At 36.0% G+C, this 144,179-nt stretch overlaps 13 protein-coding genes and 1 long non-coding RNA gene across 15 annotated transcripts; 8 read left to right on the top strand and 6 right to left on the bottom strand.

Annotated features, from left to right (window-relative positions):
• Positions 1–22,515: 22,515 nt before the first annotated feature.
• LOC121423194 lies at positions 22,516–26,879 on the bottom strand. Its single transcript, XM_041618514.1, has 5 exons — positions 26,366–26,879; positions 24,053–24,119; positions 23,196–23,348; positions 22,624–22,851; positions 22,516–22,542 (listed from the first exon to the last, which is right to left on the bottom strand). The coding sequence occupies exons 1-4, from the start codon at positions 26,504–26,506 to the stop codon at positions 22,628–22,630; spliced, it is 585 nt and encodes a 194-aa protein (XP_041474448.1). The 5' UTR covers positions 26,507–26,879; the 3' UTR covers positions 22,516–22,542; positions 22,624–22,627.
• A 2,597-nt stretch (positions 26,880–29,476) lies between these two features.
• LOC121423195 lies at positions 29,477–34,391 on the bottom strand. The gene is made up of 4 exons (XM_041618515.1): positions 34,066–34,391; positions 33,199–33,265; positions 30,807–30,965; positions 29,477–30,199 (listed from the first exon to the last, which is right to left on the bottom strand). The coding sequence occupies exons 1-4, from the start codon at positions 34,198–34,200 to the stop codon at positions 29,967–29,969; spliced, it is 594 nt and encodes a 197-aa protein (XP_041474449.1). The 5' UTR covers positions 34,201–34,391; the 3' UTR covers positions 29,477–29,966.
• Positions 34,392–37,395: 3,004 nt separating this feature from the next.
• Positions 37,396–39,791, bottom strand: LOC121422961. The gene is made up of 4 exons (XM_041618210.1): positions 39,550–39,791; positions 38,745–38,811; positions 38,231–38,389; positions 37,396–37,729 (listed from the first exon to the last, which is right to left on the bottom strand). Exons 1-4 carry the CDS (start codon positions 39,661–39,663, stop codon positions 37,497–37,499), a joined length of 573 nt encoding a protein of 190 aa, XP_041474144.1. The 5' UTR covers positions 39,664–39,791; the 3' UTR covers positions 37,396–37,496.
• A 1,750-nt stretch (positions 39,792–41,541) lies between these two features.
• Positions 41,542–46,911, top strand: LOC121422826. The gene is made up of 4 exons (XM_041618038.1): positions 41,542–41,781; positions 42,261–42,327; positions 42,665–42,823; positions 45,680–46,911. The coding sequence occupies exons 1-4, from the start codon at positions 41,653–41,655 to the stop codon at positions 45,910–45,912; spliced, it is 588 nt and encodes a 195-aa protein (XP_041473972.1). The 5' UTR covers positions 41,542–41,652; the 3' UTR covers positions 45,913–46,911.
• An 829-nt stretch (positions 46,912–47,740) lies between these two features.
• LOC121423231 lies at positions 47,741–52,740 on the top strand. Its single transcript, XM_041618552.1, has 4 exons — positions 47,741–47,975; positions 49,334–49,400; positions 49,982–50,140; positions 50,487–52,740. The coding sequence occupies exons 1-4, from the start codon at positions 47,859–47,861 to the stop codon at positions 50,726–50,728; spliced, it is 585 nt and encodes a 194-aa protein (XP_041474486.1). The 5' UTR covers positions 47,741–47,858; the 3' UTR covers positions 50,729–52,740.
• Positions 52,741–53,701: 961 nt separating this feature from the next.
• On the top strand, positions 53,702–58,829 carry LOC121423290. The gene is made up of 4 exons (XM_041618625.1): positions 53,702–53,995; positions 56,152–56,218; positions 56,464–56,622; positions 57,032–58,829. The coding sequence occupies exons 1-4, from the start codon at positions 53,879–53,881 to the stop codon at positions 57,268–57,270; spliced, it is 582 nt and encodes a 193-aa protein (XP_041474559.1). The 5' UTR covers positions 53,702–53,878; the 3' UTR covers positions 57,271–58,829.
• Positions 58,830–60,612: 1,783 nt separating this feature from the next.
• On the top strand, positions 60,613–65,290 carry LOC121422377. Its single transcript, XR_005971156.1, has 3 exons — positions 60,613–60,695; positions 64,286–64,365; positions 65,195–65,290. It is a non-coding gene; the product is annotated as an uncharacterized LOC121422377 (long non-coding RNA).
• A 5,439-nt stretch (positions 65,291–70,729) lies between these two features.
• Positions 70,730–73,619, top strand: LOC121422853 (protein rolling stone-like). 2 transcript variants are annotated; one of them, XM_041618074.1, is made up of 3 exons: positions 70,730–70,950; positions 71,792–72,012; positions 72,483–73,619. In XM_041618074.1, exons 1-3 carry the CDS (start codon positions 70,928–70,930, stop codon positions 72,950–72,952), a joined length of 714 nt encoding a protein of 237 aa, XP_041474008.1. In that variant the 5' UTR covers positions 70,730–70,927; the 3' UTR covers positions 72,953–73,619. The 2 variants fall into 2 exon arrangements, with proteins under 2 accessions (XP_041474008.1, XP_041474007.1); XM_041618073.1 differs by having other exon boundaries at positions 70,731–70,950; positions 71,787–72,012.
• Positions 73,620–77,764: 4,145 nt separating this feature from the next.
• On the top strand, positions 77,765–81,528 carry LOC121423158 (apolipoprotein D-like). Its single transcript, XM_041618461.1, has 4 exons — positions 77,765–77,984; positions 78,878–78,941; positions 79,906–80,067; positions 80,793–81,528. The coding sequence occupies exons 1-4, from the start codon at positions 77,832–77,834 to the stop codon at positions 81,020–81,022; spliced, it is 609 nt and encodes a 202-aa protein (XP_041474395.1). The 5' UTR covers positions 77,765–77,831; the 3' UTR covers positions 81,023–81,528.
• Positions 81,529–83,505: 1,977 nt separating this feature from the next.
• Positions 83,506–87,758, top strand: LOC121422772 (outer membrane lipoprotein Blc-like). Its single transcript, XM_041617955.1, has 4 exons — positions 83,506–83,983; positions 85,429–85,492; positions 86,502–86,660; positions 87,351–87,758. The coding sequence occupies exons 1-4, from the start codon at positions 83,840–83,842 to the stop codon at positions 87,596–87,598; spliced, it is 615 nt and encodes a 204-aa protein (XP_041473889.1). The 5' UTR covers positions 83,506–83,839; the 3' UTR covers positions 87,599–87,758.
• A 1,595-nt stretch (positions 87,759–89,353) lies between these two features.
• LOC121422807 (dynactin subunit 5-like) lies at positions 89,354–96,194 on the bottom strand. The gene is made up of 6 exons (XM_041618011.1): positions 96,080–96,194; positions 94,644–94,712; positions 93,757–93,875; positions 92,682–92,793; positions 91,561–91,663; positions 89,354–90,797 (listed from the first exon to the last, which is right to left on the bottom strand). Exons 1-6 carry the CDS (start codon positions 96,125–96,127, stop codon positions 90,697–90,699), a joined length of 552 nt encoding a protein of 183 aa, XP_041473945.1. The 5' UTR covers positions 96,128–96,194; the 3' UTR covers positions 89,354–90,696.
• Positions 96,195–99,479: 3,285 nt separating this feature from the next.
• On the bottom strand, positions 99,480–104,450 carry LOC121423091 (membrane progestin receptor gamma-A-like). The gene is made up of 4 exons (XM_041618375.1): positions 104,409–104,450; positions 103,329–103,686; positions 101,542–101,728; positions 99,480–100,298 (listed from the first exon to the last, which is right to left on the bottom strand). Exons 1-4 carry the CDS (start codon positions 104,439–104,441, stop codon positions 99,896–99,898), a joined length of 981 nt encoding a protein of 326 aa, XP_041474309.1. The 5' UTR covers positions 104,442–104,450; the 3' UTR covers positions 99,480–99,895.
• A 9,235-nt stretch (positions 104,451–113,685) lies between these two features.
• Positions 113,686–120,317, top strand: LOC121423354. Its single transcript, XM_041618710.1, has 3 exons — positions 113,686–114,178; positions 117,246–117,533; positions 117,897–120,317. Exons 2-3 carry the CDS (start codon positions 117,317–117,319, stop codon positions 118,826–118,828), a joined length of 1,149 nt encoding a protein of 382 aa, XP_041474644.1. The 5' UTR covers positions 113,686–114,178; positions 117,246–117,316; the 3' UTR covers positions 118,829–120,317.
• Positions 120,318–127,615: 7,298 nt separating this feature from the next.
• Positions 127,616–137,578, bottom strand: LOC121423011 (thialysine N-epsilon-acetyltransferase-like). The gene is made up of 5 exons (XM_041618281.1): positions 136,977–137,578; positions 135,607–135,750; positions 134,490–134,666; positions 129,945–129,985; positions 127,616–128,397 (listed from the first exon to the last, which is right to left on the bottom strand). The coding sequence occupies exons 1-5, from the start codon at positions 137,209–137,211 to the stop codon at positions 128,137–128,139; spliced, it is 858 nt and encodes a 285-aa protein (XP_041474215.1). The 5' UTR covers positions 137,212–137,578; the 3' UTR covers positions 127,616–128,136.
• Between the last annotated feature and the right edge of the window lie 6,601 nt (positions 137,579–144,179).

Below are 144,179 nucleotides of genomic sequence, written 5' to 3' on the forward strand. Positions count from 1 at the left end.
TTCCAAACAATATTTTCTTCACTGTGTAATTTTCATGCCCCTATTAGGAAAAGCCGTATTAAGAAACACCGGAAACCTTGGATAAATACTGAAATTATTGATCTAATTCGTAAACGAGACAAATTGAAAGATAAAGCGACTCGAAAGCGTACGCGCGCAAATTGGAAAGCTTATAGAAAGAGTAAAAATTATGTCACTTACAAAATAAAGCAAAACAAACGTAAAACATTCCAAAAGAAAATTAAAGATTCAAAAGGGAATGTAAAGAACACGTGGAAAAACCTTAACATATTGATACCACGTAAGAATAAAAATACAAAAATTCAATGTTTGATAGTAGATGAGAAAGAAATTCATGAGTCTACAAAAATTTCACAGACATTGAATGATTTTTTCGTAAACGTAGGCCCTAGACTTGCCGATACAATCGACAGCACAGGGTCTGCAAATGAAAATAATAATGCAATGCAATTTTACCCGCACTCGCTAGTCCATATCTTTCAACTTGTCCCAGTAACTATAAGCGAAATAAAGAAACAATTATTGAAAATTTCTAGTGGCAAAGCGATGGGATGTGATATGATACCAATGAAACTTATAAAGATAGCGATACCATGTATAACTGAACCATTGGCACATATTATAAATATGTCTATTACTACTGCATGTGTACCTACGGAGTGGAAAAAGGCAAGAGTTAGTGCCTTACATAAAGGCGGTGCAAATGAACCTTCTAATTTCAGGCCAATTTCGATTTTACCTATTTTATCTAAGCTACTAGAACGTATAGTGTTTGATCAATTGTATGAATACTTGAACAGGAACAATTTGATTAATGACTACCAATCTGGCTTTCGGCCATTACATTCTACTGCAACGGCATTACTTAATACAACAGATGAATGGCTAAAAAGCTTTGATGAAGGCAAAATAGTATGCTCTGTCATGCTGGACTTAAAAAAAGCATTCGACACGGTTGTTTTCGAATTGCTTATCCAAAAATTAAAGCAATATGGAATTGGGGATCACTCAATTGAATGGTTTACAAGTTACTTATATGGAAGATGCCAGAAAACGACAGTGCATGGTATATCATCTGATTTATTACCCATTAAATCTGGAATCCCTCAAGGTTCCATTTTAGGGCCGCTTCTTTTCATTTTACATATTAATGATCTGCCTTTAGTTCTTAGAAATTGCAAAATAAGTATGTATGCAGATGACACTATTTTATATTATGCAAGTAACAACTACTCTGATCTAGAAAACAAAATTAATGAAGATTTGCAAAATGTGAAACGATGGCTTGATCACAATAAGCTTAGTTTGAATATCGAAAAAACTGAATATATTGTCCTAGGAACTAGAAATCGACTGAAACTATTCAAAGATGAATCGCTAAACATTCACATTGATGGAACCCCCCTAACAAGAGTTACCCAGTGTAAACATTTAGGAGTAATTTTAGATGAAAATTTGTCATGGGGGAAACACATTCAAAATGTAAAGAAGAAATGTAGTAGCGGTTTGTTTATGCTAAAATCGATACGAAGTATGGTTGACAAGGATACCATGATACTAGTCTATAACGCCCTGATTTCATCTCATTTGTCATATTGTGATATAGTATGGGGAAATTGCCGCAAATGTTTAAAAGATAGCCTCCAAAAGATTCAAAATTGGGCAGCACGCGTTATCAATAATACCGCCTGGGATTCATCCGGAAACGATAATCTAAATGAACTAAATTGGGATACACTTGAAAAGAAAAGGAATGAAAGTGTTGCAATAATGATGTTTAACATACTCAATAACTTCGCCCCTTCATATCTAATCAATAGATTTTCCCTTAAAGAAAGATCACATAACACAAGAAGTGGGAATCTCAATTTGGAAATTATGCAAATAAAGTCTGAATCTGCAAAGCGCATGTTTATGTACAGAGGCGCCAGTATGTGGAACTCATTGCCCACGAATATTCAAGCGGCACAAACAAAACACAATTTCAAAACAGGTCTTAAGAGATTATCTGTGTGATATGGATTACAATGACTATTTTTTCTGTTTAATATAATTATTTTCAGTCCATATTTAGTTATCACAAATTTTCCAGTCATTTTTATATGTTTAGCTTTTATCATTGATAAATCATGACTTGTATTCATTTTCTTGTGCTCGGTTATCCATTATAGAAACATGTATTTACTTTGACATTTTACTTTACCATGTACATATTTACTGTTACCATGTATGCACCGCTTTGTTCCAATTTACAGATAGATTTTTCATGTTGTAAGTTATTGATGTTTTTAATAACGGTATACAATTTCTTCGTCTTTTTCTTACTATCATTATTATTCTTTTTCTTCTTCTTCTTTTCTTCTTCTGTTATCTTCTCTATTGTCTTTTTCTTCTCCCTCTCACTTTTCCCTTCTTCCTTTTTTTCTTCTCCTCCCCTTCTCTTCACGTTTCAATGATTGCCTTGTAATATTTAATTGATGCTTAATTCTATTCCATATATTGTTCGTTAATCAATGATTTTAAAATGTTTACTTTGTCAATGTTCGACACGGCCCCAATGGAAATCAGTCTGTGAACTGTTTGGGCTTTTTAACCGTGTATAAATAAAATAAATCTTATCTTATCTTATCTTATCTAGTTTTCAGGTTGGAAAATCGGAAAAATTTGGCTCACGTTTCTCGCTCGCATCAAGTATTGTTTATTGAGGAACTCATTCTATTCCTGGTTACAAAAAATAAGTATGAAATGTCCAGTTTTCAGGTTGGAATATCACAAATTTTAAGCTTGCGGTTCGCGCTCTCATTATTTAGTTCGTGAGATATATATTCTATTCATGAGTCACTAAATGCAGTCCTTAAAAGATTACTTTCTGAAGCCTGTTGCATAAAACTTTTTACCTGAGAAAACTCCGGTAAAAACTGAAAACTAAGGTTAGTCTGATTTCCGCCAATTACTTTAGCACAGGGCAAAAACTCCTGTAAAAACAACCTGAGTTTTCTCAGGTAAAAAGTTTCATGCAACGGGCCCCAGGTCAGTATATAAACAAATTACAACTCGCCCTCGCATTAATTCTTTAGAAAGATACACATCTTTCTCACGATTACAAAAAATGCTCCGAATGCTCACTTCACGTCTTGTTACATGAAATGTCTACTAGTTTCAGCTTGCGATTCGCGCTTTCAACATCTCACAAGGATCATTATTAGTATTATTTTTATTTTTATTACCAGCAGAAGCTGTTATTAAAAATGACATCCCCTCCAATACAAATCCTATTATCTAGAGGTTGCTCGCACGCTTCCAACACACTTGATCCCCTGGATCTTTAATTAAACCATTTGCTTATAGGCAGCAATTGCTCAGATAAAATCGAAATTAGCCTATGCTTGATCAGGGTGCAATTCTTAATGAAATACATGCTTTGGCCCCAACACACATCATCGATCGTTATTACTATCATTGCATAATATCGTGTAATCTTGTAATGACAACATCGTTTTTGTTACCAAACTGAATTATTTTCATTTTCGGAAATACGAACCTTATTTAATTTTCGGATTAACGAACCTTATTTCGTTTTCGGATTAACGAACCTTATTTCGTTTTCGGATTAACGAACCTTATTTCGTTTTCGGATTAACGAACCTTATTTCGTTTTCGGATTAACGAACCTTCGGAATTACGAACCTTATTTCGTTTTCGGATTAACGAACCTTCGGAATTACGAACCTTATTTTGTTTTCGGATTAACGAACCTTCGGAATTACGAACCTTATTTCGTTTTCGGATTAACGAACCTTCGGAATTACGAACCTTATTTCGTTTTCGGATTGACGAACCTTCGGAATTACGAACCTTCGGAATTACGAACCTTCGGAAATACGAACCTTCGGAATAACCGAACCTTCGGAATTACGAAGCTTCGGAATTACGAATGTATGCGAAATTAAACTATACATCACATGATCCTTTATTTGAAATATTTCAAAATGAAAGAAAATATCAGTTTCTATTAAACTTTTGATCTGTTTTTTGTTATTGTTCGTAAAATTACAATTTTAATAACTTGGTTCTTCAAAAGCATAAACTTCAAAAGGTATTGAACTGCATCAACGTGTACAATTTGTAATTGACAACCTAGTATGAAAGTGAAAAAAAAAAGTTTTTGTTAAAACTTTGTATATGAAAACCGTCCAATATTTCTGAACATATAACAGATGACTTGGTACAATGTATACAAGCAAAATACCTAATTTCCGCACTGTGCAAGGAAAAAAATAGCCCGTTATGTAAAAGAGCATAAAATGGTTTTGTTATAGTATAAGATATTGAGGCATTCATGAAAATACATGATACACATGCAACTAATTCAAATGTCACATAATATAACATGAAAAATAGCACAAATTTCAAACGATTGCTCGGTCAAAATGTTTTAATAATATTCAACGTTCCGAATATTTCAGTTCAGTTTGAGTTTTATTTTTTCTCATTTCCAACAAAACAGTAGACAAAATCCATCATAAATACAGTTATAACAATTGAAATGTAATAAAGAAACATGTAACACAATATATACATATATATATATATATATATATATATATATATATATATATATATATATATATATTCATCTAAATTATACATTTGAAACTTAATATGGATTATGGAATATTTGTGGCTGAAAATAACATGCTGGAAATGGAGAGGTCCACTGTGAAGCTGTGCTTGTAAATCGTGGACCCCTCAAAACAAATTATTCATTAATATTAGATTACATATTAATTAAAATGATAGTGGCCAAAAGAGAGAAGTAAAATGTGAAAAACAATAACATGATGCATGAAATGAGTAATGTATGAAGAATAACAATGAGAGACGATGAGAAGAACATACCGCATGTGGACTAAAATAAGAAAATTTAAAATTTATAACGAGTATTAAGCAAACGCGCAAAGAAAACGAATCAAAGTGTATGCCTTGTTGAGAAGTGGTGACGAGTTCTTCGGATACCAACAATAATAACAATGACATTAATAATAGAGATAATAATAATGTTGATGATATTGATATTCACAATGATAATAGCAATCATGACAATAGTGATAATAATGAAAAGGGGGCAAACTAAGTACAATAGGGAGAGCTAGGTTTTATACGTAGCCAATAAAAATGTCTTAAGTTTTCTTTTGAAGACTGCGAGTGAAGGGGAGTTTTTCAAATGTATATGCAAAGTATTCCAAAATTTAGGACATTCAAAAATGAATGTATTTTGTGCTGAAAGTGTTTTTAGTAAAGGTAAATGAAATTCTTCAGTCTGTCTTGTGGGATATTTATGAATAGTTTGATTCTTTATAAACATGTCATGACAAACTAAGGGAAGGGCACCAGAATTGAATTTATACGTAAATTCTCCAAGATGAAACAAGAAGAGATCGTTTACTTTGAGAATATTATTTTCAAGGAAAAGTGGATCTGAGTGGGCACGAAACGGAGCATTGCAGATTATACGAATTACTTTTTTTTTGTAAAAATATAATTTTTTCTAACAGTGTTTGATGGGTGTTTCTCCAAAGCAAAAGTCCATAATTTAAGAAGGGTAAAACAAGAGAATAATAAAGAGTAAGCAAAGATCGTTGTGGAAGATGTGATTTTAGTCTGTGAATGATACCAATATTTCGAGAGATTGTTTTGGAAATATTTTCAATATGTAACTTCCAGGAGAGCTTGCTATCAACCAAAACACCTAAAAATTTTGTATGAGAAAACTGCTGAAGTGGGGCATTGTCAGTCGGTAATGAAGCTAAGGAGTTACTAAATAATATGTAATTCGTCTTCAAAATATTTAATGACAGTTTGTTGGTTCTTGTCCATTCTAAAACATTTCGCAACTCTGCATTGACGACATCAACAAGAACATTTGGATCTCTGTGTGAAAAAAAACAAGTTAGTATCATCTGCAAATAATATGAATGATAGTATATTGGACGATTTATGAAAATCATTTATATAAAGAATAAACAACAAAGGGCCTAAAACACTCCCTTGTGGAACACCACAAGTAATATTTCTAAAATCAGATTCTTGCTCATTTAAATAAACAAATTGTTTTCTGATAGAGAGGTAACTCCTGAACCACTCTAAGGCCTTTCCATGGACACCGATATGATTGAGTTTATAAAGCAAAATGTCATGATTTATCGTATCGAAGGCCTTGGAGAAGTTCAGGAATATACCAACTGTGTGAGAAGAAGAGTCAGTTGAATGGGCAACCTTTTCTACAAAAGTCATTAAAGCATGAACAGTACTATGTTTCTCCCTAAAACCAAATTGGAAGTTTGAAAAGATATTATTTTTCTTTAAGAAAGTTATCATTCGAGTGAACTCTATATTCATTTTCTTCCAAAAATTATTGTTCTTACAGCTCGGTTGAGATATACGCTCATTTAGTAGTTGATTTTATTGATTATTTTCTATTAAAAATTATATTACTTATAAATGTTGTTCTAGAAATAGAATATATTTGTTGATTCTTGTTACAACATGTCACTATCTTCTTTCTTCTTGGAAAAAGTTCCTTGGTGTTCAGATTTTTCTATCATCCCGACATCGACTGTGAAGATTATGTTTTCAAATAAGTTCAGTGTCTTAAATATTTTGATGCTTGATATTTCTTCAGAAAAAAGTTTAGAATGTTCCAGTTCGAAGATTGAAGCATGGGAATCATTCAATTTTTTATGATTTCGCTGTTTCTTCAATAAAGTTCAAATGTCTCAGTTTGACGAATCGAAGTACATGTAATAAAATTCACAAATGCAAACTTTGATGATTTCTCAAAATTTACTCTCACTGTTGCTATTTCTTTGAATGGTTTAAATTTTTAATGTCACAGTTCTGTTGAATTAACGCTGAAGTCATTAAATTCACATTATCATTTTTCAAAGTCGCGAAATCTTGTCGATATTTTTACTCTTCGCCATAACGCGTAGTTGTGATGTTCTCATCTGGTGGACGTCCATGGGGTTGAGTTTGAGGGGCATCATGGTGTCTGACATCGGATAGAGCTGGGGTTTGGTTAGGAAGACCAGTGCGCTCGTCAGAGGGGTTTGGTAGTCGTTGGTCATCTGACTGACTCCGGTCAGTTCTATGAACTTCTTGCCTTGGCTGGATGGGCTCTGACCTAGATGGTTGGTCAGATGTAGACTGGGGGACATCTGGCGATGACAATTCTGACCATGAAGGCTGGTCAGATGAAGGAGGACGTTGGAAATCAGGTGTGGAGCGAGACTGCTCGACCATGAAGGTTGGTCAGATGAAGAAGGACGTTGGGCATCTCGTGTAGAGACAGACTGCCCTGACCACGATGGTTGGCCAGTATCTGTCGTCAGTTGTGGTTTGGTAGTTGACCATTCGATGAAGTAAGTTTGAGGATGAGATTGAGAACTTAAAGGAGGATTTGAGTTTGAAGGAGGGATGGTTGAATGAGTTCCACCTTCTTTCATAGACTCAGATTGTTGAGGTAGTTTCGATCTGAAGAGCTTCAGTCTGTTATGATGCACTACCTTCTGTATTCTCTGATTATGGATGTCTTCAAAACGATAGTTCAAACCATCTTCTGAGGAAGGCATAATGGAAAATGGTCCGGTCCAGTTTGATTGTAGCTTGTGTCTGGTATTTGCTGGGTCATGAAGCCAAACCTAGTCTCCAACAGAGTACTTGATGGTACGAGTCTTCATGTAGTAACCTACTTTCTGCTGCTTTTGGGCAAGTTCAGATTTCTGCTTGGCATAATGAAATGCTTTCTTAAGACGTCGTTGAAGATCCATAACATACTGTTCTGGTGAGGTAGTATGTTTCTGGGCTGGAACGTACTGGACATGTTATGTTCACTGGAACTCGAGCTTCTCTTCCATGAAGAAGGAAGTAGGTACTAAGTCCTGTTGTGGAGTGGACATTTGTGTTGTATGCAAGTATATGTGAGGGAGGTGAGAATCCCAATCTCCGCGTTTGTCAGCAACATATCCTGCTAATTGTTCTTTGATTACACGATTTGATTGTTCGACCATTCCAGCACCTTGAGGATGGTCAGGCGAAGATCTGGATTTGCGAATTCCAAGTTTCTCGCAAAGTTGTTGTACGAGCCTTGACTCAAACTGTCTACCTTGGTCAGTGTGCAGTGTTTCTGGCACACCATGCTCGTAGTCTTCAAAGATGTGCTTGGCGACCGTCTCGACAGTTTGGTTCCTCATAGTGGTCAATGATGACTAGTATGTAGCGATATCTACGACGACGAGAAATAGGGAGTTCAGCGATGTCGGCGAAGATCATCTGAAAAGGGTGATCAGACGTTATACTTCGTAATGGGACTTGGTGTTTTGGATTTGGTGACCTGAACGACTCGCATGCCATACAAGTAGAACAATGGTTGGTAGTATCTCGCCTCATGAATGGCCAATAACATGTGGCTTCTGCTCGATGAAGTGTGCGCTGCATTCCGAAACATGCGAAATGGCCTGATGAAGGATGTCCATGGAGTTCTTCGAGTACTTTAGGAATGAGTTTTTGAGGTATGACTGGTTGAAGTATTGCTGTGCCAAGTCTATCATATTTATACGATAGAGGATGTTTCCCTTAATTGTCAGACGAGGGTATTCCCAGAGTAGTCGGCTCAAACAGGGATTGAAGCAACGTATTTCTCTGACAGATGGTCGATATCCCAACTTGACATACTCCATGACTTGGTTGATGTCTAGGTCTTGTTTTTGGTGTTCTTGCAACTCAGATTGCTGATCGGCTAGAATGAAATTTTCTGGTAGCATCTGGTTAGTACTTTGGGACTTGGTTCAGTTGATCCATGAGCAGTGCAAGACTTCGTAGTAGACATTGTGTTAACTACATTACAACTAGTTTGGTCTTGATGTAGTAGATTGGATTGGTCATCTCTTGAGTGGTTGTGTAGACGTCGAGTGAGTGGGTCAGCATTCTGATTGGAGCGTCCCTTGCGATGTATGATCTTGAAGGAATAGGCATCCAATTCTACTATCCAGCGTACCCGTCTACCATTTGCATCATCTTGGATCGGTACTTTCATGTATGCTAGAATTGGCTGATGGTCTGTGTAAACTGAAAAAGGCTGGCCTCTAAGATAGTGGCGGAAGTGTCGTACATCTGCGACAATGGCCCACAATCCTCGATCGTACGCAGATCATCTCTCCTGACCTTCTGATAGTTTGTGGCTGTAGTACGCTATGACGTCTTCTCTTCCATCTTGGACTTGGGAGAGAATAGCTCCAACAGCATCACTAGAAGCATTTGTGGCTATGTTGAAAGTCTTGTTGAAGTTAGGAAATGCTAGTAGGGGTGAATTGGTAAGTGCCATCTTTAGTTTGATGAAGGCGTTTTCACAGTCGGCATTCCAGACGAATTGCGTTCCTTTGTGCGTCAGATTGGTAAGAGGTGTGGAAACTTGGGCAAAGCCTGGAATAAATCGACGATAGAATGAAGCAAGGCCCAAGAAAGATCTACTCTGTGAAGGATTGGGTCTTGGCCATGCTGCAACCTTGGCTGTGTTGTTTGGATCTGGAAGCACTCCTTGTGTACCAATTACATAGCCCAGATATGCGGCTAAAACTTCTGACCAATGAGAGAGGATGGAATATGATCGACAATAGCGCCATCTATCCCGATATTCACCTTCAACAAGACGGTGTTCATCTCAACGGAGCCGGTGTCATCGAACTTACGAAAAACATCATATGCCACCTACGACGGAATTCAGCACAACTAGCTAATCGATATTCCCCAGATCATCATCGGCGAAGCAACCATCAACGGAAAGCAAGAGATCAAATCTTCCCCCGAGACTGGATGGATTCCCTAAACACAGCGAGGAGATTGCTGAACCCGAACTCATACTACAAGATAATGAAATTAAATCGCAACCAGTAACTACAAATGAGCCAAATATTTTTACCTTTAATGCAGATATTGAATTTTTAAACAAAGCTGATAATGTGAATAACAATCCAACATTTAACCGTAAAAAACTATTTCTAGTGGATGGTATAGTTCCCCCATTACCAAAAGGAGCGAAATTTCTTTGCTAAACATTTGCGGACTCGTAGATAAAATAGACAATCTTCGTCATTAATTGTTTGATAATCAAGTTGAACTTTTATGCTTAAAGGTCAAATCCACCTCAGAAAAATGTTGATTTGAATCAATAGAGAAAAATCAGACAAGCACAATGCTGAAAATTTCATCAAAATCGGATGTAAAATAAGAAAGTTATGACATTTCAAAATTTCGCTTATTTTTAACAAAATAGTTATATGAACGAGCCAGTTACATCCAAATGAGAGAGTTGATGATATCACTCACTCACTATTTCTTTTGTTTTTTATTGTTTGAATTATACAATATTTCAATTTTTACGAATTTGATGATTAGGACCTCTTTGCCTGAAGCACAAAATGTTAAAATAATGGAATTCCACGTGTTCAGGGAGGAATGAAACTTCATTTCACATGACAATGACGAGAAAATGACAATATTTCGTTTTCATATAATAAAATACAAAAGAAATAGTGAGTGAGTGATGTCATCAACTCTCTCATTTGGATGTAACTGGCTCGTTCATACAACTCTTTTGTTGAAAATAAGCGAAACTTTAAAATGCCATAACTTTCTTATTTTACATCCGATTTTGATGAAATTTTCAGTGTTTTGCTTGTTGAATTTTTCTCTTTTTATTCAAATCAAGTTTTTGTTGGGGTGGACTTGTCCTTTAAATGAAACGTTTTGCGACGAGACAATTGGTGACAATGAACTTCTCATAGAAGGTATGCGGATCGAAATCGTTCAGGTGGAGGCATTGCTACTTATATTACAGAATCATTGAATTATTTCAGAAGACATGCATGATTTAGAAGACTCCTCCCTTGAAATGACCTGTTCGCAAATTCAACATCTATTTCAAAGAAGTATTATTGTATTTTGTAATTACAGACCTCCATCATGTGATATAACATTTTTTGATAGGTTTGAGACAATACTAGATTCTGTGACTTGTCCACGTTCATCTGGGTGACACTAACTGTGACTACTGGAATTCCAACTGCCACTCAAATAATCTTCGCAAATTGGACTTTCTTATGAAATCATATAACTTTTCGCAGATCATCGATTTACCTACCCGTGTAACTGATAGAAGCGAAACTCTTATTGACACTATCTTTACTACCAATGTTGATACTATCGTTGAACATGGTTGCATACTTACATCGATAGGTTATTCGAAAACCACATTCCACGGCTCATATACATAAAAAAGTTATGAATTACAGATCTTTTAAGCACTTTGATTCTGAAGAATTTCAGTATCTATTATCTCAAGCCACATGGGATGTTCTCAATGATACTAAAAATGTTGATTACTGAGCTAAATGGAAGACTATTTTTTATATCAATAGCACACTTTCTTGCCCCCGTTAAAAAGGTTAAGGTAACAAATAGTTCCTATCCTTGGATCGACTCCAATATTCGTAACTTAATGTACAAAAGAGATAAGGTATATAAAACTTGTTTGCTAATGAAGCATAAGTTAAATAGCTCAAATGAACATGACTATAGCTTTGGACCTCCTACAAATCTTTGAGGAATGAAGTCAACATTTCTTTGAGAAATAGTAAGAGTCAATATTTTAAGTCACAGATTCAGTCTAACTCGAATGATTACAAAAGTATGTGGAAATGCATGCCTCATCTGATCCCTAAACTACGTGTTGCACTCCCATGTGCCTTACATATTAATGGTCAAACTAATCAAGATGACGTTAGCATATCCAATGCCTTCAATGATTATCTTATTTATAATGCAAGAGATCATACAAACGTTGATCCAGGTAACTGTTCTTCAATATTATCCAATAGTGCCCCTAATATGTATGCTTCTACCTTAGGTGTTTTTTTAATTTGACAAAGTTGACTGTGATGAAATAAGTGTAAAATTACTTAAGAGTGCTGGAAATGAAATTGTTACGTTCCTCACTGAATTGATATATTTATCATTCAATGGTGGCACCTTTCCTGATGAATGGAAACAGGCAAAGGTGCTCCCCTTGACTAAGAAAGGAGATGTAAGCTCGATGATCAATTACCGTCCGATATCGACAGGCGCGCCGGAACACTTTCAGATTTGTTTTTTGGGGGGGCAAAATCCCGAAGGGGGCACATTATTTTTGACAGCGTGAGAACCGAAGCGATCGAGCGGGAGAGGGTTTGGCGCCCCCACGGTAAGGACTTTGTGTAAAAATTGAGTATAAAAGTTGCGATTCCAAGAGCATTCAAAAAATAAATTTCTTGAGAATCAAACATAGAATTCACTACGAAAGACTATACTCATAATTTATGAGAACCTATGAAATCTACGTGCAGAACAATCGCTTCGGAACGCGGTTTTCATATCTGATCAATTAAATTACGTATTACGCTTATACTGACTCAAAATACCAGAAATTACATTTTTCATGCAATATCCTTTCAGAAACATTTATTAATGTATACATTTACATACACTATGGAAGCTTAAAAGTGCCACCGAGATGTTGAGATAATTATCTCGGGAAGTCGACATCTTGATAGCAAAATATAAGATGACGAGATCCTGGATCTCATCATGTTGACATCTTTTAGAAGAGATGACGAGATCCTGGATCTTATCATGTCAACATCTTTTAGAAGAGATGTTGAGATGACGAGATCCTGGATCTCATCATGTCAACATCTTTTAGAAGAGATGTTGAGATGACGAGATCCTGGATCTCATCATGTCGACATCTTTTAGAAGAGATGATGAGATGACAAGATCCTGGATCTCATCATGTCAACATCTTTTAGAACAGATGATGAGATGACAAGATCCCGGATCTCATCATGTCAACATCTTTTAGAAGAGATGTTGAGATGACAAGATCCCGGATCTCATCATGTTGACATCTTGTAGAAAAGATGATGAGATGATGAGATGATCTTGTCATCTCAACATCTCTTCTTAAGATGTTGACATGATGAGATCCAGGATCTTGTCATCTCATCATCTCTTCTACAAGATGTCAACATGATGAGATCCAGGATCTTGTCATCTCATCATCTCTTCTACAAGATGTCAACATGATGAGATCCGGGATCTTGTCATCTCATCATCTCTTCCAAAAGATGTCAACATGATGAGATCCAGGATCTTGTCATCTCATCATCTCTTCTAAAAGATGTCAACATGATGAGATCCGGGATCTTGTCATCTCAACATCTCTTCTAAAAGATGTTGACATGATGAGATCCGGGATCTTGTCATCTCATCATCTCTTCTAAAAGATGTCGACATGATGAGATCCAGGATCTCGTCATCTTATCTTTTGCTATCAAGATGTCGACTTCCCGAGATAATTATCTCAACATCTCGGTGGCACTTTTAAGCTTCCATAATACACGGACGACGCGAGAGAGCACATATAAGTTTCAACAAGTAGAACAAGGAGTGTATTAAGCAGAATAAGCGGAACAACAGAAACAAAAGAAATTCTAATGAATGTCTTTCAAATTCAAAATGTCATACTGTTCCGAGGTGGCAGACGTCGATAAGAACTTAAATCTCCTTTCTATGCAAATCATTTCTGACATCAGCATTGGAGATAGTCCCTGATTAGCCATGCATGGGTAATACTTTTCATATTTTGTAACTAGAGGGGACAGAAATTTGACAAGCTTAATTGTCTAACAATTAAAAACTTTTCTGAAAATCATTAAAGTTTAAAACATTACTCTATGTGTTTCCTTTTGCATGTTTTGTATGGCTGGGAAGCACTTTTGGATGACTCCTTCAAAATTTTCTTTTTTCTTTACATATTTTCTGGGGAAAATGTGACCATAACTAGGAAATGAATATCAAATTCCAGGAAATATGAACTGATTAACAAACTACCGCAGTTCATAATGTATATTATGTAACATTATTTAGAAGAAAACAATGACATTCCAATAGCGGATGTGGTTGACGGTACACCATGTGGAGTTTTCGAAAAAGTGGATAGAGGAAGAAGTGAAATTGATAGGGGAGTGGACAGTTCAAGTCGAGTAATTTTTGTTTAAATGATCGTAGTCCTGAAAAAGACAGTGATTATGTAACATTATTTAGAAGAAAACAATGACATTCCAATAGCGGATGTGGTTGACGGTACACCATGTGGAGTTTTCGAAAAAGTGGATAGAGGAAGAAGTGAAATTGATAGGGGAGTGGACAGTTCAAGTCGAGTAATTTTTGTTTAAATGATCGTAGTCCTGAAAAAGACAGTAATTATGTAACATTATTTAGAAGAAAACAATGCCATTCCAATAGCGGATGTGGTTGACGGTACACCATGTGGAGTTTTCGAAAAAGTGGATAGAGGAAGAAGTGAAATTGATAGGGGAGTGGACAGTTCAAGTCGAGTAATTTTTGTTTAAATGATCGTAGTCCTGAAAAAGACAGTGATTATGTAACATTATTTAGAAGAAAACAATGACATTCCAATAGCGGATGTGGTTGACGGTACACCATGTGGAGTTTTCGAAAAAGTGGATGGAGGAAGAAGTGAAATTGATAGGGGAATGGACAGTTCAAGTCGATTAATTTTTGTTTAAATGATCGTAGTCCTGAAAAAGACAGTAATTATGTAACATTATTTAGAAGAAAACAATGACATTCCAATAGCGGATGTGGTTGACGGTACACCATAGGCGGTGCTGCACCATCCCGAGTTTGCTCAATCTCGAGATTTTAGCCCGATCAGCCCTCTTCGCGATTAATCTCGAGATTCAAGAAACCCCGTCTCCACCATCGCACGAAGAGCGATTCTTGCTCGAGCGAGGCAACAAGCCCGATATTCCGAGCATGCGCACTTTCGATCTTGGAGTTTCAACGGCCCGCGCTTTTGAATAACTTCCCGCGATATGCAATCAAGTCCATGTACTCTTTCGCCGAATTCGACCGTTGTTATGCAACAATCCTCTCAGCTCAGCCGCGCTATAATTATAAGCGAGTGAAGTATTCTTCGTTTAATATGATGGCGGACTCCGAGGCAACGACAGAGGGGGAGAGGGAGAGAGGGGAGGAAAGACATGAAAGAAATGCTATTTGCTCACATTTTGCGAAGGAATAAGACAATGCTGTCAGTATTGTTATTGACTATGACCATCGTCGATAATGAGCGCCTCCCCCATCGGTCTGGTCTCTCCCAAAATCCATTCACGGGGGGCTTGACACCATCGTTGCTGATTGGGGAATTGATGAACGCTATGATAAAGTTGACTTTCGCATGCGTTCGGTATAATCGCTGTTTATGTTTTACCAAGGCGGAAATGGAACGCGAATTGCATTATGGACTGAAGGTCATGAATAAATTAACCCGAGTCCAAACCCGAGTGCGTCTGCACCTACGAATTAGCGCGATAATTCGTAAATAGCGCGCTATTTTGCAAATAAACCCGAGTTGACTTGGGATTGCAATCTCGAGATTAATCCTACGAACTAGCGCGATAATTGCGTCTGCATTACAAACAATCTCGAGATTTTTCAGATCGGGATAATTTGCCGGATCAGAAATAGCGCGCTAATTTGAAAACTCGGGATGGTGCAGACGGCCCTCATGTGGAGTTTTCGAAAAAGTGGATAGAGGAAGAAGTGAAATTAATAGGGGAGTGGACAGTTTAAAGTCGAGTAATTTTTGTTTAAATGATCGTAGTCCTGAAAAAGACAGTAATTATGTGACATTATTTAGAAGAAAACAATGACATTCCAATAGCGGATGTGGTTGACGGTACACCATGTGGAGTTTTCGAAAAAGTGGATAGAGGAAGAAGTGAAATTGATAGGGGAGTGGACAGTTCAAGTCGAGTAATTTTTGTTTAAATGATCGTAGTCCTGAAAAAGACAGTAATTATGTAACATTATTTAGAAGAAAACAATGCCATTCCAATAGCGGATGTGGTTGACGGTACACCATGTGGAGTTTTCGAAAAAGTGGATAGAGGAAGAAGTGAAATTGATAGGGGAGTGGACAGTTCAAGTCGAGTAATTTTTGTTTAAATGATCGTAGTCCTGAAAAAGACAGTAATTAGAAGAAAACAATGACATTCCAATAGCGGATGTGGTTGACGGTACACCATGTGGAGTTTTCGAAAAAGTGGATAGAGGAAGAAGTGAAATTGATAGGGGAATGGACAGTTCAAGTCGAGTAATTTTTGTTTAAATGATCGTAGTCCTGAAAAAGACAGTAATTATGTAACATTATTTAGAAGAAAACAATGACATTCCAATAGCGGATGTGGTTGACGGGACACCATGTGGAGTTTTCGAAAAAGTGGATAGAGGAAGAAGTGAAATTGATAGGGGAGTGGACAGTTCAAGTCGAGTAATTTTTTGTTTAAATGATCGTAGTCCTGAAAAAGACAGTAAACCAGAAAAGTTTGAGAAGTTGAAGAGGCTTGATTAGTTGATAGATGAGTACTCCTGCTCTGCACTCCATTCGCCAACTCAAGCTAGCATCTTCTCATTTATCCAATAATCCAACTACTCAAGCATCTTTAACTCTTTAACCTTTTCTATTTTACAGTCATTTTCAGAACTACACACATTTTCAAGAAATATTGCTCTATAGGACCTACTCTCAATCTTCTAATTTTACTTTTGAAATCAACTTTACTTCTTTGGAAGAAGTAAAATTGATAGGCGAGACATTGGAAGATAGAGAGTATGTCCTATACAGTAATATGGTTTCCCCAGTAATATATGACGACCTCGAGATGTTATGGTTTCTGGGCTTGACAGCTATGACATAGATTCCATAATATTGTTCGAGTAACTAGCGTTCAGGTGCGTTGGTGATATCGGGTCCGGGGGCCGTTTCATAAAGCTGTTCGTAAGATAAGAGCGACTTTAAGAACGACTGGTAAATCTTTCTTACGCGCTAAACCATCGCCAATAAATATACCATTTACCACAAAAAAGGATCACCAGTCGTTCTTAAAGTCGCTCTTAACTTACGAACAGCTTTATGAAACACCCACCCGGTCTGAGCGTTTCTGGGCGACCGCGCGTTTGTTAGCCGACACAGACAGCATGCATTGGTAAACAGCCTTAAATGTATTCATTAAAAGGTTAAACGTTATCACACTGTAATAAGATGGAAAAGGGGCTTATCAGAGGTATGTTTCACAGAAGGACATGTTCGTCAAAAGACGCGAGGCTTACTATGTTATGTAATCGATTTTTTTTTCATTTTTTACAATGGAAATGACAATTTTAAGGCAGAAAAGTGCCTTCATCGTTTACTTTTGTCCTTAAACATGTTAAATAATTTATCATTTTTCTAGTTTTAGGGGGGCACATGGGGGGGAGGCAAAATCCTGTTTTGCCCCCCCAAAAAAAAATTATTTGGGGGGGGGGCAAGTGCCCCCCTGCCCCCCCCCCCCCCCCCCGCTTCCGGCGCCTATGGATATCGATACTTCTCGCTGTTAGTAAAATTATAAAATAATACACAAACAACTTTATGACTTTTTAATTGCAAATGATGTTTTAACAGAAGTACAATTCGGATTCAGACCATGTCACTCGACGACCTCAGCACTTGGCACACTTACTGAGTCATGGCTAAAAGCCATCGATGAAGGATTAGTAGTTGGTGCTCTTTTTATAGATCTGAGGAGTGCATTCAACACTGTAGATACATCTATAATGTTAACTAAACTACAGCTTATAGGAATGTCCCCTACTGCATTGTCGTGGTTTAATTCATACCTATCAAATAGAAAGCAACATGTTGTAATTAGAGTATTAGACAATCTAATTCTGATCAACTCATTTTAAATCAGGGTGTGCCTCAAGGGTCGATACTGGGACCCTTCTCTTTTTTTATATACATCAATGACATTGTAAAAATGGTAAGGAATGGGAGCCTTATAATGTACGCCGATGTATTGTACAGGTTCTTCTCTGAATGAAATGCAAATAAAATTATAGGAAGACATAAGTCGTGTGGTCCAGTAGACGGGTCGTGTGGTCCAGTGGTTAGAGCATTGGACTCATAATCGCAAGGTTGTGAGTTCGAACCCCAACTCTGCCATTGTCTCCACTTTGATAAAAAGGCCCGAGAGTGATATCTGTCGTCTATAACGTCAGCCACTATGACTGATAAACCTAGACGTAAAACGTTTCATAGGTAATTGGTTATATACCAGCTTGGCGTTTACCAGCAAAAAGCTGTCCTGTCGAGTTCCTACGGGAGTTACCACAAACAGAAACAGAAGTAACATCCATAATTGGATAGTTAATAATAAATTAGGTTTAAATGTAGACACAACTAAATTTATCCTTATTGAAAGTAAACCAAAAATAATTTTTTTAGAGTTGAAGGCGTCTCTTTAACCTATGATGGGACAGAGACAGAGCATTGCTTTCACAACTTATCTGCTGACTACTTTGTGAAGTTTTTTCTGCAATCAGCAAGAGGCGACCCAGTACTCCCTAAATGTCACACAGAATACCGTAAAAAAGCATTATGCTATAACGGCCCATCCCTATATTTGATTGATTTTTTTTATTTGATTTGATTTTATAATTAATGATATAATGATTATATAACAACCTACCAACTGAAATACGATCTCAAACTAGCCTTACATCATTTAAATTTCATTTGAAGAAGCATTTAGCATTATCTAATCATGATCCATAAGCATTCTTCTTTTCAAGCTGTACCTCAATCATTTACATTAAGGCCCTAGCTCTATTTTGATATTGTTTGACTCACAACTTCAGCTTGCTTTCTTAATTTTACAGATTTTGGCTCATTGTAATTGTAACAATACACGTCTTATTTCTTCCACGTCATCTGTAAGATCAACCTTTTCTTGAGATGTATTGACAAGTCTAACAAGGATGAGACCGTCTTGGGCTGTGTTCACTGATCTGGCACCAGCTACAGGATGATATTCGTGTAATGATGGCTCAAAGATACCATCATATCCTTACGGGATAAGGTCTGGTTCTTGAGGTTCTAGTCTGCCTTGGACATGTATCTCAATCATTGCTGGTATAGAGACTTGTCCTACCAGTGTAACATTACACTTGAAATGGACTTGGTAACGGTGCTTGTCGACTAGAGGTATCGTTACACCTGGCGTGGTAAACGTAGTAGTGGAGAGTACTCAAAGAGTTTCTCTAAAGAAATCCCAACCTATGATGACAGGGTGGCTTATTCCTCTGGCGACCACGAATGTATGTCGTCGTGAAGTATTACCAAGATGTAGGATTGTATCAATGGTACCAATGATGTCTAGAAGTTGTTTGGTGACGGACGTTGCTGCAACAGTGATTGGTGATTGGTGATTGGTGATTGTTTTTACCTGATTGCTAAGAAAGCATCAATGCTTGTAAGCAAGCAATCAGAGGACCGACGGCTTAAGGTCCCCTCCGAAGGACCTGGTACTGAGGATTCATGCCTTACCAAAGGGCACTAGCGCACCAAGTGGGAATCGAACCCGGGTCACCGGAATACGAATCCCCCGCTCTACCGACTGAGCTATCGCGCCTCGTGGATTTCACTAGAGGGCTTCTCTGAGACTTTGGTATTGGGTCGTAGAAATCACCGCTGACTAGGGAGGTGTATGATCCTCAGTCTCAAAATACGCCAAGACATATGTGTTGTCTAGTATTACAGGGATGAAGGGTGGTTGTTGCGGCGAACACTCAGATCCATTTTCTTTGTACACTTGGGCCGTAGTTGTTGGAGTTGATGAGTGACCCGCATCACCAACTAAAGGTAGTTTCCCTGGTAAGTTCTATCAGCTTGGTCGTTGAAGCGAACATTCCGTTGCCTTCTGGGTGGAGTAGGGGAATGTCTTCTCAGCATATATATCTGGTCTGAAGGAGGATGATCTGAGTGAGACGAGTATCTTGTCGGACTGGACGAGGGCGATGAGAAATTCCTTCTAGGTGAGTCTGATCGATGGAGGGAGGAATCATGATGAGAATGAGGATATGATCTATGTCGTGATCTCTCTTGCTGGTAAGTATGCTTATCGTGGTAGTACCCGTATCTTGTCGGACTAGATGAGGATGAACGATGTCCATGATATGGCCTTTCATCACGACGGGAGTATGAAGTCGGACTTGAGTATGCTGACCGACGATGGTATGATCTATCATCACCACGTGAGTACCTATTTAGACTTGAGTATGGCGACCGATGATAATTTCTGCCATGTGGTCTTTTCTCGAAGGAGGAATTAGGAGATCTTGAGCGACCTGACATTGTGAGTGTTTCAATCTGTTCCTCTAGGGAGGCAATACGCTGCATGAGTGCATCGTTTGAGTTCTCAGACTTGGATGCAGCAGCCACTTGAATCTGAGTACTATCAGGCTGACCCAAAAGTGTTGCTTGTTCTATCCGAACTGCAGTAGTAACGGCTTGCTTGAAAGATTCGGCACCGTGTTCGTACAGCTTTCTCCTCAGCTGTAAGTCTAAGCCTGCCATGAAGCGACGAAACTTCTCTCCATCTTGAGCTTCCTCATCGTACTTGGGAAAAGCTTCACCAACTAACGTTGAAATAGCTGCTGCAAATACTTCAATAGGTTCTAGGGGCTGTCTATTCCGTGCAGTAACACAAGTTTGTTAGATATGTTGTTCTGCCAAATATTTCTGAAAGAATTGTCTTTACTTTCTGAAAGTCTTTCTTATCAGAATCAGGAATATTTTTCGCAGACAGTAAATGCTGAACCTGAAAGTCCGGGAAGCAAGCTATGTTTCTGAGCATTACTACTGCCTACTGAGTCAACTGCAACTTCAAATCTTTTCACCCCTTGGTGAAAATCTTGACCTTCTTCAGTGAAAGTCTCTGGTATTTCAAGGCGAAACATTGCCATGATGAATTAAGACTACCAGAGCAATGCTGTACAAGTTTATGTAAATGAAGAAGGGAGTCAACTTTCATAAAGAGCATAAAGGTGTCTTAATGAAGGATAGGAGCTTACTAATCATGCAAAGGATAAAAACACTATCTTATAAGTTGCATATTAATAAAAAAACCGCAGAATAAATGATGAAGGATGACATCAAGTATATATGATATCTGACAAAATGGTGGTAGACTTACTCAAATATGTAGACAAATTTATTAGAAATCAAGACTTGAAGCAGGATGCAAAATGCTTGAAGTACTAAATCCACGATGAGTACATTGAAGTCTATGCACATGAAGTAGGTTGAGATTTTGTGAGTACATCGCAGGCAATTAGCTTTACTGAAGCAGGGTGAAATTAGCTTGGTAGGGCTATCACTGGCTGCAAACTCTGCCTGAAGTTAGGGAGACACCGCTGCTACCAGTTTGTAGAGTGGCCTCACAAAATCAGTCATAAACAAGCAAACTCAAATTATATTAGATTGATAGAACTAAACTCAAAATAAAGATGTCGACCAAAAATGAAGTCCAGTGATGCTCTGATTTATTGGCCTGAAATCCAGACCTCACTAGGCATTGCCTTTACAAATGATATATTCAAATATATTAAAAAAGAGTGTCACATGATAAATTCAACCAATAGAGAAAGAAAGAATGGAAGAACCCAGAAAAATGGAAGAACCAAGGGTGAAACGTGAACCAATGATTATGAGATAGGATGATATGAATGAAGAAGAATGTTCTGAATGTAAATGAGAATAGGACAATAGAAATTTGTGGAGTTGCATGGAGTTGGTATGGCAATGAAATGATGTCATGTAGAAACTAAGAAATGAGAGAAACAGGTGTGTGACAATGGTATAGAAATGGGAAGTGAAGAAAACTATGGAAACAATTATGAACAATTATATTAAACAAGGCAAAGTTCAACCCTTACAATAATACTAATGAAATATGACAAACATTAAAACCCCCGGGGGGGGGGGGCACTTACATTGACGAGTGGATACCATGCGCGACCAAAAAACACGTAAAAGAATGTCTTTTTCACGATAGGGCAAGTTACGTACGTAACGTGATAACGGTGTCAAAAACACAAAAATTTTGCTAGGAAAATTACGTGTTTAGGGTCGAATTTGCGGGGATGATAAAACAAAATTAAAATGTTTTATAAAGGATGTCCTTTTTGCCCTAACACTTCCCTAACACTTCGTGTTTAGAGTCCGATTTGGTGGGGTCGTACTAAACCAAATAAGGTAAAGCCGACGACCGAAGGACCCGTAAAAATAAAACATTCCTGTACTTGTTTAGGGGTTCATTTCAGGGAATATTTGCCAAGAGTATCGTTTCGTTTCCAATACTTGTTAAGGGTAGGGTTTCACACGCCAATACTTGTTAAGGGGTGCATTTTCAGGATATGGAAATTACGTGTTTAGGGTGCTTTTTGAGACACATGGTCGCGCATGGTATCCACTCGTGAATGGAAGTTTTTTTTGGGGGGGGGGTGGATTGCTGTAATATCAAATTTGATATTTGGCGTAAAGCTTGATTTAACGAAATTCTTGAAACAAATGTCAATTCAACCGATATGAAATTCATTTCTGTTCATTTCAAATTTGATATGTGCAGTCGTTTCCATGGTAGACTCGCTGTCGCTGTGTCGTTGGTGTCGTGAAGCGGGTGATGAGAAGATACTCGGTGACCTCGGCATCGTATTTAAGGTCGAAGGTCTCGGGGTCACGGGCAAGGACGGAGAGCGACTGGCCTTTGTCGTCGGTGATGACCGAATACTCGTACTGGTTGTTGACGATTGGGCCGAGTTTGAGTATCCAATCTGATGAAAAAAGAAAAAAATAATAATTCAGTGGTTTTACAATGCCCCAAAGAATTTATCTTTAAAAAAATAACAAACAAGCAGAAAAATTTCCTGTAGCTTGGTCTTAAGAAAACCTGCAATCTTACATTGTGTAAAATTACAGAAAATTGGCATATGGGATATGATCCTTACAAATTTCTTTTCCCAAATAGACATATTAAATTGCAGAAAATTTGCCGTTATAAAAATTTACAGAATGATTCTTTTTATATGAAATCTCCCTCTTTTGTAGTGTAGTAGGTCATTTAGAGATTAAGTAAATCAACTTTTGAGTAAGACCATTTGTTTTAGAGTGTACTTACATTTACTTTCAGTGGCCTGGTTATCAAGTTTGACAAGAATCTTTCCAGGTTCACTCGAAAGAGGAACCATGGCATTCCCGGTTGTAGTAACAAGTTCACCCTCTACTGTGTATGTGTTTACAACAGCGAAGCTGGTTTCAGAGAGCTTCGAGTCTGAAGAATAAATACATAAGATAAAGGTTGATGAGATTAACATTAAAGAAATCATAGGTCTTATCATCATCAGCAACACCGTCATCATCATCACCATCGCCATCATCATCACATCATTATCATCATCATCATGACCGTCATCATCACCATCAATCGTCTTCGTCGTCATCATCATCATCATCATCTTAATCTTAATCATGACCGTAATCATTATCATCATAATTTTCAGCATCAACAGCATCGTCATCATCATGATCAACATCACCATCTTCATCATCATCAAAATCATTATCATCCTCATCATCATCATCACCGTCATCATCATCATTGTCGTCGTTGTATTCAACTTCATCATCACCACCATCAACACCAACACCACCACAACCACCACCACCATCATCATCATCATTTTATCACCACCACTACTGCTACACCATCATCGGCAACACAACCTCTATCAGTGGCGCATTTTGTCAACATTTTATCGTCGGATAAGCTGATAGGTCAGCTTATACTACGTCATAGGCGTTAACCATTTTATTCGTTCTGATTGGCTGAAAAGCACTTGTCTCTGACTGTTACTATACTAGCTGTTATAGAATCATGACTATTCCATCACCATCCTCACCACCACCACTACCGTTATTACCACCAACACCATTTTATTTTCATTACAATTATCGTCATCAAAACAATCTACTTACACTGAGCCATTGTACATTCTGCATTTTCTGTTCCAAGGAATGAATCTGACCAGTAATTTGTGTACATCTATATGTGATAAATTGATACATATTGATATTGATACATCATATAGACAAGAAAGCAAGCATTCCAAAATCACCCCCCTCACTGCTGAGCTGTAAGCTGGAGACCAATTCCACTCTAGCAACCCATGGTGATGTGACTATGAAATACAATGAGCATAGTAAAAAAAAAAGATCTGTGAGGTGATATCAAAATTCTTCTGTATTTTCCATGTGAACTATATAAAATAATCTCATAATATTGAATATAACACGTGATTCGGGAAATTTGGGAAATTGTGCGGCATGCAGGCGCGTAAAAAGAAAAGTAAATTGGCGTTTTTAACTAAAACAATTCTCTACTTCCACATTCTAAAAAATCAGTTTTGCATTATCGACAGATGCCTGATGGTTGCTTTCGATTATGATCTTTCCAAATTGCATCTGTTAATCAACTAGTTTTAGAGTGGATGACGTGGTTTGTAATTCTATTTCAATTGTACTCACTCATTTGATTTAATTTTATATACTTTCCTTAAAAATAGGGCACAAGACCCCTATAGTCATGATAGTCGGATCGAGCCGGGTTAGATACAATACTGTTTTAGTTGGGGCATACTGTTTGTGCTAGATCTGCCACCGCTAATACCCAACCCACAAACGAAAAAAAAAGATGTTGAAAATGCAATCTAATAAAAAGTACATTGCGGGTTTTTTTTTTGTTTTTTTTAGAGCGCGACACAATTATGTAAAAATGATAGAAAAGAATTATGTACAGGATGCATTTGAAATGTAAAGAGAGAAACGATACTGTAGTTACTACAGTACTTGTAAATGAAAATAACAATTCTAGCAATTATCATATTCCAGCTCAGGGTAGTCCTTTATGGTACACGCAAATTTTGCATCATCTTTATTGATTGCATATTAAAGAATATCCACAAGTTTCAATGTATTAAAATCAATCTAAAACCCTTTTAAATCCATTTCTGTCAGACATAGTAGGATCCGGAACCTATACGTAGCAAACGTTTTTTTTTCCATTTGTATCCACGCAAAAATAACAATACGTCATCTTCTTCGTTTTGTTTGTGCACAGATTTTACGGACTATATTCTTGTAAGATGCGTTTACTCGTACCAAAGTACAATTGCTTTTTTTATCAAACAATAATATCAAGGGGATTCTGATATCAGAAGACAGAAAATCATAATGTATGTTGACCTCTCCATTTAGATATTGATTAGCATATTCGATGATCAATAACAGTCCAACTCGGTAGTGTATATATAGAATTGTAATGAACTTTTTTGTCGTTGCGACGTTTTGTTCTGAATCATTTTAGTGTGGCCGTAATTGGGTTTGAAAAAAATATTCTTAACATGTTTATGAAATGTACCTCGTGAAAAGATCTTAAAATCATATAAAGTCAATAACAACTCACTTCCTTACGTATAACATAACTTTTTTGAAATACAATTAATTTTGTAAATGGGACAATTAATGGCAATTGGGGGTACATATAGCCCACGGTACTTATGTATCAAACGTTGTGATAATTATGTATGTATTTCAATGCTTTGGCAATATTCAGGTTATTAAAAGAAAATTCTATTGCAATTTTTAAATAATTTTGTTTCTGATATTATATGAGGTCCGTTGATGAAATAGAAATGTTTATTCTGGGAGGTCGTATTAATTAGAAACACCATTTCTTTTACACGTTTTCTGTCTTGCTTTATCTTACCCCCGACAATATGATATAGGCCTACTAATTCGGCTTTACTACTAGTAAGTCTTTATCATAATGAAACAGCAATACTCGATCTCTGCCCAATTGAATTGTATTAATCATAATTGGCATGGTTTGTTACAGTTTCACGCTGTTAATGTTTTAAGTATCTTGTTAAAGCCCTTCACTCAACAAACAACAAGTTGTTAACATTTCACAAACTGTTTATACTTTTGTTTTTAAATAAACACAAACTTGTATGATACTATAAACAACCTGTTTAAATCTTTAAGCAACTTGTTTAAAACTTCAAACGACTTGCTGTAAACTTTCAACAGTAGTTGTTAGATTGACGGGTATAAACGACATTATTTTTTTTAATCGGCGTTTTACAGTGCATATACTTTCACATTGCAAATTATTGCATTTTAATTGAATTAAAAATGTGCATATATTGCCATGATTATGTGTACTTTATGTGTGCTTTCATCTTATTCGACTACAATCAGGAAACACATAATTTTCAACGACCAACTTACGTTGTACCATGTTCCGACGTATTTGTTCATGTCGATATCATACACCGTCCCGAGGCAGTCGGCAGGAGACGAAAAGAACAACATGGCGCCAAAAACTACAAACCACAACATAGCGTTTTTATTACCCATTTCCATCTTCATTAATTAATACAAGCAAAACTTTGAAAAGAAGGATGGATGAAGAGGAGTTCGATTTGTGCACGGACAAAATGGCTAGAGAAGTAAGTCCTATATTAAATAAATTTTTTATGCTATGAGGAACACGACCGAAATTGTGTAAACAAACAGTAATTATGTACTAGAGTTGATGACTATAGACCCGAGAATCAAGGGCATAAATGAAGCTATGATTTTCAAGGGTGTCACTAAAGCCAGGTAATTATATAGATTAGTGGAAATTACCCATACACTTATTTCTCATGTTGTTTTTGTGTAGTCAATTCTGCAGGTGAAATCTTACTAATGATGCTGCTATACTGACCCGACGTCGTCATGATCGTGATGATGATGTTCATCTTCCTCCTCCTAATCATCATCATACCATCATCATCATGACCACTTTCTCCTGTTCTAGATCTCATTCTCCGAGTGACTTTGCACACTCACCTCAAATATCTTAAGCGGTTGTCGACATCAAACATCTCGCGTTGATAACTGTTTCCCCTCTTTGGAATTATGAGATCTTTTTAAGTTGGTTAAACATTTTCCATTCATTTTAACTCCTTTAACCCAACGACAAACTTAAACGACTGGAGTGTTCCAATGCTTATACAAATCTTTATTTCATAATTATCTGAGCCCTACTTAAAGTAACGCCGAAAAAAAATTAATTTAAAAAATCAAGAGTAGGGAGGTCAGGGTCACCCAAACACCTTCAGGAGCTACGCCAGCTAAAGGCAGTTATCTCCGATGATAGCTCAAGGGGTTGGTACTTTACTCAAGATGCGCACTTATAGCCCAGTCTGTATTTCGCCCTCAATATTAAAACAGATAAGACCGATTAACATTTCTTTTATAAAATTAATTATCACTAATGAGATCGACGGTCGACTACGTTATTCAGTTCAAGTTTACACTAATATCCAACACCCAAATCGTTGACACATCGCTTTGTTTACATATTACTATTGCATATATACACTGCAAAAACTCCGGTGTTGATTTAACACCAGCCCGGAATCTATATAATTATGTCCACACCAGAGAAGTGTTAAACAACACCAGTTTCGTGTTGGTCTAACACCAGGAAGGTGTTTATACAACACCAATTAGTACTAAAACAGCATCGGTTTGATTCCAAACTGGTGTTATTTCAATACTTCTCTGGTGTGGACATATATAGATTCCGGGCTGGTGTTGAATCAACACCGGAGTTTTTGCAGTGTACTGTTTCTCAGTGGTCTAGTGGACATGTCTCCGGATTATAGATCACAAGGTTCGCCGGGGTTCGATTCCCTCCTCGGCACTAATATCCTTTGGAAAAGGCATTGAGGTGAGCTCGAGGTACATGAGGTAAAAAAAACACCTGTAAAGCTTTGCCTAAGTTGGGGGTAATAATATAGAGAGTTTAGAAACAGTTATAATAAGCGCTATATTAATGTTGCGTTTAATTTTGTCTAACTCTGATATATGGGTAGCATTTCTATTTTTCCATGCAAGCTCGTTGGTTGATGAGCACCTGTGACAGCAAAACCAGCTTCTCCCTCTTCTTGTCCTCCCTATCCCCATGCACTCTGCCACCACCATCACCGTCATCATTGTCAACATAACAACTCCATATTCTAAAACTTTTCTAATGACATTACGAATTCATTGATAATAAAAAAAAATAAAACCAATGGTAAAGCTTTGATAAAGTATGATAGTATTAGTTGAAGGAATGTAGAATTTTTAAAAAGCTTGATTAAGCCATTTACCGCCCACGCCGATAATGACAGTATACAGATCTTTACTTGCTGGAATAGGAGAACAGTTAATCGAATTCTATATACCCTGATATAATGAGACATCATATCAACACCGTCGATATGATATGTTCAAGTCTGTGACACGACATTTACTCCTGCGACATTTGCTCCTGCGACAATATTTCAGAAGGGTTAGGGTTAGGATTGTAATAGAGTTTTTATTGATGGATTTATAAATATATTCTTTGTTTAATAATTATGCTCTTATCAATTTCGAAGTGTTATTTTAGTAGAATTGATATTATCGAGGTCCACTAATAAAACCTGATCTACTCCTCGTACCACCGTCATACTATATGACGTCTGTTTACATTTGATATTGTATAAACCGAATTCTAAATGATTTCATAATCATGGGAATATTTGTGATGGGTTGATGTTTATAGATCGATAACGTGGAGCAAACAAACTTAGTTATGAAACCAAAATTATGCAAGACAGACTTAATACGTAATAAGAGTAATGGATTATGAAATATGATTTTATAACCATGATTATACATGTACCAAGTGAGGTGAATGGGTACCCGGCAGGATTAAGACCTTGACAGTGTTCTGAGCACTAAAAGGCAGCTCGAGCTAAAGCCGGAGTAATAGTAATAAATAATAATAATGATAATAGATTATTTCTAGATAGATGGCGGTATATAAATGCCTATATTATTATGATAATGATTATAATTATTACTATCATTATTATTATTATCTAAAATTATCAGACTGTGGCCAGTTCAGTAACCACTGCGGGATTTTTTTTTCACTAATTTCTCAAATGATTATGAGACATGCTTTTTGGAGTGAGGTTAATAAATACATGAACAAATTACGGGATAGAATATAGGTAACTTCGAGAACTCCCTTCAAAACGGAATTGAGGATCGCGTCTTGAGGAAAGTTCTCTTAATTTTAGGCACATTCACTCTTGAATAAAATGCTGCTATATAAGGGCGCCACGTATAGAGCGTCGGACAAACTATTCGCTTCTGAGCATAACTGACTTAGCTTGTGGTTGATGACCTGTTATTCTTAAACATTCTTTTTATTCAATTCTTTTCATATCCAATACCCGTAATTTTGGTTGCAGACAAGACAGGAAAGGAACAACAGATAGATATCAAAGAGATATTAAAAATTTGATACAATAATATGATATATTTAAACAATGAAAAATATTGTGACATGAGAAAAAATAGCCCAATCAAGAAAAAACAGGTTTTGTTGAACTACGACTGTTTCTTTTTTTAATGACCAAGTGAGTAAGCTATACTCTGTGAGTTTTCAATTATTGAACAGAAAGTGTTCATACTCTAAGCCTATCATACTTTGCCCCCCCCAAAAAAAAAATAACAATAATAATAATGGCGAGATGAATGAATTAATAAATAGGGAAAGTACTTGTTATTGACTTCGTTCTTGGCTGAAAATGGGATTGAACAAAAAAAAACCCACATCTGGTTGCCTATAAGATAAGAAAAAAAATCAGCACAAAACATAAGAAGAATAAGTGCATTTTAATTCAAATAAGAGGTCCTTATTGAGGTCGCCCCAAACAACACTATAGTTGATCAGTTGCCAATTTTTGATGTAGATTTAATTTCCTCTATCATGTTCGTGTCCAAATTTCAAAGATTTTTTTTACGCTCTTGGTGAGAAATAAGTGCAGTCATCTCCGTGGTAAACGCGCACTGGTTGCGTGTTTGGGCTCGTGAAACCCGTCACAAGAAGGTATTCCCTGACCTCTGCGTCATACTTGATGTCAAAGTTCGCGGGGTCACGGGCGAGGACGAAGAGAGCCGCAGCAGCAGGATCCGTTACGATGGAGTACTCGTACTGGTCGTTGACTATCGGACCAAGTTTGATGATAAAATCTGGATTAAGATGATAATATAAATATAAATAATAATAATAATGATACTACTACTACTACTGCTGCTGCTGCTGCTACTGCTACTGCTACTACTACTACTACTACTACTACTACTACTACTACTACTACTACTACTACTACTACTAATAATAATAATAATAACAATAATATTGATAATAATAATAACAACAACAATAATAATATCAACAACAAAAATAATAACAATGCGATTAGTAAGTGGCTTTGATTATGAATTTGGGCTAAATTGATCGCAGCGAAATCCAAAAGAGAAGTTTGAAGAACAACTCTCGATTCCGTAGCTTTAAACACATACCTTTCCATACTATCCTAAAAAAATATGATTGCACAAGCCTATTTGAAATAATTCAATTCAAATGACAACAAATGAGTTTTGTTTATGTTGTTCATAATAAGAATGTTATCAACTTCTGGCATTGTAACTATATATTGCAATCTAAATAACGAATAACAGAAATTGATATTCTATATCTTGTATTATTTTGGAACAAAGAAACTTGAAATTTGACTTAAACCGCATTTCAGGCAGTACGTTTGTTTTTTGACATGAAAAGGAAAAAAAAACTTACATGGCGTTGCCAGGGGTACTCCTTCTAGTCGGACAAGAAGCCTTCCCGGTTCGAGACTTGGGAAAGGGATGTAGGCATACCCCTCAATTGTGTCAGAGCGACCCCCTCGAACACTGTAGGCATTGAATACAGTCACGTTGGTCTCAGATATCTTCTGGTCTGAAAAAATAAAGAAAAAGAATATAGTGAATAGAGGGAGAAGGATAGAAGACATGCAGTGGCGTACCGTGGGTCACGACATGGGGGGGGGACACCAGCAAAATTCTTGAGTCACTTAGTGGACGCGCGAAGCGCGCTTATAGTTGCTAAGTATACTGACCTATACTAGAGACATCAAAACGGATATGAAAATTTAGGAAATTCAGACCTGAAGAGGGGCATTCTAAGACTTGTTTGTAGGAAATCACTAAGATTATATGTATTTCACCAACCAAATGATGCGAGCGCGAAGCGCGAGCTGAAAATTTTTTATATTCAGATTAGAAAAAGAGACATTTTAAGAACTGATTTTAGGAATTCATGAAGAGCATACATCACCAATCCACTAATGCAAACGTTAGCACGGACAGGAAATGTTTTATATCAATGCCTTAAAATTGGGAAATCTTTTTGAGTAGTCATGAAAAAGAAGCATACGTCACTACATAAAACAATTATAACTCGAAGTGCGAGGAAATATATTTGGTGTATATTGTTTTAAAAACCGGAGGTTGTAGTACAACATGATTATATATCTCGTTAAACAGACAAAAAAAAAATCCTATGTAATAAAACATAATTATAATTGTAACTATAATGAACAATAATTTCTTCTTTCCCTTTACGTTTCTCATACTTTCTCCCTCTCTTTCTTTCTTTCCCCGTTTTTTTTGCCAGCCGATGGGGGGATGGGGCACGTGCCCCCCATGCCCCCCGTAGTTACGCTACTGAAGACATGGTGAATGGTTGACGGAAGGAAAAAATAAAGTAAATAGAAAATAATAACGTTTTATTTACCCAGGGTAGCCACTTCAGTTAAAAAAAAATGCTCTACCAGAGGGTCCTACATAACATAAATATGTTAATATTATACCTTTCTCCAATCTATTCCTTGAATTATTCCTTGAACGCTTTAGCGACAATTAATATGGCGTGTCAGCTACTGCCGAAGTAATAACATGAATTTATAATCTGAATATTATGTCGAAATCTATCACAATTTTTTTAAAATAAACATTCAAAATTTTCGCTCGCAACTTTTTTTTGGAATTATTTTCAGTTTAAATACTACAGTGCGTATCAAAAAAAAGTTTACACTTTGAAAAAACCCTGTAAAATTATAAATTTGTAATATCCTGAAGATTTTTCCACATTTAAACATTGGTACAGATGCATTTAAGCAAATGACGATATAACTATCGAAAAATATTTCCGCTTGAGTGAGCACCACTTACTTTTGAAAAGTTAGTGAAAAATGATTTGCGCAGAACTTTAAAATAGCTATGCGAATAAAAGTAAACCTTTTTCATGAAGAACACGTAGAATTTAGCAAGTAAAATTGATTTTAAGATATCTTTGACCTTTTTTAACTTCGAAGAGTGCATTGCACCCCGCCCCACTCCCCCACACACCAAGGCCATCAAGACGATATTTGATTTACACTGAGCTGTGATTTACATAAAATGAATTAGGCTCGATTTTCATTTTTTTAATCATTGTCAAGCTTGGGAAAAGTGTGGAGAAACAAGTATTAAATGAAAAATTAAATGTCAACCCACTTTAAATAACAGAAACTTAGTGAAAAAGTGCTGGAGATGTCTGATGTAAACTTTTGTTTAGATTCAGTTATGTCCTCAGATCCAGCTGGCACAAAAAGGGTAAAAGTTGTGCTTACTAAGTGTTGAAATTTCAATTTGGGTGGCAAATTTGTTTAAAAATGCTTGAATGTGTCTGTTTTATCTTAATTGACTAAAAGTGCAAGGGAAATGTAGGAAAAATGTGTCGCAGGGTAAATTTGATTTATCCCTTTCCCCTTGACACTGCGTGAAAACGAGCATTTCTGCGCAAACAGATTTCTGCGAGCTTTACAAAAATAGACAGTGCTCACTCAAGTGTAACATTCTGTCAAAACTTTTACTTTCATCAGATAGATGAGACCCAAACCAAAGATTATATGTGAAAAAAATACCCACATGTTGTATATTTTTTAATTCCCAGAGCTTTTTCAAAGTGTAAACTTTTTTTGATACGCACTGTATAGGCTACGTCATATCTGGCTCCCTCAAACTTTTTTTTTGCCTTATTACACCACTGCCTGTTCATGCCACGATATGAACAGAAAAAATTCGGTTCTTGCCACCCCCCCCCCCCGGCCACCTGCCCCTGTTACGTCCCTGATTATCACTTCACTTACACTCAGCCGTAGTGCACTCTGCGCCATTCGTGCCAGCGAATAGGTCTGCCCAGAAGTTTGTATACATCTGTGTAAAAAAATGACGGTGAAATATATAATTCAATAGAAACAAAAAACACGATAAAAGTCATGAAAAATAAAACAATAACAAATAATACCTACACATTGCAGAGATTGAATTGAGAGCTTCTACAGATATTGCACTTCGCAGCAAAAAGTCTGAATTGTGTAGAATTTACAGGTTTACATTCATATTGTACAACTGGTTAAAAACATCAAACATGACATAATTACCATAATATATTGCAACTCGATATAGCGAGTGAACACGCAGACTAAAAGGAAAATGTAAAAAAAAATAAAGAGTAGGTGGAAGGATGTATTTTCTAAGCTTCCTAACTAAAAAAAAAAAAAAAAGAGAGTGAAACGATTTGCAGGTGACAAAAAGCAGGAGGGATTCCGAGGACGAGCGAGTAGTCAAATTCAATTTACAGATTGTAAATATGTGAATTTAACGTGATTAACGTCTATAAGCATTGCTATTTTGGCCACTTTGACTTGGAAAGAGGTAACTCGAATTGAACCAGCCATGCAAGGCCTATTTGGAATGAATGAGCTCAAGAGATACCAAGAGGCAATAGAACAACTGATCTCAAGCAACTTGGTTGTGGATCCTAAAAAAGCAGGAATGTATTATTTCCTTAAGCATTTTTAGACGCCACCCGATATCAAGTAAAAAAAAGAAGCGGAGGCTCAGTGTAGCCAGGGTATTAAAAATACAATTTCTTAGATTTTCTATGATGATAGCTCTGTACATTTTCAACATATTATCAGACATTTTATCATTAAAAAAATTTTTCAACTTACGTTATACCACGTTCCGACATATTTGTTAACGTCGATATCATACACCGTTCCAAGACCTTCGGCGGGTGACGAAATAGACAAAATGGCGCCGAAAATTGCGACCAGCGCAAACCAACAGTACGTGTTCGTAGCCATTTATATTCTTTAATTTTGTTTTACGGAAGGAAAGTCGAAGTTTGCAGTAGTAAGATGGGGTAGGGACTCGCTTGCTGCTTGAATCTATAATATCATGCAATCGAAGACAAGATGTACTCAACTAGTTGATAGCGATTAATGCAATGTTGGTCACACCCAAATGCTATCGGTCTTCGTCAACAGATGAGCACGAATAATAGTGGTCCAGAAGTTTATCTTAATTTAAGATAAGACTATTGATATTCATGGATCAACGGATTGTGGTGCTTAAAGCATTCTATTTTATTTTTTCCAGCTTTGTTATTTCGTTTTCCTTCCTTGCTCTTAAGGTTATTTTAGCCCCTGTATTTCATTTCCTAATTTATAAGAAATTATCGTCACCATCACCGTGAATTTGTCCGTTGTTGTTATAGTCACTACCATCATCATCATCATCATCATCACCATAATCATCATCAACGTTATTATCACCACCACTAACACCATCATAACACTGCTCCCCCCTTCTCTTCCTACTACTACTACTACTACTACTACTACTACTACTACTACTACTACTACTACTACTACTACTACTACTACTACTACTACTACTACTACAACAACAACAACTACTACTACTACTACTACTACTACTACTACTACTACTACTACTACTACTACTACTACTACTACTACTACTACTACTACAACAACAACAACAACTACTACTACTACTACTACTACCACCACCACCACCACTACTACTACTGATGCTACTACTACTACTACTACTTGTCTATCTTCCTCCTCCTCATCATCATATTCATAATGATCGTCAGTGCCATCACCACCATTATACTGTTTTAACTATTATAAGCCTACACATTCTCTTTAAGTTCTTGTGTCTTGCACCTTCACAACGGATTAGTAAAGATTACAACACCGAGGCATCGATATCTTCTTTTTAAACCCTGGTTAATGATCTACTACAGTCCACGTGCCATTGACATATTTTGATGACAACGAAAATTGATCAGACAATTATCGTTGGAATATTTTGGATGGAAAAGGATCACAATTGTACTTCTTCTTCCAACTCTTATATCCAGCGATATATTGCTAATTCAAGACATCCCCAAATCGAAAATCGTGTGTTTAGACATTAAGGATTTGAAAAAAGGTGTTGCCAAAACCTGCATATGATTTTTCACATTCTTTTTTTTTTCATATGGAGTATGGATATGTAATACCATGCCAGATGAAGTTGAAATGGTTCTTGGTTACAAAAAATTTGTAAAATAGTGTTAGAGATCATACTGTAACTGTGCCATTTCCGACTAAGATTTGTCATGAAAGAAAAAAAAGAAAAGAAAAAATATGGTTGTGTGATAACTAGTAAAAAAAAGCTGCATGATCAAATTCAGAGGAAATTTCCCTGTCACATCTAGCTTTCAAGTATCAATTTCCACATATAAATCATCTCTTTCTATTGAATAAATTAAATAAACCTTTATACATTAGTATCAGTGGATATCATTGTTGCATGGTCCTAGGAAAATGTTAAGCCATGGTCACAAAGTTCGAACGAACGATGCGTTCGTACGAATCTCAATGTTCGTAAGAATTTGAGTTCCTAGAGATTCGTAGATGGGGCATAGATCTTACGGCCTTCTTAAAAACAACTTAAGATCTTCTTGAGAAACGAAATGGTTTAACGCAGTGGCGTATCATGGGTCAAGGCATTGGGGGTATCAGCGAAAAAAATGAGTCACTTAGTGGGCGCGTAGAGTACGCTCAATTGCCAGGTGTTTTAAGGACTGTGCCATTAAACGGATATGTTTCTCACTTATCAAATAATGCGAGCGCGAAGCGCGAGCTAAAATTTTTTGATATTCAGACCTTCAAAAAGGGACATAATAATCATTTTTTAATAAAATCGTGATACGTACCTGTCTCACTAAACAAACAATGCGAGCGCGAAGCGTGAGCTGAAATTTTTGTATTTATTGACCACAACTAAGGACATTTTAAGGATTATTTTTTTAGGGAATTAATGAAGAGCTTACATATCTCACCATAGTCATCTAATGCGAGCGCCAAGCCATTGCTGATTTTGTTAGAACTACACCTAAACACATGAAGCACTTTTTGTAGTCATTGTATTCATGAACATGATACGTATAGCGCGATGCGCGATCTGAAATCTTTTGAAATTCAGACCTGAAGAGGGGCATTCTAAGGCTTAATTGTAGGAATTCACAAAAACCATACGTATTTCACTTAATATTCAAAACAGAAAATGGACATTTTAAGGATTGTGTTTATGAATCCATGAAGAGCAGATATATCTCACCAATCAACTAGTGCGGACTGGAAATGTATTCACAGCTTAAAAAGGGGCAATCTTTCTCCTTTTCTCCCGTTTTTTTTTGGGGGGGGGCAGCCGGTGGGGGGCACGTGCCCCCACTGATTTTAAGGATTTACAATACCCCTAGAATTAGTTATTTTTCGTATTAGTGCTTTGAGACTTTCTTTCGTCAGACTTACGGCCATCTTACGATTTATGTTGTCACAAATTGGTCGTACGTGCAACTCACGGCACTCTCAAATCATTCGTAAGAAAATTCACAGTACAATTACACGCATTACGAGTCTATAAATTAATACTATTATATAAATTACAAACTATCTCTCTATATGTACCTCATTTTATCTAAATGTATCGATTCCTTTCATTCTGTTTATGTCATGTTTTCTATTATTTCTGCAGCCCCCCCCCCCCTCTCTCTCTTTCTTAGTTTGTCTCTTATTTTCCTTATTCAGATTCTCTTATCCATTCATTCTTCCTTAACCTTTTTCAGATGTATTAAATGGAATTTCTTCTCTTTCATATTCCAATTTAAACCTGTTGTTATTTCCACTTCTTTAACCCTTCCATTTGTCCAATCCCAATCTCGGTCGAATGTTATTTTCAATCTCTCTCGCATCCTCTCTGAATTCTTTTCTTTTTCCTTTTTCTTTCATCCAAAAACTCCTCATTATCTCCTTTTCATTCTCATTATTGTGAGAAATATAGTGTTCAAATATTTACCATGCTCATTCTTATGAAATTTGTTTTCTGAAGTTACCTTCTCCCGGGCCTTCTCAACCAATTATAAGCTCATAAAGTCAATGGTAGAAGACTCACAAAATAGTCAGGGTAATATCATTTCATTTCTCAAGACTTTTATTCAATAAATAACAAGAGCGAATGGACTTAACTATAATATCATTATTGTTTATACATTAACAAGAGACTGTTGGAGTTGGGACTTTTATTGGGTGGGTGGGTAGACGCATTCCGCTGGATGTGGAATGGCGTACGGTTTCTTGTAAGGGCCGATGAATCCGACACGGGACACGTAACGTAGGACATCAGCGGCGTATTTGGATTCGAATTCTGCGGGGTCGCGAGCGAGGATGAAGAGCTGACGAGCGGCCTCTCCATCGGTGACGAGACTGTATTCGTACTGGCCGTTGACCACGGGTCCGAGATCGAAAATCCAGTCTAGTAGAAAAAGGTGAATTAAAGAATAATTAATGAAAAAGAAAATCATTTAAAGACGATCATTTTCATGATTTTTTATTTAGATATTTTATAACAAAGTGTTCATGTAGCTATTATGCCCTCTGCAAAGAAAGGTATAATATTCTCGATAGCATATTGTATTTCTTTCATTTTATTTCATTTATTTTTATTTTATTTCAAAAAATATATGTCATTCCATATGACATGACCAGCCCTAAACGATATCTGCCTCATCTTCGTTAGAAAACATATCTTTCTATGATTTCGATACATTTTCAAACCCTTAAAACATCCAATAAAATGGTGATATTCCATACGAAATCGTATAAACATATGAGAAACAATTATTGCCTTGGCGCTAATTGGTTTATTCAACAAATAAACACGCATTGATCCCATAGAGCTCAAACTCGTTTGGAATATTAGGAACTAAAGAATGATTTTCTTTTTCATTATAATTTTTTTTGAAATCCAACTTACAATCACCCTCGACGGGAACGCCTTCGAGAACGACCTTCAGTTTTCCTGGGTATTTAATATCGGGGATGTAGGCGTAACCGCTGATGTCGTCTGTGTACTCGCCGTCGAATCGGTAGTTAGCATTGTAGACAGATATGTAGGTAGCATTGATCTGGGCATCTGTGACGAGAATTTGGAAATGAATCATTCAAAAAGTTGATTGTCATTTGATACTCAGATCTTCTAAGAGCAAACAATTGATCTATAGCAAAGACGAATGAAAATGGTTGAAAGAGGAAAGATGCTTAAGATGCCCACTTCCATAAGGATATTTTGTGGCATATTTCGTGGCATACTGTAATCTCGAAAGTGTGATATGGTTGAACCCAACATTGAGTTTAATACGTTAATATAATCATGATAATTGATAATGAACAAAAAATGCATTTCTTCTTTCTCAGTACATGTATAAATAGGAGACGGGGAATAACTACATTTAATTCATCATAAACATGATAAACATTAAAAAACTCACAATCAGCTGTTACGCAGTCGGGGTTGAATACATTGGAGAAAAGATCAGCCCAGTAGTTGGTATAAACCTGTCAAAATGAAAACAAAACATATGACATAAACGATTCGCGACACATCACATAAAACTCGTCAAACTGAATGAAAACAAGCAGGAACAAAAGAATTTGTGAATCACTCCCAAAAATAAACTTGTGTTCTATCATCGATAAGAGCAAAATAAATACCTACGATCAACCATTACATATTTCTTGCAGTATGGCACACACCTGTAGTTTTTATTTCAAAAACCAAAGTTTAATTCAGAAATAATTCGTTTTTACGAATGAGCCAGTCCATTTATGTCAGGCAAGAATTTCAAGTCGATCAGAATAAAATGCTGTTCGTACCTATTCTATTTTAAAGAAGAGAACATAAGTTTATCATCAAACTATTTTTTCAGTTATAGTTCAAAGAGTTGAATGTGCTTCTTTAACAATGTTTATAAAATGTAAGACAATATATTTTAATCATAATTATATTATGTGATGGTTAGAAAAATTATAATTTTTTACGACATTCATGAAATGATGCAAGATAAAAAAAAATCCTTATTCTCGCCAGTTGCCGTAATTGATTTCCTAAACATGCTTAGAATGTTCCAAATCAGAGGTGAAAATTCTATCAGCTCAAAACGGCTATCAACCGAAGTTTTCCTTCAGAGAAAGTTCTTATTAAATTTGGGTGTTTGTCTTTCAAATAAACGTGAGATATATACATTTTCAGGTCATAGTTAATGCTACTTACTGGAAAATTGTATACTTTCTCACCTGGTACCATCTACCGACGTAGGCGGCGGGGTTGAGGTCGGGTACGACATGCATGGCATCGCTACTGATGGCGGTGGCGGCAAAGAAGGCGACAAGAACAAACAATTTGTACATGATGATAGCGAAGATTTTCCCGTGAATGACGACGATGAGGAGAAAATGGATATGTCGGTGATACAGTTCTTCTAGTTTCCAGGTGGCAAACTGCTACTGATGATCATCATGGCACTGTGGCTCGTATTTATAGAAGATTTCTGTCATTTTCATCTGCTATGTTTCAGAGAGGTTAATTGCGTAAGCTCATAGATGCGGTTATAGTTGGGTTGGGTTCGTTGTGTAAGAAGATAATCTTTTACAAAGTGATATTAGAATAAAGTTTTGTATTCCAACGTAGAAGAATCATTATTTATGTAAATCATGTGGACGAAAATGTCATGAGGAATGACACGTGATAATGATGATGTAATTTATTGGTTATTCATTTTTCATATCATTATCTCGTGTGATATCGTAAGGGGTGACCATATTTCAAATGTGTAAATGTCCCTTTTATATAACTAAGAACCCGCATCTTGTAAGTTTCTATATATTAGTGCACAATGTAGGCCCGTAGACTAGCTCTTGAAAATGCCTAAAACAGAGTAATTTGAATCATTTTTATGAGAACATGAGAAAGACATTCGAGAACGTGAAAAAATAAGACGAAATGTATGCAATATGAGAGCATTTCGTTGTGCGTGGATTGCACACCAAGATAGAAATGGTTCATGTTTGCACTCGAAATGCTACACTCTCATACCATGCACCGCCACCATCTTTTAAATCTATTTACTTGCATCTTCACGATGCAACATTGCTCTTTTTGAGTGCATAGATTTCTACGCTCAAAAGGGTGGAAATTTGTACTTTCTCTAAAATGGTGCAACTTTGCACCCTTCATTTTTTTAAGTTGCAAAAAAAGCTTCCTAGGGTGTCAATTCAATTCCGGAAGGAGCCATTATTTTGATGACTGTACCATTTTAAGGGAGGGGCTTGCTCTCTTGCCTTTATAGTGTATGGGTGAAGTTGGGGGTGGGTTGGGTGTGGAAGGGCGTGTGTGTATTCTTTAATGAAGTTTCCGATATTTATATGTTTCTCTCCTCAAAGAAGGAGTGCGCCAATTGCAATGAAGTAAGCTACATTTGCTAACCTTAAACATGAATTAATAAGAAATAAATCGCATTATTTTGGGTGTCAAAAATTTTACACTCTGTTTAATGTCTGTGTTACAACTGGGTGATTTCTGCATCGTATATGTATAAAGGAGCATGACTGCACAAAAATAATTTGCAGCAATCTTTTCCCTTTAAGTTTGTACGTGTTAGTCTTTCTTCCCCTGACTCTATCGACATGATTTTTTTCATCTCTTCATCTTTCATTTCCATATGTTGGGCAACGTGACTGTCTTCGTTTAGGTTATGTAATGGTTATAATTCAAACCGCCATATGGAACCTTTCTCACAGATACGAATAAAAAATACACCGTGAGAAAAAAAGTTTCATCGAAATATGGCTTTTAAGATAAGAAAGAAAGGATTACAAAATATATATTTTTCATCTTAACTTATGAGTCACAAGGACTGACGAACCGATACTAGTCACGTTTGAATCCTCCTCCACCCACGTGGGGTTATGTTTGATGGTTTTTAGATGTGGGGTGCATGGGGCTCACCACCAAGCCCCCTCCCCGATGGAATAGGGGACATGAAAAATGGTAGAGAGAGAGAGGAAAAGTGCTAACGGAGATGGAATCAACCAAAAATATGGCTGATTTCCCTTTTACAAAAAAAAAACTACATCGTCATAATTTCTGACAATTTTGTATTCACATCGCTGTCCCCCTTATCCCCACCCCTAACCCAAGGCCGCCATCTCTTCCCTATAAGACGCACCCCAATCCTCCACGACACATCACATAATTATATTATGCAATCTCCATGCTCTCCGCATCCTATAAAAGATGAAACGTTCTAAATCCCTTCTTAGATTTCTGAAACTCCTGATTGGGCGACGATCATTCAATATTCTTTCTAATTCACTAAAATTTGAAGAAACCATCGGCAAATGTACATCACAATGGCAAAGATGTTGATGATTGTTCTGTGCCTTGCTGCATGCTGTCTACTCGGCGGTAATGCCATACATACTGTCCCACAGCTTCAGGCAGAGGCGTACATTGGCAGATGGTATCAGGTAATTTTATCAACGATTTCCCCCTCTTAATATCAGGGTACGAAAATAAGCACCCAGCATCATCATTTTTATGTTTTAATGATCGTCCTGACTTGTCAAACTTTCTACTTCTCAATAAGATCATGGTATTATTTCGGAGTGAGTGATATACCGTGACTGATGTGCAACATCATTTTGGCTATCTGTGAGGGGAGGGGGTCATAATAATTAAAACCAAACTTGGTTTTAACACTAACGCGATCCGTTGTTGCCCAATGTAAAAAAAGGCGTTTGTAAATACCCTTTGTGTCGAGGAATATACTGCCAAGATGATTTTGAACGGAGACCCATATTTGCCATAGACCTACTAACACGATTTAGCTAAAATAATTTGATTTGACAAATGACAAATTATTCAGGTGTACCATTACATTAACTAAAATGAAACCAAAGAAATATATTGCTTTCATATCCATGATGATATATATTTTTAATTTCAGGTGTATACTAACTTTTGGGCTGATCTCTTCTCGAACATTTTCGAACCAGACTGCGTAACAGCTGACTGTAAGTTTGTCTACCACTAATTATTCAGTATATTTAGATGGTTATATTTATTTCACAGGTTATACCTTATACCATTTTCTTATCAGCCTTCACATTTCGATCAAATTTTTGTTCAACTTGAAATCGAACCCCCCCCCTCCTGTCTTAGACACAAATTTTATAGATCAAACGAGTACGTATATACACACGGCTCTTGATCCACATATTAATTGTCTAAAACATCTGAAGTTTCTTTGTAAAGAAGTTAATTTTCGTCAAAAGTGCAAAAGTGGCATTTCAGATATGCATGGTGTATATTGATTCATTAATTTCTTATCCCTTTTTTTTTTTAATTCAGATGCTCTTTTGAACAGTACCTACGTATCTGTATATAACGCCAACTGGCGTTTTGATGAAAACCGCACTGATGACATTAGTGGCTATGCATACATCGTCGATGTCAATGATCCCGGTAAACTCAAGGTCGTCCTCGATGGCGTTCCCGTAGAAGGAGATTGTAAGTAGACTCGTCATTCTTTAAAAATAATATCATTCTGTTTTGGTTTGTTGTTTAAAACATATTCAAATTGCTCCTCCACAGATTAAATCTCTGAAGTAACTCGGAGGAAGTACACTGCTTTACCTCTAAGCACGCACTCTTATTCCGGTTTTGTACATCGTATCATTGTTATCAGATCTTCAAGTCCAGCCCAGAAAAAACTAACATGCACGTTGAGTGGGTAATGTCATCGGTTTACTCATTTGTATCCTGACCAGGATGTGCAATTATATCTTTCTTATATTATATATCTTTCTTATGCTTATTTGAATTTTTTTCCTTTTATTCATATGAACTTTTTTTTTTTTGGGGGGGGGAGGAATCAGTTGGATTTGACACTATCTATCAGCGCATCTCTTTTGCTACCTTTCGTAAATCAAATATGAAAGATGCGGGATCAGGGCCGTAGCCAGAAGCATTTTGTTGGGGGGTGTACCAGCTAAATTTGCCAACTAAATTTGGTGTGACAGCGCCAACGTGAGCACGGGGGGGAGTCTGATGGGATGTTCCCCCCTACAATAATCACATGTAAAAAGATTTTGAATTTTAGAATTGAATTAGTGGCATTTGGTGAATACTTTAAAGTAAATTATACAAAGATATTTGCACTGTAAAAATAAATATTTTGGATCAAAATAGAAAGGCTAGTGTGCCGTAGTTGCTAACTTGCAGTATAATGATTTACCCTAATGTGGCGTACCGTGGGTCACGGCATGGGGGGGGGGGGCACTGGCAAAAATTTTGAGTCACTCGGTAAGCGCGCAAAGCGTGCTCAATTGCCACGTATAGACTTATTGACCTTATAGAGACATTTTAAGGACTGTGCTATTAAACGGATATGTAATGTACCTTACTGAGCAAATGATGCAAGCGCGAAGCGCGAGCTGAAAATTTTTGATATTCAGACCTAAAAGGGACATAATAGCAATTCTTAAAAAAAGAAAATTACTTATCTGTCTCGCTAAACAAACAATGCAAGCGCGAAGTGCGAGATGAAATTTTTGTATTTATTGACCGCAAACAGAGAAAGTTTAAGGACTATTTTTAGGAATCAAGTAAAAAAATAATCATCTTACCATATACTCATCTAATTTGAGTGCCGAGCGCTTGCTGATTTTTGTTAGAAAACATAAAACACTTTTTGTAGTCATTGAAATCCTGATTAAACTACGCATCTGACTAACCAAATATTGCGAGTGCGAAGTGCGAGCTGAAAATTGAAGAAATTAAGACCTGAAGAGAAGCATTTTAAGTCTTTTTGTAGGAATTTACGTAGACCGTATCTATTTCGATAACAAAATGATGCGAGCGCGAAGTGCGAGCTGAAAATTATGTATATATTGACCCTAAACGGACATTTTAAGGACTATTTCTTTTTTTTAGAATCCATTAAGAGTTTACATATCTCACCATAGTCATCTAATGAATGCGAGTGCTAGGCGATTGCTGATTTTGTTAGAATCACATCCAAGCACATGAAGAGTTTTTGTAGTCATAGTCATAGTATCAAAGTCCTTTGGAAGTGCATATAGAGACAGTATTCATAATTGTGATATGCGCTATACAAGTACTGTTTATTATTATCATTATTACTAATCATGATTTCATACGCATCTCACTAGCGCAAAGTGCGAGCTGAAGATATAAGAAATTCAGATCTGAAGAGGGGCATTCTTAGGCTTGTTTGCGGGAATATACTAAGACTATACGTATTTCACTAATCAAATGATGCGAGCGCGAAGCGCGAGCTGAAAATTTTTGATATTTAGATTAGAAAAAGAGACATTTTAAGGACTGGTTTTAGGAATTCATGAAGTTATAGGGTTAGGGTCAAATTATGAAAAAATAATGTATTATAACATAATATAATATAACATTATAATGTACAATAATTTCTTCTTTCCCACTACATTTCTTTATCCTCCCTCTATTTCTTCCTTTTCTCCGTTTTTTTTTTGGGGGGGGGGACAAGCCGATGGCGGAGAGGAGTAGACAAGTCTACAAGTTGTAGACTTGTCTTCATGAATTTGCCAACTGCAGAGTTACCATTTTTTAAGTCTTGTGTTCGGTTCTTTTCAGATCTGAAACGGGGTAGTATTTGTACATCACTTTGCCGACTGGTAGATTGCAAAGTGTTCTGTCACTTAAATAGGCCCCCTTTATAATTTGCCAACTATACTTTGGCTTTGATTATTCAAATGAAACCTTGAGAATTCATCCCACCCTATATTTCTTTACTTAGTCTTGCCTCTAAATTCACAAAACTAATGTGTTCGTTAAATCATCAATAATTGTGGTATAATTTGCAAACTTACAAGCTTGTTTATATTGGGCCGGACAGGGGGCTTACTTTAGTGTGTTATTATAGCTCCATCTGATTTTGTCCTTTGTATTTGGCTGACTAGTAGGGCTCTAAGCCTGGCTACATGGACTTGGATTTGCCAACTGGTTGTCTTTACTCTATATGTCATAACCTTCTTCGAAGTTAGTACCCCTATTTTTCTTTCCTTTTTCTTTCTTTCTTTCTTTCTTTCTTTCTTTCTTTCTTTCTGTCTGTCTGTCTTTCTTTCTTTCTTTCTGTCTGTCTTTCTGTCTTTCTTTCTTTCTCTCCCCTTCTATCCTCCTTTCTTTTTTCTCTTCCTTTCTTTCCCTCTTTCTTTTTCTCCCCATCCTCCATTTTGCCGACTGGTACACGATTTTGCCGACTGCCATGAATGTTGGGGGGGGGGTGTCACACCCCCATCCCCCCCCCCCTCTAGCTACGGCCCTGTGCGGGATCTTCATTATTTCTTTTTGTTATTTCGAAAACTACAGATTGGATTTTCAAGCTCGGTCCGATCATCGAAGGTCAATACCAATACAGCCTGATCACCGACGGCGAAGCTGCCCGACAGCTTTTTGTCCTCGCCCGTGATCCTGCAGAGTTTGCTGAGCTGTATGACAAGGAGGTGATGGAGTATCTACCCCTTCATGGGTTCACCGGGCCACGCAAGGAACCTTACGCCATCACGCACAATGATGACTGCGTATACCCACCAAGAAACTAAGACGATCTGCACACACAATAATAAGCGTCATCAGTGGGTTTTCCCGCCGCTATGCTGAACGCTTTCAAGAACATAGAAAATTTATTGTCATATGCCTTTCATGACAAAGAGCAACCAAGAAGTCTTTGTCGAAAATTGGAGAATCAAAACAGCTGCCTTCTAATTTTTATGATAATTCTTCAGCTTTTCTTCAGTTCCGAAACTTGGACAAAACTGTTGTTCCGGTTCACCGAATTTCGACAAAGACCTCTCAGCTGTTCGTTGTCATTTTTCGGGCATTTTGAATATATTTACTGTGTTCTTGAATTCGCTTTGCGTCCAAGCGCGAAAACTAACTATTGTGAAACCCAATATCAAAGACATGGTTTAGTTCAACCCGGAATTCTGATGGGATTTGGACTTCTTGTATTAATAGAATGAAAAGGTAACGCGTCTCGTTTGACGTATGTGCTAATTTTACTTGAATTTGTAAGTTGATGCATTTTTATGTATCTATCTATTTCATCAATTGATAATTTGTATTGTATTTAAAAGAAATTCCATGTATTAAAGCTTCCAAAAGTTTCAGGTGAATAATGAAGCAAGATTAATGGAACAGTGCAAGAGAAATATATATTTATATGAAACTATATAATCTATACTTATTCATGGTATCATTTACTGTGGTTTCCTCCAGTATTTTGTTTGTGATTTTCTTGATTGATTCGTTATTAGTTCTCTCTTCGATAATAGTTCTTGTACATATTATTTTCGTAGATTATGTTTTTCAATATAATTATGTTCATTTATTTATATCCATCTAATAACATCTCTGTAATTCCTTATTTTCATTATCAAATTTTTCACGCAATATGTAAACCAATGAATAAAAGTGGTTTAAAAACAAAATCAATTTCTAACGTATTTTCATTTTCATCTTCAATAAAGATTTCATATAAGTCAATAGTAAAATAACATTTTGTAAAATGTGCAACGTTTTTCAATTACCCCCAAAATACTCAATAAGAACAAACGAATGGGTTGAATTTATTGTCTTTTGTTCATTTATATAAATCTAATCTTTAAACTTTGAAAATCATTATCTTTAATTGAATACAAGTAGTTGAGAGAAATTACGATAAATGTCTGCTCTCATTGATCTATTGAATAACTTAATGACATATTATTTGTATGATAGTATTTTCGCAACTTAAAATTATAAAAAACATGATATCTAATAATCAAAACATCAATAAATATCATCATATTGACCACGTTTCCGCTCAAGAGAATAAATCATGAAGAATGAAAGCTACAAAATAGTTCCTTGCTCGGCATAGGAGAAAGAATAGGTAAAAATGATAGGAGAAAACTTCAAAATTACTATTTAGTTGAATACTGAAAAAAATTAAGGCATAAAAATTTAAGAATATAAGGAAATAGACTGTGGAAAATGAGATAAAATAATTAAGAGGAGAATGGAGAGGAAGGAGAATGGCTTTGAAGGGGGAGAAGAGAATAAATGCAAGCGAGATTGAGACAGACACGTGTGCAGAGAGAGAGAATTACAAGTGTGTGTGTATGTGTGCATTAGCGTTGTGTGCGTGAGTGTTTGAGGTGATATGGTGTGTATGTGTGTGTGCGAGAGTATGTGTGAGAGATAGATTGAGAGAAGTAAAGACACAATACAAAGAGAGAGAGAGAAAGACGCACATGAACGTCGTCCTTTTCTTACTAGCCTTTACTCTCCACCCACACTCACGCCTGCACACACACATATGTCTACGCACACACACATCTTGGGTACGTTAAGCGGGTAAATACCATGGACAAATAATGTAACGATTAGATGTTAGAACTTCAAGAAGCTGCACTGATTATAGATTTGTTTTGTTAAGGGTTGAAATGGTACGGGACTGAATAGATCATATTTACCTTAGGTGTCTTAACGTAGTAGTAAAACAAGAATGGCATCTCGTGTAGAAGTATTAATTTCGGTTTTCGTCCTGTCATTTGTTGCGGTTGAGTGCATGCATACAGTGCCTGAACTTATTCCAGAAGCTTACGCGGGGAGATGGTATCAGGTAGGTACTTTGTGATATCAAATAAATTTAAACTGCTTGTTTATTCGTTTATTTCTGAACATTTATAGATTGACCTAATCAGCATAATAAACAAACATCCAAGCATGATAGTCAAGATCAGCTTCCGTAATAACTAGTATAATGACATTTACTACTTCTACTAAAAAATATTATTTTAGAAAGAGAGACAAAATATACGAGATTAATTGCGAAGATGGGCAAATGTAAATTGAAATAAGACAGAATAGGTTAATTAAACTATTAGATTATTAGACTATTTTATCTATAATAACATTGGTCTGATAAGTTTATTCTTTGGATATTTATCAAAATTCAGCTTTTTCCTGGGGGGAGGGGGTAACCAGAAGAGCCATCACCCGCGAGCCTTTTTTTTAATTTTTATTTTTGGGGCTAGTTTGAACCCCCTTGAGTGATGTTTTCCTGGCATCTACTAACGCAGAAGGCAGCTCATGCAATAGGAATATATTGTGTGGATTTTGACATAATGATTGCAAATATTAATGCATATCATCATTTTTTTCTTACTTGACAGCCGGGGGGGGGGGGGGTAACTCCTTACCCCCTGTAGATCCGCCTTTGAAAAATTATCCATTAATCCCTAAACATTATCAGTGATAACGGTGACGATGAGATTGCTGGCCGAACAAAATATCGACTCTGATGAATATGGTATTTGGTCAGGGATTTCACTGGTTGTTCGGCTCATTAAGATGTCTATATGATATATACATTCCTTCTTCTAAGGTCAAATAAAAAAATCATAAAAACAAAACCCCAAAAACTTCATCAAAATCGGACAAGGAATCACAAAGTTATGACATTTTTATTTTCCCTCTACTTCCTCATAGAGTCCTATGCATGCCTTTATGAATATGCAGTGAGAAAGCTGATTATGTCATATTCCCACTTATACTTTTATATTTTATTACATGATATTATACTTATCAAAATTTGCCCTTGAAGAACGAAAAAAAATGGATTGACTCATTACATAATGTGCAAAATAATTACTACTGCCACTTAGTTTAAGAGGAAGGTATACCCACATGTATGAAAATATAACAAAATTGTGATTTCATATATTAATATAAGAAAAGTAACATAAGAAGAGGGAAAGTGTGGATATGACATCATCAGCCCTCCTATTGCATATTCATGACGGCGTGAATAGGCTATAAATGTTTCGCAAAATATTGCTTAACTTAAAATTCAAAAACTTCTTTATTTGTTAATAAATTATAAAATTATTTTCCCTATTTCTTTACCAAAAAATAGTTGTTGTTTTTTTTCAGCCATGAGTACCCGTTTAGCATGGTTGCCTTTTATTCTATCTACAGGCTTACAGTAACCGATGGGCTGATCTGGGTATCCAAGTCATCGAACCAGACTGTGTGTCGGTCGATTGTAAGATTCTCAATATTTATATATATATATTGTCTAGATTTGAGGGATGTATCAAAGTATAATTTCATAACAATGATAATACTAATTGTGATAATATTAAGTACATCTCCTATCATGGTGATTACAATGACAACATTGATGACGAACATGATGGCGAACATGATGGCGATGAAAAAAAAAGGAACAATGAGAAATATGACAGGAATGAAGAGGAAAGGAATTCTATATGATGACTGTGGTTTCCATAGTTATTTAATGAAATTTGATAATTATTTATTATTTGTCTGTGCACAACTATTTCTACAAGTTCACATGATGCTTTTGATGACGAATATAAATATAATCGAAATAAAACGCGAAGATAATGGATATTTCTTCCTCTCTTTTGTGCCTCTCCCTTTTCTGCTTTCCTTATTTATTTATATCTCTCCTCCTGCTTTCCCCTTCTATCTCTCTCTTTTCTTCCCCATCCTCTTTCTTCTTCCTCCTCCTCCTTCTTCTTCTTTATCATCATCTTTTTCTTTCCCTTTCTCTCGTTCTTTATCTATTTCTTTGTTTTTTCTTCTTCTTCTCCATCATAGATGGGATCATCAATGCAACATACGTGTCTGTCTATAACGCCAACTGGCTTTTTGACGAGAAGCGTACAGACGACATCAACGGCTACGCGTACATCCCAGACCTAAATAAACCAGGCCAGCTCAACGTCGTACTCGAAGGAGTTCCTGTCCTTTTGGATTGTAAGTCCCCATCACTCACTATGATTATAATACATAAAAGAACATATGTTGATATTCAGAATCTTTATCATATTTTTACTCTTTGTTCCTCTTTTTATTTGGAATAGCAAAATAAAATGGACAGGTAACTGAGTTGGTCGCATTTTCTAATTCCTTCTCCATTTATTTTCGTCATTATTGCTTGGAGGCTCGAACATTATCAGTAGATAGTAATATAACATTATTTCTATAATACTTTATGCTTGCTTAACATTACATCAACACGATTTATTGCATTTTAATGGTTCAATTATTCAAAAAAATGATATCACCATTATTGCTTGATTTGCGATTTCAATTCCAACAGACTGGATCTTCAAGCTAGGGCCAATCATCAATGGCCAATACCAATACTCCCTGATCACCGACGCCGAAGACTCGGCCCGACCTCTCTTCGTGCTCACCCGTGACCTGGACGTGTTCGCCGAGCTCTACGATCAGGAAGTCCGCGAGTATCTTCCCCTCCACGGCTACGTGGATGGTTTCAAGGCCCCGTATGCCACTTTTTACAACGAAAGCTGCGTTTTCCCGCCATTAAATCGAAATTAATAATTCCATCTGCAACTGAAATTCAATCGTCAGACTAAAATTATCTTGGAGTGCCTGATCGGAGATCGACATAACTCTTCAAAAATGACTCGGTTTGGCAGAGTTACCAACATGACCAAATAGTGTTAATATAATGATTCCTTCGATATATTGTTTGAGTTATTCATTTTGACTTGATGATAAAATTCTATACTTTTCTTGGAAAATACACCGCAATGCTGATTAAGTTTACCCACACTTTGCCAGATTTGTTTTCATTTTTAACATACCTTTATTTTAATTGGAGTCAGCGATTTTAGGGTATTGTACACTAGAGTATGATTTATTATATTAAACAAATGAAAAGTAAAGTTAGATTGAAATATCATTAGCAAGTTACTGAGGTAAACTTTATTTTTATTGTGCAGTTAATTAGAAGAAGTACATATACTTGTACCTGAAACAAAAAGGTCGTGATATAATGAAAGAATATGAAAATAGTTAAGTAACACAGATTATTGACACTATACAAATAATGACCAGGATGATAACGGTCACATGGTTTTTTTTTATAATAAAGTATTTTCCCTAGGCAAACATATCTCTTATCTGTCTCAATTATAAATATCTATTTGATTGTTCATCCAATTATTTTATAACTCTAGTGTCTAATCTTTTTTTATCTCTATTTTATAATCAATCGGACTTACACAATATTGCGAGTCTAATATTATACACATTGGTGCTCAAAATTAGTGAACCCCAGCAGATTGTGAAAATATTTAAATTGTTCAAATTCTGCCGTGTTTAAAATATTGAGTTGTTTGTTTAATTGGTTAAAATATTAAGTTATTCATTTAATTTGTTAAAATATTAAGTTGTTTATTTAAATTGTTTAAATATTAAACTTGTTCAAATTCTGCCGTGTATAAAATATCAAGTTGTTTATTAAACAGAACAGAAAGTTGTAAAGTCAGGTGATAAAATATTACATTCAATAAAGTTTGTTTCTCTGGACTAGCTGATCATTGTAGTGTCGTTGTCTACATTCAACACTCAGCATGAAGGAGTGCATTTTAAGTCCGTCACTCTAACAAACGGTTGTTTATTTTCAAACAATATTTCTTTTATTGTTAAAACTACTTTAAACAAACTTTAGAAATATATTCAAACAGTATATAGTTGTTAGAGTGACAGTCTTGACCACGAAGTGCTGATAATTTTAAACAGCGTTTATACAGTGTACTACTGTATGTTCCAAAATTCTATCACTCTATTTTCTTGCAAACGTACATTAGATTAAAAAAAAAAGCTGGAATTTTGATACTTCTGATTTACACAAAAACATACAAATTAACCCAAATATTTAAATATTTCAATTTCGGCATTCATTTCTTATTATTATAGCAAATACAATACCTCTCAACTTTGGCAAAAGGAAGCAAGTGACACATCAGTCAGATTTGAGTTATTGTTGTTTCTGAAACACCCTTTGTATGTTGCACGTTCAGGTAAAATTTGAGAAAGAAATGATTGTTCTATGGAAAGATATTGAAGAAAATATGCTGTTAAATTGCATTGACGCCGATGTAAATGACGAACACACATAATTGCTCATTTACAGCAAATTGTACTTTTGTAACTTGTTTCCTTTTGTCAAAGTAGTGCAGAATAGGCCTTTGTGCATTTTAAATACCCTGTATATAGAGTGAGTGTTTTGCTATGGATCTTAGATACTTCTTCCTTGAAATATCTGAAACGCAAATTTTGCTGACCTATATAACCATTTCGGATCTAATTACGAGATTAAAGTCATAGCGGTCGATAAATTGAGTAAAGTCTATGTTATCATAAAGGATTAACTTCTCCCAATTTTAAAGGTAACTTGTGTTTTTTACGAGATTGAAAATAAATCTGATATATTTTTAGTTTAAAGTCTATTTTCATTTTATCTGAACAATAATAAGAAATCAAAGTATTACACATTAAAGATGTGACAAATAAATATCCCATGCATACATGGGTTAGATCAAGGATTATTTTCAAAGTTTATATTTTTAATAATAGCGGCAGCAAAACATTTTGAATTTCACTCGGATTTTGCCTTTATACCGTACATACCGCTCACCACGCCATCATAATAAAATTTGGATGACCATTTGAGTGGCAGCAATTAATAGTGAACACAAAAATGTACACATTTCGATATCATTCTCGCATTCTATTTCTCAAAGTCGTTGTTGTTTTCTTCCTTATTTTTTTATGGGTTCTATTGATTTCTAACAATTACCTGGCTTATAAAGTTTGTATATATCCTTTCAACTTTGACGACAATTCCGCTATTTCCCTTTGAGATAAAATGTAGGCCATTATTGAAATATACCACGGACCTAGTAGTTCCATGATTATATGAATATCAAAATATTTTCTTAAAATATTGTCAAAATTGTTTTTATCCCCTTTGAAATTGTGAAAATGTAATTTTATCCTTTTAATGTAATGTAATAACTAATCATGATTTAATAAAGAATTATTTTATACTTCCTAAAAAAACGGGATGATTATCTCCAATCAGTTTATTGTCCTTTGTGTTGTGCAAATAACGGTTTGCAAACTATAATATTAAAAGCATAAGTGTTAGAATTTCGTTATAGACGTCATTTTTGTTCAAGGTAACTTTTTGAGTTTAAACTAGGAGAACAAACTTGAGGGTACAATTTTCGGAAACTAGGACATGAATGTATCAGAGCTGTTTGAAAATTTGTGCGTTAATAATTACCGACGGATTTTGTGAATCGTTCCCCAGAATTATCTTTTTATTAGACTGTTTGAGAGCGCTGTTTAATCATTGTTCATTGTCGGTATTCCTGTCAAAATGTGAGATTCCTTTTCGATTTTTTTTCGAATTCTTCCGCGATAACTTCTTATTTGGGAAACAGGAACTGCTTCGTAATTCAAATCTAAATAGATTGTACCATGCAGTGTAAGGTCATCTCTCCTCAAAGCTACACCGCAAGTAAACTCACAAATCTGTTTAAACTATGACATCATCTAAAATAAGATAAAATCTTGAGTTGACCCTCATCAATACGTAAGACCAGAGTTCCACGTTTGAAATCAGTTTCAAGATATCCTAATGTTTAAATTAGCTGCGGACCAGGTTCAGCAAAAATGGCGTCGTTTGATAAAATTCTATTCTTGATTTTAACCTTCTTTGGCATCACTTCCCATGGAATGCATACGGTACCCGAACTAAACCCGGAGTCGTACGTTGGAAGATGGTATCAAGTAAGTTAACCTCAATTGTTTTTCCATACCTTCTCAAAGAGCTAGCTAGGGAACTTCGACAAACTTTAGAATATTATGATTACAGGGGCATTGATGGAGCAAAATAATTAATCATGCTCTAAAAGACCTAGGTCGGGGGTGGCTTGAACACACTCTTAAAACGGATTGGTAAAATTAACAAATCTGTTGGCAAATACGTGTCCTACCAATAAAAATGGTCAGTATCAGCCAAAATTCTGGTACATTCTAATCAATAAATTGGACAATGTCGACCATTTTCGTTGGTTGAATACAAACTCACAAAAGCATTGGTATTTTGAACAATCCTTTTTTAAGAGTGTAGACATAAAACATTGATTAAAGTAACCAAGCATTGAATTTTTCACCCAAGGAGGTTTCGTATAAGCCTACTCGGTCGCTCCATTAATTTTAGAACGCTCAGATCTGGGGCCTTTTTCATAAAGGGTTACAACTGTTGTAACTTTGCCATTATGGCAACTACCATGGCAACCTTTATTCTGATTGGCTGCTGAACCATGTTATCATGGTAGTTGCATAATGGCAACAACAGTTGCAAGTCCTTCATGAAACGGGCCCCTTGCTTTGGGACTTATATAACGCCCTCAGTGTCAACACATTAGGGAGGAGTATCGCATAGCGACGCAGAACGCTTTCAAGAACATAGGCCATGTATTGCCAAATGCCCTTCATGACAATGAACAGCCATAAAGACTTTGTCGATAACTGGTGAATCAAAACATCATTTTCGTCCTGGACTCTAGACAAACGACATAATATGCAATTATTCGTCAGCTTTTGATCTTGGGACGAGCTGCTGCTACGGAACAGCAATTTTCTACAAAGTCCTCCCAGATGTTCATTGTCATTTTACGGACTTTTTCAATACATTTACTGTGTTCTTAATGCCGTCCCCGTTGCAGTTGCGAAAACATCTTATTATGTATGGAAAATAATGTCATACTACAGTCACACCAACGATACACAGCAAAAAACTGTGGTGTTAACAGGTGTACATAGATGACCACACCGGTGCTAAATTGACAGTGCTAGTTTAACACCTGTAGGTGTTATTAAAACACCTTTGGTTGTTACATTTACACTCTTTGGTGTTATGTTCAATCTCTAGGGTGTAATTTTAACACCTCAGGGTATGACCCTCTATTAGCACCAACTGGTGTCAGTTTTAACACCAAAGTTTTTACAGTGTACCGACTCAAAACTGACCGATTGTATGCTACTTGAAAAAAGGTGTAATATCTTGTTATCTAATGTTATGTGTACTCAGTTAAAAATCTGATTTTTCCATTGAAGTATTGCAATATGTTTTCACTCAATTCAAATGTTCATTCTTATGCTACTAGACAAAAAAAATAATTTCCATGTTCCGAAAGTGAGACTTTCTTCTTCTTTAAATTTACTAGCTTTAGTCGGTGTAAAAAATGGAATCAACTCCCAACTTCCCTAAAAGATTGTTCAATTATACCCTGTTTTTAAAAAATGTGTGGGGCCTACTTAATAGAAAATCTATAAAATTACCAGGGTTTGTGTGTGTGATGGTGTGTGTATGTTTATATATTTCCATTTATATCTGCTGATAAAATGTGTGTTTTCTTAGTTTTCTGTTTCTAATTGTAAATTTTGTCAATGCTATTGTTTTGGGGGCCATTCTTTACAAGCAATTTGCTTTTTTTATGGTCCTAGCCATATTTTGTACCATTTATGTACACTGTATGATTTGTATATACATATTTTTATGGTTGAATAAAATCGAATTGAAATTGAAATGTTGTACTTGCGGTCAGAAGGGATTGTGGTAAATTAGTCTTACCCATCTAATTCGCTGATCTCTCAAGTTGACAACTTTGATTGCTAAAGTCACAATCGTTTGTGTTGGGTATAGCTTTATATTTTTTCTCTGCTTCCCCCTTTTTCTACATGACCACTCGAAAATTTAAGGGACACGTCCCTAAAGCTGTGTAAGAATTAGTTGATAAGTAAAGCATCCTACTAGTTCGGTGACAATCTGGACGAAGAATTTTTTTTTCCTTTTTACTTTGTGGTTTTAATAGTAACTGTGGCAAAGGCATGTAAAAATTGGCACTATTAAGCGAATGTCCACATATTTTCTTTCAAAGGTCTACACAAATGCTGTATCTGACTTTTTCACCGGCGTTCAAGAACCAGACTGCGGAACTGCAGATTGTAAGTTGATCTACCTTGCCGTTTTCTTCTTCAATCGCTCTTTTTCGATCTTCTATTTTTATTATCTACCAAAGCAGAAACTGTAAATCTTAATTGATCATTATGAAGATTTTCTCTGTAGGGTGCATATTGCCAGAACAATACGAAAATATAATGAAATGTTAAAGATGAAATTTAATGGTCTTTTTTGTTGCATGTCTGCCTTTCTTTTATCTCTCATTTTTTTTCATACTGCATCTTTACAGACACCTTAATCAATTCGACATACGTCACAGTTTACAACGCTAATTATCGTCTTGATGAAGAGTTTACGGACGGACTTGGTGGCTATGCCTACATCCCAGATCCATCAATTCCAGGAGAGTTAAAAGTCGTACTTGATGGCGTACCAGTGGCTGGCGATTGTGAGTTTGAAATTTCACCCATATTGTCAAAATTTACCTTGATATCATTACAGACAATTTTGATAATAATAATAATCATAGTGAACACAAATATAATAGGCCTACATCATTTAATTCATTCCAATAAAAGACGAATCCCAAATTTGTAATCCCAAAGGTGCATCAATCTCGTCGACCCAGCGCGTTTTGAGTTTTCATTTAACCAATAATTAAGATATTGGACAGGTTCATATATTATCCAAATAAATATGTTTTCAAAGAGTGCAATATCTGATATGTATATTCTAATTGATTCCTTTATTGGCAAATGTGTCCACAGTAATCATAACACATCAATAGAATAAAAATGCAAGGCGACGGAAGTCATACATGTAACCACCACTTCTACTCTTTATTTCTTTTTTTTCAGACTGGGTCTTCAAATTAGGGCCGCTGATCGAGGGTAAATACCAATACAGTCTAGTCACGGACGGCCAGGACGCGCGTCAACTTTACGTTCTATCACGTGATCCCGAGGAATTCTACGATCTATACGATCACGAGGTCTCAGAATACGTGGCGCTGAATGGGTTCACGGGACCGGTCAAAACACCTTATGAAGTACCACATCCTCCAGAATGTCGCTATCCTCCCAGCCCACCGGAATAGATGCTAAGGGTTCTGAACTCAATAGATTTCGCATCCGACGCAGAACGAAATCAGGAACACAGTTAATTGAAACTGCCCGTCAAATTACAATGAACAGCTGGGAGGTCTTTGTCGAAAATTTATGAACCAGAACAGCAGTTTCGTCCGAAATTTCGAAGCTGATGAAAAATTGTAAATATTTCGCCTGTCCAGAGTTCAGGACGAAACTGTTGTTTTGATTTACTTATTCTCGACAATGGCTTCTTTGGTTGCTCTTTGTCGCAAAAAGCATTTGACAATCCATTTTTATGTTCTTGGAAGCGTTCTGCGTGGCGGTTTGAAAACTCCCTCTCGTGTTCAGAAAGGGAGAGGGTGATATCTAAGTTGACATTGAACACAATATTTCGAGCGAATGTACTGCCTATTAAAGTAAAGTGGAATTTATAGGGGCAGCAGTACTAGCATACCTATGGCATGTATGACGAGTCACAAATGATTCGTGACGAGCCACCAGCAAGTTGAAGGCCTTTTTTTGCTTGTCAATTTTTTTTGGCGGACAATTTTGCCCCCCCCCCCCTGTGGAAAATCCTAGGTATGCTACTGGGCAGCAGTGTATAAAAAAGTCAGTAAATATTAATAAAGAAGAGAAAAAAGGTAAATTATGCTCATCACTTACGAGGCAATTGAAAAAAGGAGCTTAATAGGAGGGGCTAAAGCTCCTTCAGTCCCTATTGATACTGTCTTCCTTGAATGGATTTGCAATGTAATAAATAAAATACAAACCTTTACACATGTATAGCGTGACAAACGGCTTCCATGCATACAAAACGGCACTTTTGTTTTATAGTTAGACGATATAGGTGAATGAAATAATGGCTATAATATGAAAGCTACGACCAGTTTCATACAGCAATTATGAAGAAATTAAGATAATAGTCCAAAACAATACTAATTAAGAAGAAATTCATCGAATTGTATCACCAATCTTTGTGTAATCATAAGTTTCATTTGGCCTTAGATTATATTTACATGCCACTTTATCAAAGCTATTAAACATAAAACCCTCAACGACTTATCATTCAACGCTAGTTTCGTCGATGTCATCGAGGCTATCCGTCCGCGACGTAGGGTTCAAGAACTTCAATAAAAATGTATTGTCACACGCCACTAAGACAGCAGTTTCGTCCTGAACTCTGCAAAAAAGACTTTGTAATTTGTAATTTTTCGTCATCTCCAAGACTTAGGACGAAAGTACTGTTCCGGTTCACCAATTTTCGACAAAGACCTCCCAGCTGTTCATTGTTATTTCACGGGCATTTTCAATACATTGAAAACGTCCTAGAATCCTCCGTACGTCAGTGAGTTACGGAGCTCATAGAGCTATTACTATGATTATATCATCATGATCATGATCAGGGGGAGAGGAACAGGGAATCATCTTACACTTTTTGTTCATAAAGCGTGTACAAGATTAAATGTGTACAATGTCTCGACCCGTCAGAAGAACAGCCTGTGGCTCTGTGGCGTACCCAGGATTCGTCCGCCAAAAAAATTTACAAGCAAAAAAAAAGTTCTTCAACCACAAATAAAGAATTTCGTACCAGAAAAAAAATAAATAAAAAAGGTCTTCAACCGCAAATAAAAGACATTTTGCATCAGAAAAAAAATTGACAAGCAAAAAAAAGGTCCCCCCAAAACGGTCTTCAAGTTCAATAGAGGGGGCCACTTGTGGCTCGTCAGGGATCAGTTGTGACTCGTCAGGGGGGGGGGGCAGTCTTTCCCCCTGCCCCCCCCCTTAGGTACGCTAGTGCTGTGGCTGAAGAGGGCCATCCAGACCACAAGTGGAGAATAAATAAAATAAATAAACATGACCATTCTAATCGTGATTTCTTTTTTTTGGGGGGGGGGGCTTGTTCACCCCTCAACGTTTAAAAATAGATCACTATTATAGAGGTTATATGAAATACGATTCGAAAGATACATCCAAAAGTAAGGGGATGCTTAGGGATGTTCTAAAAGATTGTTGAATAAATTCATTATGACTATACAGATTATCGTGATTTGGGTTTAATTGAAAACACAGCATGGGATTAGTTCCTATTAAGCTTAATGGGCATGAATAAAAGGAGAAATGGTAAACTGAGATGAAAGGAGACAGAAGAGAAAAAGAAAAACAAAGGAAGGTGGTGCAGTGAGAGACGGTGAGAGATAGTGAGGGGGTAGAGAGAGAGGGGGAGGGAGAGATTGAGAGAGGGAGAGGAAAGGGGGAATGACAGAGAGAGGGGGAAAGGGAGGGGGAGAGAGGGGGGAGGGGTAAGGGGATGTTACTGCATTGTGGAGGGGGAATAATGATAAGTGAGGACCAGGAAAACAAACAACAGTGATGGAAATAATTTATAATTTCTTGGAACAAATGGGAAACAGAAAGAGAGAGAGAGGGAGAGATAGAGTACGTCGCATTTATTAGGAAGAGAATGTAAAGTGCAAAATGTAATGAATGAATAATGACGATGAGTTTGTACATTTTAAAGTGATTGTAGGCCCTAACTACATTCAGGATCTAAAATATATTATTTTTCTCTTGTAGCTAATGCTGTTATCATAATTTCAAACAATTAGGTTAGACAGGCATTCACCTGAGATTTTTAATCTAATCGGTCGCTAATTTGCTGTGATAATGATGACTGCAGCCACATATGAACCCATATCATAGATACTGCTGGCTATTGAGGCGGAAATTATCTTCTCTTTTTTTTAATTATTATGAAGTATGTAATGATGTTTTCTATAAGCTTCACATTATCACACACATTGACATCATGCAGGGCGCCACCATGAGCTCAGATTTTTACAGACCCGCACAAATGTACTCGATTAATTGAATGTTATAGAATATAGGCCTAAGTGCCAATTAGGCATCAATACAAAGGTTTCTAAACATGAAACTGAAAAGAATAATTATGTTTCGATAATATATTTCTTTATTTCAGGCTTTAGCAACATGTGAAGAAATCCCATGGGGGGCAGGGGGACACGCCCCTACCCAAAATAGTGGGAGCGGGGGACAAAATATCAAATGTCCCCTACTACTTTTAGTCTTTTATGATGTAAAGAAATACATCATTCAACATCGAAATAAAACACGTATTTTGGACGAGATGACCTTACTTTTTGTGAATAACTTTTTTTTGGCTGTCAAATTTTCCAGCCCCTGGTCCCCCTACCTTTGGGGAGAGATTTCCGCCCTTGTTTAGCAGGGCAAACCTGTACGTAGCAAGTGGATTGTTATGGTGATCGTACGTTAAGATGAAAGTCCTCTTATTTTCCTTATACAACACATGATATTCCACATCCTGTTTCACTTTTCTGCTGGGTTGATATTGCATGACGGTATACGTATTATCATGTACTTGAAAACTCGTAGCTGCAGTTTGGCGTTCCCCAAGGTAAAACTATTATTATTATCACTTTGAATTACATTTTGCCTTTTTATTCGCATGAGTTAAGAGTCTGTAGGCTGAAGAAGAAAAATAATGATATCCGTTAACATTTGCGAATTTATGACAAGGAATTTTCATATAAGGGGATATAAGGACGGGAGCTTAAGGTAGTCTGTTGTCAGTGCAAATGCTCACTTGAGTGAATGTTCTGAATGTGCAGTCTACAATAATAATCATACTTGCTTAATATACTTTGTCAGAAGTCTCTATAAGCGCTCTACAGTGTATGCAGCATAATTACCCTGGCTTTAGCAGTGCAGCTGTTACGCGTTACTGCGTTTCAAGGAATAAATTCCTGCCAAGTACCCATTTACCTCACCTGGGTTGAGTGCAGCACATTGTGGATCAATTTCTTGCTGAAGGAAATTACGCCATGGCTGGGATTCGAACCCACGACCCTCTGTTTCAGAGTCCGGAGACTAATCCACTGGGCCACAACGCTCCACATACAATGCATTGTCACTGTAATAAGGAATGAAAACAGCAGATTTTATACGTGTCAGTCTTTGTGAAAAGGCCCTTTATTCATCAAATTTTCAGCCAGGGTCTGTGCCTGCAGACTAAGCTTAGGGGATCGCATTTTTTTCAATTTTCTTTTATTTTCTTGTCTCATCAAACAAATTTGAACATAGATATATAGTACACTCATGATCATAAATTCAAAACGGTCGGTATTTCAATACCGTCTCGAATTTATTATCATGAATGTAATATTTATCAAATTACACCATAATTACAAACCTTGGTTTGCACGTGCAATTATTGTGATCAACACATCCACGCTTTCGACAATCTTAACGAAAACAAAGTAAAACAATGTTATAAATAAATTCTAAATCAGTTCTATTTGTTCTCAAAATACCTAATATACACATTTTTTCGAACAAGATTGATTCAATAATTATTTGTTTTCCAAGGAATATATATTCTTTTCTCTTACATTTATACGCATAAATGATATATATATATTTTGATCAAATACTAGTATAAACACTGAAATGCAGTATAACCAAAAATCAAACAAATTATCCTTAATAGTTGTATCACACAAATCCTGTAAATTATTAGAATACAAATAGTAAGAATTATGAGGGAAGATTTAATAATCATAATCCCAGACCCCTCCACACACTCACACACACCCCTCGACCACACCAAACACACTTTCACGCCAAACATCCCCCCTGCACATACACGCACACACAACCACATACACACACATCCATCCTGATCAAATGCATTTCATCTGTCCGCATGTGCACGTAAGTTTAATCTTAGAAATAAATGAATAAGTCGTCATGAAGTGTAAAAATTTTCCCACTTCCTCAGGTGACCCGATAATTTTCCACGTGCTTCTACTAATATTCCTTAGCATAATACAAGTTCATATAACAATTTAAATTGAAACTCCCTTAACTTGCTATTTATGGTGGCTATCCTGCATTTTAAAGATATTGTATCATTAGCTTTTTTCAGAAAAGTCATGTGTTTTTTATGTATTTAACAGCGCATGACCTTTCAAGATTTTTTTTAAAAGGTTTATAGATTTTCGTAAATGTAATATTAGCTAGTGTGTTCACATTTTCACATAAATTCAAAATTTAAAGCTGTGTCCCTGCATGTATCCGTTTCCTTCAAGAGACGATTCCATGTTGCTGGAATATTTTAATATATTTTGTGGAGATATACTATCTCACCTTCTTTTTAACCCCATCCTCAGGAAGGCTCTAGATGATTTAAAATTACCACAGTCATCAACTAGAAGGTGTAATTTATAAATATTTCTAAGAAATCAACTTTCTTCAATGCTCCGTTACACTGATATCAAATCCAAACCGATCACAGCTAGGTATTACATTATTCTGATCGATCGGTTTCGTTGGTATGACTATAACGTGACTGAGAATAGTGGAAAGCAATGCCAATCTGCGCTTCTAACACTACAAAAAAAAAATAATAATTTCACAAAAATATGTTCATTCGTAATTTTCGGTGACTTTTTTAAATGTAGATTTCCATTTGTAAAATATCAATTTCTTACATATTTGAAGGTTTATAAAACACCTCCAACTATGGTGAAGTTGACTTATCTGGCAGGGGCGGCGGAACGGGGGGCACTTGCCCCCTAAAAACATTTCTTGTACGGAAAAATGCCAATTTAAAAAAAAATGGAAAGCGCCTCTTTTTAATATGATATAATTATGCCCTTTTAAAAAATGAAATACCCTTTTTGAACTAAAACAAAATACATTCTAGGTTAGAAAATCACAAAATTTTGGGCTCGCGCTTCGCATCAATTATTGTTTAGTAAGGTAGGTCCTATGTACTCATTCTGTTCTTGGTTACGTATATGATGAGAATGTCCAGTTTTCAAGTTAGAATATTACAAAAGACTTCGCTACCATCATTTATTGTTTAGTAACTAAAGGTACTCATTTTGTTCTTGGTTACAAAAAGTGCTTAGAATGTCCAGTTTTAAGGTTGAAATATCACAAATTTTCAGCTCGCGTTTCGCCCTCGCATTATTCGATTGGTGAGATATGTATCCTAATCTTCAGTCACTAAATGCAGTCATTATCAGGTTACTTTTCCATCCTTTTCATGATAACAAAAACTGCTCAAAATGGTTAATTGTCTTGCCTTATTACATGAAATGTCCAAAAGTTTGAGCTCGCGATTCGTGATCATAACATCTTGCAAGGATGCCCTTTTAACAGTAATCAGCGCCATAATTGACCATAAAGTGAGTTTTACAGCTTCAGATTTGAATTTTTTCCAAACTGCTCGCTTGGGGAAAAAAATAAAGCCTAGATATATAACTTATCAATTAGAAATCACTCCTTAAAGGCTTTGCTTAACTTAATGACTGGAGAAGACAGACAACTATCATATACACTACTTCACGCAGATGATAAATTATTATCCATAATTTTTTCATGGCAAAAATATCCGTTTGCACCAATATACCCATTTTAACATATAAATGCCCTTTTTTGTCTTTGCTTCCCCAAAGGAATTAAGTCTGGTGAAAATTTCTGATAATTTTTAAGGAAAAAATGCTTTTAAAATATATATATATATATATATATATATATATAAACGATGTGAGAGAGGAAATGCTTGGGGAACCGCCCCTTCCTGTCATTTTCCACCGGAAGTTGACATTGACTACGTAGGTCGATAAATGAATAAGCAAGTTGAAACGGAACACATATTTTTGTGAATCTATCACGTCTTTGCTTGCATTTATTAGTTTTATTAGGCATATATACCATGAGATATAAACTGCCATTGATTAAATATTTGAATTATAAAACTCATTTGCGTCATACTACAGCGGCATAAAATCACGTCATTTACAATGTTTACACTTGGAAAGTTGATCATGTGATTATTGATTAAAAAATGAAAGAAAAAGTCCAAAGGATTCTTGATAGTGTCTTTATCTATATTTACCCCCTGTACTTGTTGCAATTTGTTATTATGATACTCACGTTTGAGTGAAGAAAGAGTTGTATTTCTGTTACTTGCTTCAGATCAGTGGACCACAACGCCTCAGCCTTTCATAATGACTTCTTGATGTAATGGCCGCTACGCCCTTTCTGGTATCTCCAAGGTAAGACTCGTTTCATTCTACAAAATAGATTGAATTATACACCCCATTGAGCTGTAGCAGAACATGCACTTAGTACATGCCAAAATATTGGATGGGATCATGCACAGACTTTTGGAAAAGAAAGGTGAAAGAATCACCGTGGATGAAAAGGATTTACCCAGTACTGAATAGAGACACTCGATATCTATTGTCACCCGTATTTGGTCAGATGATGGACATTTAAAGAGATGGATATTCATTGTTTAGTTAATGAATTCACCAAGCTGTGGCTGACATTGTCATCTGAATAAAATTTTCCTCATGTTTGTCTAATTTGTCTAGTTTGATTCTTTGATAAAAACCAATTTGCGTCTCACAAAGGCCTCAAATCCTGTCATTCACATTTGGAAATTGAACGTGTGGAAATTTGGCTTAAAGATTGAAAATTAAAGAAAGAAAAAAAAAAGTAAGTCCAAACGATTCTTGATAGTGTCTTTATCAATGGGCCTTTTCACACGTGAATCTTGAATCATTCTTGGAATGATGATTGGAATTCGTCTTTATAATCATCGGACCTTTCACAAGGAAAATTCGAACTGTAATTTGAGTGAAACTTAACTGGAATTCACCTCCGGAGTAGAATTTGAATTCGTGATTGTGATTAGTTTGGTTTGACACGTGCTAAAAAAATCGTCATTAGCCTTATTTTTCACTGGAATCATCATTCAAATTACGATTTTTTTTACCGTGTGAAAGGGCGGTATATTATATTAACTCCCCTATCTGTTGCAATTTGTGATTCTGATACGTTTTAGTAAAGAAAGTGTCCCATTTGTGTTACTTGCTTCAGACCAGTGGACCTCAACGCCTCTAACTTTGGGTATTGAATAGCCAGCCATCCTTAATAAACTTTATAAGTCATGGAAGCTACACAAATTATGCAATCCCCACGGTAAGACTCGTTTCATTCAACAAAAAAGATTATTATGTAGAATTTGTTTCATTACGTTTCTTTTTTTCTGTTCGTTTCGTTTACTTCTTTGCGTTTAATTTCATGAAATGCTTTGTTTTGTTTACTTTCGCTTTGTTCCATAGGGGTGAGTGGAATTCCAATTATATCTTTTAAATGTGAAGGGGTAGAAACATGATTAGATGTCTATTACTACATCTAGAGTAGACCGACATTATTCATCAGAAATGTGAGAACTAATAGCCTAATTTGCATGTTAATGAGCCATGAATATCTTTGTCATGTGTCCTTATTGGCCCGGTCGAAATGAGGCAAATGAGGCTGCGGCCTGATTAAAACCTCCTTTATGTTGCTGTATTCGAAGTAAAAATAGTTCAGTCGGTTTGATACAATCATTAAACATTTACTAGTAACAATCATATTGTTAACATTCAGTTACCAGAACATCCCCCATTTTAGGATTGATTTTCTTATCCAATAATACGAAGAAAAAAAATTCTCGGATTGTGTTTTCTACTATCACAGTTGTATCTATGTGTTTTATTGGTTGTGGACACATACATTATAATTATATTCATGTGTAACGTCCACACTGAATTTTTACAGATGTATGATTTTTATTATAATCCGGGTGGCCTCACTTGCCCCATCAGGCTTTACATGTTGAGTTCAAAAGCATCAAGTCAGATAAAGAGGGAAAGTAGTGAAATTTACTACAGTTCTAGCATGCACAATAAATAAATATAAGACCTAAATAAAATACCTGCGACAAATGCTTCTCGAATAACAATTGCCCTGCTCACGATTGCTCTACCGACAGTTACTAGGCCTAAAGGAAGACAAGACACTTGCTCTGACGAAAATATTTGTTACACCCTCATTTTTTTGCGTTACATACTTTTTTGTATTGTTTTGTTTTACCATTCAAGTTGTTGTGCCACTTTATATCATAGGCGGATCCAGGGGGGCGAGGGGCCCGGGAACCCCCTATTGGCGGAGCAAACAAAGGGGGGAAACAGGGAAAAGAGAGAAAAAAAAAGAGGAAGACAAGTGAAATACTTTGAAAATAAAAAGAATCTTCCATATTTCACGTGCTCGCATTGCCTGTTAGTTGATTTACATATCTTGTTCAATATGGAGCTTAAATATCTAGTTTGGAAGTCAATATGCAAAAGATATTTCGCCGCGGAAATCGAACTTTCATTATTTTGTTTGATTTACAAATTGATTGTTTTAAAGTGATTTTTAAAAATGTTAGTTTTACGATCTGAACATTAATATTTTCTGCTCGTGCTGCACGCTTGCAAATGTTAACTTATCAGTTACCTTTATTATTTTCGTGTATTCCATAAAGTTTTCAAAATATCCCTTTGCAGATCTGATTGTCAAAACGTATCAGCTAGTGCTGCACGCTCGCATTTTGATTGGCAAGTAATGTATGTCTCAATATTGATTACACAACAAACTTCTTAAAATCCACATTTCGTGACAGTTTCGGCTCGCGATTTGCGCTTGCATTAATTGTTAAAAATGTATTTACTCATGCACCTTATTCATAATTACCAAAGTTCTTGAAATGTCCAGTTTTCAGGCCATGATTTCGTGCCCTACTTAGGCATATTAGCTTAATAAATAAGATAAATGATTTGATTAAATTGTCCCTTTAATTTATTTTATCTCGCACTTAGCAAGAGGAATAGGAAGATCATGTGATGACTTATCCTAATCATGTCCCGGTCTCTTGTCAAAACCTAAAGTAATAATAATGAAAAATATTAGCTGTTTTTTAAGTATGATCCATATTTACCTCACAATTTTCCTACAAATTGATTTAAACTAGAGCTGAAATACACCCTTTTTGATTTTCATGATAAAAGATATATTTAGAATGCCTAGTTTCTAGGTCTGAATATAAAAAACACACGCGAGCATGTTTTATCAGATACGCAACTTGTTCTCTATTTAAATCATTATCCAGTTTCAGATTACAATATCAAAAAATTTCTGCTCGTGCTCCGTTCTTGCATTATTGATATAGGAAGATCCCCTATTACTCATCCTATTCATGATTTACAAAACATGAATAGAGTGTCCCGTTCTTAGGACTAAATTTCGAATTTTGTCACTCGCGCTTCGCGCTCGCATCAATCGTTAAGTTATATAGCTATCCTATTCACGATTAAAGAAATTTATTAAATTTTTCATTCTTTATGTAGAAAGGTAAAAAAATCAGCACGCGCTTCGCGCTCGCTTTATTTGATTGTTAAAATATGTAACTACTTCAAGGCTAACTGCAGGCAAACCTTATTAGGTACCTTTTTGATCAGTTCAAAGCGTGTATTAACAATTTCTGCAGGCGCTTCGCATTCGTAGATTTATCCAGTTGCATACACATCTTTTCATGATAACATTGTCTAGAATGTTCAAATTTTAGGACAAAACACATAAAGTTAAAAAAAAATGTTCGCGTTCGCGATTGCATTATTCAAATAGGGATTATGATATCATATATCTATGTTGATTTATAAGAACAAAGCTAAGAAGTGACTATTAGGACTACCCCTTAAAAGAAATGTTAAACAATGATAACTACACATGTTCAGGGAGAAATAAAACTTTTTTTTCACAGGAAAATGAGGTGAAAATTTGAATATTGTATATTTCTTATAAAAAATACAAAAGAAATAGTGAGTGAGTGATGTCATCAGTTCTCTCGTTTGCATACCGACCAGGATGTGCATATAACTATTTTGTGAAATTAAGCAAAATGTAAAAATATCATAACTTTTTTATTTTACATCCGGTTTCGATGAAATTTTCAGTGTTCCGCTTGTTTAATTTGTCTCTTTTTATTCAAATCAACTTTTTCTTGCGGTGGACATGTCCTTTAAGAGGAGAGTTATTTTCACACTGCACGTAATTGAAGGTGAAAATAATAAAAGAAAATGGAGTGAAAGTGACAGGAAACACCTTTCTAACAAGATTGTAAAACTTCATTAGTTTTCAATTCCATTAGAGGGGGAAGGAAAAAGTTAGAAGAATAAACAGTAAAACATACAAAAATAGCATTAGAGCGAGAAGAAAGAGATATGAGAAGAAGGGAGAGATTGTAAAAGAAATAGGAACATCAGTTACTAAGAATGCAGAGAGAGAGAAAAAAAATAAAATAGGAGGAGAGAGGGACGGGGGAGAAGGTGGTTTTCAAGGAAAGAAAGGGAGAAATAATCCTTTCCCTGATGGGAAATTTAATTTGAGCCAAACTATTTCTTTCCGCAACGGTTGAGCAATTCAATTAGGAATGTTAAAAATATATAGAATAATGATAATGACCATACAGTTTTGGAGAAGAAGCGTTGTTATAGTTTTACAAAAAACAACAACAATTTTTCGGTGGATGGCATTTTCGGCGGAGCTATTATCAGCGTAGCATTTGTCCCTACATGCGGAGCAAATATAGGCGGAGCAATTGTCGCCGGAGCATGTGTCGTTCTGGTACCATTTGTCGCCGGAGCATTTGTCGCTAAATGTGGAGCAATTGTCGGTGGAGCAACTGTCGGCGGAGCAACTGTCGGTGGAGCAACAGTCGGCGGAACAACTGTCGGCGGAGCAACAGTCGGCGGAGCAAATATCGGCGGAGCAAATGTCGGCGGAGCAAATGTCGAGGAGCTGATGTCGCGGAGCAAATGTCGCATTTTGGGGAGCATTTGTCACCGGAGCATGTGTCGGGTTACCGTTTTAGGCGTGTTGGTCTCGATCCTGCAGCTCCGTGATCTATCATAACTTGAAAGCTCTTGCTGAAGATGATTTTGACCTGTCAGTTCCGATTGCAGATGTTTTGACTGGGATCGTGCAGCTTCAAAATCTATCACGACTTAAAAGATCTTGCAGGAGTATGCGCAGATGACTTTGTTATATACATGTGAAGCATTTGTAATATCAGGTTGGCTGGACCTGATCCATACTCGGCCACAGACAGTATCATTACGTTCTGATATGCTCCTTCCTTCCATATACTTCCAATACTTCTTGGCATGTCAAAATCAGATAGACATGATTCTGCTGATGGCTCTATCATTTTGTCTCGCAATATATTGTCCTTATGGGGAGAAATGTTTCTTATACTTTCGATTGATCAAAAATTCATCTTCCCATCCACTGCCATCGAATAGGATGATGACTGTAACTTTCTTGATGTATTCCTCTGTTGCCTCTAATATTCTTTGTCGAGCATAATGCATGCTTCACAGGGAACATACAGTCAGTGATGATTGGGGCTGTTTCAGATCTACTGCACATGCCATACAATGCACATACAGTCAACGAACGATGCAGACAGTCAATACTATCAAAACCTTTAATACTGACAAGTAAGTGTCTGGACATTACTCGACATTACATCCCAATGAAGCTTTGTCATTTGGGAGCGATTAGTTCATATATCAATTAAATTTGAGCTTTCCCTTTGCCCTCAAAGTTCAGTGTCTTTCACAGTGTCCCATGCGACATTCACAGTACCCTGCGCCATTTTCATAACAGGAGAGATCCCGTATAATTGTTTAATAATAAGCACATGTAATGACCCAGTAATTATTTTTTTTTCGATGTGTTTAGCTGTACGTGTCATGAATGAGCAAAAAGTATGAAGAAAAATAATGAAATTATGCATACCGAAATTAAGTTTGTTAACTAAATACGATTATTATGCAGATAATTTTTTTTTGACTGAATCTGAACTCTTATATATGAGATATTTTTAAATTCTAAGTTTCATACTTTGACCAATTTTCTAACCATATTCTCATCAAAATATTATGTCTAGATGTTGTATTCAGGAATATTATCTATAGCTTCTATATGGAAAATACGTTGCTTAGCAACTGTTGCTATACATGGTTAGAATAGTGCTTGATATGTGATTGTGAAATTGGCGCTTAAAAGTCAAAATATAGTTATAAAATTAAGATAACCCCCCAAATTGGTGGTTACCTAGCAACTGTTGCTATGCGAGGAGAGATCAGGTTGGCACCCCAAGCTAAACGTGTTCAGTACCATTTACTCTACCTGTCAGCCAAATTCCATGCTTGTACCGTAATCTGAACAATTCTTGATATTTTTTTGCACCGATCATCCAGACTAACGGCTCAGCTCCGAAACTTAGGATGAAACTGCTGTTCTGGTTCACCAAATTCGACAAAGACCTCTCAGCTGTTCTTTGTAATTTGATGGGTATTATCAATACATTTACTGTGTCCGTGAATCCTCCCTAAAACTCCCTAATTCAGACATAAGAGATACGTTATAAATATGATATAAATAAAAACAAAACGAGGTGCAATACAAACTTTAGACCTCTGAGCACAACCCCTATAAATAACCTTTATATTTACAATGTTGATACGCCTGACTGTAGGGGCCTATACATGGTATAATAGGTAATTGTCATGATGATTGCAGTGGTATATAACAAACAATACTGTAGGCTTGTAATCGTGCACTAATGAGGATTGTTTTTCACGTATAACCTTCGGTATTTTATTTTAACCCAAATCAGCCGCAAGATGGTGGAGTGTACAGCACCAAAGCTATCTGACTTTGGTCTGTCGACGTCATCCTATGATGTTTTCACAAGAACGCAGGTAAGACAATACACATCTTTTTTGGACACTTGGTCTAAATTCCCATGCTGTCAACATGATAAACTCATTTGGCCTTTTAGCATTTCTTATTCCTAATCTCTCTGAACAACATTATTCTTAACAAAGAAAACTTTGTAATTTCTGGCAATTTTTCAAATTTGAGGTATCAATGATGGAAGATTCTCGTGTTTGGAATGGCGATTTTCCCTCTCAAATTCAGCTACAACCACAACGACTTTTGGTATATACATCACGATGTTTTACTCACTCATGAGATCTATGAAATCAACGAAAAGTCTCAAAGCTCTCAGTATTACAATGTTAATATAATTTATTTGACCTGATAATGATAGTGGCTAAGTTAATGCGAAATATAAAGAATGGTCTGCTTGTGATTCTTCGCGAGACGAACTGTGCAGTCTAATTGTCATTAAGGCAAAAGACAAAACAAAAAATCTTGATTAAAGTTGAAATTCTGGACAAACTGGAAATAGACCAAATTGTAGACCACATGACCATAATTTGAGCAAATCACGATCTTCATCTTCATCATGTTGGATGATAACCAGAAAGGGACACGGGTAATGGAGGGCCTTCATGCCCCTATCAGTGACAACATATTTTGCCCCCAATGATCTTTACGAAGATACATGTTGTAATTGTTTAAAACTGAGACTACCAATTTTTAATTTACAGGCTTTTAAAATGTTGAAAAATATTACCCCTTTCAACAAAATTATTCCTCAAGCTAAAATCACCCCCAATGTGGCCTATATTGTCGTTTTTTTACGATAATGAATTCACTGAATCATTATTTTATTCCTCGATGTCTCTAGTGCAGCTTTCCAAGAGCGGTATTGCTGATATACCGGTTCTTGATGACCGGATACTTCCTCGGTTACCAAATCTACTTGTGGACTAACGTGCTTACCATCCATGATTACATCTATATGACTGATTGGACCTATACAATCTTCACTTTCTATTCCTTGATTGCTCTGGTCAACCTTACAGGGGACATGTGTCTTCAGAGATGCTATGACACGTCACATGCTTCTAAAGGTGAGCCGGATTTCGTATACTCATTGATGAATCAATGTAGTTTCATAATGATTTATAAAATAATGCACTATTCCATTAAACATAAGTGCCTTCTCTGGAAAATTATTTCAAATCAGTAATCACTTCGTAGTATTAATTCAGGTACTCAATCAATTGTCATTCAGACTCAATCTTGGAGATGTGTCGATGCCGTTACCGAGTGGTCGAATCATGATAAAACGGAACCGTTAAGACACGTACACATGAAAGTCCGGAGCTCGATCCCTGGCCACGACACAGTCCTGTGCCCTTGATCAAGGAATTTAATCCACATTGCTCTCAGTAAATAATTGGTATCAAATATGTTTGGGAAATCTTACTGTCAACATTGACTTTCTTTCTTCAGTTCTTTCAAATAGAATTTGTCTTTCATAATTCAATACATTTTCCCTTGCATTAACGTCTTACCTGTCTTTATATTTCTACTCCAGTACTAAAAGGAGGACACATGATCCAGTGGCTGTTTTACAACGTCATCGTCACATGGACTTGCCTTGTTCTCGTTGTCTTCTGGGGCGCCCTCTACGATCCTCGATATCCCAACTGGATGTTTGACATTTCCTGTCACGCTTTACCTGGTGTGTTCAGTGTCCTTGAGCTTGCTTTCACCGCGACACCCTGCCGACTCGCCCACATCATCTACCCGATGATCTATGGGTTCTTCTATCTCACATTCACCCTTATCTACTGGGGGACTGGGCATCCACCGATATACCCGATCCTCGACTACAGCGGCAACCCAGGATTGGCTACGGGATCGATCCTTGGTATGGTTGGGTTCATGCTGCTGTTTCATCCGTTGGTTTGGGGGCTCACGAAGCTCAGGGGTAGCGTTGCAGGAAGATTGAACTGTTCTCAAGACTTACACGGAGATCGGCATGAACTCATCGATAGAATGTAATGTCACAGATTTGGAGGGCTACCAAATTAGAGCCCGTCGATCCAAAGACAAACCGAGTAGGACGCCCTCTAAGACGTTACAACCACTCTACTGATAGATCGCTATTGGCGATCAGCAACATGTTATTCATGTCACCACTTGCCATGCTTGCGAAACGTAGCACGCCGTTTTGGGCCTTCCGTGCTATTTGACAGTATTGTGAAGTATTTAATACTGGGAGATCGATTAAACATGATCGAAGCTTCACCTGTATACTGGCTGCACAGAAATGTTGTTAGCGCTAACAACGCGCTAACAGAGGACCTGTTACAGTCGGTAATGTGGCAGCGATGCCTAATTATTAAAAATGCATTGACTTACACATTGAAATCAATGTTTTGACCTGGCAATTCGGAAGATGTGACTGGGCTTTACTGCTAGCGCTCTGTTGGGCTAACGATGTTTCTTTGCGGCCGGCACTAGTTAATTACTATGATAGTGATTGCATGTCTATTAATTTGCTATCGACACCTGCTATACATACTTAACTTGAGGTCATTTATGCACTAAACAAATAAAGTAAACAAAATGTTGTTTTAAACAAAAAAGTAAACAAATGTTGTTTTCTAAACACTTTTGTGTCCTTTGTAGGGTGTAAGATTTCACTGCCATAGTTTAATTCAGGCAATTTCATTTTATTTTTTACTGTATAGTACTCGGCGATCTTATTAAATTTTGAGTGACAATAATGCACTAATAGGCTGCCATTGGCTTTTAACATGTTTAATGTGTGAATGGCATGTATATATAAATCAGATGTTTGATCGAAGGTTTGCATGGAGGATGATGAATCGCATAAATGGTTTACGGTACACAATGCGTAAAGTCCTGCAGGGACTGAGATATAAGAAAAGTGAATAGAAATGAAGGTGAGAGTCGCCGATGATACCATTCTAATCACTGAAGATGGTCACAAGCTATATGCTCAACGATCTCATTACTGAAAGTAACAAAGTAGGCCTTAAAATCAACACGAAAAAGTAATGTTTAACAAATTTGCCACGGAGAAAAGAATAATATTGGATGATTATGAAATCGAGAGAGTAGATCACTATTATCTAGCTTGGGCAACACATCAGAATGGATCATGGACAACTGGAATAAGTTAAAAAGGGGACAATAGCTAGATGGAATGCTTTTGAGAATTTCAATGATAATGAAGAGAAATATGCCGATTTGCCTTAAAAGAAAATTCTTTAACTAATGTGTTATAACGGCAATGACTAATGTTTCGCCAGCGAAAAAGATTGTTTGAATTTATAAATACCAATATTGGAAACATTAAATTATTTGAATTTATTTCCCTTCATTTATTTAGGATACCGTATAGAATGACATACGATATTTTGTTATGCAAATTAAGTCCGCTTAGCCTTAGTGGAGTTTGGTGCATATTGGTACGTTGACGTGTCGCACTCCATTTTTTAAAGGTTCAGGAGTCAGACGCCTGTATATATCGGCCTCCGCAGTTTGGGGGAAACTTTCTGTTTAACGTGATTTATGTCCCGCCAGAAAAGAGGGCATTATCGTGATATTGGGAACCACCGTTTACTTCATACAGCAGCTCTTTATTCAGTCAAACGCACGGTTCCCCATTTCCACCTCCATTCACTCTGTACACAAGTGCGCGTACACAAATCTACGAGTGGTTCCCAAAACCACGATTTGGCTTAGACTAAGCGTTTTTTTTTTAAATTTATTACATCTTTTATGTTCTCCATATATGTCAGACAAATAAATTCAATTTATAGTGCCTCGATTTGCCCGGTTTAGGATTAAGAGCAGGGCGTGTAGTTTTTTGACCCGGTTTTCGGCCCGGTTTCTGGTTTCGGATTTCCGGTTTTCAGTTTTTGTCTAGATTCATTATAAATTCTGCTAATTGAAAGAGTTGATCCACGAAAGTGAAAATTGTATGTTTGTATTAAGAACTTATTTGCGAAATTAAAAGGAAAATAATGATATTATGATTTTGATAACAGAGCAGAATATTATTCGCATAAACAGATAAACATAATGGACACTAAATCAAAATAAGTTTTGATCTGAAATCAAATCATTTCAGAATCAAGTGAATGTTTAACTTCATTGATGTATGCTAAGAAAAGTGTTTGGTTATTGTTTTTATATTTACATTTACAAACGCAAATACGTGTCGTATTTTGATTGCTAACTGGCAAAGGAATTATTTAATGTAGTAACTAATTGTTACTGTCTGTGAAAAGAATTAGAAGCAAATGCATTTGAGCTTTGACTAGTTTGATTAAATTGAATCATGCATATGCAAGATAAGCAAAGGTATTTTAAATAAATCTGTTCATAGCTAAAAGCTAATTGACTAAGTCAAAGAAAAGGTCAAAGAAAGTTGCGATTAATTCCAAACAAGAATTTTACAGATGTTATATCTCTTTATTATTTGAGCAAACAGACGTGAATTATAATCATAATTTCGATAACAATTCGGTTTCATACTAATTATGATTACATTGTTTTAAAAGACAATAAACAATGAGTGTTCATGTATGGGAACAATGAAATAATTACACGTGAAACAAGATGCAGTGTGATAAAGCAATTTTATTTATTGATATACTGTAAACTGAACCACGAAATCATATATGTAAACAAAGACTTATTATTGTTTTATATTTTTTGTTCAAACAGATCGAATAAAATATACGTTTAACGACGTTATATATCGGTACGGCGGGATGTGACGGTTTGTGTTCCTTCTTTCGACTAACCAACTAAAATACCTGAAACCAAACCGATGTAATATAAAAAGATAAATTCACAATGATAAAACCGTATTTTCAACGCTAAATGGACTAATGCAAGTATAAATCTTGCTCTATAATAAAAAGGTGGTGAAATAAGTACAGATGATTTTAAAGAACCATTAGTGAAATGAGTGCAAAGTGGAACGATAAGCAAAAGGTGTGAAATTAGCAAAAAAGAGTGTCGCGGTGCCCAAAAAGGTATAAAAACAACGATACTATGGATATTTTTGCACCACTGGGTATTTCACTTGCTTTGTTGCCTCGGATGTATTTATCCAAATTCTTTTCAATCCACTCAATGTCATAAGTAAGTATACATAAAATGTTTAGTCATATTTGACCGAGTCCTATTGTCCTTGTAAAAAAGTGATAACAATTACGAACAGCATCATTCGTAAAGGAACTTGACTAAATCTCTGATGAAACAGGTTTTGAATAGGCCTATTTACATATATAATAAAGCAGAGCTATGGGAACAACAGGTTATCAGGTTATATGCACCTTTGTAAGGGGGGGAGCAATAAATGAGAGAGGAAGAAAAAGAAAGCCCCCCCCCTTCCTTAATTCCACGATCATCCAAAGAAGGGCCGTCATAAAACAACTGTAATTGGCGCAATTGGGAAGCGGGTGCAGGGATGCTCAAGACTTCTGAAGTCTTTGGGAAGCAGCAACCACTGGCAATGAGGTTGGTATACATGCTATGATTTTTTTTTTAAGATTGGGGAAAACGAGGAAGCTACTCGACCAACCCACAGCTGCCAAACTTACTCATGCTGGCTTTTGCATTTTGATTAGTACTGCAATTCTGCTCTTTCTGGTATTCCACTCTCACATTTACGCCCACCAGTGATAAAGACGGGAAATAAAAAGAAATCTACTTTAAAATCTTAGCTAATCTGTGATCCTGATTTATGTTTTATGGGGGCATATGTGTACACAGCGAAAAAACGATTGCAATAAAATTTGACCCATATTATTCCTGATGCTCAAATTCACACAAGTCTTACCAAAATTATTAGATTTTCAGGTCAGATCATTAGAAATGACCAGAATTCTGATTGAATTTCATTCATAGTAAACTTCTGCTGATTCATTGTCAATTCTTCATGAATAAAAGCACTTTTAAGCCGATTACCTAGCCCTTCAATCAGCGGCGTAATGAGCCCACCCCCACAAAAAAGGGGGGCTACAATATGGTATACGTAAGAATATTTCGTCGAGCTTTTTTTTTTGGAGTCAGGGCCTCCTAAGCCCCCATGTGTACGCCATTGCCTGCAATCCGACCATATTGGTATAGCCGAATCCATAATCATTCACGGTGGTGAATCTAGACTTCACATATTAATAGACCCTCCAAATCATTAACACCAAAAATATGTAACTATTTTCTTCATGCTTGAGGCCACCATTGACATGACTGAGTCCTGTGTTCACAAACCATGACAATTTTTTTTTCAATTATGTATTAAACAATTACAATGTATGACGTATCAAACTTGTATTTGGAGGCGAAGTGAAATATGTGACATGAAAATGTATTTATGCCTGTATGTTTCATGTTTTGTAATAATATATTACTTTGTTTCATGATATTGAACGCAGTAGTAGATTGAATAAAACAAACTAGGATATTCACATGGGTCGAGGGTGGTAAATTCAGGTCAGTGGTTTGTTCATATAATTGATTGATTCGGAACTTGTACCTCGTATAGAGGACCAGATGAATAAACTAAATCGAGGCAGGGAACATAAAAAACACTCATGAATATTAAACACTTTGTTTGCAGGGAGTGTCATATAATCTTGACGTCAAACAAGGTTAACTTTTGTGTAATCCTAAGTCGTACCAGGACCCTGTTTCACGGTACTTGTTGATGGGAAATTACAAGCTGCTGTAATAAGCCACTGAAATAATGCATTTTGATTGGTTGAGCGATATAAAGTATCGAGAACGTTTCGTGAAACCGGACACGGGCATATATAACACATCATTATATAAACCACAGTGGCCATCTGAAGGTCCACAGATAAGTTCCTATCTAAAGCAGAAGAAAGAAACGAAAATGGCGGCTCTGCGTCTTATCGTCTGTGTAGTCCTTTTGAGCTTGGTCAGCCAGTCTACTAGCTATCCTGTTGGATCGTTGTTTGGGTGCTTCGGGTCCCCCCAAACCGTCAATGAGCTCGACGTTCCTGCTTACTTAGGACGATGGTACCAGGTAAAAAAAATAAAAAAGTATCCTTATGATAATAATGATAATAAGGTTTCAGGATAAGACTATATATACTCTTTAAAAAATTTAAAAAAAAAATCAATGCGTTAGCTAATGTGGAGCGTTGTGGCCCATTGGATTAGTCTCCGGACTTGAAACAGAGGGTCGTGGGTTCAAATCCCAGCCATGGCGTAATTTCCTTCGACAAGAAATTTATCCACATTGTGCTGCACTCGACCCAGGTGAGGTGAATGGGTACCCGGTATGATATTTTCCTTGAACGCCTTAGCGCCTATTAACATGATTAATATGGTGGCTTAGCTACAGTCGGGGTAATAATGTGATACCAAGTATCAAAGCGCAGTTGAGTATAACAACTGCATCAAAGCGCAGTTGAGTATAACAACTGCGCTTTACAATAGTTGCCAATTAATCAACCGTTGGTTAGAATCGACCAGAATTTCGGTTGATTTTGACGATTTGCATCAAATAGATACATTCACGAACATATTGGTTGCTCCGACCAATCTTTTTTTTTCCCTTTCTTGTTCTATTTCCTCGACTTAAAAAGGAAAGTAGACCCTGCATGACTCCCCAAATTATGCCAAACCATTCCCTTATACAACCAAATTGAAATGTTAGTCCCGACTTTGCAGGAAACTTTCAAGATTAATTCTTTTTCAATTTTGATTTTTGTATATTCAAGGATACTAGAGTTTTTAGGATAGGGGTACTAATTGAGTAAAAATAATGAAAGCTATGACTGAAAATATATACTTTATTTTTGTAACTGGCTTACAACTGCATGGTAAAAAGATCATTCTTTTTTAAATGATTAGGTTTGTATTACAAGCGTGGAATTTACATTGGTGTATATTCATTATGTTTATTATGGACAGGTTTACACCGATCTTGTAGTGAATGTTACTTTTGAACGGAACGCACAATGTGTGACAGCGGATTGTAAGTATAGAAAAGCTTCATAAAGCTCTTCGTAAGTTACGGACTATTTTTTTGCGAACGACAGCGTGGTGATCCTTCCTATAAAAAAATGTATGCCCCCTTCAAAAAGTATACAAGTGCAAATAAAAAAGAATTACGATACATATTCAAATCAAGATGATAATCACGAATGTACTGAATAGCAACGTTGACATCTGTTGTCAGAATATTCGCTATGCGTTTTTGTTTTGAATGTTTATTATTGTTATACCGAAATGATCTGGTGCTTTGTGATAAGGATGCTTCAAATTGACACAAAAAACACATTTAAAACCAGATAATGGCAATGTTGTAACTAAGATGATGATTATTACTAAAATCGCGGTTTAATTATGGCATGTATGGTGCATACTGTTTGTTACAATTTCCTTTCGATAGCCTAATTATCAAGATCTATTGTTGATATCGGATGACCTTGCACAAACACTTTCTTTTACAATTTCCATTGGATGCAGCATAATACAGGCACCATGGAACCGTGGGCGCTGAGAGGATTCAGCCCCCACTTTTTTTCAGTTAATGTGCACAAAAGCACAAATTATTGAGATTTTTTTTATATCTTTGCATGGTTATATCAGCCCCCTTCTTTTCAACCTTTTCCGCGGCCCTTGTTATATAATGCATATCTACATATACCTGAAGTAATTTACACATTCTTTAGTTCACTCTCGATCTATCTATTAATTAATTTTATCAATGTACTTTTATATTTACTTGTTCATTACTTACTTTTTATTTCATCCTTTATCCATTCATTTACTTGCTTACGTATAGTAAATTAGTTGTTTGTGTGTTAACCCATTGGCTAATGAAATCCGTAATTTCTATAGGCATTTGTATAGGATCTGTGTGGTTCCAATAGGCAATGGGTTAATCATTTTCTATCTACTTCTTTATCAATGTACTTATATTTACCCTATTATAGATGGCTTGAATCCCGATGGGAGCATATCCGTGTTTAACGCAAACACTGTAGGCTCACCAGATGGAAGGTTCAACACCATTTCGGGAAAAGCTACTGTTCCCGATGCATCCAAACCGGGACAACTCGTCGTAGAATTCCCGGGAGTCCCGGCACCAGGAGAATGTAAGCTTTCTGTTGTTTGAGATATAAATATTTAGATTTCCTCCAATTTGGTATGATTGAATTATTGTAATATCATTTCAGAAATTCTTGGTGAGCTCCTTTATCAACATAATGTTAAAAAAATTGACCAAAAAAAAATCGTAGGCATATATATATAAAAAAGATAGTATGTGTTATACTATCATCAACTTCCTTATTTGCATACTGACAGGATTTGCATAAATGTTTTAGTTTTAACAAAATTTTCTGACTTTAAGATAAGATTTTAATGAAAATTTGTAGTATTATGTCTTAAAATTCTCTTCTACATTATTTCAAAACGGCTTGCTGTGTGTGGATAATTTGCGGAAAGAATGCAGATTTTGCTCCCCTTCTCTTTTCATTTACGTTTTCACACTGTAAAAAATAACACTGTTTGAAAGTTTAAGCACGTTTTGAAGCCCGTCACTTTAACAACTATTGTTCAAACTTTAAAAAAATGTTTAATCTTTTTAAGAGTTTAAAGAGGTACATGTAGGCAATTAAAAGTTTAAACAATAGTTGTTAGAGTGACGGGTTTAAACAATGCCCTGGGAATTTTAAACAGCGTTTTTACAGAGTAATAACACTTTTAGTTGGTTGGTACACCATGATAAATCAGTGATTCTCATTCGCTACTGTGTGCATGGTGTCATGGTGTAGTGTAATTTTACAGTAAAGGAATAATTTGTATTTTCCCCCAACAGACTGGGTATTGAAGCTAGGCCCTATAGTCGATGGCAAGTACCAGTACGCGGTGGTGAGTGATTCCAGGAAGGTTACACTGTTCGTCCTGGCGAGGGATGCGGCTGCGTTCATGGGATCAGATGATAGGACGGAAGTTCTTGAATTCCTCCGAGATACCGGGTTCAGCTGCTTCTGGAACACACCCCAAGAGACGTATCAGTCGGACCAGTGCAAATATGTTCAATCTTAATGGAACTGTTTGAAAGTTTGGGGCGGGGCATAAACAGTGGACATATTCTAAGGACTATTATTAGTGGATTAAACGTAGCTTTTGGAAAGGTTCAACACCCAAGTAATTATTCTGCTGTTCATTACTATGTGGATTATAATTATGTAATAAGACATTTAAAAAAAGAATTTTACTTTTTGGCAGGACTTTGACATGGTCAATATAAAACACAATTCCTCTGGAAATCGTTATTATTTAACGATGGCTATGTTTGATTATGTTGTCACGTCTTTAAGAGTTTTATAGTATACCTGAACCTATTGTGAAATTTCAAAATGTCACATGAAAACAAAAACTCAGCAATTATGCCCAGTACGTGAATTGCATACTGAAATAAAAGTATATAACATGTAGAAGCATTCATTAATTCATTTTATTCTTATTTATGTCATTTATTTAAAAAAAATTGAGGGCAGTTCAAGCGCCCAAATCAATAAATCGTTGTACATTAACGCATTCGTACAAATGACATATTGTGAGAGTCGTTTATTCTACATTACAAAGTCTATTGGTTATGAAAACGTACAACACGCAATTCCAATCTTTGTATTCATGTATATAGGTTTAAAGGTTCCCTGATTTGGTATGATTTTTTTTATTATATGTAACAATAAGTATTTGTTTAAAAAATATTGTTACATAATAAATCAATAAAAAAGCATTTGTTATATACGTATTGATGTAAAAATAAAAAACAGGCTTATATCCTCCCTTTACCCCCCCCCCCAAAAAAAAAGTGGGGGAAAAGGGAGTGACAACATTTCTTCGTTGAATAGGCTGGAGGTCTATGTTTTTAATGTATAGATGAATACACATCAGTGGCGTACAAATGGGGGGGGTTGGGCGCGCTTCATCCCCCACGTTTTTCACCACAAGATTTGAGAAAAAAAAGAGAAAAGAAAAAGAGAGAAGGATGAAATAATAATATAATTTTCTGAATATTGTGTAAAAATCTTCGAAAGTTTCGCTCGCTCGCTTGCAACTTTTTATACATTATATCCGACACGCCATATCTGACCCCCTCAATTTTTGGGGCTCATAACAACACTGATATACTATATGCATATATAGAGATAGGGTGTGAGGGGGAGGGAGAGAGAGAGAGAGATTGATTTGAATAACTTTATTGTCCATAAAGAAAATTCTTCTTTATGGAAATCAAACATTGTTAAATTGGAAAGCATTTCACTTTGGTAATCTTGTTTTTTTAGAATGATGTAGCTGACAATGTCGGCTGTTTTGCCACAGACTGAGATCATGAAATAAACAAACAGAAAATTCATTCCGGTATGATTCGTTTAATGATTGTTACAGCACTCGCCCCCACAACCACAAAGTTTTTTATTATGGCTAATTCGCATTCTTATTCTCTCTATACTTCTCGCGATATAATTGTATCAAAATTCTGTTGCTAGAATGAAAATAAAAACAGTATTATACCGTCTATTGCAGTTGCAATGTATCACAAAAGGGATCGGAGATGTTTGTTTGTTGAATTATTTGATGTTACGTAACGTCATCAGAGAGATACTGCCGTAATTATTATTCGAATAGTCTCTAATATGGGCCCTTTGTACGCGCCACATGGTATCCTATTTTACATTAATTCTAAGCAGCTATCAACATACTTATTATTACCCCAGGGAAAACTGCATTTTTGAAGGTTTTTCCCCTAAAACAGAAGATGATCTGCAGTCTCTTTGTATCATTTTCGAATTAATGCTTATTGCCATTTGCCTAACAACATAGAAGGTTATTAATCATATCCTGACCTCTACAGACCACCTTTACAATGTATAAACCTAAGAGAACGCCCCTCCCCTTTCCGTCGAATGTAGAATTCGATACACTACGGGAGAAGATCCCCCCCCCCCATTCGACGGACAAAATATTATAAATGATGACATAATTGAATAAATAAATAAAAAAAATTAACAAATGAATCAATTAATTGATTACTGAATAAATAAATAAAAATAAACAAATAAATAATGAATAAATGAATTAATTGATTAATGAATAAATAACAGATGAATGAATAAATAGATATATAAATGAATAAAAATAAATAAAAACAAAATATTCTTATCATTCCTATGCTATAAATATTATCGAATACCTTTTTAATTTTGAGAATACATTTGTAATTCATCCTTCAAATGTGAGAATCACCCCATAGGTACGCTAGTGCCTACTGGGATATTAGTCTGTTTAAACAATTAACTGTGATTTTCTATTGATATTTGAATTACCTATAAAGACAATTGCACCGACACGACGGATATTTGTCCCGTGGAACCTATATTTCCGATGCATGGCATTAATTACCGTCCATTGTTTCCGAGTAGAACATATATTATATAGGGCCAATCCTAGCAAACATTTTGCTCAGTCAACAAACACGGATCTTCTGGCTGGTCGTATTGACAAGAAAGATACATTTGACTTTGTGAATGATCTACAGTTTTATCAAGGATCTGACCATCAGGCCATACAGGGCCCCCGTAACACGAAGACATGCGATTGATCAGGATAGACTTTGCGTTCGACTCGGTTCGACTATAAAATTTAATGATTAATTCGATTAATCTTTAATATCATTGTTAAAATTACTCGTTACGTTTTGTGTTACTGGAGCCTATATAATCGTGTTTACTTTTCATTTCCCCATCACGACCGATGATGCAACTAGGTATGCTCTTGAGATAATTTTGTAAACACAAGAGAGAGAGAGATAGAAATCAACCTTTAACAGCAGAGCTCATCAACACGTGCAAGATGGCGTCCAAATCTGGTGTTTTGTTCCTGCTCGCTTTCTTGCTTGGAGTATCTTTCAACTCTGTAGAGGGTCGAACAATCTTTCCCAATATAAAGACAGTGACTAATCTCAACATTGACAATTATGTCGGAAGGTGGTACGAGGTAATTATCATTATTAATTTCTTATTTGTTATAACCGTTTTCGAGTCTGCTGCAATCCTTCTATTTTCGGGAGGCTTATACATATATGAAAGAAATATCTTCTTTTTATTTTATACTCCTTCACTAATATTATGTACAGTGAGCGAGACATAGTCTAGCGGAACAAGCAACGAAATTCGGTCCAAGTCTGAAATTTTGCGTACACAATTTACTTAGGACGTTATAATTAAGTAGGCCTACTGGCGGATCCAGGGGGGGGGGGACAAATCCGGCCTGTGCACACCTCCTCCCCCTTTGGAGAGGCACAATTAAAATTTGTAATGTGAAAATGCCGTTAAAACAGAAGTGTGCCCCTCCCCCCTTATCATTTTTTTTTTGGGGGGGTGACTTGTGGACGAAATATTCTTAAATATTATGGTTAACCCCTATTTTTTGCTTGTCAATTTTTTTCCTTGGGAAAATGTGCCCCCGCCCTTGGAAAATCCTGGATCCGCCCATGGCCTAAATAGACCTATAATTGTAAAGAATCAAGTCATGAAAAACAGGTGGATAGATTAAGCTGGGAAAATTGAGAGGGAGAAACTGAAAATGGATAGGAAAAGAGAAGGGTGTATTTTATGTATAAAAAAAACAATAGACATGAAACAGTGCAAAAATAAATACTCGACGAATATCCTCAAGAATATATATAAACGATATGGTGGCTCAACTACAACCCCTTTCAAGTCAAATTTTAGTTACCCCACCCCCTCCCCTCCGTCTCATTCCGGAGTTATTTTCATGTACGTCATTAAAGAATTTCAAATTAAGGCTAACATTTTTATCATCATAACTTATTCCGACACTTCCGCCGGCACTCCCTGAACTCACATCATGATATTACTGTCTTGATCTCTTTGAGAATATCATCGTTCTCTATATAAACCAGGAATTATTAATAATGATAATAATAATAGCCAATAGAGCGCTTTTCCCAAAATGGCTCAAAGCGCGTTACAGCATATTATTACCCCGGTCATTGGATTCATTTCAATCCCGCACGAAAAGTGCACAATTTCCACTCCCTGGGGAGCATTCCTTGCATTCATCGCAGCCACATTATGGCGCTGGCAAAATCAAACATACAACATCTTTCGCATCCTGTCGGATACCCATTTAGCAACTGGGTCGAGAGTGGCAAAGTGTGGACTAATGCCTTGCTAAAGGACGCTAGACCGCGATGGGATTCGAACACACGACCCTCTGTTTACAAGGCGAGAGTCTGAACCACTACACCACGGCTCTTCCAATTAAGCACCATCGTTGGACAATCTAAAATAAAATCCTGTAACACATCTATCTAATTAATAAGAAGCATATTAAGAGTTCGCACATACTATGATAATGTTGTTGAATAGCTTTTACGCTCAATGATTCTTTTCCTTTTTAATATCATAATTATGTAGATGTACTCTGACCTGGTAGTGAAGGCCACATTCGAAAGGAATTCATATTGCACAACAGCCACGTGTAAGTATACAAATATTATGGTTTAAATCATACTCGCACATGGCAAGATTAACCCTTTTCTCGAATTTTTAAGCTTTCCCTCATTGAGCCAACCACCACACAACATGCGACGCTCAATATCAAAGGATTTTGTTACTTTTACATGCTTATGCTCTATGTTTTTTTTTTCTTGTAGCTTTTGGCAACCGCGGCTAGCGAACTTTTGTTTTTCTGTCACAACTTCTTTTTTAATGTTACAGACCTATATAAATTTATATTTCACATTTCTTAAACAGTCAATGCCCAAACGAAACCTTCACTAATGTAGTCCTATCCCAACTACAGCCTGCCTGTCTATGTTGTGTGTCTGGCAAAAGGAAGAAAACTATTGGAACGATCATATATTTTTCATTTATTCTGATGTTGTGTTCCTCATACAAATAATCTTGCTACATGTACATGTATGTATGATTGGTCGAAAGTCATTCACTGTCTTGACAATGTTTCCCATCAATCATCACTCACGGTGATGCAATTCGTGTGTTCGTTGATCACCTTAGCCCCAAGAGTCATAACGCTTTGTGAATGATTTTTAGTACGCTTGGAATACATTGCCCCCCCCTCCCATTTGTGGTTTGGATATTATTTTTTCTTGTTTGCTTACTGAAATTTTACTCTGTACAAATTCTTGTAATGCAGCCTTTGGCTGCTAATTGAATTTTTATCACAATCAATACCATTTATCTATCTATCCATTTTTTTCTCAATTACGTGAATGACCGCGTAAACCTCATTTGTTAAACCACAAATGAACTTGATTTATTTCCGCATATAAGATGGAGGTCATTTTATTGGTTTCTTTCCATATACGTTTGGACATTTTAAGTTAGTCTACATGTACTTAAGACATAATAACCTAAATACTAGTTACGGAATGACCCCCCCCCAAAAAAAAAAAAAAAAATCCCAGGGGGAGCAACATGGCATGTGAGGTAAAATCTAATATGTAATTTCCATTTCTTTTATGAAGATGGGAAGATTAACGATACTGCTGTGACAGTATTCAATTCTGGTCGCCTTGGTTCTCCTACTGGCCCACCATCCGAGATACGTGGCATGGCATATGTTGCTGACGCAGCTGAACCCGGTCAACTCAAGTTGAAGTTCCCTAATATACCTCTTGGTGATTGTAAGTTGTCATATGTATGCATAACTTTATAATATATTGTTTATTCATAAGGCCTACATTTAAGTTTCATTGAAAAAAAATCATGTCATATGATTTTGTTACGTCATCACTGAAAAAGGAAACTACAGACTACAGGGGCAATTAGTGCCCCTTTCCTATCGGTAATTGGAGGGAAAAGAAAGTGCTGAAGGAGGAGAAAGGGATAAATAGAAAGAAACCTACTAAGAAAGGGGGGGTATATTTCATGCAAACGCACGTGGACATAAAAATTCGATGACAGGGCGTAAAATTGTTTTGTTAACAAATGAAACTTGTCAAAGATTCTACGCCTCGTGTTCGAGAATCCTTCCGTCCATCACCCTCTCATTCCTTTTGCGGAATACAATATTTTAACTCACTCAAGTTCCTGCATCATCTGATACTCTATTTCGGTGATGAGATCGCCCGCATATTATAAGATAAAGGATATTTGGGGGGAGAAGGGGGAGTAGTAGTATCAGTAGTATATAAGTGGGTATTCATACTGATAGTCGAAGTAGTAGTAGAAGTAGTAGTAGTAGTAGTATGAACCTTCATTAACCTTTATGATCGCATTATTTATAGACAGTTGAAGACGTTGGTTTCCTAGGCAACAGCCTACCTATTTGTCTTATTACCCTATAATCCTGAATTCTTCCGATCTCTTTTCAGATTGGGTAATCGCACTGGGCCCAGTGGAGGACAACGAATACCAGTACGCGGTGGTGACCGAGCCGATGATGCTACAGCTCTTCATCCTCGCCCGAGACCCTGACGAGTTCCGCCAGAAATACGAGGATGACGTCCTCGACATTGTGAAGAATGCAGGGTTTACAAGATTTTACAATAAGCCAAGAGAGACCGTGCAAGTTCCCGACTGCATTTACCCGCCATCGAGCAAATTCCTTTATGAAAATTGATTCAATTTTCGTTACGATATAAATTACAACTGGAGAATATTCTTGTTACTGGTTGATATCTCATCATCATTACCATGATGTTATTGGCAATATTTCAGTCGTTTCATCAGTTGGACAATTGAGAGAGTGCCAATAAAATAACATTGTAATCAGATTGTTCAGAATATAATTGTCTTTGTCAGTCTATTTTTGTTGTGCAGAGATGGTATATCTTATTCTTGTGTTGAGATCAAAACTTTAATAAGTAGTTATTTTCAACAAACACAGATGAACTTTCATGAATGTATCTTTTGTATTAATTTATATAGTACGATGAGGGTACACTGTCACAATCCAATGGACGCAAAATCCATAATTGGGGGTATATACGCCCTTCATACTAAAATTTTTTAAATGGGACACAATCTTATATCTATCCACAACTTAACACCCCGCCATTATTTGTTTTTTTTTTACATAAGCCAACCTGCCATTGATATATATATATTTAAAAGTAGTTTAAAAGTAATTTACCTATGATACTTTCCCACTTGACAATTTTAATGCATTATGTTGTTGCCTTATTTAGCTTTTAACCTTAGTTGACAATTGAAGACAGAACAATCGAAACAGCACATTGGTTTTAATCTAGGTTCTTCTGTAATATTTCGTTCCTTTTGATGTTTCTAATAAATATGTAGGAAGTTAATACCAAACCAAGTCAAGAGCATCTTCATGATTGTGTGGTAAAACCCTTTACAGTATTCTATTTTTTATATTGCATCTTCATAGGTCTTATGACACGAAGAGTATGGTAGCTTTCCAAAGTTTGATCAACTTTGGTCTTTGTATCACACCTGTTATAGAAAAGATGGGACGGGGCAAAAGACGTTTGTAAAACTTGAAATCACCCCATGTACAAAATTGCAATTAATTGTAAATATATATTACATCTCTGTTACAGGGTCCTTGAATCTAACCCTCTTTATCAAACAAAATGTGACATTCCTCTGTCTTTTTCATAAACTAGAACACATCCATTTTCATTTCTCTTTCTTTGCTTGCTTCAATATTTGGTTGAAACTCAAGTTTATTAAAACAAAGTTGCTAAATAACTTGCAATACCTCTGAAATTTAAAGGCATGCTATTTTAGGATTAAAAACTCTCTTCAATCGCCTCCTTCTTTCACTTTCTCTCTCTTCTCTCCCCCTCTCTCTCGTGTTTTTTTCTCTCTTTGCAGTGCTTTCAACCCATTCTGATCATATATAAAGATATCATGAAGTCTATTACGTGCATTCACACCTTCCTAGACTATTTCATAAAGCTCTTCATAAATTGCTTAGGAGATTCTCTGCTGAATAATAAAAAAAACCTAACATGTCATTTCTCTACAACAAAAAATATACAACACTGAAAATAGGTGTTCGTTCAATGTTTACATGCTTTATTTACAGCATTTTTACAGGTTATGGTAACTGATCTTTATTCAATACATGATTAAAGAATGTAACCTCTTCAATATTGATTGATGGAATAACTGAAAATGATATTGAAATACCAATAACCTCTTGTCTTTTGTTTTTACATTTTCTGTCATGATTTTATTTGTATGTTGTTCTAAAATTTAGGATTTGTGGAGAACCCTATGTTCAATGGAGCTGGCATTTCATAATGGAATGTTATCAATACATATAATCAGGGTCCGTATTCAATACTTGTATTTCATAGAATTACATGTATTTACCTGGTAAGAAATAAACTTGAAATTCAATTCATACCTTACAGTACCATACTAGCATTATATTTAAATAGGCTGAATTCAAGAAAAAAAAATTCACTGAACAGCAATTTGACATCATATTGTCATTTCCAAATAATGTGAAAGTAAACTGCTGCATCAAAAGGGCTATTATTCTGCACCACTCAGGAAGCATATGACCAAAATTCTAATCTTGGCTTTACTCTCATTGATACATGTAGCTGTCTTAAATTAAAGGTGAAACGATTATTTTAATTCATCATTCGAACATAAAGTTTGCTAAGTATTTTATCAAAGTAGGTTTCTCAGTAAAAAGTAAAGAACTAAATTTCTACCCAAAGTCACAAATTGAATAAAGGTCTGGCAGAGCTATAATTTTAGTTACACATTTCAAATAGGATTCTGTAATGCATTTGATGATATTCATTTTATTTGTAATTTAAACATTATTGCCTGAAAAACTGTGAAATTTTCTGTGAAATTTTCTGTTTTACGTATCACAGAAAAGTGGGGACTCTATTCTAAGCCATAGGAGGTACATGTTATACAACTGCACCAATACATTCACTGGTAAAATATGAATAAAGATAAATAACATGCATATATATGAGCTGTACATAAATTAATTTGATATTCTCTACCTATCTAGTACATATATACATTATTTTAAAGCCCACATCTTCACCTTACATTTAGAATCTATACTTTCTTCACTTGGGTAAAGAGCAGATAATGTCCTCTCAGCCCCTGAGTTGCAGACCAGTTAAGGATTAAATTCCATGGGCAATCATAAGGATTCAGCAGCCTAAATTTACAAAGATGTTTCGAATGGTTTAAAAACATACAGATTTCATGCATCTATAACACTTGATAATGCATATATTGATGAAAGCGTCTGATAGTGCTTGCATGCTTTCATCACATGGCGCTAAATTTGTCAAACCTATCCACTGAACTAATGAGCCTGTATATCAATCAAAAAGTGGACTCATTAATGAAACCTTAGTAACAAGCTTCAATTTAGCATCCTGTCTCAAAAGCATGCATACATTATTCTTTCTCAATAAACGTGCTGAATCAAAAGCCTAAAATCTGCATGAACCATAGTTTCAAACAACAGATTCAAAACCATCATTGTGATTTTGAACCATTGTGAAATATCTGTCGAATTGGATGGCAAAGTATCGCAAAAACTGAACCCAACTGCTGGCCAATCAAACAGCAAGATTGTGGTATGCTGTCATCAGATCACATGATGAGCAGTGATCATCTCTCTCATCCAACGCGACTTCAGACTGGTTGAAGAGCAATGGGATCATAAGATGTATGGTAGGCTATTAAAACAAGGAGGGGGAGGTCTCATTTTGCCTCCTGTATTGGCAAGAAATGTTGATAGTATCCCCTGGTGACATCCACCATCAGCTCTTGGGTGCATTCTGGTAACTCTCCTGAAACAGAACCTACAAGAATGGAAGAAAGACATAGGATATGACATGGTTCATTTTGGTCGTAACTACAGAAATAAAAGAAGAATAAAGTACTTGCCAAGTCACACAATAAATGATAGATTTTGTATTTATATGTTAACCTGCATACTTCAACTTCCATACAGGATTTCTAGGTAAACGTTTGCCCTAGCCATGGATCCTAGTAGGATCATGCCCTATCCAAAGCAAATTTTAGACTAGATGATGCAACATTTGTGTCATATACCTCTTCTAAGTCGCAGAGATTTTTTGTGGTCTTTACAGATTTGACCTACTCAAAGCAACTTGTATTCATATATCTCTCGTAATCAGTAATCAGTAATCTAGGTGTTTAAAGCACTCCAATTATTTTATTTTGCTTAGCAAGGAAAATACATGTATGTAGAGTGTTCATAAAAATTCAAGAACATCTTTGCTACCAGTATCTACGTTGTGGTGTTGATGACGATAAAGATGGTGACAATGATTATGCAAAGTTTGATTGTGATGATGATTATGATGGGGATGATAATGTTGGTAGTGGTGGAGGTGATGATGATGATGGTAATGATGGTGCTGATACTAGTGATGATGATGATGATGGTGGTGGTGATGAAGATGATAATAAAATCAAGGTGGATAATGAAGATGCTAGTGGTGATGTTGATGGTAGTGATTCTGATACTGCCAATAATGGTTACAGGGACATTGATTTTGAAAATTACTATTAACACAATTAGGTTTCTGAATAACAAACCTGGATTTCCGGAAACCACAGTAAAAGGTGGAACGACAGTTTCTGGGGCAAGATAAGTATTATCAGCTATTGCACAGCAGTCTTTCAAGACACACCTCCTCCCCTGTATTAAAACAACAATAAAAACACATGGATGAACAATGGACCAGCACTACTTCAGTTGGTGATGGAGATGTTATTTCAAGAAGTCTTTTGTCAGATATCTCTGAATATCACTTCCAGTAATTTGGCTTCGAATCTGCCGTTTAAACTTACACTTTTCCTTAATAATCTATGCTTCTCTCTGTGATGTATAATCATGCATAATAGTGCTAACAAACTAAATTCAGCACTTGGGTTAGGGTTATTATAAAAATCAAATCTCAGCCAATCGTATTCAAGAAGTTGAATCAGTGTTTGTTTGCAAGAGCTGATTATTCTATTATTCATGTGCTTACGATACCATGCACCGCCCAGAGTAACAGGAAAAGGAACTAAAAAAATCTTCCGATTGAAAAAAAAACCACATACTTGGCAAAATAAACCTGAATTTATATCAATTAATCACAATTTCTATACATACATCGACCTTAATCAAGAAAATCTCTGAACTACAGATATATTTTGATACTGTAGGTTTATTCATGATGGGCTTCCGAGATAATGATTAACATGATGAAGAGGTAATGTTGCCAAGAGGTTTAAATCCCTGATGAGACAAATGAAGGTCCTGGGGTTGCTTCCTGTCAAGTCATTTAAATAATGCCCTTGAGCAAGTCATTTTAATACTGTACATGGCTCTCATTGTGAAATTAAACAAATGAAAATGCTACAGGCATTATTTATTACAACAAAGTTTGAACACATTGGCATAAGTCAGGTGTATAGAGATGACCATGTTATTGTTGAATCCAAATTTGGAGTATCTTCACGTAATAGCCTTTAGGTCCCCAGTTTTGAATTTTTCAAAATTCAAATTTTATGTTCTTTGGAGTTCTAAATGTCATAAACAGAACATGAAAAAATCAATTGTAAAAAGTGAAAACTCTATGAAATCTGTTATTTGTTTTTGCTTTTTGTAAAGTTGCGGAAAAATGGGGACTTTATAATAGCCCTATTAAGAGATTATCAAAATTACTTACAATGACACAGTTCTTTCCTATGTGTACATATGAACCGACTTGAGCAGCATTGACTATACAATCTTCATCAATGAACACATGATCTCCTATATGAAGAGGGAAGAATGCCACCCTGAAAAATGAAAAAAGGAAAAAGTAAAAAAAATGACGAAAAATTCACTGGATAACATACACATTTTTGGTACTAAAAATACATATTTGATATATTGAAGATCAAGTGTACTGCATGGCTTTGCCTGTGAGTGATGTTAAACCAAGAAGTTGGAGCTGGGGAAAACCAAAGACCCAATATAATGACTGACAGGAATCAATGCTTGTACTAGGATTCGCATCACTTGGTATTGAGCTTTTGAAATGACCACAAGGTGCTAACATTTTCTACACAAAAAAGCCAGTTTTGGAGCACAATCAAGCAACAAGATTTGTGCTCTAATAACCAACACCCTTCTTGAAACCAATCTGAATTTGATTTGATTATAAGAATTCATTCAATTTAAGTCTTTATATGCCACATCAATTTGTATTATTTTTGTTCTTTTTGATCTTTGAGATAATATGGAAAAGACTTGCTTGGTATGAATGAGTGAAAACTAAAGCCAACAGACATATTACAAGGAATATTATTGCTTAGCCATGCCTGTAGTGCTAGTATTAAAGAGAAAATTTATCATCATTGTATAGATTAATAAATATCCGATTGCATGAAAACCTGTATGTGGCATGCTACTTTAAAACTACATGTTACTACATCTTTTAATATTCTCAACATGTCTCCATCAATCATTTTTTTTCTTTTCTTTTTTAATCAATGTTTAAAATTTACTTCATTATGTATGTATACGTTACTCCTTGTATCTCTTGTGTATATATTGTTATGTATTTTTTTATGACGGAAATAAAACAAACAAATATCAACCACGACCTGAATTGGGTGCAATTTACATCAAATGATAAATTACAAACCATAATCAATATATCACATCAGAGATTCACTTAATTTGCAATAGCGCATACACCAATTTGTAAAAAGCATCAACCACCCCCCCCCCCATTGAGTAAAAGCAAACCAATTTACCCTTTGCTGAATTTCTTAAATGGAGGTCTAATGACCGTTCTGGAGCTGATCACACAGTGTCTGCCAATGCGAACGTTAGCCAGGTCACCACGAATTATACACTCTGCATGGATGATAGACTACAGAACAGAAGAAAATGGACCAATTATTAAGATACATACTATAGAGGCTGCAATAGGTAAGTTTACTCTTTGTTACAGCAATGGATTCAAATTTGTTCTGAATAGTTTACTAGATTTACAAAATTTGTGAAGATGAGGCATACATGTACGACATGGTTACACAAGTTAGATTTGCTTGCATAAAAGTTTCTTGCAGGTAGGCTATTTCCAAAAATATTGCACTTTGAAACTTTTACTCCAAGAAATATATGACATTATCATCTATATACAGTGTTCTAGCGATGCATTAAAAATGCGTATTTTGGCATAATGTGTGATAAGTGATATGACTTGTTGAATCAAATTTCTCCCTCTTTTTTTTGGGGGGGGGGGTGGGATAGATGATAATTATATTGGATGGCGTTATTTCATGAAATACAGAAATATTCCACTCGTTAGGGCCAATATTCCATGAATGACAGATGAGTGAAATATTTTCCCAAACTCTTGGAATATTTTTTGTATTCTATTCTGAGCCATCCAATATAATATGAATATTCACAGAATGCTACATGTGCAATATATGTGGGTCAAAGCTACAAAAGTTAGAAAATAAAATAAATTACACTATCATTAAATTGTTCATGTTTCAAAGAATATTGAGTGAATATTACACATGGTAAAAATTATGCATGTGCTAATATAACACATTAACTGGTGATGACATGAACAATTTTCTGGTACAATACTCTTATGGATTTGAGATAATAGAGTCTGATTTCTTACCTTTCCATTCAATACAATGTTCTGACTTCCACATAACACAGACTGCTTACTAACTTTGTTGCCGGATGCCTAGGGGGAAAGAACAAGAGAAGTTTAAAGTTTTGTGAAGGTTGCTTTGATGGAGGATATCCCAGATTACCAGGGTCCCTGAACACAAAGGTTAGTGATTAATTGTAAGTTTGATTTTTATGACTAATTGTACATTGTAGTCAATACATGCAATCGATTGTAGAAGATTGCTCTATAATGATTAGCTTTGTGTCACAGGATCCAAATGTCCAACATACAAAAGAGATAATTAGAATAGATCCAATTATGTTGCTTTCATTTCAAGTTGAATTTGTTTGATTCACGTATTCACGTATTTTCACCATATTTGCATTAGCCCCACATTGCCTAGTGTTACGTGCAGATGAATGGGAAGGAAGAATTCTTGGCTTCGTGGAGAGTAAGCAGCAGGATGACCAGACGTCCCGTATTTCCTGGGATCGTCCCGTATTTTGCTCCTTTGTCCCGGCATCCCAACAAACCCTTCCCGGGACTCCTATTTGTCCCGTATTGCAGAATATTGAACAAAATGTAGTTAATACATTTAAAAACGACAAATTTTCATCAAATAACAGATGACGAAGCAGAGATAAGAATAAATCACTATTTTTTTTTTTATTTCCTTCATTCTTTCTTTCCTTAAACTTTTTTTACTCCCTCCCTCTCCTTTTTCTTTTCATTCTTTCTCTCCTTATATTATACTATTTTTTCATTCTCTCCTCCCTCTTTCCTCCCTTTTCTTTGTTTCTTTCTTTCCTCTTTTCTTACTTTTTATTCTTTCTCCTTCATTTTGTCTTTCACACAAATTTCATTCATCTTCCCTTCCCTTTTTTCTATCTTTCTATATTTAACTTAAAGAATGATCGACATAAACCATTTTTCGTTCTTTTATCTTTCTTTCATCCTTTTAATTTATTCTAAGTTCTTTCATTCTCTTTTTTACTTTTTCCTTCATTTTCCCCTTCATTTTTCTTAAATCTTTCTTCTCAATTCATCTCTTTTCTCTCATCGTTCCTTTCTCTCCTTCATTCTTTGGTTCGATCACCCTCCCTTTCAATTCTGTATATTTTTTTCACAAGTCTAACAGTACTACACTGTCGACTGTGTGGCCTGAGGCTTAGCTTTGTTGATCTTTTTCTGTCGATTTTTTTTTTTTACTCTCTAGAAGCCTCCTGGCTACTCTCAACACCAACACCAACACCGAACTTGAAATAAGTTAGGCCTATAACCCACTGCAGCGGAGCGAGCCAAATCGACACAACGCAAATCGTAATGGGTGGGACAACAATTTATTAAGACTGATTACTATGGATCTAAAAACACATATTTTGCACAAGTTTCATAGAAAATGGAAATGAAATAGATAGAAAACAAAACCAGGCACTTACAGTTTCTATATATTCTGCTTTGATGTAGAAAGAGTCCTGTAATTCCATGGTGCTTCCACCTTCTCTGGCTGACTGCTGTCTTTTTTTTCCTCAATCGCAAGTACATGTACATGTACAATATACATTATTTTGTCGCAAGAGGGCGACATACCGGTACCTCGCAGGCTCTCTCCATAGAGATGTATACTAATTCTCTATGGCTCTCCCTCTCTTCTGACGCTTTCTCATCCTTGCTGCTCAGCCACATACTAATGTAAACTGCCAAAATGAGTTTTTTTTTATATTATTGTGATATAAACATGAAATAGAATAGTAGGGCGCTATTTAGATTCGAACAATCTAAATTTTACTTATTTTCAACCAACACAGATGAACATTTTTTCATTTTTCTTTAAATTAAAGAAATTGTTTTATTCAAAATCAAACACGAAATAGTAAAAACACGAACTGTAGCTGTATACTTATAAACGGGTGATAAACTTCCTTACTTTAGAAACTTTCTTTTTTTCCGGGGGTGGGGGTCTTCTCAACATCGTGATGTCATTCATCGCATTTGATTTTTGCATTAACTTGGCATGACAGAAATCAATGGATAATATTTTACTTCAGAACTAATGATTACAGTTACTTTTGCATTTTAAAAAGTGATGTGGGAGAAACTTGTGTTCCTCCAATAAACATTTAATGTAAATAATCAAGAGTTTTGACGATTGTTGTACAAGTCTTAATCAGCGGGTTAATTATTCCATAATACCTGATCTTTGATGTCTATGTTTTGTGATGATTATAAGAGATAGACTAGGCAAGAATATAAAACAAATTCATATTCTGCGTATAAGAACTTTTAATTTTGGATTGATTTTATTATATTTTTAAAAATGAAATTGAGGAGTCATTGTTATTTAAATGATCCAACACAATTCTCCATCGAGGTTTGCTGAATTTGAAGGCCAATTTTTTTATTTAAATTTTCATTTATTTTCTGTACTAAACATATTTAACAAACTTTTAAACAATGATAAAAGATGGATGCTGTATATTCATTTTCTCATAATTTATATAATACACTGTAAAAACTGTGGTGCTACCAATTGGTGTTAATAGAGGACCACACCCTGAGGTGTTAAAATAACACCCTAGAGATTGAACATAACACCAGAGAGTGTAAATGTGACGATAGGTGTTGTAATAACACCTATATGTGTAAAACTAACACCACCAATTTAACACCGGTGTAAAATAACTGGTGTGGTCCTCTATGTACACCGGTTAACACCAGAGTTTTTGCTGTGTACGTAGTCAGCTCGTCTCCGATGACCGATGATTATGTTTTCGAGAGTATATTTCTATTTCATTTATCATAAAGTGTATCTATTTCAACACGGTATTCACTTTAGCCTTCCAACTGATATAAGCCCATGGCTCACGGGAATAAAAATAGAAAAAAAAATAATAAAAAATAAAAATAAATAAATAAACTACAAGAATAAATCAATTGTTAAATAACAAAACTCAAATCGGTAATCACGGTAAAGTAAAACATTAAACAGGCATCTTGCCTATCTAACTAAATTAAGTATACGAAATTCAACGGCAAAACAGAAACTTAAAATAAATATGCTTCTTCTCATTCTAATAATCTCTTGTGCTATTGCGTCATTTTTAAATACATATATTTATAGTAAAATCTATTATATCTAAAAAATGAAAGACATGGTAACTGCTATCTAAAATGGAAGAGAATGTTATTGCATGGGATGCCACAATGTTCAAATCTTACGTTTGATCAAATTTATCAACCTCACTCATAAATTCAAGAAAATAACGAACTTGAAATCCAACCAAACAGGGGGGCGTTTCATCAATATTTTCGTCAGACAAATTGTCAGATCTGACCATCCGCGTAGCCAGGATTTCATTTTGGAGGGGGCGGTAAATGCACGCGAAGCGTGCCAACACTTAAAGAGCGCGCGAAGCGCGCTCCCTAGGGGGTGGGTGCAGGGAGGGGGAGTTTCCCCCTCCCGCGCGAAGCGCGAAGCTTTTGGAATTACATAAATTAAAATGAAAAGGAGCCGTCTCTCTTGTCTCTAGTGCCTATTTCAGCTCCAATTCAGTTGACTCATTGTGATTTTGAACATTGTTTTCATGAACCTTAATTTGTTTTCAAAAAGTGATTGTGAACGCACAAAAAAGGAAAACATTGGAGGAAATTAAAATAATAATACCCTCGCGCGAAGCGCGGAAGCTAAAGCGTTTTATCATTTTTTTTTGCCATGAAAAGGGTCCCGACTAAAGGGTCTTCTCAAAGATATATTGAATACTTCCCTTGGAAAGATCAGATTTGATTACAAACAATTTAGCGACAGTGCATATCTTTAACTCGCAAAACAGAGGAGAAGAAGTGTATATATGCCGGGAGAAAGATATTCAGCCCCGCGCAGAGCAATGAAACTGTGACAATTCAAAGGGCGGACGTTTCATCAAAATAATGCAGATACGTCTAATACCACCATCGACTCTAATTAAAATGATTTTCTAAGATTATTGAACTTCTTTATGAGGAAATAGTGCGCAGAAAGTTGAAACTTCTGTGATTTATTGAAATTAAATTAAAAAAAAGGAGGATTCCTAATTTCTTTGACTTATCCTGAAGTGCTTCATTTTGAATAATAAAGAAAATTAAGTGTCATTCAACATTTCAAACTGAGGGCGCAAAACAGGGCAGGAGATGAATGTGAAGGGAAATGACATGAAGTTTAATAGAATTGGGAAAAAAAAATATTGTACTTCTTTATTTAATACGACGCGAATTTTAGGAACCTGTTTGCCCCAGAATTATGATTGTTTGGTAATGAGCTGAAAAGCAGGAGAAGTTGACTTTATGGAGGTGGAAATTGATATAAAATTTTACCCGCCCGGAGCCGACCCGACCAGAAGTTGCGCGATCAATTTAAAAAAAAAGATAACTTCATATACTTTGGCGTAGCCTTACTCTAATTCCATGCCCTAATGTATACATTTGAACTTTAACCGGTAAGAAACACATATACCTGAGGTGGAAAAACAGGGTTAGAGAAAGGGTGGGGAAACAATGGAGAATTGCAATATTGTCATTTAACCGCGCGCAGCGCGGAAGAAAAATTCATATATAAATTTAGAGCAAGAGTGATGGAGTTTCTCTTTTAAGAAAAAAAAAGAATAAAAAGAAAAAAAAACACAAAGCTACCTTTCTCCCCTTTCCTCCCTTCCCTTTTTCTTTTCTCCTTTCTTTTTTCCCTTCTTTTTTTTTTCTTTTTGGGGACGTTTTTGGGGGGGGGCGACCGCCCCCACCGCCCCCCCCCCCTGGCTACGCGCCTGTCAGATCTGACATCTTTCCTGGATTCTGATTGGTTGAGAAGCACTGTTACTATAGTAACTCTTGGATAAAACAGAACTTGTCGGATAAAACGTCTGACAAGTCTTTTCATGAAACACTCCACTGGAGTGCGCATTTGAAACTTATTTTTGTTGCTGTCAAAGTAGGATTTGTGCAACCAGCTCCCTTCTTCTCCCCTCATCCCCATGGGGAGCATTTCATGAAAGGTCTTGCCGGGTGTTTTATTCCACAAATTCGTGTCTTTTATCCGACATGTTATCATTACTTCTCAGCCAATCAAAATACAGGAAATCAAGCTGTCAACTCTAGCAACTTGTCGGAAGACGAATGTCGATGAAAAGATCCCCTCGGGCTTGCTTGAAATCTTCTTTTTTTTACATCTCACATGTTGAAACACACGGTCCGACGGTAGCATATTGAATCTAAACATCAATCTAACATCAATCTGAGTATATTGTCGCTTTTGATGACGACTTCATCCTAACCACCCATAGCGACAGAACCCATACGATGGCGACATTCCCGACAAGCACGGCGAGAAAAACACCAAAGGTTGACACGAATGTCGGCATGCCGTGCTGCTCAATGAAATCTGGGCGCTCCTCCAACTCCGCGAGAAAGGCGAGGTAATGGCAGTAGCTGGCGAGACTACTCCCGATGTGGAAGAACTGATGACTGTGGCCAATGAAGTCGAACCTCCCAGGGGCTATGACCTCCGGGAATCTCGTGGAGTAGAGTAATGAGATCCCGAATATGAAATAAAATTGCCACATTTGGAAGTAAAGAGCATCACTGTCGCACCCCGTTGACTCGCAATAGATGAGGCGATAGACTAATGGAATTCTGAAAAAAACAAAGGCATTTTAAAAATGATAATTTTTACAAACCAATCTAATAATCTCAACGCGCCAAGTTTGTAATCTCTTTTTTTTAACAGGAGACGGGAGTGGACATGGAGTTCCTTAGAAAGTATACAGACTAAAGAGGAAGAGGGGCTCAAGAATGGAAATGACCTATACAGTAAAGAAAGTTAAGGAAACAAAAAATAATGTTTACATTAAAACCAGAAAGTGACATAAGTACGGAATATGTAACAATTTTCTGAACCTCAGCTTCTAATCAGAGGTATCGGGGTGGAAGTATTTCATTGTTTAAAACAGGAAAAGAGAATCTTATAGGAGCAAGAATATGGGGGTTGAATAAATAAAAATACTTAAAGCAAAACATGCTGGGGAACTGCCCGTAACGAACAAATAAATGCAGAAAGAATGTAACTGGTGCTATGTTCAATAAGATGATGGCATACTTTATCGAAGAAAGAGTGGGCACCTTGTTTTTATCTGAAATGAGTGTGAGAATATAAAAAACCTATAGTGAAATAAAAAGCTCAACTGTCAAAATGAAAAGTGAAAGGAAATGTTTCATTCAAAGCAAAATAAGAAGGGAATATCCGAGCGATCAGAGTCACTGAAAAGTTTATTTTATTGCTAGGAGGTGACAACATAAATAGTACCCTCACAATAATGCACATCAATAAATGATATAAGTTTTACTCATAGATTATCATTTCTATATAATGCTGATTATAGAAAGAAAGAAAAAAAAACTTTTATATTCAATTAAGATCAGTATGTGTAATTTTATTCCTCATAATTAAGTTTATTTCTATTTTTGCGACTGTATTGTTTCTCCCATCTCTTGACAGGCCCCAACAGTAGGGCCTTAAAAGGATATTGACTTTTCCCCAGTATTATTTTTAATAAAAATGATGACATCTCTCAGAAGCGTATATTGAGCAAAAAAAAAATGAGGGGCAGGCATGGCGTAAGGGGCGAAATTGCTTCAAAGTTGCGAGCGACCGAAGCGAGCACGCACAAATTTTATCATTTTAAACACAAAAATCGAATTTGGGACACATTTTGACCTACTACCACAAGAAAGATAACATATTTCACCCCTTTTCTTTCCTTTTCCTTTTATATTTTTTTTTCATCGGGAAACCTTTTTGGTGGAGGGGCATGGCTCCCAAGCCCCCCCCCCATCTGTACCCGATTGGTTCGCCAATGATATCCCCGATATTTCTTACTTGCACCAGATGTAAGGTATAGCAAACGCTGGCAGACGGCCGCCATCTCGGAGGGGAGCCCAGGTGGAAAACCGGCTACAACATGCCAGGTAAGTACTTCCGAAGGCCGTTACCATAGCAACAGGGATGTATACATGGTAAAGAGCCGTGTCTATCAACTCCGGTGGAAATGAGTAGGCATAGCAAGCTGTGAACAGAAAAAAAATGAAAATATTATATCAGGGCTAAATGGGAAGATATAGGCCTACTTTCATGAAATTATCACCTGCTTATTAAAAAGAATGGGAGCCGCATATGAATTTACAAAATATTCGTATAACTGCATTCTTCTCATGTGCAACGGCTAATTTTCCGCTTTGGTCTAAATATTTTGTTCCGTTTACACGACAATTCAATAAAAAAAATACATGTTTTCACTTACAGAGCATTCTCATTTTAAATACATGATAACAAGTAATCGTATTTATTGAGATATAATTATGGCAACAATGAAGGAGACGTAAATCCCGAAAAGCAAAGAAATTGTGATAGATACGACTGATCATAATGATCATAGCGGCAAATTGAGCCTTACATCTTTTAATCGCTGAAATTCATCAGATGATGTTGCATAGTAGGCCTACTGTTATATATAAGTAGAATTGTAAGAGCAATTATATTCATTTTATTTAGTTATTTCCTCTGTAAGGATATTCATAGCATAGAATGATTAAGAATATTCCAGAATGTCTCATAAAGCTTTGTTAGACATGAGTAATCTTTGTTTATTTCTGGAATAATAGACCGCAACACAAAGAGATTCCGAGTGGCAGTAAAAAGGACAATAGGATTAGCTATTTTGTTTACATTGTTAATTTCAATGAAGTCAATCAAGAATGTTCTAAAATTAAACTGCTCTAGAAATCGGCAGAATGTTCTTTTTGTAGACAATACTATAGAAGCTTCCAGAATAGTGAAGAATTTGTATATAAGCTGGCCGTTTCTTCAAGGACATCATCACATCATATCAGATCAGAACTCAGAGTTTCACGCCAGACTTTAAGTCAGAGCATAGTTTTTTTTTCCAACTTGAATACAACATTTATCTTCTGTGGAATTATTTGCACGCAATCAATGAACTGTTTGCAGTTCCTTTGAGAGGGGAATTATCAGTTCTCATCGAGATCACCAACCTTTTTTGATCATGGACCTATAGGTCCATGTTTTAATGAACGCTTTTCAACCTAAGGATTGCTGAAATTGACTGTTAATCATCATCAACATTATCTTCACGGACATTTCAACTTGTTACCGTGACTCTTGTTATCCATCATGCTTCTACATCTGTTTCATCATCGCCATCATTGTGAACTTTAATTTAAGGAATCTTCGCCAACTGACTTGGATTTTATTTGATTTATATCATAACCTTGTGTTCTAAATCTGACTCTTCAAGAGATAGATGTAAGATCATTGTTTGATTTTATTTTGTTTAAGCACATGATCTATTTCCTGTAATAAAAAAAGGAAATTAAATTTAAAACTAAATTTTCATTGTTATTTGTTGCAGTATCGTAACACTATACTCATCGACCCCATCATCGACCGTTTAGCCAAGGTACACTCTAAAAAATGAAGTGCTAATTCAGCTCTTAAAGAGCGTGTATAGTGACTGCACTTCGGAGTGCTGATTTTTCTCGTGATTTGAACTAGACAAATCAGCACTCCGAAGTGCATTCACTATACACGCTCTTTAAGAGCTGAATTAGCACTTCATTTTTTAGAGTGTATAACAATTAATTTCTTACCTATACAAACACCAAGACTGTACATACTAATCCCAACATAGTCTATGAAGAAAAATGTGTGTCTAGCACACTGGGACATGCTATTGAACATATGGGCAACGGAGCTGGCCATCGTGTAACAAAAGGTACCGAATAGGAAAACAATAACGGGCCACATTGAGGGATCGTGGGCGAAACCCTGATCGGTGACGGCGACCATCCATGTCAGGCGAAGGAAGATGATGGCGGGAATGAAATGAGTCCAGAAGTTGATTGTTTCGTTGGTGCGTTGGAGCGCGCTGGCCAGGCAGGATGATGCGCTGTTTTGACAGGATCGGTATCCCGAGATGATGAACGGCTCCCGAAAATCGGATGGAACCTGGTGAAGAAAGAATGTACAAAAACGTGAGGGGTGAGTAGAAAGGAAGGAATGGCCATGAAGACAGAGAGGGAGAGAAGGTGGGGGAGGGGTGAGAGGGGGAATACCATTTTTTTCCACTTTGCGCAAACTTTGTGACACTCTATACAAACATTATCAATGCTCACTCAGGCATGAATAAGTATTGTTGTTTTGTATCTGATACATCTCATCTCATCTTGTTAATAGACGTGATATTGTGATATTATAGTATCTGTCAACACTCACAGATCTTTCACATTTTGAAGTATCATTTAAATACTAACATGTATATGTAACTTTTCTTTTGACTGTTTGATACGAACTGTTTACTCCTTAACTCTTTAATTCATCACGAATTAATAGCTGTTGCTCGTATTAATTATTACTTCACTGATATCATTTCTATAATTTCATTTTATCTGATATGAATATTTTCATGAAAAAAGAATTTACCTACATCGAGTTGTTCCAGATTTACTTTACCTGATTTTCATTTTTTTTCAATTTCAAGTTATTTCATTTTCAACAGAACATAGTAAAATGGTCAATTACAATGAACCTATACAGACAATATAAATTGAGGCATGTACAATGTGTGATAGTTATCTATAAGTAAAACAAAACAGAGTATTATATATAAGCAAAATATCATAAACATTATGAAATAAACTTCTGAGAAAACAACTGATCAGGTAGTTTACCTGATCAAAACGAAGAAGTTTAAGCGTCCACATGATGCCTGCCTGGTTATCATTCAATGTGTCTCCTCTTTCACCCCGTCACTGTCAATATAAACTGATGATCCTGTTGGATGAGTGGAAATTATCCCTTCGATATGTTACAATAATGTATCGTTTCATTCTCTCACAATCATTTTTACATTGCTTGCATGGTAGAAATAGAAACCAGATCTTGTTCATAGAGATGGTTTACAAATTGGTTGTTGTTGTTGTTTTACAGAGTATAGCCCGTTGTTTAAGCCTGTCACTATAACAACAAGTTCTTTAAACTTTTTAAATAATTTGTTTATAAGTATGAAGAGTTGTTTAAACGTTTAAACGGTTGTTTCAAAAGTTTAAAAAGTTTTTTAGATAGTTTAACGGTTTTTTAAAAAGTTTAAACAGGTGTTTTAAAGTTTAAACAGTTGTTTAAATAGTTTAAACAGTTGTTTAAAATGTTTAAACAGTTGTTTAAAAGTTTAAACAGTAGTTGTTCATTGTTAAAGTGGCGGGCTTAAACAACGTGCTTGAATTTTTAAACAGCGTTTTTACAGTGGTTATACGGCGCGTATCATTCAGCAGTGAATATTTGCGCCAAAACAACTCTGAAAAATATCTTCCTATTCGATAATTTTGCAACCATGCATGGGCCCCATGTATAAACGTTTGCAATACAGTATTATCATCTAATAGTATTCATGCACCCTAAAGACTTTGTTTAGAACATTAAGCACGTCGTTTAAGCCGGTCACTCTAAGTACATAACAACAAGGTGTTTAGAAATTTTAAATTGTGCAAACTTTTTTTAACAACCTGTTTAAAACCTTCAACATTAGGAGTGACGCGCTTAAACAACGTGTTGAGGCATAAATCCAAATCTTCTTGTACTTCTTTCAGTTGAGTAAGCACTGGTGCTGGTTTGGACCTGTATTTGTCAAGGTCAAATATGGCATATTTGCATGAATATACACGCACATATACACACATCCTTACAGAGCAGTGTGTAATTTTCTGTCTCTGACGACGATTTCAATACTGACCAAAAGTGTTAATTGTTGGATAAATATCATATAAAAGCTTTATAACACAATATCAGTTGAAATCTCAACGTATCAGCATTTTATACTACATGGCTACATATGATAAATCATTATACTTCAGAAAAGAAATGAAAAAGATACATTATATGTTTCTCTTATTAGGAAAGTAATGTGGTAGATAACAATGAATGACTGATATTCTATGAACCTACCCTATATTTGGACTATATTAGGTCCGTTGAGGTCAAGATTCCGGCTCCCTTCAGCAAGAACGCAGTTCTCTATATACCCTGTTTGGCATGCCTTTGGGTGTAACTTGCAAACGTAATTCCCTTTGCGTGTATTTGTAATTGTACTTATACAGATATGATATGGTTGTTATGGTGCTCCATTATTATATTCGATTTGATTGACTTATTGTGCCAAAAGTGCATGTTCACTGAGGCATTGCTTTACACAAATAAAGTTAACAACTCTCTGTCACGGTCTATTGGGGAAGAGAGGTGGTTTGACATTGAGAGGTACCTTATTTTGGCCATACCACCACAGGGTCGGATTATTCATTGAAAATCACAGAACCTAGGTGGGGTGGAGGGAGGGTTTGATTTAAAAAAGAATAATCGATCAGCGATACAGATGAGCATTGAAGCATTTTGTTTACGTCACGCATTTTTTCTCAACATGTTGACGTTGTCATATACACAGGGGTTATACGGAACGGTTTGAAAAGGCAGGGGGGGGGGGGGCTGGCCATGCAACAAAAATATCACATTCAGATGGTAGATTTTACATCTTATACAGGGTTTTGAAAAATAATTGGGCTACCAGCTCCCGGTTCCGCGGCCCCTGATACATTAATTCGTTAATAAATGCAAATAGGAACAAACATACTCACCCGCTGTTCTCTACCCCCTTCTCTCTCTCGCTCCCTCCACTCTTTCTGACTCTAGCTTGTTTTTCATTATTCAAATGATGATTTCATCAACAACAAATTAACAAAAAATATTCATGATTATTTCCTGTTTACATGATCTCAAAACAGACACAATTGGACTACCATTACATTATAGGCAAATATGAATATCTTACATGATTGTCTTATAAATCAAAAATTTATTAGGCCAATATAACTCACCCCCTTCTTCTCCAAGAAAAAGAGGTGATATTGGTGAGTATTGCAGAAACATAATTAACCCGAAAAATGAACATTGATCATAAACAGAATTGTCAAAATGATATTAAAAAAAAATAATCTAAGAAGTGCTTATTCTGCATCGCAATGTAACCACCACTGAGTTTAATAAGCATAATAAGAATGTTCAAATATATACACATGTATAGCAAACTGGTTTTTCTCCCGTGTGGGAAACCAAAGTATCAATTCAAAGAGAGTGCCTTTGATTATTATAAGAAAAAGCTGAATGACCGATAGCCTATATTAGAGAGGATAAGTCTTATGAACTTATCTAAATTTATATATTAAAGAACCCAGAAAACAGCTAAAAGATTAAAAATATCTTTCTGTGGCCGTTGATGAAATACACATTTTCATTTTTATAAAACTAAGAATAACTAATAATTAATAGATAATCGATAAAGAAAAATCTTCTTCTGCGATAGAATATGCCATCTATATAGTACATATCATTTACAGAAAAAGTCTACCGATACAAGGAGTAATGATATGGTAGTTTGCAAATTTTGCGTAATTAGACTTATACATAATATACCTGAAAATAATAAACAATAGAGAAACCGAGATACGCAATAATGAATAGATGATTGATAAAGCGATAAAGAAAAAATACAATGACACGGTAGAATATGCTATATGTATATAATTTATATGTCATACTTCAAATGAGGGCGCATGCTCTTTTATACCAGAGTTAGTAATACATGACTAGGTGTGCACTTGTCTTGTTTTTTTTTAATATTTGAAACAAGAAATATTAATACTTATTTACTACAAAAGTGTACTGATTTCAGGAATCATGACATATGGATGCTTCATACGCAAAATTTGCACAATTAAACCGCGTTACCCGAAAAAGCATTATGAAAAAGAAAACCCCGGAAAACTAGAGATGATCAACAGATTCATATAAATTTGCACATGTAAGAAAATAATCTGAATATAAAACAAAACTTAATCACAACAATTTAAAAACCATAGTTTTCTTCGAAAGGTCATTGCAGTATTATCATAATCGTCGAATGGTACCGATGTATATGTATAGTGTGTGGCTTTATACAGGGCCCTGGATTTTTTTTTTTTACAGGGGGTAAAAAAGGGGTTTCATGAACAAAAATATCCCATTTTCGTTATACTTCTGTCATTGACCATACCTAAAAGATTTCCAGGGGGTGCTGCCCCGATAACACACGCAGCACCCCCGAAGGGTTGCTTCAGCATTCCAGCATACCCGATTGTAGGGTCATGGCATTGTACTGTAGAAAGAAATACGTGTGATTATTGGGTTGTGTATATGTGAGTCGCCTCGTTAAAAATACTATTAAAAACATTTCTTTTGCGTGTTTTGCCAACAGCATTCATAAAACATGGGAACTGTTCACGTACATATTTTGGTTCGGAATTGTTTGTTTAGTTCCCTGTCATTTGCTCCGCTATAAATTCCACACACTAATGGAATGACTATAACTTCAACCATATAGATTCGTTCTAACCCTTAACCAAACACGAAGCCATTTTGCAACACTTACCTCAAATCAGGACGTGCATGTTAGGTCCATGCTTACCCCATCCCAAGAGCCGCGAAAGTGTGTGGGGGGGGGGGGCTTCAGCACCCCATTTTTCCAAAACCGTGTACAAAACGTAAAAATTGCCATATGATTATGATTTTTTGCATGGTCAGCCCCCCCTCCCACTTTGAAAACCGTTCCGCGGCCCCTTAACCCTACATGACGAAAGCCCGGAGTAATTGTCGCAGGAGCAAATGTCGTGACACCCGATTCTTAGTGTCATCGACAGAGTTTTATTGTTGCATCCGATTCACATCATGTTCTTTCCATGTAAAATCATGATGTACAAAGGTTTTTTTATTTACTCAGATGTTTCGTACATTAAATGGTTAATATTGAACTGTTACTTAATTTGTTGTTATACAATTTCTTATGTTTGTTAAATTATGTCATGAAAACCCTAAATGTGTGAGGATTGCAGGTAGATCAATAAATTGTGAATCAAATTGAAATGTGCATTTCAGTCAAACTAGGTGACCCAGCCCCCCCCCCCATAAATAGTTTAGGAGCCCCTAATGAAAGTATCTATCATTTTCGAGGGGGGGGGGTAAAATGTTTGGAAAGCCGAGGATCTCTTCATCATGACTTTTAATACAATAAGGGAATGAGGGAATCATGTTCACACGCGCTGATTGGAATCACATTGCATGTATCTATATAGTGCTATTTATATCTCTTACCTAAGTTCAAGCTGCTTCACAATTAATGGTTTCACTTGTGAGCCATGAACTCCGTACGTACAGTACTTAACAAGAATAGATCAAATTTCGCCTTTTCACTCCAAAAGATGAACATAAAATGTTTTTGTTGGATACCATACGATTCCATAATTGAAGAGGCGCCACCTTTCTCATCTTCCCTGAATTTGACGACTAGTTGACCCACGTAAAGGCATGCTGTAGATTTAAACATCTTACAGGATTTATGTTCATCTTCGTCGTGCGTGTATTTTAAATAATGAAGAGAAAATAGAACATTGTAGGCATGCAGATATGTTTTGATAGCTGTACGTCCGGGACATGCTGAAAGTAAGTAGCTTACGCATTTTGAAATCATTTTCCAGTGTTGCACAATAATGTTGACATATCAAGTGAAGCTCTAACATTAATTATTTTGTTCCGGGCTTGTGTACATAAACCTTTTATGTGTTTCTCACATAAAGCTATATACAACCTCTTGATTATCAGAATTTATATGTCTCTGAAATAAAATTTCAGTTCAGTTCAGTTCAATTTATTCATTTTCTCAGCATTAAAAAAATGATATATATATATATATACAATATGTACAGGAATGACAAATAGTATTAGAGAAAATTTGAAACTACAGAAAAGTTTATAAAAACTTGTGAGTAGTAGTTCCCAGTACATTGAATGACATTAATATTGAATAAAAATGAAAAAAAAAATGCACACACAGCATCAACAAACACCAGCAAACACACAGGGAGGGTGGGGCGGTAAATGTATGAGATTTAAGCAAGGAGAAATGAAACAAATTATTTTGCATATTCATTTATAAACATTCTTTTCAACTTAGATTTAAATGACGTAATTGTTGTTGAGTACTTAATTCCATCGGGGAGATTATTCCAAATACGTGGGCCATAATGTCTTAATGAATTTAGGAGAATTTGTGTTTTAACCTTGGGATAATGAAAATTATTACTTGAGCGAGTATTGTGACAATGAACGGAATTGTTTATTAAAAACATACGGGATATATTAAAAGGAATTATGTTATGAATAGTACGAAACATCACAGATGCTATCTGAATTTTATGAATATCATATATATTAAGGGTATTGAGATTAAAAAATAAAGGTCATGAGGGAGCTCTGAAAGGGGAGTTGGTACATATTCTTAAAATTTTCTTTTGCAATTTATGAAGCGGTTCCAATTTCGTTATTCCAGCATTCGCCCAAATAATATTACAATATTGAAGATAGGGTAGGGAAAGACAGTTATATATCATAAATAATTCCTTCTGTGGCAAAAAATTGCGAAGTTTAAAAAGAATACCAATATTTTTGAGATTTTGTTAGCTAAAATAGAACGGTGGCTGTTGTATGACAGTGTATCATCTAAAGTGATACCGAGAAACTTGGTTGTTTTTGAACAATTCAAGAGGATTTGATTCATAAATATTTTAACATCTGAAATATCATGTTTTATATGTTCTTTACTAATATACATAACAGTTGTCTTTTCATAATTGATTACTAATTCATTAGTATGGAACCAGTTTATAATCTTAATTAATTCTTCATTTGTATTCTTAATAAGTAAATTAAAATCACAGTTGGACGGAACTAAATTTGTATCATCGGCAAAAAGGACAAAATGAAAAAAATGAGAAACATTACATAAATCATTGATATATATCAAGAATAAGAGCGGGCCAAGTGTGGAGCCCTGGAGGACTCCACAATGGACCCTCTCATGATGAGAAACAGCATTATTATAAACCGTATAATGAAAACGATCAGTTAAATAATCTTTATACCATTCAAGGGCAATGCCACGAATACCAAAATGAGATAGTTTGCTAAGTAAAATATTGTGGTTGATACCATCAAAGGCTTTGCTTAAATAAAAAAAAAAAAAACGATTGAATGTAGATTATTAGCCATATTATTTAGGAGATGATCATTGAGGTCGATAAGTGCAAGCTCACATGAGAAATTTGATCTAAAACCGTATTGTGAATTATTTAATAGATTATTTTTATCAATGTGCCGTATAAGCCTATTGTACATTAACTTTTCTAAGATTTTGGAAATACTAGGGAGTAAAGTAATAGGTGTATAATTTGAAAATATATGCAAGTCCCCTTTTTTAAATACTGGAATAATTTTCCCTATTTTCATTTTTTCATTTTCCCCCAGTCCCCCAGGGCTCCACATTTTTTCATTTTCAATTTTCCCTATTTTCATTTTCTTTTTAGAAATTTCATTTCTAAAACGGTTCATAACAAAAGATTATTTTCGCCGTCGAAGTGAAAACATGTAATTTGGAATCATGAATTATGCATGTTAGTTATTACAACAAAAGTAATACTATTCTCGGTTCATTATCATGTAGTATGGTTCTTTTGATACTCATGTTATTGTAAATCAGTATATATGCACTATATACTTGTCTGACCTTAATTACCGAATACTAACCATATTATTATTATAATTCTTATCATTATTATTGTTATTATTATTATTGTCATCAATTATCATTATCATACACATTATTAACATCACTGTTCTATTTCATATTTGTGTTACATACGGCTGAAGAATTTCAACCCTATAAAGTCTTGCTATATTCCTTCTCTCTTCTCTGAATCATCTCTCTCCTATATCTTTTCCGCTTCGAGTTTTGTTTGTGTAAATACTTCCTTCGCCAAGTGAAAACAAACATATAAGTCTATATTGAAAATCATGCATTATCAAAATAAAAATGATAAACAGAAATTGCCTTTAAGTGGTGTCTTCTTGCAATTACCAATTCTATCCAGATAGATTCACTTTAAATTATTGGTCATGCTCATCGGAATAACTGAAACGGATTTTAATGTAAGTTTTGCAGGGAATACAAAAGAAAAAAATGAAATGGGAATTCCCAAAGAGCTTGATGATTGCACAGCTAAAAACGGGGGTATAATAACAGTTCTTTGTATCCCCATGCAAAACGTGCGTTATAAATCAAGCTATAATTATTATTATTATTATAATTCTGATGCTATGAATTTTGTTTTGAATGCTAATATTTTTTTCTCTTGAAAAATGTCTACTTTGAAAACGATATATAATAAATGTGAAAAGATAAAAAGTATCAACAGTTATAAAATTGGTATGAATAATACATTTTTTGTATTATACATTTTTTTGTATTATTCATACCAATTTGTTACTTTGTAATTGTCTACTTATGTTTCTAGTCAAAACAGGGTTGGGTTAATCCTGCACTTTTATGAAAAACAATGAAATTATTATTATACCATTCATATTTTTAGGGACCTATTCAAGCCCTGCTTTTAATTTTAGGCGCAACGACTTTTGCTTTTCTGCAGAAACCTCTTTTACAACTTAGTCATTGAGTAATTTATTATTTTTCATGTATACCTTGTCAACTTTATAAGGTAATCCAATCTACTTTGCTTATCATTATTATTTTTATAAGAAGAAATACCCGGAACAGGTAATTATTACGCCAATGCCTTTTAGTTTGCCATTTGTCCTGATAACCAGGTCCCTCGGAAAGAACCTTAAAGGTCAAGTCCACCCCAGAAAATGTTGATTTGAATCAATAGAGAAAAATCAAACAAGCATAACGCTGAAAACTTCATCAAAATCGGATCTAAAATAAGAAAATTATGACATTTCAAAGTATTTTCACGAAACAGTGAAATGCACAACTCAGTGACATGCAAATGAGAGAGTCGATGATGTCCATCACCATTCACTATTTCTTTTATTTTTATTGTTTGAATAGTACAATATCTCAATTTTTACAGTTTTGACATTAAGGATAAACTTAAATAATTCATAAAATGTTAAAACAAAGGTACATGCTCAGAGAGATCACAAGAAAATAAGGAGAAAATTAGAATATTTCATATTTCATACTTTCATACAATGAAATACCTAAGGAATTGTGAGTGGATGACGTCATCACTCTCTTCATTTGCATACCAACCAGGATGTACTGTTTTGTGAAATTAAGCGAAACTTTAAAAATGTCATAACTTTCTTATTTTACATCCGATTTTGATGCAATTTTCAGTGTTTGCTTGTTGGATTTTCAGTCCTCGTTTTATTCAAACCAACTTTAAGTTGGGGTGGACTACCTTGCCCTTTAAGCATTAGGTGCTCTATTTACAAGCATTCACGATTTCTTACCAATCGGGTAAAAAAAAGACACACGATGCACATTCTCTTGATATTCACATCAGAATTACAACATCGCCAAGATACTGATAGGCCTATTCGGGAATGAGTATTTTATATCCAAATCCACTTTAGATCTTCCTTGTCAATGCATGCTGCTAGTTCTAGGTTTTTGCTTTTAGGTTTTTTTTTAAAACAAAAAAAGCCTTCACAGCCATGATATTGCGTTTGGTATCAGTTTCGAAACTTGAAGCTTCGTTGAAGAGCCCTTCAATATAATGTCCATGGGATTCAATGAAGATTACAATTACACTGGTATACGCAGTCAAGCAGAACTCAATCCAGTCGGTTTGCTTCCACATTTATTGTCCACCGCGACCCCCCTCCCCCCTCTCTCTCTCGCTCTCTCGAGCTCCTCCTCTCTGACCATGCAGACAAACAATTAACCCACCAAACAAACAAAAACATCATCATCCATTACAACTCGTATTAATATCCAATCATAATATGCTTCCACCAGATACCAGCACTGACAAATGAAAATGTGCACACCATGCAATCCCGACACCAGTATGATTATCAAGCTCGCCGATTCCTGGTGACCGAGGAGGGTGTGTTCTTTTTGTATAAATGCAAATATTTATAAGGTCTACATATATTCATTTCGAATTGTCGTGCCATCGTTATTTTAGCTCGAAATGGAGGCTCAAGGTTCAGAATGAATACGAATACAGTTGTGGTTTTAGATTGAAGGGAAGGGAGAGTGTTAGGATAAAAAACTCTTTGGCGTTATTAACGCTCGGTGGATTCTGAAGCAACAAATTTTCGACCACATGCATACAGCGATTTTCGGTCGCGCCACTGCCGAAGATGTGCCGTGTATTAAATACTACGTAACTGTTGGCAGGATTATAATGCAAGCTGTAGGTTGCTACCTCATCGTCGTCGAAGCTTATATGATGATAAATGGATTCCCGTCCAGTGCAGTCATGAGTCCTTTGCCGGCATAGCATATTTTACAAGGAGCATTGCATTGGATATTACTGTATGTGAGTGAGAATCACTGGTGAGCGAAAGTACTTGTTCTTGTTGGATGTATATTGTATACATAATGTATATGCATTTGATGCTGTGGAATATATATATATATATATATATATATATATATATATATATATATATATATATCTATATATATATATATATATATATATATATATATATATATATATATATATATATATATATATATATATATATGGCAATTATACTTGTCTAATAATCTGAAATTACATACTTTCTATATTTTACAAAACTCATTTGGTACACCTGTCGGTTGTAGCTGAGTTTGAATATTCATGGTAGTACGTCCATGGTATGTTAAACTTTCTAAATTCAAATATTTCCTGATGGTTTATACAGATGCTTGGGTATGATGAATAGTCAGGTACATTGCTTTTAGAGTTCAAGAGTCTGTCGTGTGTGTAAAATCACTCTACCTGAGGTATTTGCCAGACGTTCCAATTGTAGTAATGATACCGCATGTCAATGTTGGTGCTAGCTGTATATATACTCATGATACTCACTGGAGATATGAGTAGCCCAAGTTGGTACCTTTTGAACTCTAATCATAATAACACAGAAAGCCAGCAGTCGATTCGTCAAGCCAATTTATGGTTTAATGTTTTGTAGGGACAGAGTGTCTCGAAGGTCACTGGAAACGGCGTTCAAGTGCAATGTTATCATCATTATGTTCCACTTTGAATGGAATAAGATTTACCTTCTATTCCAAGCATTTCTAAGCAACAGGATGGTGGTCAGTTGATTTTCCAGAAATATATATTCGCCCTATATGAACCATGATAATGTATATTTTTCAGTATCACGTATGATTTCTTTTTTTTTTAAGATATACAGTCTCTACCAGGTATTATGTACACTACTGACTAAACAAAACGTAAATGATAATGATACGCCTACAGCTTCAACTCCATATTTCGGTAATATGAATAGATCTAGCTAGAGATGATGCGCAAGAAGGCAGAAATTCGAAATACTACTATATTTCATTGTACAGCCTTCTTCATGATATATTTTATTGTAAGGATAGTCCTAACTCCTACCATTAAAATGATCCTTGTATGATTATAGGCCTACCTCAATCATAATATATTCATGTCATATTTTTGTGCCTGGTATAATCAGGGAGTTGTGAGCAGACTCGTCCTTACGTGTTTAATCTCTACTGCACGAGACACATCTAAATAAAGCACAGCCTGTTGACAGTTGTGTCTAATAAATCATAAATCAAAGTCTACAGCTAATAATATGTATCAGCTATCATGCGTCCCTCTCTTTCAACATTCCCCCTCACACGTTGACATTTCCACTCCCTTTACGAGCGAAGGTCCATATATATATATATGACCCGTGGTGCCCATGGTAGTAACTGTTTTAAGTGTAAGTTTTGAAATTACCAAATGCAACGTTATTCTATGTTTCTTCATCGACGGCCTGATGGTTGCTTCTTCAAGCATGAAACTGTCAGTAGCCATGTTGATTTGACCATCCTACCTCGGATTATACCAGCTTCATCATTATTGTAGAGCACTCTTCAGGATCCAGGGTCTTTTCTTGGTTATATATATATATATATATATATAATTTATTGGTTGGATACAGAGTGTTTTACCCTAAGGCTCATCAGCGACTGATTAGTATGAAGGACACATTTTTTTGAGACAGAATGAAGTATACAGAGCATGTGCATTAGGGTATAACATTGGGTTGAAAGAGCATGTTGCAGTATATCACTACTTACTTACCTATATAATTATATATATATATTCAGTATATATATGTGTGTGTGTGTGTGTAGAGATAGATAAAGATTGATCAGAAAATGTCTCCTGAAACTGTTTATTTAGGACGCACTATCCATATCCAGTGTCATTTCTAGACAATTTTAGGCAAAAATTTGATAGAATTTTTTATTGTTTTAGTTGCTCGGGTGATTTTCCTTTTATTCACGTGAATTTGATGTTAGGGCGGACTTGACCTTTAATACTGATTAATATACAGAATAGATATTGACATACAAAGAGAGAGAGGGGGGGGGGGGGGGGGTGAGGACATGAGAGGCGAAGTAGATCCGGAAAAAGTTTATATAGGTTCCGTGATAAATTCGTGGAATGATGTTGATTTTACGTTCACATTGATTAAACAGATTACATGTTATTATCGGAACAGGCACCATTATTATGTATCTGCATAGAGCTATGGTATCTGTATCTGCAGGGTAGTGGAGGTCTTACTAACAATACCCAGAATAATGCCCTGGTATCTATATGAATTGGGAAGGTATCCTCAGGGTCTCTTTTCTGTGTTTAACTTTCTCCACTAACGAATTTACATGATTTAGTTCACTCGTATGAGTCGTATGTTCGTATGTACTATAATGGCACGGTGCTTCGGCTAAGCTAGGATCGACCAGGCGTAGGTTGGTGCAGCTTTTCTTTTAATTTACGAGACAGGTCAATTTACATCCCTTTCTGCAAGGTCACAGCTTGACGTTGGGTATTAAAATTTACACTTTTAATTGTCTTTTATTTTCTTCAAAATACATTTGTCTGGGAGATCGTTGATAACAGTAAGAACAACAGTGTACCCCAGACTGTTCCTTGAGGGACGCCTAACAGTCATTCGTTTTGCTTTGATAAAGTTGGAGATCTTGATGACAGTAGACCTCAGAAAACCAGTGTCCCCCAGACTGCTTCTTGAGGGACACCTAAAAGTAATTTGCTTGGCTTTGATGGAGTAGGCCAACTATTGCAGACTATACTTTCTGTGTCTGCCTGTATCCCTCTCTCTGTTTTTACCTCTTTCTCATCAACTCCAGTAATAGACTCCTGATTCCAATACAGTTTACCAAGAAATCTCTCATCGCCAACCTTGACAAAAAGCAATGGCAAAGTCCAAGAGTGCCAAGTGAGTAGATGTGTCTGCAGGTACATCGTCTCTTCGCTTAATTCTGTTGCAGTCTTCAAAGTTTTCAAATTTTAATATCAAACACGGCTGATTTCGTTATATTTCTATCTAATATGAATATCTTGATCTTATTTCACGTCACGCAGAACCGGTCGTATGACAAACACCATTGGATCTTTTTCTTTCACACTGGTGCTGATCAGATGTGATCTGCGTCATGGCTGATGGTGCTGGAGCGATGTCGTCCGTTAAAATGGATCATGATACCAGCGATCATTTCATACCTGGCACCAAGAAATACGCAACTCAATCATTGAGATGGTTTTTGGGCAGATGCACCCACTCTAAATTCTTGATGTGTGCATTGACCATGGGTCAGATCGTCGTTCTCATGTTGTTTTCTGTATGGACAATCAAGGCTTGTTATATTCGATGTAAGTTGCAATGGCGGGTCTAGGACCAATAAATAAATCGAGAGAGAAATTAGTAAATTAATAAATAGATAATTCGATAAAAACATAACAAAAGGAAAACTTGTGTTCTCAGAAAAAACCCACTTTTCTCTGTTTTGTTTGTCAGAAATTATTATGCATAAAATGGATAATAATTTTGGGGCGAGATTCCTCTTTTGGGAGTACCTAAAAAGCGTGGTAAAATTAAAAGAGAACAGCTGTATAGATTGCTACACCCCTCCCCTCCCCCTTAGATATCCGTAGCTTGATGTTTTTATCTCCTTCACTAATTTACACTATGTAAATCACATAACTCACACTGACAATTTTTTTTTGTAATTTCAGCTCACAGGATCTATGTTGCAACAACCGCTGATTCCAGCCCGCTTAGTCATAAAAATCAACTTTTTAGAAATGCTTCTAATCTAACCAACATGGATGATCGCCATCATCTCCAAGGAAACCGTAACAATGTCACGGATCAACTCGTCAGAGATACTCGATTCGCGCCCTTTCAGCGAAACGTCATGAATAATGGAAGCGCGCGGAAATCAGACACTGATCGAAATATACGGATAATCGGTACGACAAACATCAAATTGCTCAATTTTACTTTAAACTGGTTTGAGAGCCTGAGCAGATTACATATCAAGTATGACGTCACATTCATCGCAGGGGATCAACGTACATATGAAACCCTGACAACGATGAAACAAAACTCGAAGAAATTCGAGAGGACGAGCTTCGTAGCCGGCAGGCGATCACAAGGTGCGCGCATTGCTGGGTTGTCTTCATCTGATTGTGACGTATTACTCGGTTATCTCGAGGCGGGAGTTGATGTCGTGCATGTAGCCCCTGATACAGTGTGGTTGAAAGACCCAATTCCTCTGCTTTGGCAGAAATACGACAAGTGTGACCTCTGGATAACGTTCGGCGCGATCCGCACTCAAAGTCTCAGCTTGGCGTACATGAAAGCCAATCCCAACGTCATTGCCTACGTCAAAGCGTTACAAGAACAAATGACAAGTTTACAGAGCGAAGTTTTAACGACTACGATGGCTCTGAAATTGGGCTTCATAGCGTTTCAGTGCAATGTTGGATTATGCTACCTCGGCGAAAATCATTTCCCTTCTGAGGTACACGTTTTTGAGGAGGAAGGAACTTGGTACAATGAACATAGAGAAGGGATCTATGTTATCAGAACAGGTGGTATAGTGGACGCTGCACAAAAGCAATATTCATTACAAAAGATAAATTTGTGGTATTTAAATTTCTGAGACCATGAATGTATTTCAATTTCATGTTAATTGCCAAAATATAACCTTGCCTCATTATTAAGTATCATACTGTTACCATATCATTGGACAAATGTAATCACACTATAAGACATCTTGTTCTATTAATCACTCATTAATGATTAATACTCCCTGGTATAGAGATGGAAATGTTCTACTCGAAAAGATCTGGTCACTAAAACATGTCGATAAAATGTCGAGTGCTCACTGCGGACGAAATGATAATTCATGAGCTTATGGAAGAAATTGATTAAGTCATTTCTTGTCAACAAGAGTCTTTCGCTTTCTTTTCCTCCTTTTTTGTCAAACAAACTGGAAACATTTCCCCTCTAATGAAATCCAGGATCCACAGCTAGCAGTTGTTTTTGGTTCAGAACGTAGAATGCGGAAGCCCGGGAAGGAAGATCAGTTATGGCAACAGGAAAAGGAGCAGGAAGAAAACGTAACATAAATGAGTGAGGAAGAAATAGGAAATACAAGAAAAATGAAGAGAAGAAAAAGAAGAAGAGGAAGAAGGATTGCAATAGAAGCAACATCAGCTGCTCAGTTATGTTGTGTGTTGTTTTCACTGACACGCAATTCTTAACATGTTCTGTAACAGTTGCCATCACACCTAGCTAAGTACCGAGTTTTCGCAATTGCAACGAAAATGCACTAAAAATGCCCGTCCAATCACAATGAAAACCTGAGGTCTTTGTCGAAAATGTGTGAACCGGGACAGCAGATCGTCCTAAGATTCGGAGGCTAGGAGCTAACGAAAATTTGCAAGTATATCGTTTGTCCAGAGTCCTTGAGGAAACTGCTGCATTGATTCACCGATTTTCGACAAAGACCTCTTTGTTATGAAAGGATTTTGACATTAGATTTTCTCTGTTGAAGAATCCGTCCCCGTCGCAAATTACGAAAACTCCTGAGTATCACATACCATCAGAAGATTGGAGTCGGTTTTTGTAGGACAGGACTGGTGAGACTGTAGCATATTCTGTCCGGTGTATATAATTTCTAGCAATCATTGAACCCTGTGTGTGTTTGCGCCCGAATGTTGTATTTGTGCAATCTATGAATATTCAACCTCAATCATCAATGTTCAATTGGACTCTAATGGTCGTTGCATTCCAAATTTCACTTATCAAACTATGATGTTGAAAAATATCAATGCTTTTTATGTTACTTCATAAACAGGCTGCTCTACTTTCATTCTTTCAATATATATATATCTAAGAGAACTATTTTTTTTTAAGTTTCAACACATCAAAACATAGTGATGTCAAAGAGTAATGCAATGCCGACGGACGAAATTGATTTCAGTATGAAATGAAATTCTGGACAGCGTTTCATCAAACTTTGGTCTCACTAGTTGTCGAATCTGACAAATTTTGTTTGATTTCGATTGACCAAGGAGCACATTCGGATAAAACCTGTTTCGGATCACTAGCGTACCTAGGGGGGGGGGGGGGGGTGGGGGGCAGTCTGCCCCCCTGACGAGTCACAACCCATGCAAATGACATATCCCTTCCCCCCCCCACTGGCTTGAAATCTATTTTGCCCCCCTGACGAGCTTGAATACCTTTTTTGCCCCCCCTGACGAGCTTGGAGACCTTTTTTTTTGCTTGTTAAATTTTTTTCTGGTACGATTTAAGACCTTTCTTATTGAAGACTTTTTTTTTGCTTGTCAAATTTTTCGACCGGTTTTGCCCCCCCCCCCTTGTGGAAAATCCTAGGTACGCCACTGTTTCGGATAGAACATCCAACAAGCCTTTTTCATGCAATGCTCCCCAGATGATAGGCCTGTTGTCTTAAACTATTATGATTTTTAAACATATCAAATAAACGGAAGCGCCATGGTGTAGCGGTTCTGACTCTCGCCTTGTAATCACAGGGTCGTGTGTTCGAATCCCACCATGGCCGAGCGCCCTTTGGCAAGGCGTCAATCCACACTTTGCCACTCTCACCCAGGTGCTAATTGTGAAGCGCTTTGAACAGTCGTAGATTGATAAAGCGCTATATAAATGCCAATTATTATTATTGAAAAAAACCGATTCAGCTATTTATTCAATTATAACTGCAATACTTGAGGTCAGACAGAAATTAATGATCGGGTGGGTGCTTCTGAAAGCTGTTCGTAAGTTACTAGCGACTTTACGAAACGACCGGTAAACCTTTCTTATGAACTACATCAACACCAATGAAAATCTGGTGTTTATAATTTACCACAAGAAAGGATCACCGGTCGTTCATAAAGTTGCTCTTATGTTACGAACAGCTTTATGAATCATCTAGCAAATGGTTTCAAGCCAGGTTGTAAGTAATATCTACGATTGTCGTAAGGGTACCGCCATACCGTTAAGATATCTTGCAGCAGGCGATGATTTCACTGTGGTCTACCCAAAGGGCGCTCTCCGGTCACGGTGTTTAACGAACCTCACCTATATAGACTTCCATCTAAAAAAATTATGCACCAGCTGGAAAGATACATATCTCTCCTTCCATCTGAAACATGTATAATGTATGACAATTATATATAAACTAACAACGACTTGAAATTAGAGAATGAAACGTTTTGTGTGTGGGTGTGGGTGTGAATGCCATTGTGTTTGCCATAACTCAGACTATCATTGCTTTTTTATGTCAATATTTTCGGCTTGTTGATGTAATTTTATTTACATGTACTTGTTTGAGAGATGGTTTAGATTCTGTTCAAGTATTTCATAGCATGTATGCAGGACACTTTATTATATAAATTGAACCTTGTACTGTAACTGAGTAACAATATCACAAAGGACTGTTCATTAAAATGGTGAAAGATAATGCAAGACATTCGAATAAAATGGATCTCACTTTTTTGTGTCGCGTTTCTTTAAATTCTAACCTTGTACCTAGCTATAAAAAGGGAAAATAATATTGAAATGGTGTTTTTTTTTCAATAAGGATACTCGCTATCATTCCATCATCCAAAAGCGGCCCTTCCAGGTCTGACCACAGGGGAGATATTCTGATAGTCATGGTTTATACCCTTTTCATAAACCTATCCTCCAATTAGCCGCCTAAGAGTAATGCGGATAATTCAATAAAAATTGCGTTCATAAACTCCGAAAATAAGCCGCATTATTTTTACGAGCGCCCGTCCTGAAAAAGGGGGATAATCGCCATGACAACTGGACACGCCCCCTCCGATGCGGTTGTGTTGGAAAAGGGTGACCTTGTGACCGCACCATGGCAATTATCCGCATAATTTGGAAATGCGTTCATAAACTCAAAATCTTGTCCCGATGCTGCTATTATGCGGATAATAGCAGCATCAGAGTAATGCGGATAACTCTTGTCCTCCTCCAATTTTACGACCAAATTATGCTGCTATTAGCCGCCTAATTCATTTTAATGGGGTTTATGAAAGGGGTATTAGTTGAACCTAGGGAGGGTATTGTCAACATTTTGCGTCCGACAAAGTTATTAAATCTGACATCTTTCTTCGATTCTGGGTAGCGTTTCAACAAAATTTCTGTCCACAAGTTGTCAGATCTGACAACTTTCCTTGATTCTGATTGACTGATAGTTTCTGTTACTATGGTAACGTTCGGATGAAACGTCCGACAAGCCCTTTCATGAAACGCTTCCATTAACAGAGTGACAGTTGTCGATTCAATCACCAAATGAATATTATTGTTATCCTGGGGGCGTTTCTTGAAAGGACTTGTCGCACATTTTATCCGACAAGTACCAGTTTATCCGACAGTTACCATAGGAACAGTGCCTCTCAGCCAATCAGAATCAAGGAAAGATGTCAGATCTGACAACTACTTGTCGGATGAAAATATTGGTGAAACGCTGCCCAAACATATTTCTTTTTTCCCCTGACAATGGAAAGAATGGTAAAATGAAAATATACTATGAGTTTTAATGAACTAATTATTGATTCGATACAATTGCCATGAATTTGGAAGAACTATAATGAAGAGCAGCATTCCATACAAGCGTGGAAGTTAGGTTTTGGTTAAACATAGGTAGGAATAGCAACATTAAAGACGGTAACGAAATTGCTACATATTTCATGTGTTACTGTGGATAGCAAAAGAAAAAAGTGTGTTGAGTAGAAAATGAAGAAGAAAGAAATTGGAGAGGGTGGTGTGTGGCGAAAATAGAAATAGCCCTGGGCCCCATCTTACAAAGAATTGCGATTGATCCGATCATTCGCAACTATGGACGGCCAGCAGCGTCAGCATATGAAATGCTTGTTTGTTTAAAAAAAACTTCTAGATATGAATGTATATCCATAAATTCATTGATTTCATGACAATTTGGTGTGTTCTTTTTAGTTTACAAAGGGAATTTTGCAAATTTCCTGTCGAAAAATTATGACACTGATGGATTTCCATAGAGTTACGATTGATTGGATCAATCGTAATTCTTTGTAAGACGGGGCCCTGGTGTAATTATAGGTAAGATTCTGAGTGGACAGTTGGTTTGGTTACGATTTTGGATAAAATCGGTTAGTCTATCATCATTTATTATTTTTGAATTAATCTGGAACAAACTAGCCATAGGAAGAAAGTCTCTGAAGTTGGGTGGGTACTTGAGTTCAGTATACGTCTTGATGTAATCATACTAGAGAGAGGGGTGCCAACAAGAAGAAAAAAGAGTTACATATCAATGATTATTCTATACATGTGTTTAAAGGTCAAGTCCACCTCAGAAAAATGTTGATTTGAATCAATAGAGAAAAATCAGACAAGCACAATGCTGAAGATTTCATCAAAATCGGATGTAAAATAAGAAAGTTATGACATTTCAAAGTTTCTCTTATTTTTAACAAAATGGTTATATGAACGAGCCAGTTACATCCAAATGAGAGAGTTGATGATGTCCCTCACTCACTATTTCTTTTGTTTTTTAATGTTTGAATTATACAATATTTCAATTTTTACGAATTTGATAATTAGGACCTCCTTGCCTGAAGCACAAAATGTTAAAATAATGGAATTCCACGTGTTCAGGGAGGAATGAAACTTCATTTCACATGACAATGACGAGAAAATAAAAATATTTCATATTTCAAACAATAAAAAACAAAAGAAATAGTGGGTGAATGACATCATCGACTCTCTCATTTGGATGTAGCTGGCTCGTTTATATAACTGTTTTTGTGAAATGAAGCGAAATTTTGAAATATCATAACTTTCTTACTTTACATCCGATTTTGATAAAATTTTAAGTGTTATGCTTGTTGAATTTTTCTCTTTTTATTCAAATCAAGTTTTTGTTGGGGTAGTCTTGTCCTTTAAAGACTGTTAAGTTTGGGTAACCTCAAAGTATAGGTCACTGTTGAAAAAAATACCATATTATAGGAACGTGTATAGCCGTTTTGATGTGAATGATAATCGTGTTTTGCAAGATGCATTTTGCCAGTTTACCTCAAATCATTGTTTTGCTTGTATTTCTGGCGCAATGGCTGTATATAGTCTTTGCTAGTTCTCGTAAAAGCCGACGAATCTATTAATTAAAAAAAATCAGATTCATTTATAATTTCATTCATCAACATATTGATTTATTGATTTAAAGTTACCACCAGTGCTGTGTCCTCAAAAAGAATATTCAGGGCGAAATCTCCTGTAGATCGCAGCCTATTCATAGGCCTATCTTTCTCTTTTTTAACACCAAATAATCAATATTTATTTTGTTCACTCGACTTGTTGCTGCTGTTAGAAGATGGTGAATTATGACAGACGATTTTTCATTGCATTAAACAGTGGTATTAAAAAAAATTATATGTTTTTAAATATTTTGTGTTCTTGGGCAATAGATTAACTCCCTGGTAGGAGGGTACTTTTGTATTTGAACTGCGGTGCAATCAACTTATTTGAATTATGACGTATAATTTCCACTTGCCCACCGCCCCCCCCCCCGCCCACTATATACAGATGGGGGGGGGCATCATCATGGACTTCCAGTGACGTCTCCATTAGCAGAGATACAAATACTGGCGGATGTTTCATAAAGCTGTTCGTAAGTTAAGAGCGACTTTAAGAACGACTGGTGATCCTTTCTTATATTCACCATTAATGTTCATTGGTGATTATTTAGCGCGTGAGAAAGGTTCACCAGTCGTTCTTAAAGTCGCTGTTTAACTTACGAACGGCTTAATGAAACGGCCCCCTGGACTGGTAAAATTATTTTTTTAGGGGGAGAAATAATATAATGAAAAATAACTATGTAATGCGTATTTATGCACCGACTCATGCATATAAGGCTATCGGTTAAGAGTAAGTCTACATAAAATAAAATTGATATCATTCATAATAATCACAATTTCACAAGACTACTTAGCATGTCTTCTAAGCGGAATCTATGACTGATTTATTTTTTATTTTTATTTCTATTTTTGAGCGGGTGGGGAGCAAAGGTTGAAATAAAAATTTATACATGCAGACCCGCACATGTAAAACCAACGAATTCTCACTGACATAACTCTGAATCTGAACCATCGCAAGTACAATTAAGTGCGAGGTACTGTTGAATTATTTTTTTTTCCATCATTGTTGCGAATTGCATGCAATTTCAATGTTTTCCGGAAATCATGAATAGATGACCTCTAATAAGAAGAATGAACGAACGAAAGAGTGAATGAATAAAAGAAAGAAAGAAAACATACGAAGAAAGAAAAGAAGAAGAAATAAATAAATAAAGAAAAAAAGATAGAATGAAAAAAGAAAGAAAGAAAAAAAAAGCAGATAAAGAGGTCAGTGGTGGAACGTGCCCAAAATTTTGAGGGAGCCAGATATGGTATATCGGAAAAAATTATCAAAAGTTACGAGCGAAGCGAGCGAGCTCAACAAATCTACATATTTATTTATTACAAAAATCAAATTTTGTGATAGATTTTGACATAATGATTAGAAAGAATTTAATATTTCATCCTTCTCTCTTTTCTTTTCTCTTTTTTTTCTTGGTCGTGATTTTTTTTTTTGGGGGGGGGGTCGCCCATAAGCACCTCTATCTGTACGCCACCGGAAGAGGTTTGATTTTTAAGTCACGATCGGATCAAAACTGAATGCTCTTTCAATATCTATTAAACTAAGACCATAAACTCCCTTTTGATACAACCTTGGAGTAGTTTTGAAATGTTCATAGAGAGTTTTGCAAGCAGTAAAACCTCTCGCTATCATTGTTCGATTAATAGTTTAGCCATTTACGTATCTCACAACAGTTTAACGAAAGTTATATTCATGTCAGATTTTATCTTTTTATACATGTAGGCCCATACAACACATGTTTATTTGAATTTATTCACTGTGCACTTTTTACCACATGATGATACTTATGAATTGCATACACATCGTACGGATCAAAAAGAAACGATTGTTAAGAAACATGTATTGAATAAATACATCAGAGTGAAATATACAAGGAAATAAAAACTACACCATCAAGTCCCACGCGGAAGTATCTTGATAATTATTTTTTTGTCCATGTTTCCACCTTGCTATTTTTACTTACTACCCTGCTTTATTCTTTCATTTCAGGATCAATTCAATTTAATTCATTCAGTTGAGTTCAGTTCAATTCATTTTATTCACATCTCTGAAAAACACATAAAATTATTTGACAGATCAAATTTGACAAATCAATAAAATATCACTACAACCCCATATCAAAATGGCATGCATGTACAAAGCTTATGAAAGAGGAAAGGAAAATGTAGTGTCGAGGCTTCTGGCCTGCCAAGGTTAATTCACAAATGTTCACTTCCTTGTTTCCTATTTTTACAACCCCTCACCTAATCCCTGCCCCCCCCCCCCACCACCCTCTCAAAAAAATACCCACATACGACCATTGACTTCGATTCCGATGTTCCGCTATGTTTAAATCAGATACGAACGACCAGCAATATCAAGTCCTTAACTACCCAATTATGGCCAAGTTGCCAACCATAATGCAAAATTCTGAGCAGGTGTAGTCTTGAAATTTAGGCCAATTGGGGGTATAACACACCGATTTATTACTCAATACATTATTTTATACCGTGATAATCATGTTACCAAGTAGGTAAACAATTACTTTCCCTCTCAAAACAATTTAGTTTTTTATATATACAAGTAAAATTGTAGGCTCAACTCTCAAGTTCTTACCTACCCAACTCTGGCCAGGTTGCCAACCCATAATGCAATACTAGTATTTTGTGCAATGTAGTCTTGAAATTTAGGCCCATTGGATCGATAACACACTAATTCACAATACATTTTATACCACAATCATAATGTTACCGAATAGGTAAACAGGTACCTTTCCTCTTAAAACAATTTAGTTTCTATACATGTATATACAAATAAAATTGGAAGCCATTTATTTCTTTGTATTATTGATGATTATCTAAAAAAGTATATTTTAAGACTAGCTATTCTTATCATACAGGGACCGTGATTTCATATTCAAATCCAATATAAATAGTCCTACATGTCAGAATGCATTATGCCTAATTATATTATTTCTACTTTTGATTAAAATTAATTTACTTTACCTAGCTCGCAATAAAAATGGTGTTGCAAGCAAATATCATTGAAAACAAATAGATGAAAAGAACATCGAGTATTAACAAGACAAAGAATAAATTTGAAATTTAAAAGCAGTGTGAAAGTAAGTATATCATATACTGTATTCTTTTTTAAGTAAAAGTAAGCATTTTGTATTTATTTATACGGATGATTTTAAGCACAGATTGGCACGATGTAATTTCTTCGGAGCAATTTGATTGACTATTTTGTGGGTGTCTCTAATAGTGTCATCTTATCACCTTGTTCCCAACAGGTCGTCTCTCCAATTTTCAATAACTCGTAATTTTGTCTTCCTGTTATATAAACAGGTCAGCTTGCCCTCTTGTCGAACACGTCGACTTGTCGAGTTCCAAAAACCTGTCATGCTGCCTTCTTGTCACACACAAGTAGACTTGTCAAGTTTCAACAACTCGTCATCTTGTCTTATATTCCAAAACAACTTGAGCTGATTTCCAAAGTTTTTACTACTCGTTATCTTGCCTTCATGTCCCAAATAAGTTGACTTGTCGAGTTCCAATAACTCGTCTTCTCGTCATTTAACACGGTTTCTCGTCTTCTTAACCTGTTAACTCGTCATCTGTTTGACACTTATAAAAGGTTCCGTAAGTTGCATTCTTTTGCATTAGGCAATATTTTGTATTGCCATACTGAGTTAAACAATAATACTGTATTACTTCTGTTACATTATGTTTTCCTGCACGATTGAACAGTTCATTCTAAAAACGCTGATGAATAGTCTCTGATCTACAAAATCATCTTCCCGTCTTTATTTGGTATCCTTGATTCGATATGAATACCACGTGATTTCGCTTTGGCCAGGTACTCATCCTGTTTATCATGTTGGTGTATATATCTCTCCAATTTCTCCCCAGACTGCGAGTAAAGATGAAAGTTGTGCTTCTCCGTGAGATTTTCGTAACCCTCCGCGATGTACCAGCGTTTCAATCCTATCTCGTTCTCGTCAAAATAGCCCGAGATCGAGCGGCAGCCGAGTGCGTACATTTTCTGTTCAGAAATTTGAGACGAAAAAATAAAGAAATACACTATAAAGGTGAAATGAATTTGAAATCAAAAGAGTGTACAGTATATCATCAAGGATAACAGAACGAAAACCTACATAAAGTGCAGGGGCCGCGGAAGTCACTATTTTCCAAAGCCATGTATAAAAATTTAAAATGACCATATCTATGATTGCGATTTTTTGCATGGTCAGTCCCCCCCCCCTTTGAAAACCGTTCCGCGGTCCCTGAAGTGGACTAAGTTTCGTGGTCTATACATGGTCTAGGGCTAAGGCGTCAGACTGTCTGTTATGGTCCGAGTTCGAATCTCAGCGCCGCGTATGTCTTTTTGAATGATATATGGGTACAGCTATTGACCGTTATGAACTCTGAGAAATAAGGTTCGACTCAGCAACTTGCCACATTTTTGGGAGTGAAAACTCAATGCGATTCTTTTTTATTCATACCAAACACTCTCTATCGGCCAGATAAGACTTTTCTATTAAATGACAAACTTCATTGAATATTTAATACTCATTGTACAAATTACCTAAAATTAAAATTGTAATTTTAAGGCTACTTATGTTTGAAATTAGTTACATTTGCTGTAAATATCATGCCACAATCTTTTTTTTATCATAGGCTGTATAATCTCTTCATGTCACATTCATTTTGTGACCCTGCGTAACTCATCAGTCCATCAAAATAATGGAGTTCGATACCAATTCGACGATTTTGTCAAAATTTACCGATTTACCATTCCCATTCGAAACTTGGTTGCAAACTTGGCAAACTCAGTGGTCTATTTAATGTAGTTACAGTACGGTGAAGAGAGAGATAGCGACTACATTTCTCAAACAAATTTTAAAAACCATCAAAGAACGCAAGGCACATGAAATTCGCAGTTACCCAACAAATTTTCTTTTACGACAAAGTTGAATTGACGAGTTTTCACGGTTGGAGAATTCACCACAGTATACCCATTATATTTAATTGACTGATTGATTCATTCATTCATTCATTTGTTCACGGTAAAAGCTCTATTATGCTACAAGGGTGTTTTACAAAAGGGCCGTGCTAACAGGCAAAAACACAAATCTTACACATGACAATAAGAAATATACATAATTATTACACAAAGATTGAAAATAGAATTACTGATACAATGAACAATAAATTTGGTACATTCGAGACATGAAAATATAACATTCGTTGAATTTCAAAGTTGCTTCGTGTTAACATTGATAAAAATAAACAAACAACAAAAATTATTTTGTAGCGAACTTATGTCTTTATGGAAAGTAAGTTATTTGAAATACATTATGAAACTGTACACCTTTTAATAAATTGTATCTATGTGCAATTCAGTCTTTGTCATTGCGATGCATGATTTAATAAATACCACACCATACCATCATATCTTTATTTGACATAAGGTATGTCGAACTGAAATATTAGTTACATTCAGTATGCAATATCATATAATCTAGGAAAATAATGGGGGAAAAATCATAGTAGGGCCTACGTACATATCTATGTGTATTTTAAACTCACCTTTGAAATTTCATGCAACAATATGGACCCGATTCCGAGATCTGAAGAATAAGGCAAAATGAAGACAAGAATTAACCATAAATCATTCTTGCGTTCTCATGGTCACTGTTTGGGGTTTATAGTTGATGAATACAGACAGGCTTTACTGGGGGCAAAATCGTCAATACTAAGCAGGGCTCGAATTAAGAATTTAAAGGGGCAAGGCCATTTTTTAGAAGGGCACTTAAGGGAAAAGGCAGGCAGTTTTCACTTTATGGGACATCCAAGGCCACCAAAAAAAGGGGATCAATAGGCGGTTTCAAACCGCCTCGATCACAAGAATCCCCGTTAAATTACGAGAACTTTTTAAGGCTAAAAAATACCCGTTAATTATTCCTGCATTCACACCGCCCCGAAACACATCCTTCGGGATAAGTTCCCGAAGTTACGAGCATGCGCAGGAGTGTGGTCTGATAAGCAGGCAAGGCGGGAGATTCAAAATCTCTAGCCCAGCAGCCACCCACGCCGCCGCGCCCAACGACACGCTGGGATAAAAGTTCCCGTAATTTGCTTTCACATCGCCAAAATACCTGCGACCTTGGAAAAATCCCCACGAAAGTTCTCGTAATTTCGCCAAGTACCTACTATTTAGCGGGTATTTTCTTTCGGGGAGATTACGCGTAGTTTGCTTTCACATTACCAAAATACCTGGTATTTTCTGATCGGGGTAAATTTCCCGATCAGAGAATACCTGGAACTGGCGAACTTCGAGGCGGTCTGAAACCACCTAATAATAAATGCACTTTTCAATGGGGCACATGCACTGGATTACCGCAGGGCACCAAGGCCACAGCAAAAAAGGGCAGTTATTTTGGCCTTAAGTCTACAAATATTTGAAAGGGCATCAAGGCCATTTCTGAGGGCATCTAAGGCCATGGCCTTGGATGGCCTTGGATTAATTCGAGCCCTGCTAAGTCTTAAAAACAATGAGACCTGGGGGCCGTTTCATAAAGCTGTCCGTAAGTTAAGAGCGACTTTAAGAACGACTACAAGAAGGGATCACCAGTCGTTCTTAAAGTCGCTCTTAACATACGAACGGCTTTATGAAACACCCACCTGACATCATTCTTCTCACGTTTTGATTGGTTGGGATTCTCAGGTGACCGACTGTTACCATGGTAACTTTTAGGCAATGACAACTTATTGTGCCGACTGCTGATACTTATGGCATTTTCGCAATCACTATATACGTAGACGCTTTTTATAACAAAGAGAATCTGTTGTCAAAGCCCTTCAATGACAAAACAGAATTTGTCGAAATTCGATGAATCAAAACAGCGGTGTCGATCGTCAGTGACTCTGGACAAAGCATAGCTGCAATTGTTCGTCCGGTACAAATCTTCGGACGATCTGCTGTCCCAGTCCACCAACTTTCGACAAACGCCTCTCAGCTCTCCAATGTGATTTGACTTGCATTTTACAAGGAATTATAGAAAACATCTGCGAAGTAATTGCGAAAGTATGTTTTTTTTATGAAATAGTCCCTAGATTCTGGACGATGCCAAATTTATTCAGTCTTCAACCATGCACGACAAGTTTAAAGCAGAAGATGGCGTTATCTCACAAACGAGGCTAGACCGTCGGATCTATGATTCCGGAATGAGTTTGATAACAAACACGACCCTCGATCAGCAGCTAAATAAAGATAACTTGCTTAAATATAGACAATGAATTCGGCGACATCCCGAGAAAGTGTTGAAAATATAAAAAGGTTTGATATTGTTTGATGCGAATGATTTTTTTTTTCGTTATATGGGGGATTTTTTTTTACATTTATAAAGATTACATTCTATTTTCCCCCGTAATTTTATAACTAATAGAAAACTGAGCACTTATAGAAACACATGTATTAAGCGCCTTACAAAAATAACAATAATGATTATAATTATTGATAATAAAAAAACACGTTTTCAATTTAGCAATTCGACCCCGCATTTAGGGTGACGTGAATTATGTTATATTTCATTTAAAAAAAACACAATCACTTTCATTGAACAAACATGTCTCTTTTCAATTTGTAATTTATTAAAGGGTAGACTTGGGAGATTCATTTTTTTTTCAATGAGCAGATTAACCGAATTGAATTGTTATCATTTCTTAAGCAATATGGAATTCTGGGCTCCGGTCCCATGCATAATTTTGTATCAATCTCGATGCGGAGTATAGTGTCTTGCGTGCCGCTCCTCCAATAAAATAGATTTCCGGCTGGTTAATATCCGAACATTGTCTGTTGCATTATAGTCGCATTTTGTCCTGTTAGTCTAACTGGTTGACATAATCCCTATCTAAACACATTCATCGGTTATAAAAGTTACTTTGAATATTCACGACCTTTCCTTATTTCCCATATTCCACTTCATTATACACACATTGAAGAGAAACTAGTCGCTTATGTAGTTGGGCATGGTGGCTGTTAAGAATCATTCGAATTTTGTTCAATAGATGTCGGCATATGCATGCTTTACCTCTTTAAATCATTTACAATTTTGATTTTTTTTGTTACAAGCGCGTAGGCTGATTTGAGCATGGAGATGTGGAGTTTAAGTGGTATGGGGGTGCACATCTTGTGAAGGTGGAACTAAAGTTTACAAATAGCTGTTGAAAGCAGAAGGGGTACAAATTTCGTTTTGCTTGCCAGTGTCGGAACTCCTCTATCTCAGCAGGAGGGTGCACGCCCACCCCCCCCTCCCCGACTCCCTTGGTTTTGATAAAACACTCAGTTTTAAAATGGCATAGCTTTAAAGCTTAATTATTCCCTATATTTTTCACTTGTTCAAAGGTTAGGCCTATACATGAAATGAATATTACATGGAATAAGTTAGAATATAATAATCATCCTGAAGTTCTGGGATATGGGGGAGGGCATGTTCATACCTAGAATACAAAATCCATAACATCCATAAAAATATATTCCCAGAAGGAAAAACCAGTTCCACTGGACCAGTTAGACCAGTATAATTTTAACTGGTAACTCTGGAAATTGGAACATTGGTATACTGGTCTAACTGGTCTTACTGGTCCAGTTAAAAATTAAACTGGTCTTGAAGTACTGGAATTTTATACTGGTCTTGTTTCTGGTGGTTGTTACTGGTCTCACTGGTCTTTATACTGGTCTTACTGGTCTTCGTACTGGTCTAACTGGTCCTCGTACTGGTCTTACTGGATCAGTTTATTACATGCATTTGGTTTGTTATATACCATGGCCAGTGAAATGTGATGGAAAAGATAGTTAGTAAATTAATCTTTCTGCTGTTATTTTGAATGTGATGTATGAAATTACACATTTTCATTGTGAATTAGTTCACACACTTATTTGGAAGGTTTTCAAACAACAATGAGTGCTATTGCAAGGATATTCCATTATAAATCCTGATTTTTCTTTAAAAAACAGGAAATATGCAAATGAGGTAAACCACGTGATCAGCATCATCAGAATTACTGGTATTACTGGTCTTGACCAGTTTAATTTCAAACATTGAATTACTTTAGACCAGTTGACTATATATCAGAGGAATACATCTTGCTTTGATCTTAATCATAATTAGAGGAAATAATTATTTTAATGTTAATATCAATACTTGATAATTATGATATTATAATAATAATTACAATATCAATAACAATAATAACAGTAATAAGAATGATTACAACAATGATCATAATAATAATAATTGTGATAATCATAAGAGCAATGATGATAACCATGATAAATGATAACGATAATAAGTTTCTCTGAATTGCAAGATTAATTTTTCATAATTTGTTAAATGATCTGACTTGAAAGTCATTATTTATTGGACCAGTAACCAGAATGCAATTGTTTGAACTGGTCCAGTTAAAAATGAATTGGTCCAGTAAACATTTACTGGAAACCAGTAAAAATCTACTGGAAACCATTAATTGGACCAGTAACACCAGTTTAATGAAAAACAATTTAACTGGTATTACTAATTGCTTCAACTGGAATGCAATTGTTGGAACTGGTCTCCAGTTGATTTTTACTGGTCCAGTTAAAAATCAACTGGCCCAGTAAAAATATAATGGAAACCAGTAAAAAAAATTACTGGTCTTACTGGTTTTTCCTTTTGGGTAATTGCTTCAACTGGAATGCAATTGTTGGAACTGGTCTCCAGCTGATTTTTACTGGTCCAGTTAAAAATCAACTGGCCCAGTAAAAATATAATGGAAACCAGTAAAATTATACTTGAAACCAGTAAAAAAAATTACTGGTCTTACTGGTTTTTCCTTTTGGGTTTGTTTACTCTATTTTGTAAATGGTAGTAATAGGATGTATTTTTTTTTCATAACTATTTTCTATCGAAATATTCTGTCTGATGAACAGTGTTCCAATTTTCATTTATATACTGGAATTCCATCAAGTGTTTGAAAGACTTAATCCAAAAGCGAACTCGTCAAACAAAATCAATCTGTTACAATTATTGTAATTTGTCTGTAATTTACGGTGGTGTAAAACGTGAATTGACAAAGATTAAATGTAAAAGTTACCTCGATACTGATGGTGAATGAAAATGTTCTCTCCTGCACCAGTTTTTCCTTCCCATGCACAGAAATGAAAGGAATAAAGACCATATCCAATGAGTGATGTCTGGCCGCTGTCACCGTGTACTTCTGCGAGGTCACAATAGCTTATCGGTCTCTCACCGAAAAAATCTCTTCGTATATCTGTAATAATAATAATAATTGTCATTAATATAGCGCTTTATCAATCTACGACTGTTCAAAGCGCTTCACAATTATTATTACCCGGTCACTGGATTCATAGCATTCCAAGCAGCCTGTTAGGCGCAAACTTGCTAAACCAACCACAATGACGGTTGTTTCCTACCGGTACCCAATTAGCACCTGGGTGAGAGTGGCAAAGTGTGGATTGACGCCTTGCCAAAGGGCGCTAGGCCATGGTGGGATTCGAACACACGACCCTCTGATAACAAGGCGAGAGTCAGAACCGCTACACCACGGCGCTTCCACTATCTGTTCAACAGAAATCGTCTCGTGCATGTCAGTGATGATCATATAAGAAGGCAGAAGGGGGGAATATCTTTTTAACACGTTGGTATCAATAATGCACGGATCATTTTCGTTTATATGATGCAATTAGATAAAAGAGCAATGTAGATAAAATTGCCTTGGTCTAGGGCCGTGCCGGGAATCAAACCCTGGACTTCCATGGTGTTGTTGGGAGCCTATAGACCACTCTGCCACGGCACCTCGCCTATTAATGAATTCACCGGTTATCGTATTGTAAAAAAGTTGATAACAATATATTTTTACAACGAAATTTATCGTTATTTAGATGCAAAACCAATTAATATTCCGGTGGGTTTGTAAAGGCGGGGTGGGGTCCAAGGGACTCGAAAGAGACATAAAATAGAAATTGATATATGTAGCCTACCGCATTGAGTGCGTTTTTTTAAATAAATCTTTGCGTCATAGAAAACCGCCATTTTTTCTATGAATTAACCTGAATGAATAACAGTCGTAGACCAATTAATAAACAAACAAATAAATGGATAAGCAAATGGAAAATGAATATCAATAATTTTAAAAAAATTATTCTCTTATCCGATCCAGAGCAACAAACAAAATGGAGAAGTTTCCAAACCTTCTTCCGTTATCTTGACCAGATCTAGACATCCTTCCCATTCAGCATGAGCGAGAAGCATCTTATAGATTGCATGGCAGTCGTCTATGGTAGATGACCGAAGGACGATCCCGACGGCTTCTTCGGGACTTAGCACCGGATCCTCTGAATGTAATGTTTAGAAATAAATCAGTCGAATAAACTGCACAGATTCATGGTCGTACGCAGCAAGGGGGCAGGGGTCAGTTGCCTCTCTCCCCTAGAAATGTTGAAAACCTACATTTTTTTACTAAAAATCTTACAAAATTCACCAAAATTATGCACGAAACCCTTCAATTTCATTTTACAAAAGGTAAAAGCATCCCACTTACAAGCTCGGTCGCTTCGCTTTCTTGATTTTGAGAGTTTACGCGTCCTGCCCCCCCCCCATAAAATATTATGCGTACGGCCATGTACACATTCCACTCCTTCCCTTGTACTGAGTTAAAGCCAAAGAAAGATGTCAATCTACTATTACTATTGTGATTCTTTATGAATCATAAAAATAAAAAGAATAAATGTAAACAAAAAAGGAATGGGTTTAATACATAAAGTAAATTGGGAAATAAACGGTAACTTTAAAGGATGGATGGGACGGAAGGGTGGTTTTCCTTGATATGCCTGAGGACTGTAACCAGGCAGGAACCACCATGACCATCACCTTCCGTTTGTACTTATCGAAGGTAGATAAAGGTCTGGTTTGGCTAGGAACTGGATCCATCGTAATAAAATGGCACTTCGGATTTCCGATGCTATATCGAAGGATACTTTAATCGAATACTTTACTTTGAATCGACGTACACTGGGATTCTAAAGTTTACACGGTGTGAGCGAACAAGTTGTTGAAAAATAATAGATGCCAACATTCCCTTTTTTTGTATTTCATGCTCCAAGCCAAGACTTCGTCAAACTAGTGGTTCGGAAACGTTGCCGATTGTTGACGGTTTTTTCGTTGTTGTTGCATTCCCCGAACAAACATTGACCATGCTGGCAAAGCTTTGAAAGTGAAGGCCTATTTTTTGGGCTTGTGAATTTTTTTCGTGAACGAAATTCCTTAATTTGGGTTAAAACCCATTTTTTCTGGAAAATGTGCCCCCTTTTGGAAAATCCTGCATCCGCCCCGGTTATAATCCTTCGAAATTGTTCGCATACCCCAAATATCAACGAAGATGGACAACAATTCACAATAATTCAGTGATCAACCCATATGCCATTGCTTTATAGCTGGATCCAATGTATTCCACTCTTTCACATACACATCACAATATCATTAAATTTGAATAGATACCGTACAAGGTAATATATTTTCTTAATTCAAATGTATATAGGTCTATTAGCAGGCTATACCATACCTGACGATCTCCTATGTTCCCTAAACCTCGGTCTCGACGTCTCATCTCTGTTGATTGCTGTCTTTCTACTCCAATTAGAGCGATGTCGGTATGATGATGTCGACAATGAACGCAGACATTGTTCAACCGCAGCGTTACGTCTCGACGTCGACGTCTTGATCATCATCGTCCTGGGAAGGTATCCATTCTGCAGCAGAGGTTGACAAGACCTCAAGGATACTCGAGATGCAAACATATTCTCTCTCCTTCTTTTCAAAGTTTTTTTTTCAGATTCAATATTCTTCGGAATTCCCTCTCGATCAGAAAAAGCAATGATCGCACCCTCTTCGATTTAGATGTGACCGATGCAAGTTACATAGCTACGCTTTCGCTCACTGTAGAGAGTTTGCTCAATTTTGTCAAGAGAACTTGTAGGACACGGCATTGAGATGTGTGAAACTGCAAGGTGATCAGATGGCGAATCCTGGCGCCTGATTGTTTGCCCGACACCGTCTGTTGGCTGCAACAATGATCCAAGTTCAGGTCAGCTTGTCAAAAGACACGTATCCGCGTGGGATTGATGCATGCACTCCCTGGACCTACCTAACCTAAATCAATGAGCTATTACGCACTATGAGATCCCCGGCCAAAATCTCTCCATACTCTCTCGTTATTAACTCATCAATGTCACGAATGGCCTCCAATTCGACTAATTTTCTACTTGGCCAAAATCACTCGTTTTTATCTCGTCAGGGTGAAAGGGGGTAGTTGTAAAAAAGTTGGAAAAAGGATATATTTGAGATTTTTCATACATCGTTGAGCCAATGGCGAAGGTCAGAGAACTTCAATTCCTCTCAAATTTTGACAACGGTCGTAAACCATTGCTGAATCACTAGAAACCGTCTCGATTTAATGTCCCTTTTTACGAGCGGCCGAAGGGCGCTCACTCCCCAGATAGGTCATCAAATAGTCTGTATATTCATACATTGGATTGGATATGATAATGGCATCGACCAACATGGCCAGCATGTAATCTTACCGAATTGCGTAATCTTACAGGAAATTGGTATTTGATGTATGGAATCTTACAAATTTCCTTGAATAAAACACCCTTTTCCCCCTTTTTAAACAGACCTGTTCTGTTAAATTGCAGAAAAATACTTGTTTTATGAATTTACAGAATGATTATTACGCAATTCGGTAAGATTACAGGTGTTCTCGAGACTCTGCTGCAGGAACTTCTTTTATTTTTTCTAACAGTGTTGGTATACATTAAATTGTCATCGCCATGAGAGTCATGTACAGACGCTGGCGCAAAAGCATATTGAAATTCCTCAGTTTATTTTTTCATTGGGTAACTCCCGCCACCACTTATGGCAGTTACACTATACGGGCGAAATTTTGAGTTATTGTATATCCTTGGTTTCGCCATGGACACATCCGTTGAGAATACACGCATGTATGTGAAAGAGGATAGAGAAAGGGAGAGATGCGTGATTGATTCAATCCATATGTTGGCATTTCATTGTAAGTTTGTGCTCCAACTCTTGGAGCTTGGAGTGTGGTAATATCTGTTAATAGCTCTATGGTAATATTGATAGAGAAAGTCATTAAACTTCTGTTTATTCTAGTGTAGATCTAAACACTTCGTTTTGTCCAATATAAAACAGATAGACAAACAATCAAAGTATAGACACACTGGCGTGAATGTAAGCGGTGGTGTCATACCCTGTCATCTTTGTGGAGGCGGATGATATTTTTTTACAAAAAAAGTCCTATCCCATACTGTAAGGCAATCAAGAGTGTATGATGAGATTACATTGATCAAATCAACCCGTTAATGACACATTACGTTTGGACAATATTTCCCATATAATTATCTTTGCAAAGTATCCAATATATATGGTGACTGCATCATTTTTGAATATAAGTTTAAAATCTGTCCTATAAATTTTTATTTTTATTTTAATCATCCTGCTATTTCCACGTATTTATATAAGCCTGTTGTGGCCTGTGGTGGATTATAATTATTTCATAAGGCATCCTAGATAATGACAACAACCAATTTGACCAGCAATAACTATTCTGAAATTAAATATGCAGTTTTTAAATTAGCAATTAAATGAAGCAAAGTGTAATAAATATAACACCAACGCCATTGTTTTTGTTTTGTTTAACTGACATTCCCTCCCGACTGGTCTGGACAAACAAGAGCGACTGAAATCTGGTCCAAATAGAAGGTCATTGGACTAGGTGAAGTACAGATGGCTAATCTATTTCCATTGCTCATTTACACGATTTCGAAAAAAAAATATGCAAAAATGAATAAAATATGAAATTTTATGTTTAGATAAACTTTGAACAAGAAAATTGACAAGTAAGCTTTTCTCCACATTGAGCATAGCCTCATGCCAATACATTTGATATAGATTCATTATTTTGTTCTTTTGGTGGCAGCACCAATAAGGCTTCTCTGTATTCTATGCCTTCTCCTCGTTTATAGTATTAAGCAAACATATTCGTTTTTATTCATTTTATCTATATTTTTAATTGCACACATTTTATCTCTCTTCTTTATCATTTACTATAATTGTGAATATAAATCATTTTTAAATCTCAATTCATTTTTCAATGGGTACTCCAATCTGAACAATATTTACATCTAAATGAATAGAGTATAATTCACAGAGCAAAATGCTGAAAATTTCATCAAAATCGGATTAGGAATAACGAAGTGATTGAATTTCAAGTTTTATCAATATTTTGTGAAAATAGTTATCTGCACGTTTAATATTCATTAGGTGGGCTGATGATGTCACATCCCCATTGTCTTTTTTTAAATGTTATTACATTAAATCAATACGTGTAAATGATGTGTTTCCCTTTTAATGAAATCAGTTGAAGCAATGAATATCTGATGCACTTAATATGTTGTCAATGCATTTTTTTTCAGTTCTTGCTTGAAAAAGAATGTATAAAGCTAATTTCATATAATTAAATACAAAAGAACAAGTGGAGATATGACTTCACCTTGCTCACTGAATATTCATAAAGACATGCCTAGAACTGTTTCACCAAAATAATTCAAATCTTTAAAATGCCGAAACTATTCCTTATCCCATTCGGATCCAATGTATTGTTTGCCTGATTTTTATTTATCTCTTTAAATTATATTATTTTCAGCCCGGCTGGAGTACCCCTTTAATTGAATTGAATAAGTGGCATAATGAGCCATTTTTTTGTAAGGGCTGGATATTATACTATAGTAAAGTATTTATTTTCCGTATATTAAAAAAATGCAAAACGGATGGATAGCCCATTTTCAGTTTAGTCTACATGACTATACTGTTCTTTCATGGGTCCATATATACAAAGAAAAAAGTAAACACATATGGAACATAGACGGTAAATCAAACAGAATAACAAAAGTGACATGACATATGTTGTTCTAAGAAAAGATCATAAAATTAAATAGTTTGGCAAGAATTTACACTAAATATTTTATAAAATTGAATGAATTAGGCTGATACCACGTTATTGAAAAGGCTTTCACAAGGAGCAAGGAATAATAAAATAGGTACAATGATTCAAAATGAATATGTAATTATTGGAAACTGTCATCATAACACACAATTCTGGTGCACGCATACAATTTTAAGAGGACAAACAATATAAGAGTGTAAAAATATTGAAAGGAATTCAGGATAAAACTACAGATTGCATTGAGACAACATCAATATAAATATATAAAAACATGTATATACACTAATTGGAATCATATGAGGGGTAAAAAATAAAAAGTGAAAAGGATCATGGCTTATTAGACAACATTTATGAAAAGTTGTCAGCGTGCAAGCAAAAATTCTGACATAAGTATTATGATAAATTTTGACATATTCAGAAAATGTATTTCACCTTTCTCTCTTTTCAATTTCTTTTTTTCTTGGTCGTGATTTTTTTAGTCAGGAGCAAGCGCCCCAAGGCCAAGTTCTCCATATGCACGCCACTGAGTTGAATAAAGTTTATGTTGACTCCCCCCCCCCCCCCCCCCGCCTTCATGGAAAAGGGACCAACGCTCAAAAACATCAAAATGATGAATCCTCCTGATATCATACTGCTCGCGCATATTCATTCATTCATTCATTCAATTGTATTTACTCTTATTTACAATGGCAATTTACAGGATTTATTAGGCAACAGGCCTAATAAACGAGCTGCTTTAATTTATGAGACGCCAATCATGTGAAAATTACATTATTATGTTGACGTATGTTTCGAAAACATATATTGTATGTGGTTATAATATTAAAATTTACTTTTCCTTCGGGACGAATACAATTTATAGGGAAAAGGTATACTCACAAACATCCACGTGTTCTGCTGGTCATTCATGCTACTGGTGGACAATTCGTCGCCATGATATATATCACAATATTAATGTACAGAAGCCTGCGCGAAAGCATATTCCCTCAGAGTTTCCCAGTGAGATAGTTCCCGCCACCACTGACAGTCACGTTACGCGCGAAAGTTATATCCGCGCATTCCGGGGTTATATCCCTGGGTGAACCCAGCTGGGTTCACCGTATAAAATACACACATACATGTGTTTAGAGGATGGAGAGCCAGAGAGAGAGAAAGCATGATGGATTGTTCAATGAAAATATTAATCCATATACTGTTCACATTATTGTAAGTTTGTGCCAGATGATCCAACCATCTTGGAGGATGGCAATATCCATATAGAGGAAAGTCATTCGTCTATAGATCTGGACGTCTTTATTTTGTCCAATATATGGTCCACGGTATGACCATAGACCAATAAATCATAATACAAATGTTCATTTCATCTACTTCAGACCTTGTAGTTTGAGCTAGGGGTTAAACCCTTGACCCATGGAGCTATTAGCCCCATTCTCAACCACTGCCAGGAGGACTGGACATGACTTGTGTCATGCAGAACATGGATATATAACTTCCACATCCAAGTAGGCAATATATGCAAGCATTGCCCGCCAGTAATAGTATTTTCATTAGAGATAATCAATACGCACCTTGTGAAGAGAAATGTACTTAAAAGAAAAAATATTAATTGATTAATGTTCAAATAATAACGCGTGAATTCATAATTTAATGCACTCAAAATGTTTTATTTTGCCTATTATTTTGCATTCTAAAAACGAAAAGTTCCTCTGCGGTCTTTTCGCTTTTGCAGTCAATCATGATATAATATTTTTTTGTTTCTATTTCATTTTATCTCGATTTTTAAGTATACATATTTTTTTTTATTTATTGTGAATATCAATCATTTCAGATTCTCATTATTCATATGTTACTGTGTACATAATATTGTGCACAATTAAGTCTATGACCGCAATCATGTTTCTTATTATCATTAACGGCTCCGTATATGAACTGTATGATTTCATTAACTTTAATAATATAACTTTGATCATGAACCGAACCATCCTGACATTCACTGGCGTGGATGTTAGCGGTGTGTGTGGAAGCGAGTGACATATTCTATTCTTCTTTTTTTTAATACTTCAAAACAGTTAAGTGTATATATATGATCAATGTCATTAATGAAACACTTATACGATAGGACAACAACATTTCCGACATATCTCTACAATTTTATTCATTTTATAGGGTAATTACATCATCTCTGCATAGTTTTAAAGATTGTTCAAACTCTGTCCTTTTCGCAATATTTTCCTTTTCATTTTAATCATCGTGATATTTCCAAGTTTTTTGTTTGAAGTTGTGGCCTGTAATGGCATAATCATTTCATAAGACATCCCTATACCCGATAACCATCGTCTAAATATCTCACCTCTAAAAAGTTAGGAAACTAGTTTTCATTTCAATTTTAGTTTTATTTTATTGTTTACATGGAAATTTGTTCTGCTCATTATATTAACATTTGTAATAATTACCTAATACTTAAATGATTCGACTTCAAAGAGCAATTTGTTTTTGTTTTTTATCCTTATTTGCCAACTGTGATGTAACAACTAATTTATATTTCGTTTTCCTATTCTTATTAGAGTTCAAGTCCACCTCAGAGCAATGTTGATTTGAATCAATAGAGAAAGATCAGACAAGCACAATGCTGAAAATGTTATCAAAATCTGATGTAAAATAAGAAAGTAATGACATTTCAAAGTTTCGCTTATTTTTAACAAAATAGTTATATGAACGAGCCAGTTACATCCAAATGAGAGAGTCGATGATGTCACTCACCCACTATTTATTTATTTTGTTTTATTGTTTGAATTATACAATATTTCACTTTTTACGAATTTGACGATTAGGACCTCCTTACCTGACGCACACAATGTTAAAATAATGGAACTCCACGTGTTCAGGTAGGAATAAAACTTCATTCACATGACAATGATGAGAAAATAAAAAATATTTCATATTTCATATAACAAAATACAAAAGAAATAGTGAGTGAGTGATGTAATCAGTTCTTTATTTGCTTACCGACCGAGATGTGCATATAGGCCTAACTGATTTGTAAAATGAAGCGTAACTTTAAAATGTCATAACTTTCTTATTACATCCGATTTTGATCAAATATTCAGTGTTATGTTTGTTGAATTTTTTCTCTTTTTATTCAAATCAAGTTTTTGTTGGGGTGGACTTGTCCTTTAAGTTTTCGTTCTTCTTGCACTTACTTTCTTCTGTAATAATATGCACATTACTTTCTAAGCAATCTTCAAGGCTCACTCACTACGCTCGCTTACATACCCCTTGAACGACGTTTTAGATACTATTCTGCCTTTAGCTGCTAAAGATCTAATTTCCATAGCAATAGCCATCTGGAAAAAAAATCGAGAGAGGCCTTATCTGTTCACACGATATTAAATTCAGAAATGGTAGTATTATTGTTCACGGAGCCCCATATGCGTGTGATAAATACTGTAAACTACACATTACTTGAAATATGGTTTGGACAACATAGTTCTGTCCTTTGATGTAGTAATAATTGAAAACTGTTTCACTCGCCTAGTTCCCACATTGATTTATATCATTTACGCCATCAAATAAATAAAGGCACAATCTATCTGGGTCGAGGGGGGGGGGGAACTTTCCATCTCCTGCGATCAAACGAAGTAGGGAAACTCTTTCATGAAATTTGTAGACGTGTTTCGTAAACAATAAAATCTTGCTAGAAGTCAGTGCTAACAATAATGGAACCCCGCCTTGACCCCCTGA

This window comes from Lytechinus variegatus, chromosome 10 (assembly GCF_018143015.1).
Source record: "Lytechinus variegatus isolate NC3 chromosome 10, Lvar_3.0, whole genome shotgun sequence".
NCBI lineage: Eukaryota > Metazoa > Echinodermata > Echinoidea > Temnopleuroida > Toxopneustidae > Lytechinus > Lytechinus variegatus.

Coding starts and splice junctions, on each gene's coding strand:
- LOC121422807 (XM_041618011.1), bottom strand. CDS start 96,127: ATGGAATTACAGGACTCTTTCTACATCAAAGCAGAATATATAGAAACT. Junction 93,876..94,643: donor ACATTGTATTGAATGGAAAG/GTAAGAAATCAG, acceptor TCTGTTCTGTAG/TCTATCATCCATGCAGAGTG. Junction 90,798..91,560: donor TGTGGTTTCCGGAAATCCAG/GTTTGTTATTCA, acceptor CCATTCTTGTAG/GTTCTGTTTCAGGAGAGTTA.
- LOC121423011 (XM_041618281.1), bottom strand. CDS start 137,211: ATGTTTGCATCTCGAGTATCCTTGAGGTCTTGTCAACCTCTGCTGCAG. Junction 135,751..136,976: donor GGAACATAGGAGATCGTCAG/GTATGGTATAGC, acceptor CATTACATTCAG/AGGATCCGGTGCTAAGTCCC. Junction 129,986..134,489: donor CATTCACCATCAGTATCGAG/GTAACTTTTACA, acceptor CTTATTCTTCAG/ATCTCGGAATCGGGTCCATA.
- LOC121423194 (XM_041618514.1), bottom strand. CDS start 26,506: ATGAAGATGGAAATGGGTAATAAAAACGCTATGTTGTGGTTTGTAGTT. Junction 24,120..26,365: donor ACGTCGGAACATGGTACAAC/GTAAGTTGGTCG, acceptor TATCACATATAG/ATGTACACAAATTACTGGTC. Junction 22,852..23,195: donor CCAGGCCACTGAAAGTAAAT/GTAAGTACACTC, acceptor TTTTTTCATCAG/ATTGGATACTCAAACTCGGC.
- LOC121422961 (XM_041618210.1), bottom strand. CDS start 39,663: ATGTACAAATTGTTTGTTCTTGTCGCCTTCTTTGCCGCCACCGCCATC. Junction 38,812..39,549: donor ACGTCGGTAGATGGTACCAG/GTGAGAAAGTAT, acceptor TCATTTTGACAG/GTTTATACCAACTACTGGGC. Junction 38,390..38,744: donor CGACTGCGTAACAGCTGATT/GTGAGTTTTTTA, acceptor TTCTCGTCACAG/ATGCCCAGATCAATGCTACC.
- LOC121423354 (XM_041618710.1), top strand. CDS start 117,317: ATGGCTGATGGTGCTGGAGCGATGTCGTCCGTTAAAATGGATCATGAT. Junction 117,534..117,896: donor CAAGGCTTGTTATATTCGAT/GTAAGTTGCAAT, acceptor TTGTAATTTCAG/CTCACAGGATCTATGTTGCA.
- LOC121423091 (XM_041618375.1), bottom strand. CDS start 104,441: ATGTGGACGCTTAAACTTCTTCGTTTTGATCAG. Junction 103,687..104,408: donor AACTTCTTCGTTTTGATCAG/GTAAACTACCTG, acceptor TTTCTTCACCAG/GTTCCATCCGATTTTCGGGA. Junction 101,729..103,328: donor CAGTCTTGGTGTTTGTATAG/GTAAGAAATTAA, acceptor TTCTGTTCACAG/CTTGCTATGCCTACTCATTT.
- LOC121422772 (XM_041617955.1), top strand. CDS start 83,840: ATGGCGTCCAAATCTGGTGTTTTGTTCCTGCTCGCTTTCTTGCTTGGA. Junction 85,493..86,501: donor ATATTGCACAACAGCCACGT/GTAAGTATACAA, acceptor TCTTTTATGAAG/ATGGGAAGATTAACGATACT. Junction 86,661..87,350: donor TAATATACCTCTTGGTGATT/GTAAGTTGTCAT, acceptor ATCTCTTTTCAG/ATTGGGTAATCGCACTGGGC.
- LOC121423158 (XM_041618461.1), top strand. CDS start 77,832: ATGGCGGCTCTGCGTCTTATCGTCTGTGTAGTCCTTTTGAGCTTGGTC. Junction 77,985..78,877: donor ACTTAGGACGATGGTACCAG/GTAAAAAAAATA, acceptor TATTATGGACAG/GTTTACACCGATCTTGTAGT. Junction 78,942..79,905: donor ACAATGTGTGACAGCGGATT/GTAAGTATAGAA, acceptor ACCCTATTATAG/ATGGCTTGAATCCCGATGGG.
- LOC121422853 (XM_041618073.1), top strand. CDS start 70,873: ATGGTGGAGTGTACAGCACCAAAGCTATCTGACTTTGGTCTGTCGACG. Junction 70,951..71,786: donor ATGTTTTCACAAGAACGCAG/GTAAGACAATAC, acceptor CGATGTCTCTAG/TGCAGCTTTCCAAGAGCGGT. Junction 72,013..72,482: donor CACGTCACATGCTTCTAAAG/GTGAGCCGGATT, acceptor TTTCTACTCCAG/TACTAAAAGGAGGACACATG.
- LOC121422826 (XM_041618038.1), top strand. CDS start 41,653: ATGTACATCACAATGGCAAAGATGTTGATGATTGTTCTGTGCCTTGCT. Junction 41,782..42,260: donor ACATTGGCAGATGGTATCAG/GTAATTTTATCA, acceptor TTTTAATTTCAG/GTGTATACTAACTTTTGGGC. Junction 42,824..45,679: donor CGTTCCCGTAGAAGGAGATT/GTAAGTAGACTC, acceptor CGAAAACTACAG/ATTGGATTTTCAAGCTCGGT.
- LOC121423290 (XM_041618625.1), top strand. CDS start 53,879: ATGGCGTCGTTTGATAAAATTCTATTCTTGATTTTAACCTTCTTTGGC. Junction 56,219..56,463: donor AGACTGCGGAACTGCAGATT/GTAAGTTGATCT, acceptor GCATCTTTACAG/ACACCTTAATCAATTCGACA. Junction 56,623..57,031: donor CGTACCAGTGGCTGGCGATT/GTGAGTTTGAAA, acceptor CTTTTTTTTCAG/ACTGGGTCTTCAAATTAGGG.
- LOC121423231 (XM_041618552.1), top strand. CDS start 47,859: ATGGCATCTCGTGTAGAAGTATTAATTTCGGTTTTCGTCCTGTCATTT. Junction 47,976..49,333: donor ACGCGGGGAGATGGTATCAG/GTAGGTACTTTG, acceptor TTCTATCTACAG/GCTTACAGTAACCGATGGGC. Junction 50,141..50,486: donor AGTTCCTGTCCTTTTGGATT/GTAAGTCCCCAT, acceptor CAATTCCAACAG/ACTGGATCTTCAAGCTAGGG.
- LOC121423195 (XM_041618515.1), bottom strand. CDS start 34,200: ATGGCTACGAACACGTACTGTTGGTTTGCGCTGGTCGCAATTTTCGGC. Junction 30,966..33,198: donor AGAGTGCACTACGGCTGAGT/GTAAGTGAAGTG, acceptor TTATTTTTTCAG/ACCAGAAGATATCTGAGACC. Junction 30,200..30,806: donor AGTACCCCTGGCAACGCCAT/GTAAGTTTTTTT, acceptor ATCTTAATCCAG/ATTTTATCATCAAACTTGGT.